General features: G+C 37.9%; 2 protein-coding genes across 3 annotated transcripts; one reads left to right on the top strand and one right to left on the bottom strand.

The window, feature by feature from the left end:
* The first annotated feature begins 29,437 nt into the window (after window positions 1-29,437).
* TTC14 (tetratricopeptide repeat domain 14) lies at window positions 29,438-43,812 on the top strand. Of its 2 annotated transcripts, none has more exons than XR_013959933.1 (12): window positions 29,438-29,728; window positions 30,166-30,290; window positions 30,401-30,600; window positions 32,174-32,258; window positions 32,412-32,541; window positions 32,836-32,991; window positions 33,416-33,487; window positions 33,893-34,012; window positions 34,115-34,237; window positions 38,263-38,895; window positions 39,296-39,405; window positions 40,216-43,812. XR_013959933.1 is itself a non-coding variant. In XM_080656182.1 (12 exons), exons 1-12 carry the CDS (start codon window positions 29,568-29,570, stop codon window positions 41,135-41,137), a joined length of 2,322 nt encoding a protein of 773 aa, XP_080512308.1. In that variant the 5' UTR covers window positions 29,438-29,567; the 3' UTR covers window positions 41,138-43,812. The 2 variants fall into 2 exon arrangements, 1 of the variants encoding a protein (XP_080512308.1); XM_080656182.1 differs by having other exon boundaries at window positions 38,263-38,380.
* A 131-nt stretch (window positions 43,813-43,943) lies between these two features.
* CCDC39 (coiled-coil domain 39 molecular ruler complex subunit) lies at window positions 43,944-98,704 on the bottom strand. Its single transcript, XM_080656183.1, has 20 exons — window positions 98,538-98,704; window positions 93,900-94,019; window positions 89,059-89,205; window positions 87,770-87,928; window positions 86,763-86,855; window positions 86,539-86,667; window positions 83,264-83,455; window positions 76,197-76,300; window positions 75,759-75,891; window positions 72,845-73,039; window positions 71,348-71,512; window positions 68,192-68,329; window positions 63,671-63,879; window positions 53,895-54,018; window positions 47,837-47,996; window positions 47,312-47,418; window positions 46,496-46,636; window positions 46,174-46,350; window positions 45,951-46,030; window positions 43,944-44,398 (listed from the first exon to the last, which is right to left on the bottom strand). Exons 1-20 carry the CDS (start codon window positions 98,625-98,627, stop codon window positions 44,248-44,250), a joined length of 2,814 nt encoding a protein of 937 aa, XP_080512309.1. The 5' UTR covers window positions 98,628-98,704; the 3' UTR covers window positions 43,944-44,247.
* Between the last annotated feature and the right edge of the window lie 45,475 nt (window positions 98,705-144,179).

Genomic DNA, 144,179 nt, shown 5'->3' with positions numbered 1-144,179 from the left:
CATTATAAAATTTCCAAAAGCCTCTTAATATTTAAATCAAAAAAGGATAGTAGAAGAATATCATGTAAGGAAAAATATCCTGTAAGTAAATTACATCTAGAAAATTTTTACTTTAGAAAATTAACTTTCATTTGTAATGCTAACAGCAAGACACCCATGAAAAACACACATGGTGTCTAAACAAGCCAAAGGAAAATCGTTTGGGCAAAAAATGAAAAAGGATCCCAAGTCAAATTTATAGAAAAGATTCCTTTATTAACTTTTGGTTGAGAATATTTTTGTATATTTTCAGAAAACACCTCCAAGACCATGTGGATTCCTGCAACAGAGAGGAACTGACAGGACTGCTCCAGCCATGAAGACAGAAGAGAAACAGTCCAGAGATGGAAGACACTGACAACGCCTTGCAATACTAGCAGTCAGCAGCTGTGCGTCGCTGCAGGTTGCCCAGGACCAAACCAGAGAGGGTCGGACCTTCATTACCACCATTTGTCCACCATCCAGAACTGAAATATCATTGCTGACATGTACACATAAGGAACTGTTTGACATTGAAATTGGGACTCAAAAGAACTGTTGGCCCAGAAAGAAACTCACTACAGACTGATTCATTTTCCTCCCAGCATAACCATTATTGTTTGTCTCATTTTCGGTTCTTACAAGTGTATTTCTAGTATCACATGATCTCACTCATCTAGGGGAAATAATGAACAACATAAACTGATGAACAAAAACAGACCCGGAGACAGGGAAGCATCGATGAAAACTGTCAAACCTCGCAGGGGTCCTCAAACTTTTTAAACAGGGGGCCAGTTCACTGTCCCTCAGACCGTTGGAGGGACGGACTATAGTTTGAAAAAAAAACTATGAACAAATTCCTATGCGCACTGCAGGCCCGGGATGAGTCGGCTGCTAAGCAGGACAGGCAGCGGCACCCGGCGGGCCGGATAAATGTCCTCGGCGAGCCGCATGTGGCCCGCGGGCCATAGTTTGAGAACCCCTGCCTCAGAGGGAAGGTAGGGGAGGGTGGGGGTAAAGGGGAGAGATCAACCAAAGGACTTGTATGCATGCATATAAGCCTAACCAGTGGTCACAGACAACAGGGGGGTGGAGGCATGCATGGGGAGGGGTTTGGGATGGGAATGGGGGGATGAGGACAAATATGTGATACCTTAATCAATAAAAAAATTAATTAAAAAAATAAAAAAATAAAAAAATTTAAAAAAGTTAGCTTCCTTGCTGATGGCTTCAAAGGTTTTAGATAATAAATTGAAAACTATAAGCAAATTGAAACTAGCTCTTGAGACTGATATAAGTCTCTCCCAGAAGATAAAACAGAGACAGCAGTGTTGATATCCTAACCAGGAGTGACATTAAAAATATTTTACAACCAAGATGGTATAAGCATTGACCTGGGAGAAAAGGCTCCAGAGTGCCAGAATGAGAAAATGGGGTCTTGGAGGCCCCCATTTTGTGGTAGGCATCAATCATTTAGTTGCTGATATGGGGCAGGTCTGGTGGGTTCTGGGGAAGGTCTAGGGCTGGGTGGGGGGACATTCAAAGAACTTGGAATAGAAGCTCTCATCACCAACCAGTAAAAAAAGGTATTTCAGGATTTCTGTATTTTTAACCCCTGGAAGAATTATACAGTGCATGACAACTGAATATACCCTTCACAGTTCTATGAGCTTTGAATAATAACTGAGGAAGACAGAAATGAAGGGAAAGGAGAAATAATCAACCTACCAATACCTCTAAAATATTTTTTATCTTGCTATTTATCTTCCCTTTGTGAGATCCTACTCATCCTTCAGAACATAATTCAAATATCACTTATGAAGTCCAAACCCTCATTCCCAACACAAATTCCCTACCCTCCTTGTTTTCATTCTCCCCTCACTGTAATTATGTTGTATGTGTGGATACTTGCTCACATTCTATTCTAAACCTCAAAGGATCTTAGACCTTGTATCAGACCTTGTCTTTTGCTCACCATTTTCTTGCTAGCAACTAGAAAAATACTTGAGGCACATTCAATACTTTTTTAATAAACAAATGTAGAGGTTAGTTTGATTTTTAAATGTTACATACTACATGGTACATACACACTTGGGATTCCTCATAGCTGAGCACGAGCATTTCTTGTCTTGCACTATCACTGAGCTAAATAAACAAAAGATTTCAAATGGTTTTCAGAACTGGAATCATCAGGGGCTGATAAGAACCTGAACTCCTTCTTACCCTTCCAGGACCAACTAGGTGAGTTGAACTCTCATTGTCCCCTGCGGCAGAGAACACAAATGGAAAAATACATGAAGCTAAGCTAATTAATTCTGCTCACTTGCTTTTTAGACTTTTAGTTACTTATTAACACTAGAAGAAAAAGAAAGTCTAAAAATACCATGAATAGTTAGTTCACCATTTCCAATTATATAATACATCGCTAATATATTTCTGTAAAAAATAAGAAAACAGTAATGGCATTTTGTAGTAGGTACATTATTGAAAAATAAAAATAAAATAAAAAAGATTTTTTAAATTTTTATGTATTATATAAGACAAAATGAAAGATCAATTAATCAGTCTACTCACAGTAGGGGAGAAAGTCATGCGAGTTAAAAAAAAATGACAAAAATACCTAATATTTATTAAGTCTTAATACGAGATATTAGCTGTGCTAAGCATCATTATTTGACTTTTCCAAAACCCTATGAGGTAAGCCCTACTTCCATTGTCTTCATTTTGTAGATGAGGAAACTAAGGCTTAGGGCAGTGGTCGGCAAACTCATTAGTCAACAGAGTGGCAAACCACAGCTCAGGAGCCGCAGTTTGCTGACCACTGGCTTAGGGGAATAAAAGAAAATACTAAAATCCCAGAGATAGTAAGTGGTAGAACAGAGATTAGAAGCCAGGCGTGTCAAACACCAGAGGCTGAACTCTTGATCCCCAGACATTCTGCTTCTCTATGGTTAATCCATTTCAAATATGCCCCTTTCCTTTGGGGTAATGAGCTGGCAGTTATTTTGTACTTCCGTATAGGACTGGATTAAGTATGCATAAGCACCAAGTAATGCATTTTAAGAGGAGGGATAACTTGACAAGAAAAACTGCTGCAGACACGTTCTGCTATCTATTCGATGAGCAGATGGTGTACTTTTGAGAAATATCAGGATATATGAAAGAAAACATTTAGGCAATTGATGTTTATGTGGGTGCAGATTTTTGGCTACAGCAGATGCCTGTTGCTTCCTGACATCTGCCATATTCCACTCTAAGTATTAAAAAAAAGATACAGCTGGCAAAATTGCCTAGATTGTGGCTTTGCATATCAGTAAGCAGTACTTACCAGTCCTATAAGGCATCATTTAACCAAGGACTCAAAGGTGAACTTATCTCTCAGGTACTATGGCACAACAGAAAGAACACAGACTTGGGATCAAATAAGCCTGAGTTGATAATCCTGGGCCTGCCATTTACATGCTGTGGAATCCTGAACCATGTTGTTGACCTCACAGAGCTTAGCTATTTTTATTCGGTAAAATGATATGGTATTGTCTAACATGCTGGTTGCTATATGATTCAAATAGGAATAAAGTACCTCACAAACAGTAGCCACTTAATAAGTGCAAGAGTGTTTTTTAGATTAAATTAACATTTAAATTGGTCAACTCTGAGTAAACAGATTACCTATGTGGGAGAGCCTCTTCCCATCTGTTGAAGGCCTGAATGGATCAAAAAGTCCAGCCTCACCCTGGCCGGTTTGGCTCAATGGATGGAGCGACGGCTTGCGGACTGAAAGGTCCCAGGTTCGATTCCAGTCAAGGGCATGTACCTTGGTTGCGGGCACATCCCCAGTAGGGGGTGTGCAGGAGGCAGGTGATCGATGTTTCTCTCTCATGGATGTTTCTAACTCTCTATCCCTCTCTCTTCCTCTCTGTGAAAAATCAATAAAATATATTTTAAAAAAGACATTTCAAAAAAAAACAGTCCAGCCTCCCCCAGCAAGAGGGATTTTCTAGCAGGCTGCCTTCAGACTTCATCTATAACACTGGCTTTCCTAAGTTTCCAGCCTGCTGGCCCACACTGCAAATTTTGGACTCACCAGCCTCCATAATCCCATAAACCAATTCATTATAATCTCTCTCCCTTTCTCTCTTTGTTGTATGTGTGTGCGTGTATGTGTGTGTATGCATATACTATTATATACATACTAGTGCCCCGGTGCACAGACTTGTGCACATTAAAAGGAGATTAACTAGAAGGTGGCCAGTGGGGCAGGAATGCGCAAGATGGGCCAGACACGCCCTGAAGCCAACCTCCTGCAGTTCCTCTCTGGCCAGCCACATCTGGGGTGGTGCCGCGGTTTAAAGGGCATATGCGGAGTGAGCAGGGTCCCTCTGGCAGGTGGGGTCCCCGGCCTGGCCTGCAGGGATTGGGCCGAAACCACTCTTGGATATCACCTGAGGGGTCCTGGATTGCGAAAGGGCAATTCTCGGGTGACCCACCCCAGAATCAGGCTCCCTCCTCTCTGGTTCCGGGGTGCATCACCCAAGAACCGCTGCTGCCAAATCACTGCAGCTTGGCAGCTACTGCATTGAGCACCTGCCCGCCCCCTGGTGGTCATTGCACATCATAGCTACTGGTCGGACAGTCAGATGATCGCTTAGCCTTTTATATACTAGTATATAGATACACACACATCTATATATACATTTACATATATACACATCGATGTTATGTATGTATCTCCGTGTGTGTATGCATACACACCAAAACTCACACACACACACTCTATTGGTTTATTTCTCTGTAGAATCCTGACTAAATGTTCCTTAATTGTCTGATGAAACAAGAACAAAATAATTTTAGATCTAGTGAGTTGGTGGATTGGGCCTTTAGGTGGAACAGGCTTGGCACTGAAGAAGAAATAGAGTTGGGCCTGAAATATGATTGTTCCTTTTGTAGTATAATATTTCCAAATCTCAATATGTGATGTAAACATTGCCAAAAGGAGAAAGGGGATTCTCTGAAACAATGGCCCATTGAGTGGTAAGAGATACTCTAACGCATAGCTCTGTACGTGGGAAAGACTGGAGGCCCCCTTAAAGGTCAACTCTCAGAGAAAGTCTAGGAGCTCAGAGAGATCCCATTGTGCATGCTTATAAAGCCAATGATAAATCTAAGGGCATTTACCAGAAGGCTATAGATCCCAAGGTCTGCTACATGAATAAAGCCTGAGAGTAGACTTCCTAATGTCTTGAATAAAGTCCATTTTCCTCTTGTTCCCTGATTTTCCAGGGAAAAACTCTAATGGAATTCAGATCATTAAGATAATGCCTCTGCCAAAATATTTAACTAGTTCAGAACCATATTTTTTTCCTCCAACTAACTGGTTGTATATCCATGCAGTAAATGAATGCCCATTCATGGATCAGCACATCAAATTTTTTTAAATCACCCTTAATTATTTTGGAACAACACCAGTTGATTAGTATTGTATACATCAGTCCATTGTTAGGCAGTTGTAAACAAGAATATTATTAGTTAAGGAGGTTTTTCAGAGAAACAGAACCAAGAGTATGTGTGGTATACACAAGCGCGCACACACACACACACACACACACAGAGATATTAATTAATTATAAAAAATTGGCTCAGGTAATTATGGAGGCTAAAGTCCCATGATTTACCATCTGTAAGCTGGAGAAATAGATAAGAGAGCTGGTGTAGTTCAGTACAAGTCCAAAGGCCTAAGAACCAGGGGAGCCTATGATGGAAGTCTCAGACCAAAGACAGGGGAAGACCCATGTCCCAGCTCAAGTAGTCAGAAGAAAAGGAAAATCCTTCCTTTTCTGTTTTGTTCTATTCAAGCTCTCAATGGACTGGATAATACCCATCCACATTGGGAGTATAATCTAATTTACTCAGCATACTGATTCCAATGCTAATCTCATCCAGAAACATCCTTACAGACACATCCAGCAATAATGTTTAGCCAAATGCTTGGGCACCTCATGATCCAGTCAAGTTGACATAAAAATAATCATCAAAAAGAGTTTTGGTCACTATTCTGGGGATCTTATTTCTAAGACCTTTTAAGAAAAGTTGTAACATTGAGAATCAGTGATGCTGTAAAAGACAGTCATTTAAATTGTTAGGGGTCAGGGGTCACCACACCTTTTCTGTAAAAGTCCAGACAGTAATATTTTAGGCTTTGCAGATCATAAGGTCTCTGTCACAGCACTCAACTCTGCTTTGTAGCACAAAAGCAGCCATAGACAATACATAAAAGAAAAAACATGGCTGCATTCCATTTAACTTTTATTCATGAACACTGAAATTTGAATTTTACATAATTTACACCTCACAAAATATGTTTTTCTCTTTTTGTTTATTTTTTCAATCATTTAAAAATGTAAAAACTATCCTTAGTTCACTGGCCATACAAAAACAGGTTGCAATTTACTAATTCTTGGTCTAGGCCAGGGGTCCTCCAAGTTTTTAAACAGGGGGCCAGTTCACTGTCCCTCAGACCGTTGGAGGGCCGGACTATAGTTTAAAAAAAAAACTATGAACAAATTCCTATGTGCACTGCAGGCCCAGGACGAGTCGGCTGCTAAGCAGGACAGGCAGCGGCACCCGGCGGGCCGGATAAATGTCCTCAGCGGGCCGCATGTGGCCTGCGGGCCGTAGTTTGAGGACCCCTGATCTAGGCAGATAATTCTTAAACTGCAGTCTTTGGTATCTTGGGAGCTGCAAGGTTTCCTCCTGACAGTATCCACTTAAAATTGTGAGTTTCTTCTTTGGTTATATGGGCTGAATAAATGACATGAAATGTTGTTGACTTACTGTTATGCACACGTGAGGCTAATTACTAGTAACCTACTAAATGATATATTAAGCATTTCTTAAATGTAGTTATAAAAACAAAAACTCATTTCAATTGATGCAGAAATGGCATTTGACAAACATCCTTTCCTAACAAAAACTCTCAGCAAAGTGGGAATTGAAAGATCATACCTTAACATAATAACAAGCCTTATATGACAAACCTACAACCAACATCATACTTAATGAGCAAAAACTAAAACCATTTCCCGTAAGAACAGGAACAAGACAGAGATGCCCACTTTTACCACTCCTGTTCGACATAGTACTGGAAGTGCTAGCCATAGTGATCAGACAAGAAGAAGAAATAAAAGACATTCAAATTGGAAAAGAAAAAGTAAAATTGGCATTATTCACAGATGAGATGATATTGTACATAGAAAACCCTAAAAACTCTATCAAAAAAACCCCTGCTAGAATTAACAAATGAATTCGGCAATGTAGCAGGATACAAAAACAACACCCAGAAATCTATGGCTTTTTTTATACATCAATAATGAACCCACAAAAGAGATAAATTAAAAAAAAATCCCATTTACCATTGCAACAAAAAAATTAAGATACCTAGGAATAAATTTAACCAAGGAGGTAAAGGACCTGTATTCAGAAAATTACAGGATGCTGAAAAAAGAGATAGAGGAAGACATAAACAAATGGAAGACTATCCCATGTTCATGGATTGGTAGAATCAACATCATTAAAATGTCCATACTACTCAAAGCAATCTATAGATTCAATGCTCTCCCCATTAAAATACCAAAAGCAGGAGAAACCAAGATGGTGGCATAGGTAAACACCTAAACTGCTGCCTCGCACAACAATTTCAAAACTACAACTAAAAGACAAAACGGACATCATCCAGAACCACAGAAAGGCTGGCTGAGTGGAAATTCTACAACTAGAAGGAAAGAGAAAAGCACACTGAGACTCAGAGGAGCTCCGGAAGGCAGAGATACTGAGACACGTACACGGAGAGGACTGGCAACTGAGTGAGCGGCTGGCTTTCTCAATTGGGAGGGAGACAATAGCTCCCAACTGCACTGAACTCAAGTTCCAGACAAGACTCTGGGGACCTAGACTCATTCAGGGAGAAACTGGACTGTCTGGCAGTGGGCGGAACTCGAGGGTGGCTTTCTCTCAGAGGTGCTTGCAGCATTTACCACGGGACACTCAGACACAGGGGCCTATTAGGGCAGGGCTGACAGGAAGCCATCGCTGTTTGCTCCACCCTGAGATCCTGCCCCATCCAAGCTGAGCACAGAGGCTTTTGCAAGTCTTGTCTTATAAGGGTGTCTCCAGCACCAAAGTTCTCCCAGTGTAGACACAGCTGATCCTCACAGCCAATTGGGCTGGAGGTCAATTCCTCCCAGTGATACCAACAACAATCAAGGCTTAACTACAACAAGACTGTGCACACAGCCCACAAAGGGGTGCAACAAGAGTGTCCACCTCAGGTAACTGGGGAGGCTGAGCCACTGGGCCCTATAGGACACCTAGCAAACAAAGCCACTCTATCAACTCAGGGAAGAAGCCAAACTGCAGAGACAAAGAAACGGATCACAAATGAAAGAAATAGAAGAAAGCAAACAACTGGATATAGAGTTCAAAACCATGGTTATAAGGTTTTTCAAGAATTTTCTAGAAAAGGCTGATAAATTTAGCAAGACCTTCGAGGATATGAAAAAGGACCAACCAGAAATTAAGCATACACTGACTGAAATAAAAAATAATATACAGAGATCTAACAGCAGACTAGAGGATCACAAGAATCAAGTCAAAGATTTGAAATACAAAGAAGCAAAAGACACTCAACCGGAAAAGCAAAAAAAAAGAAAGAATCCAAAAATATGAAGATAGTGTAAGGAGCCTCTGGGGACAACTTCAAGCGTACCAACATCCGAATTATGGGGGTGCCAGAAGAAGAGAGAGAGCAAGATACTGAAAACCTATTTGAAGAAATAATGACAGAAAACTTCCCCCACCTGGTGAAAGAAATAGACTTATAAGTCCAGGAAGCGCAGAGAACCCCAAACAAAAGGAACCCAAAGAGGACCACACCAAGACACATCATAATTAAAATACCAAGAGCAAAAGACAAAGAGAGAATATTAAAAGCAGCAAGAGAAAAACAGTTAGTTACCTAGAAGGGAGTACCCATACAACTGTTAGCTGATTTCTCAACAGAAACTATGCAGGCCAGACGGGAGTGGCAAGAAATATTCAAAGTGATAAATAGCAAGAACCTACAACCAAGATTACTCTACCCAGCAAAGCTATCATTCAGAATTGAAGGGCAGATAAAGAGCTTCACAGATAAGAAAAAGCTAAAGAAGCTCATCACCGCCAAACTAGTATTATATGAAATGCTGAAAGGTATTCTTTAAGAAGAGGAAGAAGATGAAAAAGGTAAAGATAAAAATTATGAACAACAAATTCATATCTATCAACAAGTGAATCTAAAAATCAAGTGAATAAAAAAATCAGATGAACAGAATAATCTGGTGAATATAATAGAATCAGGGGCATAGAAAGGGAGTGGACTGACTATTCTCGGGGGGGGGGGGGAAGGAATGTGGGGGGTGTGGGAAGAGACTGGACAAAAATCGTACACCTACGGATGGAGGACAGTGGGGGGGCGTAAGGGCAGAGGGTGCAGTGGGAACCGGGTGGAGGGGAGCTATGGGGGAAAAAAGAGGAACAATTGTAATAATCTGAACAATAAAGATTTATTAAATTAAAAAAAAGATTTCCTACAAAATAAATAAATAAATAAAATAAAATAAAATACCAACAGCAGACTTCAAAGACCTTGAACAAACTTTCCAAAAATTCATCTGGAATAACAAAACACCCCGAATAGTTGCAGCAGTCTTGAGAAAGAAGCACAAAGTCGGAGGGATCACAATACAAGATACCAAGCTATACTACAAAGCCACTGTTCTCAAAACTGCCTGGCACTGGCACAAGAACAGACATATAGACCAATGGAATAGAAGAGAGAACCCAGAAGTCAACCCAAGCCATTATGCTCAATTAATATTTGACAAAGGAGGCAAGAGCATACAATGGAGTCAAGACAGTCTCTTCAATAAATGGTGTTGGGGAAATTGGACAGATATATGCAAAAAAATGAAACTAGACCACCAATTTACACCATACACAAAAATAAACTCAAAATGGACAAAGGACTTAAATGTAAGACGGGAAACCAGAAAAATCTCAGAAGATGCCATAGGCAGCAAAATAGCAAACATTTGTCATAGCAATATCTTTACCAATACAGCTCCTAGGGCAATGGCAACTAAGGAAAAAATAAACAAATGGGACTACATCAAAATAAAAAGCTTCTGCACAGCAAAAGAAACCATCAACAAAACAACAAGAAAGCCCACTGCATAGGAGAACATATTTGCCAATGTTATCTCCAATAAGGGTTTAATCTCCAAAATTGATAGGGAACTCATACAACTTAACAAAAGGAAGATAAACAATCCAATCAAAAAGTGGGCAAAAGACCTAAATAGACACTTATTGAAAGAAGACATACAGAAGGCCAAGAGACATATGAAAACATGCTCAAAGTCACTAATAATCTGAGAGATGCAAATCAAAACAACAATGCGGTACCATCTCACACCTGTCAGAATGGCTATCATCAACAAGTCAACAAATGACAAGTGCTGGCGAGGATGTGAAATAAAAGGAGCCCTCATGCACTGCTGGTGGGAATGCAAACTGGTACAGCCACTGTGGAAAACAGTATGGAGTTTCCTCAAAAAATTAAAAATGGAATTTCCATTTGACCCAGTAATCCACTTCTAGGAATATATTCCAAGAAACCAGAAACACCAATCAGAAAGGATATACGCACCACTATGTTCATAGCAGCACAATTTACAATAGCTAAGATTTGGAAACAGCCTAAGTGCCCATCAGCAGATGAATGGATTAGAAAACTGTGGTGCATCTACACAATAGAATACTATGCTGCTGTAAAAAAGAAAGCATTCTTACCATTTGCAACAGCATATATGGAACTAGAGAGCATTATGCTAAGTGAAATAAGCCAGTCAGAGAAAGATATATATCGCATGATCTAACTCATTTGTGGAATATAATGAACAACATAAACTGATGAATAAAAATAAAAATAGAACCAGAGTCATAGAAGCATTGAACAGACTGTCCAACCTATGAGAGAAGGCGGGGTGGGGGGAGTGGCGTGAGGGGGTAAAAGATCAACCAAAGGACTTGTATGCATGCGTATGAGCATAACCAATGGACACAGCCAGGGGTAGGGGGTGAAGGGCATGTGCTGGGGTGGGGGCAGCCAGGGAGTGGTCAATGGGGGAACAAGGAGACTTACGTAATACTTTAAACAATAAAGAATTTAAATTAAAAAAGAAACTGACCCAATACTAGAATCTTCCACTCTTAGCCTTTTTAGCTTTTACAAAAATTATGTTGTATTCCCAAATTACTTCACAGACATTATACACTATCATAACAATAACACAGTATACTTTTATTCCATACCATTTTCCATAATTGTAATTAATGTGGTTAAAGTCTGTCACCCCCACTAGATTATAAACTCTGTAAGACCAGTGGTCATGTCTGGTCTTTCACTACTATGTGCCCAGTCCATGGAATCTGGAACACTGCAGGTGTTCAGCATATATTTGTGGGCTAAATGAATGAATTTCTTCTATTTGTTGATTGCTTCAATTTTTGTTTTTTAATCATAAAGAATGTTTTCTTTAGCATCAACATTATCAATCCAGTGGTTGATGTCAGTCTCATTACCCTACTGTTTATAAAGATGTTATGTTTATACCTGCAATATTTTGGGTCTATAATTTTGCACTGGCAGGTCTTTAAGACAAGCATGATATGTGTTCTAATATAAGTCACTTATACTTCTATTGTTAAAAGAGTTATATGAAATTCAATCCTGGAGTAAGGGGTGGAGGGTAGAGGGGGGAGATTAATAGGGATGCTTTATTATTATCTCCAAGTTCTAATTCCACTGGAAAATGATCAAAAGTTTGAGAGCCGTTGTATTTGTAAAAGACGTGCTTTTGGGATGATAGGGATGTATCTCTTTTAGTTGACACCCTTTGGTTCAGAGGTTATAGACATTTAATTTCTAGAAATTTTTGCTTCTTCTCAACCACAAGGCTAGACTTTCAGAGCATTTCTGTGAAGCCTCGGCTTCACTCCACTTGGGGTGACACAGCTTGTACTAGCTGTTTCTAAAGCAAGATGAGAATGAAGAGGTCCTCCAAACTCAGGATAATGCTTCCAAGTCATTAGACCTTTGTGTGCTTTGTTTTTACAAACATGCAGGTACAAAATGGAGCTCTAGAGTAATGGCAGGGTCCTCCATGTCTTAAAATCCAGGCCTAATGTGAGACATGAGCAAGACTTTCTTGGAAACTGTCAAGATCACTGATCTGTACTCAACAGCTTCAAATAGATTTGTTCTAATTAACCTCAGTATTTCTACCACTTAAGAAAGATCCAATTCTAGAGACTCTTATTTTAAACTATTTCACTTAAGGCAGCATTAAGGGAATTTGGGTAAAAACAAAACTTAAAACAAGAAAAAGGAATGTTAATTACTTTAGCGAAATGTGTAAATTCCCTATTCATTGAATGCTCAATGGTTATTTGTTCTTATGGCTCTTTAGTGAGTATTTATTGTGCTCATTCACAAGCTACTTGCTGATTCAAAGATAAGAAGAAATCTGCAAAATTACCAATAAGTTCACCAGATATAAAAAGTCATGAAGTTTCTTTTGTTCTTAACTCCTTTGGCAACCTTTGCATAAAGCTATCAATGAATCTAAGGAACCAGTTCTGCCAAACTCCAACCAGATATTCTGATATGTAGTGAGAATTTAACCTGTAAATTTTACACAGATTGACCCAATTTGCGAAGTTGTAAAGATGGCTAAATTGTTCCTGACACTATAACAAGTCCTTGAAAAGAGATAAACTCCTCAAACTGTGATGTCTAATTATCTTTAAAAAACTTAAGGAAAGGACGCTTTGTTAATAACTGTGGAAGTGTTCATAAAGGGGAGAGCTGCTTGGATTAAAACTGTCAGCTTTTTATTTGCTTTTTTTTGGGGGGGAGGGAGGACATTCTAATACTAAGGGGTGGAAGGTGGGGCGGGGGGAGAAACCTGACCAAGTTTTGCCTTCCATCTTTGGACTAACGTATACAAGTTAAGGTTTCACTCAGAGAGTCCCTCCTTCTCCACTCATCCAGATCCAACCTATTCTTCAAATTTCAACTAAACACTTTCCCTTCCAACTTCTGTCTGAGAAGCTTCCAAATGCACCAGCCATAGAGATTCCCTTTTTCTCTAAAGCATAATTGCCTCTGCTGTTCATTATATCTTGTATTTCTTGGTTGCTTTGCTTTTATTGAACTGTCCTCTTCTCCATAATCAGAGTGTAAACTCCAGGAGGGTTAGGAAAGTGATTTATTTCCTTTCAACCCGGAGAGGGTGTTACGATGAGCCAGTCATAAGGTGCTGTCTGGGGGTGTCAGGAAATCCAGCCAGAGGAGATACCCCAAAACAAGGTTCTCTCAGTTGTAGGCCTCCACTTAACCAAATGGTCCAGCAAAGGCTCTGGTTCTCTCTGTCTTCCTTCTTTCTATACTTACCTATTTTTTAAAGCACATCCAACTTATACTCAAAGCTTTTGGTTCTGCATCACTGATAAGACTTCCTTCATTTCTTTCTTGTGAGGTCAGAAAAAGCTGAGCTGGAAATAAGACTGCTAAAGATTTAATGGGTACCTCTATATTATGCATGCTGTGGTGCTACTACATATGGATTGGTTCCAGGTCACTGGTTGGCAACCCTGTACTCCAGTTCCGGAGTGGTGTTTCAATTGCAGACTTCACTGTCTGTTGAGCAAGTACGTTATTTGTGTCAGAACAGAACATAAATAAATAATAATGCATCAGACCTTCCACCAAGGGATTTTTGTGTTCTGCAAGCAGGTACCATGGTAGCATTATGCCCACTTTATGAGTAGCTGGCTCAGAGTGAAAAAAACTGTATGAATTTAAAAAGCACAGAAATGAACTTCTAGTATTTTTCCCCCTTAATAAAAAATAGGCTTTGTCATTTGAATAGATATTTGCACACCCACATTCATAGTAGCATTATTTACAAAAGTCAAAAGTTGGATACAACCCAAGTGTCTGTCAACAGAAGAATGGATAAACAAAATGTGACATACTAGTATACATACAATGGGATATTATTCAGCCTTACAAAATAAAGAAAATTCTGACTCATGCTACAAGATGGATGAACTTTTAAGATATTACACTAAATGACATAAGCCAGTCACAAAAGAACAAATATTGTATGAGTCCATTTATTTGAGGCACCTACAGTAGTCAAATTCACAGAGACAAAAAGTAGAATAATTGTTGTCAGGGACTAGGGGAAGAGAGGAATGAGTTAGGGTTTAATGAGTACAAAGTTTCAGTTGGGGAAACATATTTTCTTAAATTCACTAAGCAGTGTTGTTCACAGCATAATGGTAGTGATGACTACACAACAATGTAAATGTACCTAGTACCACAGAATTGTACACTTAAAAATGGTTAAAATAGTGAATTTCGTGTTATGTATATGTTACTATAATAAAAAGGGGAAGCTTTCATGACCAATCTCAATAATATTTCTTGTTTCCTCAAAAGTAACAAACGGATAAGAGACTAAAAACAGAATCCTACCCATCTCTTCACTTGGATAACTACAGCCTAGCTGTTCCACTGAGTTATGCAAATAAGATTGACCCCCTGATTATTTTCTACTTAGTTGTTAAAAAAATAAGTTGTCTAGAGGAAATATATATTTTAATACTGTTTTAAAACTTTTCTTTAAATCACAACCTTCACATACCTGGTAGATTTTTATTTACTCTGCCCCTAAATATTTCCCATACATATTGATATCTGAAATTCCATGCACAGTGGCATACAACTTGTATTCCAAAATAGAAAATAGTAGTTAATATGCACAGATAACTAGGGAAAGGAAACACATTTTCTTAAACTCACTAAGCAGTGTTGTTTACAGCATAATCTTACAACATCCTGCATATCAACAACTAGTGAACCTATTAAAATTCTTACCCTAGACCTACTAAATCAGCATCTTTGGAACTGGTGACTTGTAACCTGCATTTTAAATTAGCTCCTCTAAGTTACATCTATACACACTAAAGTTTGAGAATCAGTAAACTAAGACAGAAGTAAATTATCCCAGTATCAGGAAATTCTCTTTTAAGAAAAGAAGGAAAATATGATTAGAGAGGAATCGGATCAGAGGACAGAAATATGAGACTGGGTACACCAAAATCAAAATTATAACATGTCTTTACCATGCCTTCCCACTGTACTTGCTAATCCTTTAACTAAGATAGACATTGGGATCATGTCACAGATTTTAATAACAAAATGACAAAGAAGCAAAAGCTTTCTGGAGGAAATGCCCTGAGGGTAACAACTGGGTTTATTAAGTGTTTTGTAGAATTTGAAGGAAAAACCTAGTGTGTCATGTATCAATGGCAAGAATGGGAACAGGGCACAATCTCTTGGTATTTTCATCTTTGACCAGCCTGCCCAAACTCAACTATAACTTTGTATTATGTAGAGTTTACATTTTATTTGAATTGATTGAATAACTTCTGTATAGGGCCACCCTAAGATCTCTATGCTTTGCTTCCTTGCAGTTTTCTGTCCTGCATCTTTTATGGAGTATCTTCCTATGGCCCAAAAATATTACATAGAAGGTGTTGAAGCAATTAAAAGAAAGCATAAAGTGGTTTTGTCTCTCTAAGAACTACTTTTCCATCCCCCCCAAAAAAGGGCAGAGGGCTTAAAATCCCCCCAAAAATCCAAAAAGGGGCAGAGAACTTAAAATCCAAAGCAGCAAAATATTAAATAGTTTAAAATATTGTCAGTTGTGCAAAAGCCTTAGTGTTGAGAGCAAAATGATGTGTTTCACTTTAGAAATGGAATTTTCAAACTAGTGACAGGATGTCTAAATAGACACCTCTGACAGATCACTGCAGATACAAATGTGCAGCTAACAAGACAGGGAAGACCTGGAGATGATGATTTGATTATTGTCAGTTATGTAATGGTTATGTCATTATAATGAATGAAATATCTGAAAGGAAAGAGTGAAAAAAGCACGTGGCAGGAGTTTTAAAAGTATAACAAAGAAGAGAAGCCAGTGAAAGGGACAGGGGAGCAGTAATCATAGAAATTGGATAAGAACTATAGTGCCTCAGAGTTTCAGAGATCAAGGAGGAAGAACCAAGAAAGTGGAGATTTCAGATGCATGAAGCATAAAATGTTCAGGATTTTTTAACCAGTGTGGATTGACCAAGTAACATAAAAAAAATATGGTAACAACTTCCACCTTTCTTTTAATTTCCAAATTTTATGCCAAAAGGCCATGGCATTTATTTATGTGTATGTACTGATATCTATGTAAGTATGTATATAAAACTTCCCATTATGCAATAATTAGATTTGTGCTATTAAACATGTATATTGGCATTATAGAGCTATAAGCACTAAGCACAACATAAGCATTCTCTTCAGGCTGCTAATTCCTAAAAAAGGGAAGCCATTTCTGTTTTAGTTGTTAGTTTAATTTTCTTCCCAAACTATTGGCATAGGAGGATGAATTAATGAGTCAATTTGATGTTAATGAGAAAATTACACTGTAGGGTCTTTTTCTCTGAAAAGAAAGTATTCTTTCCTAACATGAATGGTTTTGAAACCCAAAATAACACACTGTCATGGGAATTTAAAGCTGGAAAGGCCCAGATTATTTTAGGAACTGAGAACCAACAAAGTTCAGGTGACCTAAAACTAGATAGCATTTTAAAATAAAATCTTGAAGAAATGAAAGTTTCTGTCCCAGATAAATTACAGTATGATGAGGTAATAATGAATCTTACCATGTGAGTGGCCAGAGACTATTAAGGCTGAGTCTAAATATGTATTCCCCTTAAATCATCCTATGTAGGGTAGACATAGGATTCAGTTCTCTTAGCTCACATTGATAGGGTAAATGGAGTTTTTTATTGCAGCTGTGTTTCTGCTGATAATGCAAAATGAAGAATATAAGTACTTAATCATCACATCTTCTCTAAAATGATACAGAAAAACACTTATTTTTAGCTGTCTACTGTGCTTTTTTTACCTTTCCTCTCAATTATATACATACATAATAGTTTTTAAATTGCTTACCTACACAAAGTACATTAGCTTCTCATAGACTTGTAGTCTGGCTTCATGTTTATTCCTCTACAGAAATGAGCACATCTCTGAAACAAACCAGTAACAAATTTAAAGCTATATGCTTAGAAAAACAACTGGGGAACAGAAAGTCATTTTCTTTTAGCTTGTTTAACTAGAGACAAACAGATGTACCAAAATGAAAACTCTGTACCATTTATGATTGCTTTCCCTCTGTCCTCTTCCTCCTCCCTGATTGTTGTTGAGCTGGGGGACTTAAATAATGATATTATGACATCTGGATAGAAGAGTTGTCCACTTTCAATTTTAAATTATCTCATTTTTGGTATCCTTAAAAATCATGTTTCCCTACTGTGTTGATCATTTACTGCGATGCAGCAGCATCCTCTTCTGATCCTCCCCCATCTCACTTAGTGGTCTTCGTACCCCACTGAGAGACTGATAAACTCCTGCAAGTCTGCTGACTCTTTCTCACCTATATTCTGGACCCTTCAGTTCTTGTGAACTCAGAGAAATAAATATTCACTGATTTCTTTATACACTTGTTGGACCACAAAGGTCCTACGGATGTCAGCGGGCACTCTCCATGCCATACCAGCCCTCCATATTCTCTCCTCTTTTGCTCCCTAGTTGCTATGGTGTGGTAAACCTCAGAAAATCTACCGAAGTCCCAGAGAGAAAGAGTGATTCACAAAGAGTAAACCCACTAGAAGAAGAGGAGGAGAAGGTATTTACCATCACTCTCCCCAGAATTCATTCCAATCGAGAAATCTATATAGGAAATGCCAAAGCAGTCCTAGCCAGTTTTGCTCAGTGGATAGAGCATTGGCCCATGGACTGAAGGATACCAGATTCTATTCCAATCAAGTGGTCAAGGGCACATACCTTGGTTGTAGGCTTGATCACCAACCAGTTGATGTGTCTCTCACATCAGTGTTTCTCTCTCTCTCCTTCGTCTGCCCCCTTCCACTCTGTCTAAAAATCAATGGAAAAATATCCTCCAGTGAGAATTAACAACAACAACAAAAAAAGAAAGAAAAATTCTGAAGCTCTCTTTATTTGCCTATATCTCCATGCCCATTCTAAATCTTTATACTTATTTATAACTAGTGTCCTGCTACATGGATTCAGGCACATTGAAAGAAAATTAATTAGAAGAAATATTTTAATATTGCTATTCGCCCTTTCTCTATAATAGAAGTGTCAACCAAATTCACAATCGACAATGACAGATCAAAACACATGCATTGTGTGTGACTGGCGCCAGCAAGAGCTTTATATGTATCGTACATGTGTGAGTCAACTTAGCCTTTTATATATAGAGAGTAAACTTGCTTAATTAGACCTGCTTTCTGATTTAGCTAAACTTTTTCCAGCCCAGTGAAGCACCCCAACTTCTCTTTCAGGTAATTGTCAGCAACACAGCAGTAAATATCAACACAAAGCAGATTATTACTGTAGATCACACAGGGAGAACAAAGGGTAAAATATTTAACTGTAGCAGTGTTTGACTATATTCTATGCAGTGAGAAAACCTGAAGTCATTTTCAAGTTCCACCACTTCTTACTTATTTTCAGTGAGGTCCAGTTTCTAAACTTTCTAAATCTCCGTTTTTCAGCTAATGAAAAGAAAATAGGATTCTACCGAGTCTCCTATTTACCTACTCCAGGACTTCTGTGAGGATCAAATGAGATGAGGCATGTGAAAACGCTTTACAAACATTTGGTTAAATTGTAAAATGTTTGCACCTGGCTATAAAGCAAGTCGGGTTCCTGAGCTGAAGAAACTCCAAGGAGGCTAGTCGCTAGGGAGAGGAAGCCAGGCATTTCTACGTGACGTCATTTCCTGGCGCCCACAGCCACTGTTTCCAGGCTGGGCTGGGCTGTGTGCACATTTTGCACCATGGGGTCTTGGCAGCATTGGCTACAATTTGGTGAGGTGTCGCTCCGGGGTAGTGGCAGGGCCTGTGTCCCGCTTGAGGGAAGCCGAGTGTTGGTTTGTCAGTGCTAGGTCCATGGTGCCAGGTCCACGGTGCCATTTACTTTTAAACTAGAGGCCCAGTGCACAAAATGCATGCACAGGTAGGGTCCTTAGTGGCTGCTGGCTGGGGCCTCCCTTCCCCAGCTGCCGGCTACCAGCTGGGGCCTTCCTTCATTCCTCGCCATCCCCTGGTGGTCAGTGCACATCATAGTGAGCAACCAAACTCCCAGTCGGTCAAACTCCCAGGGGGACACTGTGCATATTAGGCTTTCATATATATATAGATGGGCAGTGCGCATCATGGCAGCTCCTGCATTGAGCGTCTGCCCCCTGGTGGTCAGTGCGTGTCATAGCTACCGGTCAGATGGACGGACACTTAGCCTTTTATGTATATAGACAGCTGCTTTAAAAATCCTTGTCTGTTAACCCCATCATCTCTGTCATTTCTAGGTCTGTTTCTATTAAAGAATTTTTCACCTGACTATGGGTCACATTGCATGTCTAATAATTTTTTATGGATATTGGACAGTGAATTTTATTGTTGAGTGATTTTTATATGTTTCATTAAAAGGAGTTGAGATTTGTTCTGGCAGTCAATTAATTTTCTTGGAGATTAACCTGATCATTCTGAAGTTTCTTTTTCAACTTTATTAAGATGAATCTACAATGGACTTTACTCTAGGGCTAGTTTTAGCCCTCCTTCTTAGGACTAAAACTATAAGTATAGCCTTTTGGGGAGTCCCTACTGAATTCCCTCAGTGTAACAGGCCTTTATATCCTAGTTGGTCAGAATTCAAACATCTCCCAACCCTGTAAAACTCTGATGGTTTTTCAGCATACAGCTTCCCTGTAGTTGGTCTCTGTCTGGTCTTATAGTCTCACCCTGCACATATATAGTTTACTATTCAGTCAAATACTCAAAGGGACATCTATGCAAATTTATGGCTTTCTTTTCTTGATTAGCTCCCTCCTCTTTGGTCCTCTGCCCCTTATATTCCAGTTGTTTACCCCTCCCTAAACTTTCATATCTATCTTCTTGCTCAGCAAGGTGGCCATACTCTGTCTGGGTTCCACCTCTGTGCACCATTGTCCAGTAAGTGCCTCCAGCCAAAATACTGAGCAATTTTAGGACATATCTACCTTAATTCCCTTCTCTCAGACACTGCAGCCCTGCATTACCTGTTATACAATGTCTGAAAATACTAGTTTCATATATTTTGTCCAGGAGGGAGGGGAGTGTTTATTATGGAAAGGTCAGTCTAGCACTAGTTAATCAGTCATTGCTGAAAGTAAAAGTCAAGGCTTTTGATTTTTTCAATATCTACTATTACTGGCAAGCCCTAAGATAATGAGTATCCTATGATTGTGCCCAAGTGAGAAGATCTCCATTTAATTATTTTGACCAGAAAAAAATAATAATTCATAAATAATACTGTCATACCTTATCCTCAGTTGTCATAGATATGTGAACTATTTTGTAGAGTCAAATTGTATCACTACTATGGTAACTATAATCTAGATATGCAATGTAGAGAGACAGGGCTAGAAGACTGATTCACAAAATAAGACAAAAGAGAAATTACTGTGAGACAGGAAGGTGAGACCTAAAAAATATTTCTTAAAGAACAAAGGAAAAGCAACTTCCTGAAGAAAAAAGAAAGGATTAACTTCTCTTTTCTAATAAAATTGAAGAGTATTAGACTTTAATAATATAGAAGCCTACAGTCAAAGACAAGATAGGGAGCTGGGGTTTACACACTGAATGGCCTTAGGAAAATAAAACATAATGCACTACAAAGAGGGTAAACAGAGGCTACAGTGAGAAAGATCTAAAAGAATTTTCATGGTTTCCTCCAAGACTTTAGAATGGATGTGGTATGGCTAGCCTTAGAACAAAATGTGTCACATGGGTCTTGCATGGAACTTAGGAGAAGCTAAAATGAACACTTACTATAGAGTTTGAGGAAAATTTAAAGGGTGTACAAGCATGCTAGAAAGTCTCACATGAGTTCTGAGACAAGGTAAGGCATCAATGTTTGAAAAAAAAATCTTATATAACAAAGATGTTATATGCAAATGATCATTACACCATGAAACGTAATGACTGACCATGTAATGGCCGGGTCACGGATCAGCAGGAGGGTGGGGCAGCGAGCTACAAGCGGGCAGCGGAGAGCTACAGGAGGGGTCAGGGCAGTAAGCTATGAGTAGTTTCAGGGGGAGGGGAGTTGGGGGAGCTACTGAGGGCAGCAGCGAGCTACTGGCGAGCTACTGGCACACGGATTCGTGCGCAGGGCTACTAATATATATGTATATATATGTATGTAAACAGTAAATACAGAATTTGACCAGAAAATTTCAGCAGCAATATGCTGTCAATCCACTTAGTATTTCTTGTATAAAACATATTTGTGCTTAATCTTCTTAATAGAATCTATCATAAGAACACTTAAAATTCAACTCTCTTCATGAATACTGGGAAAGGGGTTTGTGTTAATTCCGTAACACAAATTTTCAAGTAAATTATATAAACATGTATTTCATTGAGTTCTATGCCACTAATTAATTTCTTGCTACAGAGAATCTTTTGTTCAGGATATGAGTTATCTTTAATTTGGCCAGAAGTAGAAGCCAATGGCAAAGGCTGGGAAATTTTTAATTATACAGATAATCAATGAGATGGTATTTGTTATTGTGAAATTATATTATACTATTGTGAATTTTATTCTTCTCTAAACCTTTACATTTTAACAAGGGTACTAGTTCTTTTATATGTGAAACTGATAAAAGCTAAAAAAATATATATTTTTTTCTTTCATATCTAAATCTATAGGTATAGAATTAAGAAAAATTCATCAGGATAAAAACCAAACATCAACAATAACCATTCATGCTATCTTTTTTTCAATTAGGGTGTTTCTATGACTTGTTTATCACTGAACTCCAAGCACTTACAGGTGCTTGGCACAAAGAGATACTCAATAAAGAGGTGAATGAATGAATTACAGTTCTCATATCCATGGTAGTCACCATGGTGCCAATGAAAATGAATACAATAAATTCTGGATCACCAGCTAATAAAAGGTCTAACGGTCACAGAAAAAAAAATCTTTCCTAACATGATTATGTTTGGTTTTGTTTGTTATTATTGGAGAAATAGTTGAAATGTGGCCACAGATATGGACATGAAATGGTTAACAGCAAAGCCCTAGGCTGCTAGGGTTTTGGAGTGATGTTTATAGCTCAAAAAGGGAAGTCATCTGGAGTCAATGACTCTTGCAAAATGGGAGATAATTTTTTACTCAGTGTTCAATCTGGAATTTATTTTACAGAAATCACCAGGGTAGATAAGAAATCTCCTTAAGCTCTAGATCTTGGACAGAGCAAAGTAAAAACATCACAAGCTTAGAAAACCCATTGATAACTGAAATTAAAGCAATTCCAAACCAAAACATGATGAAATGTCTACAATTCACATTACAACTATAAGTAAGAAGTAACGATTTAACTCAGAAAGACACTAGGTATGATACAAGTGTGGAACCCAGTAGACTGAATGATGCAGAATTTCTAAACATTGCCAGTCTCTTCAGCTGTTCTTCATATAACATGGTTTCCAGTTGCTTTGCCATCGTGGTTTGTACTGCTCCAAATAAGCTTCAGATGTGGCATCAAAGTACACCACAATTGTGATGGTTAATTTTATGTGTCAACTTGGCTGGGCCTTCGTGCCCAGATATGTAGTCAAACATTACTCTGGATGTTTCCGTGAGGGTGTTTTGGGGTGAGAGTCAGATTTAAGTTGGTGGATTTTGAGTAAAGCAGAATGCCCTCCACAATGTGGTTGGTCCTCATTCAAGCAGTTGAAGGCCTGAATAAAAACAATAGACCAACCTCTCTGGAGCAATGAGAATTCTGCCAGCAGATGGCCTTCAGATTTGAACTGCAAAATCAGCTCTTCCTGATTTTCCAGCCTGCCAGCTCACCCTGCAGATTTTGGACTTGCCAGCTTCCATAATCACATGAGCCAATTTCTTAATACAAATCTCCTTATACACACACACACACACACACACACACACACACACACACACAGATCCTACTGGTTTTGTTCCTCTGGATAATCCTGATTAATATACCAAATATGCAGATATATTCCAAATTGCACAGAACTCCACAGAAACTGTCCCAGATACAATGAGATCAACAATTAACAAAAGATAAAAGACAAAAAACAAATGTAAGACAGGAGAGTCGAAAAATAAAGGGAGAAAGAGAAAATTACATTTGCTTTTTTAGCTGTCAAATAATTTAACTCATATTTGAGCTCAAAGGAAAAAAAATACCTTTACAGTTTAAAAAAGAAAATCATCCCATCTGCTCCTGGAATTCCATTACCATGCTCCCTGCAACTTTTAATCCAGAAAGCACTTTTAATCCAAGTTGAACCAACAACATGGACTACTTTTTTGGAATACCACCTTTTGTCTGTTGCTGTAATTTCCAAATTACATGTTTTATTTGCCATAACTACCTCCCAAGCCAAGACATGGTCCACTGCCCAAAACTGGAATTTATTTACAAATTCCCTTCCATGCAGCCTGGTTAATTAAGCCTTGCTTGCCATATATGTGACATACATGACATATGTGTCATCCTCACTCTAAGTGTTAATATTTGTACATTGTCATTTATCCACCCAAACATATTTATTTAGTACCCAATATGTTCCAGATACTGAACTAGTTATTGAGTACAGTCATGAGCAAGACAGATATGGCCTTAGTGGGGAAGACAGATAATCAATAGGAAAATAAATTATGATACCTGTTATGATGGAAATAAATGGAGTGCTGTGGGACAGAAGAGGTCACCTTTAGGCTGACACCTGAAGATAAAAAGAAAATAAAAGAGAGGGAAAAATATATCAGAAAACAGCAAATAAATATTCTGAACTGAGGAAAACTTGAAGTATTTAGAAAATATCAGAAAATCTATAGACTGTATAGTTGAATCCAGATAACTAATGGACAGGGTTGAAAATGAGGTAGGATATTTGAAGATCAGATCATAAAGGGGTTTATAGTGAATTTATTAGGAAGGATCAAAGCGTAATGCAAAAGAATTACCATCTATGATAATGGATACAAGCAGAAGTGTGTATGTGTGTGTGTGTGTGTGTGTGCATGTGCCTGGAGAGTTTGAGAAATTCATAATTCCAGAGTGAATATGTATAGACATAGACATAGAGAAAAATTATTAGGATATATATATATATATATATATGTGTGTGTGTGTATATATATGTGTGTGTGTGTGTGTGTGTGTGTATATATATATATATATATTTATATATATAAAATGCAAATTAGCTGGGACACCCGTAACAGTCACGACTTGCTCAGGAGGAGGCTGTGTGTGCAGATGGGCCCTGAGCGGAGACACAACACACCGGGGGGCCTGCCCTCGCTGGGAGATAGCACACCAACAGTCCCACCTCTGCGCATGAGCTGCAGAGGAAACACCTTTTCTTACAGCTCATTGGCTAAGCTCCTTGTACACCACTCGCAGTATTCTTGGTAACTTGGATAATAAGAATCCAAGAAGGTGATCTAGGGTTTTTCCACCTCACTCATGGAGGAAAAAACGAAGGTCTGATGCTGGAGGGGCTAAAAAATGTCATATCCTGCCCTAGCCAGTTTGACTCAATGGATAGAGCCTTGGCCTGCAGACCACAGGGTCCAGGTTTGATTCTGACCAAGGGCATGTACCTAGGTTTCAGGCTCCTCCCTGGCCAGGGCCCAGGTCAGGGCTCATACAGAAGGCAATCTATTGAAGTGATGATGTTTCTCTCTGTCTTTCCCTCTCTCTTCCACGCTCTCTAAAAATCAATGGAAAAATATCCGCAGGTGAGGATAAAAAAAAAAAAGAAAGAATGGTCATATTCTATGAAAGAGATGTCTTGAAAATGCCTAAAGAAAGTTATCATTTTTTCGTGGTGAAGGGACTGGAGTCCGTGTTGATGAAAACACCTTGGTGGCTGCAGCGGCTGGCAGTGGCAACAGCAGCGGGGTGATGGGGGTGGTGCCTTCCCCTGATCAGCTGGTCACCTCCCACAGAGGGAGGCCAGACTGTGGCTTAGGCCCGCTCCCATGGGAAGCGGGCCTAAGCTGTCAGTAGAACATCCCCTGAGGGCTCCTGGACTGTGAGAGGGGGCAGGATGGGGTGAGGGACCCCTCCCCAGTGCACGAATTTCATGCACCTGTCCTCTAGTATGATTATAACAAGCTGAAACACAATGATATTGAAACCTCTCTAAAGAAGTAGTCTGTTAACAAATCTGAGATATTCCTTAAAGGTACCTCTCCAGCTATCTATTAGTATGTGCATAGATAGGATGGGGGAAGAGGAGTGCATGGGGAAGTAATAGATTGGGTTCAGTATCTTCTTGTCACTGATTCAATAAGAATAGTTCGTTATCCATTTTATATATTGGACTTCCATTTTAAGAAAGTTTTAATAAAAAATCTTTGAAAACTGCTTCAAAAACAGTAGTTATCTGTATATTTATAAATGTATATAATCCTATATAATAAAGAGGTAATATGCAAATTAACCCTCACAACATGGCTGTCTACGACCAGGCCAGCAGGGGGTTAGTGAGGGACAACCAAATGACTGAATAACCAGGCTGCATGGGGCAACCAGGCTGGCAGGGGGTTAGTGAGGGGCAACCAAACAACTGATCAGCAGGCTGTGTGGGGCAACCAGGCCGGCGGGAGGTGGGGAAGTGGGGGGGGGGGAAGGGGTAACCAGGCTGGCGGGGGGGGAGGGCAGTTGGGGGTGACCAGGCCAGCAGGGGGGGCAGTTGGGGGTGACCAGGCCAGTGGGGGGGCAGTTAGGGGCGACCAGGCAGGCAGGCAGGTGAGCAATTAGGAGCCAGCAGTCCAGGATTGTGAGAGGGATGTCTGACTGCCGGTTTAGGCCCGATCCCTGGGATCGGGCCTAAACCGGCAGTCGGACATCCCCCAAGGGGTCCCAGATTGGAGAGGGTGTAGGCTGGGCTGAGGGGACCACCACCACCCCAGCCACCGTGCATGAATTTTGTGCACTGGGCCTCTAGTATATAATATATATGGAGAATATACATAAAATCCTGTATTGACTCCCATTTCACTAAAAGTGGAAAGCCCAGTTCCTCTAATAGCCTACAAACCCTGCACTTCCATGCTAACTGTTTCTGCTACAGTCCTCCTTGCGCTTCCTCAATACCTTCTGCCTTAGGACCTTGATGCTGACTGTTCCCTCTGCCTGGAACTCTTTTCTCCCAAATTGGCTGAATGATTAATTACTTTACCTCCTTAACATTTTTGCTCAGATGTCATCTTCTCAATGAGACCTGCCCTGAGCATTCTATTTTAAAACTACTACACTCAACCTTCTGTACTTCTAATGCCCCTTACCCTGATTTACTTATTTTTCTATAGGATTTATCACATTCTAATATATCACTTACTTACTATGATTATTGCTCGTCTGTCTCCAGACATGGCCAGTACGTAAGGTCCCTGAAAGCAGGAATCTTGGTGTATTTTTTTACTATTTTATCCCTAACATCTGAAACAGTGTCTAACTCTCAACTAATATTTGCTGAATAAATTCATTAATTGAAACAATTGTATTTGGAAATTTGACCACTCTATGTCTACCAATAAGCAAATACCTAAAGTGAGTAGGATCAAAGTTAAATATTTACACAGATATGCTGGATCTTCCAATGGAGGAGAGCAATAAACTAAACCAATAATACATTCCTAGTTTTGAAATTCTCCTTTGGTTATGTCATCAATAAAATAAAAAGGAGTTACTGTTTAATAATTTAAAAAGTATCAATCACTCTTTCTCAAAGAAATGTCCACACTGTATTAAAAAAAATGGGTATCAAACCAATCTAGAATGCAGGGACAAGAAATACCATTTATTTAACATCAATTAAACTGTCAATTTTTCTTGGTTATAATCCTGACATGTTCCCTGACAATAGTATTCTCAGGCATTACCACAGAATGGGACTCTAAGAAGCTTATAAGTTTGAATCTTCATAAGCAGTCATGACAAAGTACCTGAAATAAGCACACTGACCTACTCCATGTGAGCATTACCATGAATCTTTAAACTGTATTTTTCAACAATCATAATGAATTTGTTCTAAAATATCCTATTATTTCCAAATCCTTTATGTAAACAAAGAAAAACATGGGGAAAATGGCTGGCTGAGAATGGCCACTGCGTATAGTCAAGCAGTGCACACCTCTGGAAGTGTTATGTATGTTGTTCATGGTACATGGGTTATGATGTAAATGCACCAACAACTCGACCCATTCTCTGCCCTGGCGTTGTACAGTGATCTTTTCTCTTGGAAAAAGTAATTCAAAATTACTGAGCTAATCAATCCTAGACAGTGAAATATGAACTGATTTACATTAAAATAATATCCCCAAGACAGTTACAAGTAACTAAAAAATGGAGGTGTAAGAGACACAACTATCTTAAAATGATTCTATATGGTAAGTTACAAATCCTTGTTTAGTTGACAATAGGTTTTCTGGTAAACCTTAGAAAATTTGATACCCACATGATCTTATGGCACCCTCAAGTGGATAAATATTAAACTGACAATGTTTTTCTCTTGAGGTCTGTGATATGAAAAATAAAAAGGTGGTGGAATCCCTTCAAACAAAGACTATTAGATAAAGATATGCCAACCCTTATCAGAAGAGCTCGTAGTTTACGTTATTTCTTTAAAAATGAATATGGATTTTTGGCTGATCTAGCCATATTTTCCATTTAGTATTCTTCATTCTTCCTTGCGTAAACTCTGGGTAACCCTGAATAAGAACTTTAAACAGAATACAAATAACTACTTTAAATGGTAGCAAATGTGTAATCTAAACATTTTGCACTATGTACTTAGAAATGAAATCAAGTGTACCCATTTTAAGAAAATGTTCAAGAATATCTTTAGATGTTAACATAATATTTTTATTGATGAGAATTGTTGTTCCACTTATTTATACATTCAGTGGTCGATTCTTGTATGTGCCCTGGCCAGGGTTTTAACTTGCAACCTTGGCATATTGGGACAATGTTCTAACCAAATGAGCTATCCAACAAATTTATATTGAAATAAAACTTACTCTCAAAATTATAGTCTTTCTATATTCAGCGGTGGGAAACATCCGGCCTACAGGTCGTATAAGGCCCTGGAAATCATTTGGTCCAGCCCTGACAAGGCATTAGGGATGAGTTAATTAAATGTTTGACCAAAACAGAAGGCTAATTTTTAAGTGGTTAATCGTGTATGGCCCGGGAATGATGTTATAAATATCCAAGTGGCCCTTGGCAGAAAAAAGGTTCTCCACCCCGGTTCTATACAATAAATTTACTCTCCAGGAGCTCCGCTTGTGAAGTCTATTAAGATCACGTTGGAATCCTAACTCTACCTTTTACTAGCTAGATGACATTGATCAATTTAGTGAGATTCTCTGGGCCTGTTTCCTCAATGTCTTAAATGAGAGTATATGAGATAAGTGGTTAGGTTCTTGAGTCAATAGGTCACAATTACCTTTGAAAATCACTTGAATTACCAAAAAAAACCCAAAAAACTATATTTACTTTAGTGTACACAACACCTTAAGTAGATCTTCCAGGCACTACATTTTGAGAAATCACTTAGATAAAATGCAAAACAAAGCATTTGTTCATATGTTTAGGCATTAAAGTCATTCTAGTTTTAAGTTAACGCTAAAATAACTAACAGTGAATGGGCTATGGATGGAGGACACAATTTCAGTGCTTAATAAATCTTACTGTTTTTCTTTCTTCCGCCCTTTAGCCTATCGGGAGAGCTCCCACAGCAGTCGTTTTAGGGTGGTTATGCCTGAGACGTAGGTAGGACTTATCCGGCGAGTGTTTGAGGGGAAGAACCTTTGTAACCCCTCTGGAGTTCTCACCTGTTTGGGGCACTTGCACTTAGACGCGTCTCACTAAATTAACGGACGAATTATTATTTACCCTAGGTTAGAGCTCGGGCCATTGCGATGGAAGAATAACAGCCCGGAATTTTTAAAAAGTAAACTTGTCGCACACAGCACTACCTCGGAGCCACAGTCAGCCCTTAACGCAGGAAATGCCGCCCAATCCTTCCGGCTCCCGTAGTCGCGCTCAATTTCGCGAGACCGACGGGAGGCAATAATACTTCCGGGAGGCAACTTGGAGTGCCTGTGACGCGTGCTTCCGGCGGCTCCCGGGCTGCTTGCTCGGCCTCTGGGACCACGGGGCTCAAGTAGTGGGCACGGGGGTCGTGGAGCCCTGCACTCTCTAGCCATGGACCGCGACCTTCTGCGGCAGTCGCTGAATTACCACGGGCCGTCATTGCTGTCCTTGCTCCAAAGCGAACAGCTGGACAATCCTCACTTCCGGAGCCTCCTGGGGTCGGCGGCCGAGCCTGCCCGGGGCCCGCCGCCCCAGCAGCCCGTGCAAGGCAGGTAATGAAATCGCGGCGACGCTCCCAGAGCGGGGAGGGGACCCGGCTCGGGGCTCCGCTGCCACTGCCGGGCCGATGAGTCCAGAAGGAGCCGGAGCCTTGGAGACTGCGCTGGTGCGGGGGGCTGGATGGCGGAGGGTCCGCGCTTCTGGTGTGAGGGTCCTGCGGAATGCGGGCTGAACTTTTTTTCCCTGGTAATTGCCTAGCAGAGGTACAGATTCTTTAGCTAAAATCTCTCGGGCTTTCGTATCTGGGGCTGCGGGCATCACTCTTTTAAGTTTCCCCGCCCTCCAACAACCGACTGGCCAGTGAGGGTTAAAACTTTTTCTCGGATGATGTATGGGCTGGAATTTAGGATGAACCCGATTGGGCGATGAAAGCCTTGAGCAGATGCTCAAATAAATTAGTCTCCATAAATTTTGTTGTTTTTGTTTGAAGAAAAGAGAAGAGAGTCGACAACGCTGAAATACAAAAATTCATTTCCAAAAAGGCGGATCTGCTTTTTGCACTTTCGTGGAAATCAGATGCACCTGCAACTTCTGAAGTTAATGAGGACGGTGAAGGTGAGCTGTGTCTTAAAAATCTTTCGATTGCGGTTATTTTAACAGTATTTCATTCGGATAAAACAGAACACAAAACTATGCTTCGTAATTTTGTTAATTATTTTTTTCAGATTCTTTTGCAGTCATGCCACCTTTAGAGCAATTCATGGAAATACCTAGTATGGATCGGAGAGAGCTGTTTTTCCGAGATATTGAGCGTGGAGATATAGTGATTGGAAGAATTAGTTCCATTCGGGAATTTGGGTTTTTCATGGTGTTGATTTGTTTAGGCAGTGGCATCATGAGAGATATATCTCACTTGGAAATCACAGTAAGTTACTCATTTTACAGTCACTTGATTGCTTCTGTTTTTGAGTCGCCTCTGAAAGAATTATTGTTTGGCATATGTGGAATTTTTTTTTAATATATTTTATTGATATTTTACAGAGAGGAAGGGAGAGGGATAGAGAGCTAGAAACATCGATGAGAGAGAAACATCATCAGCTGCCTCCTGCACACCTCCCACTGGGGATGTGCCCGAAACCAAGGTACATGCCCTTGACTGGAATCGAACCCGGGACCCTTAAGTCCACAGGCTCGCGCTCTATCCACTGAGCCAAACCGGTTTCGGCTGGAATTTTTTTTTAATATCATTGATCGGCTGCCTCCTGCACGCCCCCTACAGGGGATCGAACCCACAACATAGGTATGTGTTCTTGACTGGAATCGAACCCGGAACCTTTCAGTCCACAGGCCCGATCCTCTGTCCACTGAGCCAAACCAGCTAGGGCTGCATGTGTGGAATTTAATGAACAAGCTGATCTACCAAACAAAATATAGACAAACTCAGAGAGAGCAAGCAGACAGCTCAGGTGGAGGGCCAGAGGATTGGATTGATTGAGGGGGAAGAGAGAGAGAGAACGAACGAGAGAACTCAGTGTAGTGATTGGGGGTGGGGTTGGGGGGAAGAGGACATAGAGGGGATAAAAGGTGATGGGAAAAAGAAGAGAAAGAACCTGAAAGCAATAATAAAGAGAATTATGTCTTTGCATCCAGTTGTACTTAAGTGTACCCTGCTGACAGTTTTGAGAATTAAATATTTTAATTGGAGAAAAAGTACCATTTTCTTTTTTAAAAATTCTTAGCAGTGAAAGAGTTACTCCTCCATTTCTGGTTTTGGGAGTTTTTTTGGTCTCCTTGGTTGGCAGGGGTGGGGTCCTTTTTCAAAAGTTAAAAGAGATGTCAATGGATATGGTGAGATTGATTGGTATTTGGGCTTATTTTTTTTCTAACTGAACATGTCCTTAGTATTTGGCATTACATACTTGCATATGGATAACTTAGAAATGAATTCCTGGCCTATTTGTATCTTCGCAGTAATTGAACGTGATGTATATATTATGAGATACTTTGCCCGAGATAACTAGTCCTGAATTTGAAATAATGTGTCACTTTAAAAGGTTTGATACTTGCTGTCTATCAAGGCAGATGAAAATGAAGAAAAGCAGAAGATATCACAGACTGGATAGCAGACATACACTTTAGAGAATTCACATTTCATTTTCATTGGAATTCTCACACTGGACAAATTTTTGTTTCATTTTTAACAAATGCAAAATATCTTTTTGCTTTATCATCCACACTCATATTTTGTTCCTAAAACTAATTGCAAATTTTATGGGATTTTAGTTTTTGAACTGACTCAAAAAACTTGTTTAATAGTGTTTGGACACAGAAATGACTTACAATTTAAATCCTTACTAAAATTTAGACTTTAGGATGCTAGTTAATTTTTTTAAGGTTATATCAACTATTAGCTATTTATACTTAACAAGTAGGATAAAAGAATACCCTTTTCACCAATGAATAGGAAGTCTGTTGTTTTAAAATACTTCTCATTGCAGGCTCTTTGTCCATTAAGAGATGTGCCTTCTCACAGTAACCATGGGGATCCTTTATCGTATTACCAAACTGGTGATATCATTCGAGGTGATCAATTTCATCATATTAATAGAAAAGTAACATTTGTCAGATTTTTTTAATTAATTTTGAAAATGTAGTTTAATAAGAATAGTGTGTTTGAAAGGATTTTTGTTTGTTTGCATTTTCTTGCTAATCAGCTTAGTTTTCTTATTTTTTAAGCTGGAATCAAGGATATTGACAGATATCATGAAAAGCTTGCAGTATCTCTGTATAGCTCATCTCTTCCACCGCACCTATCTGGTGTTAAATTAGGTGTAATTAGTTCTGAAGAGCTTCCTTTGTACTACAGGTAATTTTTCTACGTTAAAACAGTTTCTTGACTTAAAAAAATAGCAAATTTTGTTCAACTTCTAACAACAAAGTAAAATTTCAATTTCTCTTATTTCAAAAGTATGCTCGTATATTTTTATACCCTTAAATTTCTTCAAACTTGACAAAAGGAACCCAGTCATAATATTGCCACACTTTCATGTGCAAATTATAGTATGAGTATTTAAACCCCATGCGATAATTTTATATCTTTAACAGAAGTGGACATGCTAATTATTTTTTGTTTTCATTTTTTGTTTTTGTATTTCTTAAGGAGGAGTGTTGAACTAAATAGCAATTCTTTGGAATCCTATGACAATATCATGCAAAGTTCCTTGGGATTTGCTAATCCAGGAGTAGTTGAATTCCTCCTAGGAAAATTAGGAATAGATGAATCTAATCCACCATCTTTAATGAGAGGCCTACAAAGGTATAGTAAATCAGTATTATTCTATTAAGTGATAAGGTATTGAATGGTACGGAGCTCCAAAGTGGCATAACTGAGGGACATATTCAACTATACTAAGCCTAGTGGCAGCAAATATGACAAAGGTTGAATGAACTAGGTGATCCTGTCTCCTTCTGGAACTAAGACTATTATCAGTAATTAGAATTGTACCAGGTGACCAAATAGAGAAAGATTTAGAACATTTATAAGAATTTTTTTTACCATAAAGAAAAATAATGTTTAAGAATAATAGTCATTCCTGAGAGTTCAAGAAATTTTTTTTTGTAAATGGAATACAAATTTCTTGCTTGAAATTCACTTTTTCAGTGTTGTGTTTTTATTATCTGTCAGGCAGTAAACTATAATTACAAAAAAAGTATTTATTTGACTTTTTTTTTTTTAATAGCAAAAATTTCTCTGAAGACGATTTTGCTTCTGCATTAAGAAAGAAACAGTCTGCATCTTGGGCTTTAAAATGGTATGGAGACTTTGTCTTTCAACAATTGAATTATCTGGCATAAAAGGTTAGGGTAAGGGAAGGAGTTCTTATGTCATCATTAAGACCAAGTTTGTTTATAAATGAATTAAAGTGGTTTTTGACATTAGCTTTCTTATAGGTGTAAATGTTGTTATGTTGTAAACTTAATAGACTTAAGTTTTAGCCAACATCATAATTTTTTTTCAAAAGGAATTAGTATAGTGATATCTAGGTTTCCTAAAATTTGTTACAAAACTATCCAACAGCAGAATGCTTTTAGGTATTTGGAGAGTATGGAAGACTAAATATTAGCCAAATTTGACTTGCTTTAAAATTTTACCCATGCTAACATTTCGTTTTGATATTCTGTGAAATGCTTGTGATACTTTACAACTATCTTTTTAGTGTGAAGATTGGAGTTGATTATTTTAAAGTTGGGCGCCACGTGGATGCTATGAATGAATACAATAAGGCTCTGGAAATAGACAAACAAAATGTGGAAGCTTTGGTAGCTCGTGGAGCATTGTAAGTGGATTGTGGGTTTTATGGAATATTTACAAGGTGAATGAGCATAAGATTTATACATAGCCCACAAGATAAATTTCTTACTTTGTTTCATATCTCCAGATATGCAACAAAAGGAAGTCTGAACAAAGCGATAGAAGATTTTGAACTTGCATTGGAAAACTGTCCAACTCACAGGAATGCAAGAAAATACCTCTGCCAGACACTTGTAGAAAGAGGAGGACAGTAAGTGTCAGACTTTGTTCAATAGTATAGGTCCACTGTTCAACCAACTACTATAAGTTCTTTAACTTAACATAAGGAAATAGCATCTTTAATTGAATTCAGACCATTCTTAGTTTCGATTTTGGTTGACAGTGTTTTGTTTTTTTTTTAATATATTTGTATTGACTTCAGAGAGGAAGGAAGAGGGAGAGAGAGATAGAAACATCCACGATGAGAGAGAATCATAGATCGGCTGCCTCCTGCAAGTCCCCCACTGGGGATTGAGCCCACAAACCCGGCATGTGCCCTTGACTGGAATTGAACCTGGGACCTTTCAGTTCGCAGGCCAACGCTCTATCCACTGAGCCAAACCAGCTAGGGCTGACAATGTTTTTTAAGTATAGTCCTCTTTAAATTTTCTAGTCATTTTTTTCTTATTACTGGGATTCTAATTGGATATATTTTAGTGATTTGAATTTATTGTCCTAAATGCCTGTTCTCGTTACATAGAAATGTAAATGTAAAGGTACAAGAAATTAGGTAAATATTCTTTTCCTGGACATACACTAGAAATTTTAATAGAATTTAATTTCTAATTCATTTCATCATTTTAGTAGAAAAATACCAGAAATATGAATTGAGAGTTCCTGTTGTTAATTATGAATAAGGTTTCACTGTTATATTCAGTTTATTGCTCTACTCTGTCCAGTAAAATCCACAAAATCCAGATTAAATGGAAGAGCAAATTAAGAACAAACCCTATATCTTATGTCACTCTTCTGAGATGCATTGTAAATATTTAAGGACTAATAGACTGGTCTAATTTATAAAATATTTTGAAGGAATATATGTTAAGTATAAGTAATTTGCTAACAACTTTAATAATTTTAAAAGTTCATAATTAATAGCATTTTTTGCTATTAGTTTTTTTTTTAAGTAGAATTATCTGTTTTCTCTTTAATGAATTTGCCTGATCATTCCAGTTTGTATGATCATACCAGAATTCCAAATTGAGATTTTTGCAGTATTTGTTAACTCATGTGAACTTCTACTTAGATCCAAGTGATTGGAGCAGCTTTTTACTTTCTCACTAGGTAGATAGCTAGTACCTACTTAGGTGTGGTTATCTTGTTACCCATATGTTGGTGTCTTTTAACTAAGTGAGTGGCAACACCACCTATCCAGTTACCATAAGCCATAATGTTGATCATCTTTGACTGGTCCCTTCCCACATTCCATCTGTCACAAAAGTTATCCCATTGAAGCCATTGGGAATTTCTTAATTTGTTTTACAGTAATTACTTTTTCCTGTTTTGAAAACTGAAAATATATTGCAAAGTCCTTTCACTGCTTTATAACCAAATTTTCTAATTCTGATTTTTCATAGCATAGACTTTTGAGCGTCAACTGATAATGATCCTATCTACAGACTAGTTGTGATATACATGTATGTGTTGGTATTTCCAACTTAACAGGGAAAATATTTCTGTGGAAAGGAAAATTCTTCATAAACTGCTAGCAAAAGCCAGCCAATGTAATTCTGTGGTAAAGGTCAAGATCGTACTATATTTATAGATCATGCATTATACTAAAATGCCAATGCTGGGCCCGCAGCATAGCTTTAGTTACCAGTAATGGATTCCTATTTGTTTGTTTGTTTTACTTGGGGGTTTATTTTGTTTTTCAAACTGAAATATAACTCATTTAATATGTTACTTTCAGGTGTACAAAGTAATGGTTTAAAATATAGGGTGGGGCAAAGGTAGGTTTACAGTTGTGAGTACACAAAACAGAGTTATTTGTGCATTATTATTTGTTAATTATTTTTTATAGAATGACTGTAAACCTACTTTTGCCCACCTTGTATGTATGTATTGCAAAGTAATTACCACAATAAGTCTGGTTAACATTCATCACCACACATAATTACAAATATTTTCTTTTTATTGTGGTGAGAACTATTAAGATTTCTCTTGCCCTAACCGGTTTGGCTCAGTGGATAGAGCATCGGCCTGCAGACTGAAAGGTCCCAGGTTCGATTCCGGTCAAGGGCATGTACCTTGGTTGCGGGCACATCCCCAGTAGGGGGTGTGCAGGAGGCAACTGATCGCTGTTTCTCTCTCATCGATGTTTCTAACTCTCTATCCCTCTCCTTTCCTCTCTGTAAAAAATCAATAAAATATATTTTAAAAAAAAAAGATTTCTCTTAGCAGCTTTTAAATATACAATACAGTTTTATAAACTGTAGTCACCATGTTGTACATTACATTTTCAAGTCTTATTTAATCTTTTTTTTTTTTTTTTAATATATTTTATTGATTTTTTACAGAGAGGAAGGAAGAGGGATAGATAGTCAGAAACATCGATGAGAGAGAAACATCGATCAGCTGCCTCCTGCACACCTCCCACTGGGGATGTGCCCGCAACCAAGTTACATGCCCTTGACCGGAATCGAACCTGGGACCCCTCAGTCCGCAGGCTGACGCTCTGTCCACTGAGCCAAACCGGTTTTGGCTTAATCTTTTTTTTTAATATATTTTATTGATTTGTTACAGAGAGGAAGGAAGAGGGATAGAGAGTTAGAAACATTGATGGGAGAGAAACATCGATCAGCTGCCTCTTGCACACCTCCTACTGGGGATGTGCCCGCAACCAAGGTTGCGGAATCGAACCTGGGACCCTTCAGTCTGCAGGCCGACGCCCTATCCACTGAGCCAAACCGGTTAGGGCTGGATCTTTTGCTTTCTCTTAGACCATTGGTCGACAAACTCATTAGTCAACAGAGCCAAATATCAACAGTACAACGATTGAAATTTCTTTTTTTTTTTTTATTAAGGTATTATATGTGTACATATCTTACCATTGCCCCCCCCCCACCCCACTCCCATACATGCCCTCACCCCCCCCCCCCAATGTTTTGCATTCGTTGGTTACTCTTAATATGCATGCATATAAGTCCTTCAGTTGATCTCTTATTTCCCCCACCTCTCCCTAACCTTACCGCGGTAATTAGACAGTCTGTTTGATGCTTCACTGCCTCTGTATCTATCTCTTTGTTCATCCGTTTATAATGTTTTTCATTATCCCCAAATGAGTGAGATCATGTGGTATTTTTCTTTCATTGACTGGCTTATTTCACTTAGCATAATGTTCTCTAATTCCATCCAGGTGCCTACAAATGGTAGTAATTCCTTCTTTTTTATGGCAGCATAGTATTCCATTGTGTAGATGTACCATAGTTTTCTGATCCAGTCATCTGCTGACAGGCACCTAGGCTGTTTCCAAATCTTAGCTATGGTAAATTGTGCTGCTATGAACATAGGGGTGCATATATCCTTTCTGATTGGTGTTTCTAGTTTCTTAGGATATATTCCTAGGAGTGGGCTTACTGGGTCAAATGGGAGTTCCATTTTCAGTTTTTTGAGGAAACTCCATACTGTTCTCCACAGTGGCTGCACCAGTCTGCATCCCCACCAGCAGTGCATGAGGGTTCCTTTTTCTCCACATCCTCGCCAGCACTTGTCGTTTGTTGATTTGTTGATGATAGCCATTCTGACAGGTGTGAGATGGTACCACATTGTCGTTTTGATTTGCATCTCTCGGATAATTAGTGACTTTGAGCATGTTTTCATGTGTCTCTTGGCCTTCCTTCTGTCTTCTTTCGAAAAGATTCTATTTAGGTCCGTTGCCCATTTTTTTATTGGATCATTTATCTTCCTTTTATTAAGACTTATTTAATCTTTTAACCACTTTCACCCATTTCACTCACCCCCCCCCCCCCCCCAACCGTACCCCTAGCAACCACCAATCTGTTCCCTATATCTGTGAGTTTGGTTTCATTTTGTTCTGTTTTATATAGTTTTACATGGTCTCTTTACAAAAAAAAAAAATAGTCAAAAGCTATGGTTTAGATATTCAATTTGGAAACTAAGTTGCTAAAAACACTTTTTTCCTAATAAGTTCTCTCATATAAGCCCTAGACCTGTATGCATATTTGAGGACTTTTTATTTTTACAAAAAAAGCTAAATCTTCTTCTCAAATTTAGGTTAGAAGAAGAAGAAAAATTTTTAAATGCTGAAAGTTACTATAAGAAAGCTTTGGATTTGGATGACACTTTTAAAGATGCAGAGGATGCTTTGCAGAAACTTCATAAATATATGCAGGTGATTCTTTATTTCCTCTTAGAAATTTAGTGATATTTGAAACTAATGCCAAAACTTAACTTTCTTCTGTGGAAAATTATTCTAGATTACTTAAGGCATTATGAAAAGTTTCTTTCTAGATACAGCTTTTCCTAATTAGTTTTGACATTGCTTCATAATGCCTCTTCTTCCTTTATTTGTTAGTACTCAAAAGTAAAAATAGCCCTATAAGAAAATTCTAATTGCCTAAATTTGGTGTGTAGTTTTGAGTACTATCCTTGTAGTGAGCTTTCCTGGTGGTTACAAAATTCACTGATGTTACGGTAATTGAGCTAATTCTAAAAATCTTTTTGAGAGATATTTTAAACTGTCTTTTCCTGTAATACTGATGATGATGTTTTCTCATGCATTTTTTTCTGAATTGGACCGTTGTTGCTGTGTCTGTGACATCTGGTGCTGCTCATCCCCATCCTCAAACTGGAAAATGATTTCTTATGTAATCATGCGTCCAACTGGGCTGTGCTATTTTTTAAATGGTTTGTATTTGAACATGGTGATTCCTCCCTCAATTCACCTAAATGGAATGTATTTGAATTTTATTTCTACAATCTGTGTCCTGTTATAAATTTTGAAATAACTTACTTTTTCCCTGTCTTGCACTCTGGGTTATGGGTACTAATGCAATGGCTTCCCCTTTTTTCATGGAATACCAACTGCAATATGGTCCTCAATACTGTTCTGGCTATTCCAATGATTGATGCCAAACACCTGTATGATTAATTTTTATGTGTTAAAAATACTTGTTTACTGCTGGATATGTGGTGATTTTGGTATACCACATTTGTTTTCTGGTGGGGGGTGGTTTTTTGAAAACTGGGTTTTAAACATTCTTCTATTTTTAACGTGTGGTTTTTTCCGATATCTGGGTTCTAAAAGAAATCTTTGGAATTACGAGAAAAACAAGCTGAAAAGGAAGAAAAGCAGAAAACAAAGAAAATAGAAACAAGTGCAGAAAAGTTGCGTAAGCTCTTAAAAGAGGAGAAAAGGTAAACTGTAACATTCAGTATTTTTTTACTTAAAGCAACTACTGAGTTGAACCACAGTGCCATGTGAAGGTAAAGTAAGTAAAAATATAAAAGTATTTCAAATCATAACCAGTTATTCTTAGCAATTATGAGTACCAGAAATTTTTCTGAGAGATTAAGGAAAGTGGAATTTTAAGGCTAGAAATCTGAGGGTGTAAAAAAGAATTACTGTAACCTTAAATTTGAAATACATAATGTTATTTTAATTATCTGTATTTTAGGGAGAAATGTTTTAGAAATAGAGCAGTGGTCTCAACTGGGGGCAGTTTTGTCCAAGGGACGTTTCTGGTTGTGATACTGGTGGAGTGCTATTGGCATCTAGTGGGCAGAAGTCAAGGGTGCTGCTAGATATCCTATAGTGGTGGTATAGGACCCCTCCATCCCTACACTGCCACCCTACACTTCCAATAAAATGTCAGTAGTGTTGCGGTAGAGAGTTTATCTATGCTTTAGAGGTGGTTAGATATAAAATTTTAATTCCTTTACGTGTTCAGCTGGTCTTGTTTTTAAGGTAATGTTGGAAATGTCACTGTGTCTAACAGAAATGGATTTGCTTAGAGTGACAACTGTCTACACAAGTATTTTTTCCCCCAAAAGTAGTGCTTGCTGCTGGTACAAGTGGATCTTAGAGTAACTAATATTACTATTATTGCTTATCTAAGCCACAGCTTTTATGAAGTTTTTAAGGGGAACAAAATAGAACTAAAAGCTTTATGGATAATTAAGAAACATTTTTGTACTTAACATCTGATGAATTAACTACTTTTTTAGGCTAAAGAAAAAAAGAAGAAAATCAACTTCTTCCTCTTCAAGTGTTTCTTCTGGTGATGAATCAGTTTCTTCATCATCATCCTCTTCCTCTTCAGGTCACAAAAAGCATAAGAAACATAGGAGGAATCGTTCAGAGTCTTCTCGAAGTTCCAAAAGGCATTCAGTTAAGGCATCCTCAAATCAGATAGATGAGAATAGGAAAGATGAGTACTTCCCAGTTCCAGCCAATACTTCAGCGTCTTTTCTTAACCAAAGACAAGAAGTGGAAAAACTACTGGAAAAGCAAGATAGGGTACCATATCAGAAGAAGCAGGTAAAAGAGAAAGATAGATGCCCCGTCTCTTCATCTTCAGTTGAAATTCCGGATGATTTTGGAGGTAGGTCTGAAGATCCAAGAGATTTTTACAATAGCTATAAAACTCAGGGAGGTAGTAGCAAAACAGAAAAGTCATATAGATATGAAAGACATTTTTCCAATAGAAGGGATTCCTCAGATTCCTTCTCTAGGAATCCAGAAAACAAGTTAAAAAATTATGGTTATAGAAAATTTGAAAAAGACACAGATGGAAGAAAAGAGCACTATAGAAAGTGGGAGCCAGGTTCCATGAAGTATTCCACTTCCCCAGCAAGCTCTGACTACTCTTCTAAGTCAGTTGAAAAATATAAAAAATGTAATTATTCTGGATCACGTGATTGCAATAGACATGAGCAAAGATACCCATTAAGTAAAAGTCATAGAGAATATGAAAAAGAGGCTAATTATGAGGACAGTATTAAACCAGAGGCTCCAGAAGAAGAAGAGCTAAGTAGCAAGGAGCATTCAGAAAGTGGAGCTAAAAAAAATTTACCTCAGAACTTACTCAATATATTTAATCAGATAGCTGCATTTGAGAAAGAAAAAGGAAATAAGCAAAAAAAATAATATGCCAAGGGAATCGGCACTGTTTTACTAAAGGCTGTTAATAAAAGGTCTTTTAATCATAACAGTCCAGTGTAGAAATCGCTGCTCCTAAAATTATTTTTTTTGTAGAGATTGCAGAAAGCAAATGCTTTTTTTAAAAAAAGTTTTACATTCGTTATCATTTAATCTTTATAACAATTTTCTTTCCAGCAAATGCTTTCAAGCTATTGTGAAACTATCTTTTAGTTGTAGGTCCCCTTTCACAGCTTGATTTGCAGACATTTCATTAATATGTTTATGTATAGTATTCCTTACTCTGATTTAAACTTCAGTTAAAGATAATTCTCAAAGTATTGTTTCTTCATTGTATTTTGGGGTAGGAGAATTCCTTGGGTCTCCCTTATCCTGCTGTTTGAAAGAAAATTAAATTTGTGCACTGAACACCTGGGTTTTTTCATCAAAAATTATTTCATTCTCTTTTCTCTTAAAGCCCTCAACTTTTGAAAGAGATATGTTCTTTAAATACTATTTTATATTTACCATTTGTTTAAATATTAAATTTTTACATAACTGTTGTTTTAAAATGGTAGGCAGATTATCTGTCTTGACTAATTGGCCTCTAAAGCCTGATTCAATTACAAGAGACTTGTGTGCCAGCTTAACAAGTTCCTTAGGAATAAAGCCATGAACATGAAATAGGGACCCATTTTTCTTATTTCTATCTGTCTGTCTACCTACCTACCTTATTGCTTAGTAGTATAGCCCTAAGAAATTTTTTCACTTCATTTGTCAAGACTTTAGAGGCTATGTTCCAGGCAAGAATAGATCAGGATAGAAAAGAGTCCTTCTAGCAAAAAAAAGATAGCAGTGACTCGAGAAGTACAGTATAAATCTGGTTTTCTCTAGAAATAAGAAACTCCTAGTATTGCAGATGTCCGTTTTGTAACCTACAGCATATTTTTAAATAGGCTAGAGCTGGCCTGCGGTTCTGTTTTTCTTCCTTGACACCTCCTCTCCCCTGATGCTTTCCCGGTGCCTCTTTTCTCAGGGTCTGAATAAGACTAGGCCAACAGAGCTTGGATTTACTCAGAATAAATTCCAGGAACTAGACCTGAAGAAGGGACTTGGATTGTAAGGATCCTCCCCAAATTATTGAAAAGAGTATATTTATTAGGGAGACAGAGATAGGAGTCATAGTGTTGCACTTAAAATGGCCTTTACAATCTTCCCAATTTAAGATTCTAGACACTAAATGATAATGGACTTTCAAGACTATCACTCATGATGACTCTGGATGGATGGGTTGGGAAATAGCTGAGCATCCATCTATAAAGGTCTAAAAATGATTGAGGAAGGAGACACTTTCATTCCTTGTTCTGTCTCACCATTCTCACCAACAGTAAAATACCAAAACTTTTAAGTATAACTAACAGGGTGTGTGCTATTTGTGACCTTCAGATTTTAGTGATGGGAATTTTACATACACCATTTTTATATAATAAAATTGTCTTGAGCGTCACCATCAACAAGCACTGTAATTTTCCAAAGCATCATTGTGGCTTAAACTTACATTTAGGTACCAAAAAAAAAATTAGGGTTAGTACCTTGTACAATAGCCTGCCTAAATTTAGAAGTTCCATCTTCCCCAGAGCTTCTCTCCTTGGACATATTACACTTAAGCAGAGTACACACTCCATTTTCTAAGGATGTGTTCAGGAAACCCATCATAGTAAAAAATATTGGGGGTATACTTGTCAAGAATCCCTAATGATATCTTAAGTTTTTTTCCATAACATCATGTCTATAGTTTATACACACACAGGCTATGTCTTGGTTTCCATAATAAATGATAAGTCGACTTTCTTATAATAGGTGGATGTTAAGATAACTTCAGATGTGGAGATAATGAGGTTAGCGTTAATCCCTTGTCTCATCAATTAGCATTATTTTATTACACTGAAGTTGGAACTGTTATTTTCATAGTTAAATGTAGACTTCTATTCTGGCCAGAGAGCCTAACCATTCCACAAATGGTGTGCTAGGTTCTGGGTGGTAACTCAATGGATAGAAGTTACTGTGCAGTTCCTATGTCAGGCCATGTGCATTTTATATATATTCAGTTATTTCAGTGAATGTTTTATGTAGGTAACTGTTACTGTCCCTATATTACAAATGAAAGAAGCATAGAGAACTAACTTTTCCAAGGTCACAGAGCTAGTAAGATACAATCCCTACCTTCATAGAACAGTATGTAATATTTCAAGTTCCAAGTAATTTACAAAGTAATATAAGGCAGAGAATAAGAACAAAGTGACTATAAGATTAATCAGTTTTTTAGGACTTATTAAATAAAATCTCACACGTTAGAATAATGTTTCAGCCAAACATTTAATATCACTACTGCCTTTCAAGAAACTGCAAATGACAGTTCTAAACAATGACAATTATAAATATTAATATTGTTTAATGTGTTTGACTTCTTTCAAGATCACAGTAGACTGATTCCTAAAAATGTGAGCTGCATTTTTATTGATATGCATTGTTTCTCTTTCCTAGCAATTGCTTTCTTGGTGGAGGGGTGAGGGTAATGCTATATCTTGGTTAACACTTTGTAAATTATATCAAAGAAGAAACTAACATTTCTCCCCCAAAAGTCTGGGAAGTATATTTCTTTGAATAAAGAAAACTTAATTTCAGGATCTTCTAAGATAAGTGAAAATTTTAATAGTGTTTGAAGTCTTCATCTTTAAACATTTCTTCCTAAAAGATTCTAAGTGAGCGTAGTTGCATGGCTAGTGTGAAATAATAAAGTCAACTATTTTCTGTTATAACAGACATAAAAATAACAGTGGAAAACACTTTTCCTTACACTTGTGTAATATGTAACCTTGTTAAAATCAGGTATAATATGTGAAGAAAAGGATAAGAAAATTAAACATTTCTTTGGCTTGACCTCTTTTAAACTACCATTTTTCACTGATAAAACTCATCTGGTCATTTTCATTTTCCACACTTTTTCATTAGGACTCTATATCATTATACAGCACCCAAAGTATAGAGTGAAATTTACTATTTTAAAAGTGAAATTTGGAGTTTTTTGTTTATAGTTTGTTCAAGAGAGATTAAAATGTTTACTTGCTGCTCTTTTTGTTTTTACCATTACTGGAACTACTACTGCTAGAACTAGTTGGCCTCAAAGTGCTGCCAGATGGTGAAGAGGAGGGTGGGAAGGTTAGCTCTAATATGTTAATCGAAGTCTGAGAAGCAGTACTTTTAGACGACCTAGAAGAAAATACAGAATTATTGTAAATTTAATTCAAAATTTATACTTTAATAAAGACCCCCCTCATTAATAGTGAAAGATACCATAATCCCACAACTAAAGAGAGCAAAAAGTACCGAACATTAATAGTGCTAATAATAATAATTTTTAAAGCATGACCTTTAATATCAAGAAATTAGTTTTTTTTTAAGGAAAGGTAATGAACATAATAGTTTAAAACCAGTAGAAAAATAGTTTAACAAATATAATAAAGAAAAATGTTTTCAACTATAATTTAAAGATTTGCAAAATTCATTAAACGAAATGTAACAAGGCATGTGCATGTGGGTGCTGGTAGAGTGAGTAAAAGATAGGTTATATAAGAGAAGAAAGTGACCTGTTTACAGGAGGGGGAAAATGGTGGGATCATTTGAAAGTCATTACTAGCTACACAATTCTGAAATGCTAAGTTTAAAAATATAGCCCTGACGGATGTGCCTTAGTGGTTAGAGCACCGGCCTGTACACTGAAGGGTCTCAGATTTGATTCCTGGTCAAGGGCACATACCTAGTTTACAGTTTCAATCCCTGGCCCTAGTTGGGGCATGTGCAGGAGGCAACTAATCAGTGTGTCTCTCTCACCTCTCTCCCTTCCACTCTCTAAAAAAATCTGTAAAAAAATATCCTCTGGTGAGAATTTACAAAATATATATATGTTTGCTCTGGCTGGGTAACTCATTTACTTAAAGTGTCTCATACACCAAAAGGTGGCATGTTTGATTCCTGGTCAGGGCACATACCTACACTGCAAGAGGCATCTAGTCAATATTTCTCTTCCTCTCAAATCAATAAAGATATCCTCAGGTGAGAAATACATGTTTTATGACAGTACAGGGATGTTCAAGTGGCTGCCCACCATGTTTATGTAAAAACAGTTCTTTTTATTTAAACCACACCTTTTAGGACATTCCTTTGTCTGTGAAATCCCTACGTGGACTAATGAAAACTAAGTGGCTGCTGAAGGTAGGAGATTGGAATTTAAAAGTTAGGATCATTGTTAACTTTTATTTTGACAGTAAAGCACAAGAGCGTTGATTGAACATCCCTGATGATAGATTTCTGATAGCTCTAAGCTGTGAAAGTAAAGAGTAATTTCCTGTATTAGCAAATTAAATCAACATAATTAAAATCAAATCCTGAGTATTTAAAATTTTGCAGTGTGGTTTTAATAAAAATCATACTCCATATTTCTACATCTAAGTTGCCCTTTTTTATGGTTAAAAATTCTCCCCCCCTCAGGGTTGGTCATGCTAGATGTAACCTCTAAAATTTCACCCTGCTCTGCCCTACTAAAATAGCTGGTAGTCACAGAGCACTCTGTACAGTAATGGAAAGAGGTTGGAAAGAATGTTGCTCTGCTGGCTGTGTCTGCATCTGTGACACTGACCTAGGCAGGTGGGTAAGGAGGAGAGCATTGGCAGGTCCAACAGCTGTGGCAATGTGGGAGTGGCTGGGTTCACTGAGGGTAGCAGCTGTGAGCGTTGAGGACATGGTTTTTTAACCTTCCACTTACCTTAGTGACAGTAGTGAAGACTGTGAAGGAGATCTCTGGCGCCGGCGTTTAGTACTAGCTGTAGGTAGTTCCAGACCTTTCTGAAAGTACATTCAATAGCAGTCATTAGTACCACTGCATTTGAGAAGGAGAATATTTGTGATTAGATTTCACTCTGAAATGCCATAAATTATTTTCATGAAGTGTTTAAGAAATATATTTAACTAGAAGGTACAGTGACTACCTGTTGAAAGTATGTTTGAAGGATAATGCGGAGCTCAGCATTTGCTGTGACATCAGCTAACATTTCATCAATGATCTGGTGAAACTGTTTCAATTCACGAAGTTTGATGTCTCCTTCTTCTAGTGTTTCATCTTTTGTTTCTTTCAAAAGACGGATCTCTTTGGTGAGTTTTGCACACTGTTGGTCAACAGTAGTCAATTATTACATAAACCTATTTTCCAGAACTTAATATTTTTTCATGGATGAAAGGATTTGGGTTTACCATTTGGAACTTCAAAAACATGTAAATACGACAGGTCAGATTTTTTAAAAATATCAATACCTGTTTAGTTACTCTCTCTAATTTTGGCTTCTGCTCCTCAACTTCTTTACTTAGTTGAAGTGAATAAGCCTGTTTCTCTGATAATTTTTCTTTGCCATTATGTGTTAAATGTTCTATAATTTCTAAAGTATTTTCCATGCTCTGCAGAAAATAAATTATTAAAATATTAATTAGAATCAAAAGTAACAACTTGCTATTTGTCAGATATTCACTTAATTCATTGACTTTCGTATATAACATTTTGCTGGTAAATAACACATATAATGGCTTTATAATTAAGTTTTGTATGTAATTCTACTGGAAAGTATTTTTATGGTACTTGGAAAATAATTTAATAACTATTGAAACCATGCATGCAGTTTTCAGAGATTCACAATTCATCTATTCCTTCAACTTTATTAGCAAAAAAAAAGATCTGAATTGTATATAGAGCCTGCTTACCAAGCACATTGTTTTCTCTTTCAGTAATGTGCTTTAGCACCTTCTGTGTACTAGATTATTTTTATCTTTTGAATTTTTGTTTTATGAAACAATCTTTAAGGAATTAAATGAAAATAAGAGTACATTAAATAAAAGATAGAGGAAGAGATCATAATTAACTATCAATGAATGATTCATCAACTAATAAGTGATGATTCGTAGTCCATCCTGTGTTTAACAATGGGATTTTAGCTATTTTAATGCTTTTAATCACTTTTTTCCTCATTTTAATGAGACATCTCATCTGTTTTTCTAAAAAAAATTATGGGGTAAGAAAATAGACATAATATTAGTTTATTTCTACTAAGGGCTTATTACTAAAGCCTATAGAATTACCTGGATGTCTTCCTGTAGCTCTCTGATTTGTCTTTGTTTGTATCTGTATTTTTCATCAGCAGCTCTTTTCTGTTCTTCTAGTTGGAGTTTTAGTCCATACTCATCACCTAAAATTTAGGGCATTTGTAGTTTAAATTTTTAACATATTCTGTGGAAATCAATCTTAAAATCTTCCATATATTAAATTTCCAACATTCTTCTTATGAAAGGTTAAATTCCTGTGTCTACTTGTTGAAAAATAATATGGGCATATGTCGCAGGCACTCTTGTTTAGTCAACACAGGGCAGCTAATGTGCTATTTTCTGTGGATTTGAAATTCATTCCCTAGAGAAGTGATATGCTGTATCATTAGAACTAATAATGGAAATAACACTTTAGCACTTATTTTCAAAGGGGGTGGTTTTTCTGACTCAATCAAACGTGGTACATTTTTGTTTGCCATTGCTCAGTGTTCCTTTTTTTAAAAAGAAATAACTATACAGTTTTCATTGCATATAATCATTAAAATGTTAACTCCTACATACTAGATGGTGTCACTTTTTTAAAAGATTGTTTGAAATTGTTGTTACAACTGTTTAGCACTTGTAAGGTGTTTTCTAGAGCATAGATTTCTTTTTCAGCTTTGTTGATCTTAGCATCCAAACTGTCGCCTTCCTTTTGAAGTTCTTCTTTTTCTTGAGCAGCCTGTAAAAATACAGAATAAATGATTAAATAAAAGTATTTCTCATGGGGGAGAATGTCTGTTTTCAGGGCAGAACATAGTTAACTCACAACAATACCATTTTGCCTTGAGGTCTATTTAAAGCACCATTTATTTCATTTGGTTTACAGAAGGTCAATCCTCAAGGCCTATAAAATATAGCACATAGGATACAAAACAGTAATGGAAACATAGTAACTAACCAAAGCTTACATTAAACTCTCCAACAAAAATTACCAAAAAGTTAAGCAGGTATAAACTTCACTGGGAAGGGAAACAGAGTTAACTAGAAGGAGGTTTCAAAGTAGATATTAAATAGAATATGTTTCTGGCCTGAAAGAAACTTAGGAACACTTTCTCCTTTTATATCAGAGAGAGAAGTGAAAAGGAGGTGAGACAGGGCACACCCAGAAAAGTAAATGCTTGTCACGTCCAAGCCAGTTGTAGTTATATGTGTTAATAGAGGCAGTATTTCAACATTTTTGAGCAGTTAGTAATGTTAAAATAATGCACTCACTTTAGTAGCACAAACTTAATTTGAAAACAATATAGAGGTTAGCATGGCACCTATGCCAAGAATGACATACCAATTTGTGAAGTGTTCCGTATTTTCAAAAGGAAAAAATACTACATGATTCCACTTACATGAAGTACCTGGAGTAGTCAGATTCATGGAGACTTAAAGTAGAATGGTGAATGCCAGGGTTTGGGGGAGGGGGACCTGGGGAATTACTGTTATATGGGTACAATTTCAGTTTTAGAGGGTGAAAACAATTCTGAAGATGGGTAGTGGTGTTAGTTGCACAACAATGTGAATATAATACCACTGTACACTTAAAATTGTTAAATGGCAAATTTTATGTATTTTACCACATTTTAATTTTTTTAATTAGAGAAAGATAATTGTGATAAATGTGGGTAGAGAAAATGAAGTTTACTAATTGCTGAAAACCAGAAATTCCTCAGTGAATGGACATATTCAGTCACTTTTTCCATTGTATCTCTGTTACGGCCAAGCTCTCTAGAGCTGTACCCTAACAATTCCAAAAGAACTGCTCCAGGTAAGGATTACCAGGGCATGTATATATATTTAAAAGTACTCAAACCCATTCTTAGTCAAAAATTGTTAATTTACTCAATCCCTAGGTGTGTATATTTAAACCAGAAGACCGTCATTGGAAAAAAATGTTGGGTAATGTTTCAATTTTTAATGTTTTCTCTGGTATTTGTTTTATTATGCTACCAAAATATGTATAAACTACATATTAATACATAATAAAATAGTTGATAATAAAAAATAGCAAATAGTACACAGTCAAAAAGCTTAGGAAAAAAATAAAGTTTTTAGATAAATTATATCTAATTCCTTTAAGTTAAGTCTAGAATTGGCAATGATTCATTAAAAATACAGTGTAGTGGGAGAGCTAGAACAAATCAGAACAGCTAGAATTTAGTTGCAGATGTCCTACTAGTGAGCTGAATAACAAATTATTCTCTGAGTTCAGTTTATTTGTCAAATGGGGTTTAATTTGTTCATTTATACAGATTTCTGATTTAATTCCACATATACCTTAAACTTCTAAAACTCTGATCCCATTTTTCTCTAAATCAGAGCTTATATAATGTATACCTTTTATCCTGGATTAGAAAAGCTGATGTTTGGGAGAAATTTTTATTTATGCATTTATGTCAACATTTTTAAACATTTTCCTAGTAATTTTACTGGACAGAATCATTAAATTGTCAGAATTGAACTGCCTTACAAAGGCTAAGAGGAACTGAAATATGAGATTTGAAAGATGCTAGTCCTTCATTGGTTACTGATCATACTTTTCACTCTGGCTCTTAAAGAGTCAGATACTATAAGGTGCCAGGGTGGGTAAAAGGAAAAGCAAAACCATGTGTGCCCCATAGACAAGAACCTACTGCAGGACCAAAATAAGGGCAATGGATTGAATTGTTTCCCCCAAAACAGATTTGAAGTCTTAACCTCCAGTACTTCAAAATGTGACCTTATTTGGAAAGTAGAGGCCCGGTGCATGAAATTCGTGCATGGGGGGGTGTCCCTCAGCCCAGCCTGCACCCTCTCCAATCTGGGACACAATCCAGGACTGCTGGCTCCCAACTGTTCGCCTGCCTGCCTTCCTGATTGCCCCTAACCGCTTCTGCCTGCCAGCCTGATCACCCCCTAGCCACTCCCTTGCCAGCCTGATTGATGCCTAACTGCTCCCCTGCCAGCCTGTTTGCCCCTAACTGCCCTCCCCTGCAGGCCTGGTCACCCCTAACTGCCCTCTCCTGCAGGCCTGGTTCCCTCCCCCCCAATTGCTCTCCCCTGTAGGCCTGGGTCCCCCACAACTGCCCTTCTCTACAGGCCTGGTCACCCCCAACTTCCCTCCTCTGCCAGCCTGGTCACCCCTAACTGCTTTCCCCTGCAGACCTGATCACCCCCAACTGCCCTCCCCTGCTGGCTATCTTGTGGCGGCCATCTTGTGTGTTGGAGTGATGGTCAATTTGCATATTACTCTTATTAGATAGGATAGGGTCTTTGCAAATGTAGTCAAGTTACCATGAGGTCATGAAGGTGGGCCCTAATTCATAGGATAGGTGTCCTTATAAAAATGGGGTATTTGGACACAGATACAGACATTCCCAGGGAAGACTGAAGAGCACCATGTGAAAATGAAGACGGAGATCATGGTGATGCTTCCAAAAGCCAAGGAACACCAAAGATTGCCAGCAGACGTGTAAACATTCTCCCTCAGGAAGGTACCAACCATGTTGGCATTTTCATCTCAGACTTCTAGCCTCAGAAGTGTGAGACAATAAAAACTACCTTTGTTGTACTTGCTGTGGCAACTCTAGCAAACTAATACGAGGGGTCAGCAAACTGCATATACTGGGTGAGACCGTACATATTTTAGGCTTTACGGACCATTTCATCTCTGTCAAAACTACTTGTACTTAATACACTGCTATTGTAGTTTGCAGGCATAGACAAGACTATAATTGAATGAGGTGATGTATTATGTGTACCGCACAAATGTTGGGCAGCATTTGGCTCAGAGCCATGGGTACCCCTGTACAACACCATGCAGGACACAGAATAGTAGTAAGCATTGTGACCAAATTCCTCTTCATCAGTGCTATAAACATATGTATATGTGCCCATCTGGAAAGGCAACCTGGGGGAAATGTAAAGGATATAAGGAAGGGAAAGAATCTTGATTTGACTAAATTAATATTCCTATATCTACCACGTTCCAAAACAAAAGTGACAGTTCTAATTGGCAAGTTTTAAGTTTTTTACAGTGGTGAACTGCTAAAGTATTTTCAAAGAGTTAAAAAATTCTCAAATATAAAATGAACATGTCAAAGGTTTTATTCAACTCATTAATGAAAGAACCCGTAAGATGTTAGACAAGTTCAAAGGGAGAAGTGGAACAGCTTTAATATACACAAATGCTGAAATAAATTTGCCTATAGATATGAAACTATCTTTTAGGGCAACAAAATGTAATGCTTGGGTTATCCTTCCTGTAGAGTTTAATCAGTTGTATTTCTACTAGCCAAAATTCATTTGCATTGGGGACAACTATCAGTTTTCTACAAGTTAACGTCTGTCCCTACAGAGTTATAAAGTAGACTAGTCAATAGAAATCTGTCTAAGGTGTACCTTCCTACAGAATCCAGTAACCCTGGAGGGCCCGCTAGAAAATGCCAAGTCTGGTGTCACCATGCAGTGGCATCACTGCACACCTACAGACTGCTTTTCCCATTTTCAGGCCATTGATAGTTTTTTTTAACATAAGACACTTTGAGTATAGTGATAAATGTTTCATTTTTACACATCTGGTACATGTGAAGTGTTATGCATAAAACATGTCAGGATGCTATACAATGAAAAATGGGAATAAGTGGTAAGCTGTAGATCCTGGAGAAGGTGAAGTGTGGCATCAGGAAATTGGGACCGTAGGATAGCCTTGATTCATTTAACACTGGCATTCATCACCTTGACTGTGAACAAAAGGAATACTCTTTCCTCATAAAAATGTGCCTATTTTCCTGAGAAGTGGATTATTATCCTATATAATAAAGAGGTAATATGTAAATTAACCCTTACACCCTCACAAGATGGCTGCCTATGACCAGGCCGGCAGGGGGGTTAGTGAGGGACGACCAAACGGCTGAACAGCAGGCTGCATAGGGCAACCAGGCCGGCAGATGGGGGCAGTTGGGGGTGACCAGGTCAGCAGGGAGGGCAGTAAGGGGTGACCAGGCCAGCAGGGGGTGGGGGGAGGGCAGTTAGAAGCAATCAGGCCAGCACACAGAGGCAGTGAGGGGCGATCAGGCCAGCAGGGGAAGGCAGTTGGGGGCAACCAGGCAGGCAAGCAGCTAGCGATTAGGAGCCAATGGTCCAGGATTGTGAGAGGGATGTCCGACTTCCAGTTTAGGCCTAATCCCAGGTATCAGGCCTAAACTGGCAGTTGGACACCCCCCAAGGGGTCCTGGATTGGAGAGGGTGCAGGCTGGGCTGAGGGGATCCCCCCCGCCATGCACAAATTTCATGCACCGGGCCTCTAGTTCATCATAACAGCAATAACAATGGTGATAGCTAACATTTAGTGAGGATTCATTTTGTACTAGGCACTGTCTTAAGGGCTTTATATATTTTTTCTATCTCAGAACAAAAGTAACAATATTATCTTTATATTTTGCAAGTGAGGAGACTAAGGCCCCAAGTGGTTAACTTATTCAAGGTCACCTAGTCAGTGACAGAACAAAGATAGGGACAAAGACACTAACACCAGTGCTTTTAGGTACCTCATCACAGCTTGGTAAAGAAACTTAACTGGGATTGCAACATCTAACTGCTTCCCAACACTTAACAAACTAGAGCCTACCCCTCACCCCTTGGAAACTTTCAAAACCTGAGAAAAGGTAAATCCTGTTAATATTGGGCAGAACCCTGAGATACTACAGACAGATGAGTTATTAAAAGGATTTGAGAATTGGGACTCATTTCTCATTGGTTTGGCAGGATTTTCTGAGGCAAAGTGGCAGAATGTCACACAGCATATGTGTCAGAGGCAGCTTCAAAGGACTACAGAAAGAAATTTGGAAGATTATAAGTCAAAAGCAGGGGCCCATCTCTAAAGGTGTGAATTGGGAGATCTGCCTACTCCTATCCATGTATAAGACAGGAAGAATGAGTTAAAGTTACAATTTCATTCCTCTTTTGTGGTGTTTTGAATAATTTCCTGAACTTTTCTGGAAAGGAAATCACACCTGTGCAAGGTATTTTTTACATGGAAAGATGAACATAGTAGTGTTCATGAAGAGAATTACATCCAATCCCTAATTACTTCCGAATTTCCTATTATGGGTTACTAGACAAAGATAACCATGAGATAGTAGACAACTCTTAAACATCAGAAAGAACAGCAGATTCACCTGTTCATTTGTCCCCCACCTCTTACTCTCTGGATCTCTGCCATACCAGGACTGCAATAATAAATTGGGGTATAAGGTTTCAGAAGTGATGTAACTCCAGGCGATGGTAAGGTCTAGAGTAGTGATAGTAGGTTTTAGGGTAAAAAATTATGAATTTTGAATAAATGAGGGGAAATGGCAGGATGCAAAGATGCCAAAAAAAAAAGTGTCAAAGAGTATTCTAGGCCTCTCTTTGACCTCATGGACTGGAGGAGTATAAAACTAATAGAGCTTCAGTACTTCAATTAGCAACTAATGCTTTATGGCCCTAATTAAGTGCAATGGTTCCTAGGCTGCTGTGAAATTTGAAATGTCATGGCAAAAGAAATGCCATTTTGGTTATTAACAAAGGATACTTCTTTCTATCACAACTGTAAATTGATCACAATTACCTTTATTACATAATAGGCCTGTGTTTTCTCCTCTTCTCCTTCAGGAGGCAGCATAACAACAGTAAGAATTTCATATCTATTCTTCAGCTTATCAATTTTACTTAGCCGCTCATGAAACTCAGCACTAATATGGAAAGAAAAGAAAAATTAAACACTGGAAAACAAATACTATTTTTAAAATAACTATATTGTTCTCATGGAAGACAGCTTTATTTGTATTACTACTGTACTCAGATTAAATGCTCTCACATTTCAATTTTATAATTCAGTGTGAAGGGTCTCAGATTTTACCCTATTTGAAACATAACAAGTGCCACAGTTTCATGGATGGTGGCAGAAGACAGTTTCTTGGGTCAGAGAGAAAGCACTTTGTCACTCATGGCATGAACTTGTATTTGCATTGCTTCCCCTTGCTCCCAAGGTGCCATGCAGATGAGAAGGGGCTAAAATAAATGCTGCACACACAGTAGGTGTATATCACAATGAGGAACCTCAAGCTTCAGTAACCTAAATACTTTATAGTAGGAAATAAGCAAACATGCCTAACCATTGCTCCAGAGGGAGATACTACCTCTAGATTCTGAAACTGTTCACTATCCAAATGTCTTTTATAGTCTAATGCAAATCAAACCACAATGGCATATCTCCTCAACTCATTAGGAAGCCTACTGCCAAAGAAACAAACAAAACACAGTATTGGCAAGGATGTGAAGAAATTGGAACCTAGGCTCTGCTGGTCGGACTGTAAAATGGTGCAACCACTATGGAAAACAAAAAATTAAAAATAGAACTACCATGTGATCCAGCACACTAGTGTTCACAGGAGCATTATTCACAATAGGTAGAAGCCACCCAAATGTTCACAGAGAGAAGAATGGATAAACAAAGGTGATATACTGTATACATACAATGGAATGTTATTCAGCATTAAGAAGGAAATTCTGTCAAATGTTACATGAATGAACCTTGAGGACATTATGCTAAGTGAAATAAGCCAGTCCACAAAAAGACAAATGCTGTGTGATATCACTGCCTGAGGTATCTAAAATAGTTAAATTCATACAGACAGGAAGAATGATGATTACCAATGGCTGGGTTGGGGGGGTGGTAAATGGGGAGTTAATGCTAATGGACATAGTTTCAGCTTTACAAGATGAAGAAGTTCTGAAGATCGGTTGCACAATAATGTGAATATACTTAACATTACTGAGCTGTGTGTTGAAATATGGTTAAGATGCTAAGTTTTATGTTATGTTGTTTTTCACCAAAATGATTTAAGATAGTCTAGGACAGTTAGTGTCCCTCCTGACAAAGCTTGAAGAAATATGAGAAATCCATGGTTTAGATTCCTAAATCTGCTGGTTAATTTTTTTCCTTTTATTCCAGTAAATTCATATTTTATGAACTGTTTTTAACTTATTTTATAACAATACTAATAACATTAATATATGCATGGAGGGAGACGCATTTCCCTACTACAGCCACATGAAAGTGGACATCCAACCATGCTGAGAGGAAATCTGCAGTTTTCCTACTCCTAAAGAAAATAGAGAAACCAAGATGGCGACATAGGTAAACACCTGAACTTGCTGCCTCGCACAACCACTTCAAAACTACAACTAAAAGACAAAACGGACATCATCCAGAACCACAGGAAGGATGGCTAAGGGGAAATTCTACAACTAGAAGGAAAGAGAAAAGCACACAGACTCAGAGGAGCTGCGGAACTGAAGTGCAGAGGTACGGAGGCGCATGTGCGGAGAGGGCTGGCAACTGAGTACGCAGCTGGCTTTTTCAATCCACAGGGAGACACAAGCTCCCAACTGCTCTGAACTCCAGTTCCGGGCAAGACTCTGGGGACCCAGACTCATATAGGGAGAAACTGGACTGTCTGGCAGCGGGCGGAACTCGAGGGCGGCTTTCTCTCAGAGGTGCTTGCAGCAATAACCATGGGACACTGAGACACAGGGTCCTCTTAGGGCAGGGCTGATGGGAAGCCATTGCTGTTTGCTCTGCCCTGAGACTCCGCCCCAACACGCGATGTGCAGAGGCTTTTGCATATGAATGGCCTGGTCCTTTGAAATCTAAACTTACCTAACAAACTGCAGCTGAGTCAGAGAGACCCAGAACATCCAAAATAAGGCCCAAGGCCCCACAGCAGCTTGCATTGCTTCACAGCTGGGCCTCATCTGGGAACCTCCAAAACCCAAACAAAGAAGAGGAATCTGCAGATCTCTCCGTAGCTCCAGCTGGGTGGCCTCGGGCAGAGGCTAAATTAGCACCTCCTTGGAGATCCAAGAGCCAGGGGTCAAAGTGGGACCATCCAGATTACAACTCCTCAGACCCATAAGGGACACACTCAGGGGGCAGACTCAGTGAGCACCAGGCCCCACTGAAGCAAGTCTTGCCTCATAAGGGTGTCTCCAGCACAGAAGTTCTCCCATCGTAGACACAGCTGATCCTCACAACCAATTGGCCTGGAGGTCAATTCCTCCCAGTGATAGCAACAACAATCAAGGCTTAACTACCACAAGACTGTACACACAGCCCACAAAGGGGTGCTCCAAGAGTGTTCACCTCAGGTAACTGGGGAGGCTAAGCCACTGTGCCCTATAGGACACCTAGCACACAAAGCCACTCTATCAACACAGGGAAGCAGCCAAAATGTGGAGACAAAGAAACAGGTCACAAATGAAAGAAATGGAGGAAAGCATATGATTGGATATAGAGTTCAAAATCACAGTTATAAGGTTTTTCAAGAATTTTCTAGAAAAGGCTGATAAATTTAGTGAGACCCTCGAGGATATGAAAAAGAACCAACTAGAAATTAAGCATACACTGACTGAAATAAAGAATAATATACAGAGATCCAACAGCAGACTAGAGGATCGCAAGAATCAAGTCAAAGATATGAAATACAAAGAAGCAAAAAACACCCAACCGGAAAAGCAAAGAAAAAAGAAAAAAGAATCCAAATATATGAAGATAGTGTAAGGAGCCCCTGGGACAACTTCAGGCGTACCAACATCCAAATTACGGGGTTTCCAGAAGAAGAGAGAGAACAAGATACTGGAAACCTATTTGAAGAAATAATGACAGAAAACTTCCCCCACCTGGTGAAAGAAATAGACTTACAAGTCCAGGAAGCCCAGAGAACCCCAAACAAAAAGAACCCAAAGAGGACCACACCAAGACACATCATAATTAAAATGATAAGAGCAAAAGACAAAGAGAGAATATTAAAAGCAGCAAGAGAAAAACAGTTAGTTACCTACAAGGGAGCACCCATACGACTGTCAGCTGATTTCTCAACAGCAACTATGCAGGCCAGATGGGAGTGGCAAGAAATATTCAAAGTGATGAATAGCAAGAACCTACAACCAATATTACTCTATCCAGCAAAGCTATCATTCAGAATTGAAGGGCAGATAAAGAGCTTCACAGATAAGAAAAAGCTAAAGTAGTTCATCACCACCAAACCAGTATTATATGAAATGCTGAAAGGTATTCTTTAAGAAGAGGAAGAAGAAGAAAAAGGTAATGATAAAAATTATTAACAACAAATACATATCTATCAACAAGGGAATATAAAAATCAAGTTAATAAAAAATCTGATGAACAGAATAATCTGGTGAATATAATAGAATTAGGGGCATAGGGAGTGGACTGTAAAACCTCTGGGGGAAAGGGTTGTGGGGGATGTGGGAAGAGACTGGACAAAAATCATACACCTATGGATGAGGACAGTGGGAAGGGGGTAAAGGCATGGGGTGGGGTGGGAACTGGGTGGAGGGGAGCTATGGGGGGGGAGGAAAGAGGAACAACTGTAATAATCTGAACAATAAAGATTTAATTTAAAAAAACAAAGACAGAAAAAAAATAGATGGTAAAACATTAATATCAGAAGTTACAGTTTTGCTTATTTTTAAGTATTACTGTTGTTTCATCAGAAAATATTTATTTATCCTTTATATAATTATAAAAGACAATGCTTGACCTTCCAGCTTAAGATGGTGGACTAAAGCACAAGAATATTTCTCCTTCTTCCTAAAATGGAAAAGACTAAAAGGAAAACACACACACACACACACAAAAAAAACATAACAGCTCTGGGAACAAGAAAGACAATTTTTTCATGAATTCACTGAAAACAGATGAGAGCCCTGGCCAGTGTTGCTCACTGGTTGGAATATTGGCCCATGCACCAAAGGGTCACAGGTTCAATTTCTGGTCAAGAGCACATACCTGCATTGTAGGAACCCTAGGCAGGGCAGGTGTAGGAGGCAACCAATGTTTCTCTCTCTCTCTCTCTCTCTCTCTCTCTCTTTCCCTCCCTCCATTCCTCCCTCCCTTCATTCCACTCTCTCTAAAAAAATCAATGGAAAAAAATATCTTTGGGTGAGCATTAACAACAACAAAAAGAAGAAAAACAAATGGGATACTATTGACAGGGAAAATAGAGATACACACTGATTAACGCAGAAATAAAAGCTATTCTCACCAAAGAAATCAGGAAAAATCCAAATACAGAAATAAGAAATAAAAAGAGAAAAAGTTATATCTGAGGCTATTATCAAGGTAATATAAGAATTACCTATGGAACATCTGAACCACTCTCTTCAACCCCTCAAAGTATACGGGATGTTGGCAGGAATTATTTACGCTCCAATGAAAACCCACTCCCCCGCCCCCAATTATCAGAGTTCTAGCACTGTAGGTTGGAGTTAGATTAAAAAAAAAAAAAAAAAAAAAAGGCATGTCATTCCAGGCCTAAACAAGAGTGGAGGTTAAATAAAAATAAAAAATAAAAAACTCCTTTAGGGACAGACTTGCCCATAGCCTACAACCAGCCTCCCATTTAGAGTAGAGACTTGTTGGAGAAAGAGATCTACCTAATTGCAGAAGAAACCCATACTAGATCACTTTACCAATCACCATAATTAATTAAGCATTTTAAAGTAAATGTAACAGAAAGCTTAGGACTATCAGACATTTATGGAAAGCTAACAGCATGAATAAAAAGAACAAAATGTGCAATGACAGAACAGACACTAGGAGAAAAAGATAATGCATGGTCTAGAAGAAAACCTTCAGATTAGTGTCCTCTAAAAGATGAGAGGATATTGCATACAAAAATACCCATAAAACAAGAATGGGCTTCCATGAAAAGAAAGGACCAATGAAGGGACAAAAGTTCTTGCAAGTAATTTCCCCTTTTCAATTTTACTTCTTTATTTTTTAATTATAGTTTATCTAAAATGTTAGTTTCAGCCCTGGCTGGTGTGGCTCGGTTGGGCATCGTCCCATGCACCAAAAGGTTGCTAGTTTGACTCCCAGGCAAGATCACATGCACAGATTGAGGGCTTGATCCCCAGTAGGGGGTGTGCAGGAGGCAGATGATAAATGTATTCTCATCTCACATCAATGTTTCTCCTACACCCTTCCTTTCTATCTAAAAATCAATACACACACATACACACACACACACACACACACACACACACACACACACACACACACACTAATGGCCTGGTGCATGGATTCGTGCACATTGAAAGGAAATGAGAATTCCTGGGGTGGCACGACAGCTCGAATGGCATCTGTGGAGTGAGCCGGAAAAGAAAAAGAAAAGAAAACTCACGCTCTGGTCTTCCGGCTAGGCGCGGTGCTGGCTCTAGTGCAGGGACTAATGCAGGCAGTCCCTGATGGTGGCTGAGAGGGGCGGGACTGGGCTAGATGGCCAGACATGCCCTGGAGCCAACCTCCTGTGGTCCCTCCCAGGCTGGCGGCACCTGGGGCAGTGCCACAGCTGGAAGGGAGTCTTTGGAGTGAGTGGGGTCCCTCAGCCTGGCCTGAGGGGATCATGCCAAACCGGCTCTCCCCTGAGGGGTCCCAGAGTGCAAGAGAGCACTCTGCAAAGTTGCTGTTGTACAGGGTGTGGAACACAAATGCAAGTGTGCAGTTAACCAGATTCATGTCCAGGAACAACATAACCCATGGCCAAAGGTGGAATTGGGCTCCCTCCTCTCTGGTTCAGAGTGCATCACCCGAGAACCGCAGCTGCCAAGTCACTGCAGCTCAGCAGCTCCTGCGTTGAGCATCTGCCCCTGGTGGTCAGTGCACGTCATAGGTACTGGCTAGTCAGATGATCGGATGGTCACTTAGCCTTTTATATATATGGATGTGTGTGTGTGTGTGTGTGTGTGTGTGTATGTGTGTGTTAGTTGCAGCTGTACATATGTAACTAGTGAAGAAAAAGAATGAATTAGAGATATGAAGAAAAAGAGTCAGGAAACAAGGAGGAGACAGAAAAGGGGATAGGAAGAGAGAATGAAAATATCTAAAGTGGAATAGAAATAATAGAAAATTTAACATGAGAGAAAAGTTAAGAAATCTGGAAGTAAAGACATATCTAAGAAGACCAACATCCACTAAAAATGAGCAACAAATGGGTAGAATAGAGTATGATGTGAGAAAAAATAAAGAAGTAATAGAAAGATATTTTCCTGACTTAAAGAAAGACTTCAATGAAGTAACTGAAAGAGTTCACAAAGGGTCAAACAAGAAAAATGAAAAAACACCTGGACACATACAGGAAAATTCTAAAACCCCAAGGTAAAAAGATTGTTCTAAGCTTCCAGAAAGAAAACAAAAACCAACTTCCCTACAAAATAAAATAAATTAACCTGAAATCAGACCTCTTATAAACAGCACTATATGTAGACGAATGTAAAACAATGCTCTCAAAGTTCAATTAATTAAAATATGGGATAGAATAAATATATTTTAATTGTGAAAAGGACTCAAAATTTCAGAAAACATCAATGAAAAAAAATTCAGAACATACTCCAGAGAAATGAAATGGAGATCCAAGAAAATAAGAAAACAAAGGATACATGAAAAAAAATTGAACCCCAAAACAAAGTAAAACATAGCTAGAATGAAATTACTGCTGGCAATTGGCTGAGGGGTTCAAAGAAGTTATAAAAAAATAGTTCTTTTAAAAGTAGAGACATAATATTAAAAACAATAAATAACAACCGGATATAATAATCAGTGATTTCAATAATAAATGAAAGATGGAGACAAGAGATGCAGCAATAAAACATGCTAAGAGTCTTAACCTCTTTTGGGAAGGGAAAAATAATAAAATCAAATTCATCTTTGGTATTCATAGGAAAATAGGAAGATTAAAGTTTCTTCTGAATTTACGAATAACCAACAAAATAATTAAAATTAGAATATATATCCTCCAAACAATGGAAGAGGAGAAAAGAGAAAAACAAAATTTAGTAAAACCAATGAAAAAAACAAACCAGAAGGACAAAAAGAAATACCTACCATATGATCCAGATATTCCACTTCTAGGTATTTACCCAAGAGAAAAGAAAGCATATGTTCATACCAAGAAAACATATGTTCATAGCAGTTTTATCTGTAGTAGCCAAAAATTGGAAACAATTCAATGTTTAACAACAGGAAACAAATTGGAGTAGATGCATACAGTGGAATATTATTACTAGGCAATAAAGAGCCAGGGTGTCTGCCTGCCTCCTGTGTTTGTACAGTTCATGAGCAAAGAATGGCTTTTACATTTTTAAATGCAAAATGGTTTAAAAAATCAAAAGAAAAATTATATTCTATGAAAATTCAATGAAATTCAAATCTAGTATCCATAAAGTTTTATTGGAACACAACCATCCATGCTCATTTATTCACATGTTGTCTATGGCTGCATTTACTCTACAATGTCAGAATTAAGTTGTGCCACAGAGTCCATATGGCCTGCAAAACCTATAATATTTAGTATCTAGCCCTTAGGTAATAAAGATGCAGCTAAAGTAATACCTAAGGGAATTGTTTTAGCCTTCAAATTTGAAAATTAATTAGCTAAGCATCTATCTGAAAAAGTTCGAAAAATGAAGTCAAAGTAAGCCCATAAAAATGAAAGGAAGAATAATAAATGTGAGTAGCAATTAATAAAATAAAAAATGAATTCCCAATAGTAAAAGTCAGCAAGATTTGATTATTTTCAAAGAGCAATAAATGTTATTACTTGCAAGATAAGTCACAAATAATTCAAATCAAGAATGAAATACTAGAAACACAGCAGCTATGAAACATAATATTGTGAACAACTTTATGGCAATAACTTTGAAAATTAGAGGAAATAAAAAAATTTTCCTAGGGAAATATATAATTTACCAAAATTGACTCAAGAAGACATACAAAATCTGCACTGTCCTATGAGCAACAAATAAACCAGCAACTGAAAATCCTCCTCACAAAACTCCACTCTCCGATGGCTTTCTCAGCGAGGCCTTTGAAAATTCCCAGGTACTCTTTTACAAACTTACCCAGAGTACAAAAAATAAGAAACACACAAAAAATAACTTCATAGAAGTAGACTTAACTTTAATAGCCTGATAATCTGACAAGAGCCAAAAAAAGAAAAAGGGAGAATGAGTATAGATGAAAATTGTATAAAAATATTACCCACAAAAAAACTAGATGTATAGAAAATACAATATGTGATAGACAAGCTGAGTTTATTCCAGAAATGTAAGGTTGTTTAACTTTGAAAAAGCAATCAATATATTTAATTATATTAACAGACTGAAGGATCTACATATAAACAAATGCCGAAAAACCATATAATAAAATTCAACATCCACTCCAAATTAAAAAAAATTAAAACAATCTTTTAGCAAAGAAAGAAAATATATGGGAATGCCTTTAATATTATAAAGAGTATCTCAAAAACCACTGCAGTAAACTTCATACTTAATGATAAAACAATGAAAACTTTCCCTTTGGGGTCAGGCACTAGACGAGGGTACCTGCAACCACCACTGCTGTTCAGCAATGAACTGGAAGTTAGATAACAAGGGCAATAAAGCAAGAAAAAGAAACGTAATAAAGATTGAAAAGGAGGCAAAAAAGAACAACTTATTTGCAAATGATGTAAGTGCAATAAATAGAAATTACAACCTAGATCAATTATTAGAATTAATAAGAATTTAAGCAAGGTTGCTGGATACTTAATATACAGAAATCAATTGTATTTTCATGAACCAGCAACAAACCAGAAATGAAATGTTTTAAAGGAGATAACACTGAGAGTAACATTAAAAAAAAATAACATGTAACCAGGAATAAATCTTATAAAAGATATGCAAAATCTTTAGGGGAAATTTGCTTCAATAAACAGTTATTAGCTATCCATAAGGGAAAACATGTTAAGATACCCTTACCACAAACCATACAAAAAATCAATTCCAAGGGAATTAATGATCTTAATGTAAAAAGGAGAATCTAAAGAATGAGGAGTTAGTGCTAGCTTGTTTGGCTCAGTGGATAGAGCGTTGGCCTACAGACCAAAGGGTCCAGGTTCGATTCTGGTCAAGGGCATGTACTTTTGTTGCAGGCTCCTCCCTAGCCTGAGCCCTGGTTGCCTTGTGCAGGAGGCAACCAATTGATGTGTTTCTCTCACATCGATGTTTCTCTCTGTCTTTCCCTCTCTTTTCCACTCTCCTTAAAAATCAATGGAAAATTATCCTCAGGTGAGGATTAACAAAAAATAAAGGGGGGGGGGATGATGATTAGTTAGCCAAAGGAAAGAAAGATGAAAAAGCATAGATTTATGTCCCATATATTATATTAAAAGGCTTTTCAAATGAATATGAAAAAGATGGACACCCAGGGTGGCAGGGGGAGCAGTAGGTTCTTTATGTTTTCAAAGTTCAGTAGCAGGATGTGAAAATTCTAATTGTTACCTTATGGTTTGCCTTTCTTGATCCACATATCTTATTTGTGATGCAAGCATAGTTTTGTGAACCTTAATTTCTTCAGTTCGTTCTTCCATAGTTGTTTGTAATTGCTGTTTTCTTTTTTCCAGAGAAAGAACTTCTTCTGCTTTACTGTGAAGCATTTCACGAGCACGTTTGGCTTCAAGTTTTAAAAGATTGTCTTCAATCATCAAATCCTATCGTAGTCAAATATTGAAAAATTATTTTTATACCCAAACCAAAATACTTTTCTTTATTATTGCTACAAAAGTCAAACTTGAAAACAACTTTTTTTCTAATTTGACCATTGACCAAGTTGTTAAATTTAGATTGCTCTGAGTCATGACTCTGGTTTTCCTTTGCTCTTTTTTTTTTTTTTTCCTTTTTCTTTCTTTCCTTTTCACTTAAAAAAAAATTATAGCCATTCCAAGTCTTTTACTATAATTCAATCCTAAATTTGTTTTATTAAAGAAAAAAAGGAAGAAATTATTCCTAAAATTGAAACTGAAAATATATAAAGCTCTATGGGTAAGCATTTCTATTTTCTAAACTAAATCTCATAAAATGATACGTAAATAAATTTTTATTTTAAAACAATTCCATCATGAGTAGAGTCCTGATAAAAAGTATACAGATAATTTTCAGACTAGAAAGCCCAGAAACAAACACTCCAGAATATAAGATTTTTACTATTTCAAAAATATAGTTTTTTACTTTGAGAAAAGATTATATCTCTACATTTCATATGTACCAAAAATAAATTCCAGATGAGTAAAAAAAAAAAAAAGAAAGAAAGAAAAACAATGCAAGAGATAAAAGCAATGCAGCTATTAGAAATAGCAAGCATTTGTTTGATTTTTATATGACAAAGAAGTTTCTAAACATAACATTTACACAAGGAAAAGCACTTAACTGTTTGATGGTTAAAAAGCTTTCATGTCAAAAAACTAAATAAAAATTTAAAGACAAATGGAAAAAATATTGGCACTATTTATAGCAGAATTAATATTTTTACATACGAAGATCTTTTGCAAAGCAATTAAAAAAATATAAACCTCCTAATGAAAATATGGGCCAAGAACATAAACCAGAAAGTAAAAAATAAAAATTATGGAACATCCTATATAATAAAACCCTAATATGCAAATTGACTGAATGGCAGAACAACTGGTAGAACTACCGGTCGCTATGATGCACAATGACCACTGGGGGCAGATGCTCAATGCAGGAGCTGCCCCCAGTGGTCAGTGCACTCCCACAGGGGGAGTGCCTCTCAGCCAGAAGCCAGGCTTAGAGCTGGCAAACACAGTGGCGGTGACATGAGCCTCTCCCGCCTCCCCGGCAGTGCTAAGGAGCAGAGAGCCGAGTGGTAAGGAGCAGCGAGTAGGCGAGCAGTAAGGAGCAAGGGGTCCCAGACTGCGAGAGGGATCCCAGACTGCGAGAGGGTGCAGGCTGGGCTGTGGGACCCCCTACCCAGTGCACAAATTTCATGCACTGGGCCTCTAGTAGTATAATTAAAAAAAAGTGTTTTAAACATTTTTGTTTAAAAATGAATTCATGCACCTTGAAAGGAACTGTGGGCTGCAAGGCTGCAGTGGGCACAGAGGCGGGTCTTGGCCCATCCTCTGCTCCCCTGCCCGGCCCCTCTCGCTGCAGTCCCCAGCCCCCTGTCTGCTGGCAGCCCTTCTCCTGCCACTGCCACTCCCATGCACTGATGTTGCCAGCCCCGCTTGCAGAGCGAATGGGGCTGGTGCCAGCAGTGGGTGCGAGTGGGGCGGTGCCATCAGCGGTGCGAGCAGCAGCTGCTGCCCCAATCGCCCCTCAGGAGCAGGAAGAGGTGGAGAAGCCCTCAGGGGCGATTGGGGCCAGCAGTCGTCACTCGTACTCGCTGATGGTGCCGAGTGATCGGGGTGGGCCCCAGTCACTGGCAGCAGGTGTGAGTGGCAGCTCTGGCACTGGCACTGGGTGCGAGTGGGGCTGGCACCGGCAGCATGTGTGAGTACCGGTCAGGACCGCAGTGCGTGGGAGCAAAGAATTTTCAGTAACCACCAGAAGCTGGCCCTGATGACAGCGACCAATGCCCCGCCTTGGTCTGGAACCCTTGCTCACCTGCTCCACCATCTGCTGCGGCCAACACCTGCCATGTTCCATGTGCACCCCCTGGTGGTCAGCGCACATCATAGTGACCAGTTGTTTGGTTGTTCTGCTTTTCGGTCTATTTGCATATTAGCTTTTTATTATATAGGATATTTTAAATTTTATGTTTAAACATGAAATGTTTCAAAAAGTCACCAAGTTTAAAAATGCAGACTAAAAACAATGAGATATCATGTTTGGCCATCAAATTGACAATAATCTTATCAACTATAAGATCCAGCTTTGATGGTGGTAAGTAAAATAGGATGCTTACACATTGCTACTGGGAATATTAATTGAACCCTCTAGAAGACAATTGGACTTAAACATAGTTTTAAGACACTGAAAATATTCATTCTTTTTCAACCTTAATTAATAAGGTAGAGATTTATCCTAAGGAACTGACTGAATAACTGTACAATGATATATGTACATAGAACATGATAATACTATTTAAAATAGCTAAACACTAGAGACAAACATAAATCCAAAAAATAGGAGATTGCCCAAGTAAATTACAGTAACTTCATGCAATGGACTGTGGGAAGACTTCAATAAAATTTTTTTTTCTGGTGACTACAAGATCATATTTTTAAAAATTATCTTTATTGTTGAAAGTGTTACAGATGTCCCCTTTGTCTTTTTGTTATTTTTTTCCCCATTGACCTGCTCCACCCCACACCTGCCCTTCCCAAGCCTTCACCACACTATTGACTGTGTCTGGGGGCTATGTGTATCCTATACAATAAAAGGCTAATATGCAAATTATCCCCTCAACTGGGAATTCGACTGGGAGTTTGACTAGGGGGCAGGGCAGGCCGGCCAATCACCTGCAGCCCCTCATCCTGGCTGGCCCTGCCCCCACTTTCCTCCCCCACCCTAACTAGGTGTGGGGCCAGCCTGCCAACCACCTGTGTCCCCTCCCCTTGGCCCTAATCGGGGAAGGCTGACTGGACCCCACCCATGCACGACTACATGTACTGGACCTCTAGTCTCTCTCTATATATATAAAAGCCTGATATGCAAATTGTCCCCACGGGAGTTTGACCAGAAAAGCCATTGCTTGCTATGATGCACTGACCACCAGGGAGTGGCACGGAATGAAGGGAGGCCCCAGCTGGCAGCCAGAAGGCCCCGATCGGCCCTGATCACCAGTCAGGCCTAGGGACCCTACCTGTGATTGAATTTTGTGCACCAGGCCTTTAGTATATATATATACATACACACACACACACTAGAGGCCCAGTGCACGAAATTCGTGCACAGGGAGGGGTGTCCCTCAGCCCAGCCTGCACCCTCTCCAATCTGGGACCCGTCAAGGGATTGGGCCTACATAGGTAGTCAGACATCCCTCTCACAATCCAGGACTTCTGGCTCCCAACCGCTCGCCTGCCTGCCTGCCTGATTGCCCCAAACCACTTCTGCCTGCCAGCCTGATCACCCCCTAACCACTCCCCTGCCAGCCTGATCTATGCCTAACTGCTCCCCTGCAGGCCCGATTGCCCCTAATTGCCCTCCCTTGCTGGCCTGGTCACACCTAACTGCCCTCCCCTGCTGGCCTGGTTGCCCCTAACTGCTCTACCCTGTGGGCCTGGTTGCCCCCAGCTGCCCTCCCCTGTGGGCCTGGTCCCCCCCAACTGCCCTCCCCTGCAGGCCTGGTCCCCTCCAACTGCCCTCCCCTGCTGGCCCGGTCACCCCCAACTGCCTTCCTCTCCCGGCCCAGTCACCCCTAACTGCCCTCCCCTGCCAGCCTGGTTGCCCCTAACTGCTCTACCCTGTGGGCCTGGTTGCCCCCAGCTGCCCTCCCCTGCAGGCCCGGTTGTCTCCAACTGCCCTCCCCTGCTGGCCTGATGCCCACAACTGCTCTCCCCTGCCAGCCATCTTGTAGTGGCCATCTTGTGACCACATGGGGGCGTCCATCTTTGACCACATGAGGGCAGCCATCTTGTGTGTTGGAGTGATGGTCAATTTGCATATTACCTCTTTATTATATAGGAGATTATATATATATATATATATATATATATATATATATATATATATATAATCTTTGATTAATCTCTCCCTCCACCCCCATCTCCCTTACCCCCATCTTCCCTCCGAAATTTGTCAGTCTATTCCATGGTTCTTTGTCTCTAGAATATTTAATGTTTTGGAAGCATGTATAATATATTAACAAATTTTAAATATAATATATATAGCAAATTTTCTTTGAGACTGGAAAGAAATAATGTATTTTAACATTTTAGTGACTGTCTTCTTCAATTATAGTGACTTACTGTCTTTTTCAAATGTTGCTATGTTTTTAAATTTTTCTATATTGAGACTGAAAACATGTGGATTTTATTATATACTCATATTATTTTACTGCACCTGTTTGAAAGCTCGAGCTTTATTAAGTTCTTTCTCTGATCTTTCATTGAAAAGGTTTAGTTCATTTATTTTGGTCATGAGAGACTGTTTTTCATCATGATTTTTACTGTTTGATTTCTTGATAAAGTAAAGATCATTCTGTAAGAAGGAAAAAAGGTACACAAATACATTTTTAAATAGCAATATTAAATACATACTATTAAACATCTTACATTAAATTATGTGCTCCATTAAATATTTATAATAAATCAGATTTTAAAAGTCTTATTCTTTATGCTCTAACATCTCTAATATAATATATATAGATATTAACTTTTTTTTCATTTTTATCATTTATTGATGTTTTGGGTTTAGTTTACGTATGTATGGTTACCGTTCAATGTGATTCTAAAGGAAAAGACATGGGAAGAGGGAGCCCAAGCTTTGGTTCACCTTCTAGAGTTCATTATTTGATTCAATCCAAGTCCCAGAAGGTAAAGACATTAACATTGTGAGAAAGCATAGGGTCTTGGTTAACAGTACAAGCTCTGGAATCAGATGATAACAATACCTACTTCCTTAGGTTGTTGTGAGGATTAAAGAAGTTATTGGCCAACAATAAAGATTAAAAAATAAATAACTTTTAAAAAAAAGAAGTTACTGGCAAAGAGTATGCACAATAGCGTTTGATATACAAAAAGCTCATGTAGTATTACATATATAATCACATATTGCTGGAGAGAAAAATGTCATATAAGATCTAACTCCATAGGATGCATTGTAGGTCATTCATACACAGATCCTAGTTTTCTAGCTTTATACCAGTTTATGTCCCTCCTCCCACCCTGAACCCAGAACAAGGTTTGTGCTTTAATTCCCCTCTGGGTATGTAAAGCAAAAACTTTTTAGTTCCAAGATCTATCTCTCTTTCCTCTCTGTCTTTTTCTTTCTCACTTCATCTATACATTTTCCCTCCCCTTTCTCATTGCCTGTATGTCTCTGAAGTATCAAGACCTAGGATTGTAACAAGACAGTAAGAAGAAGAATTTTTTTAAGAAAATGTGATTTCATAAAATGAACTTTTAGAACCAAAATATATATATATTAAATGTAAGGTGAATTTTAACCAAAAGAAAGTAGTTTGTTATGCACAATAAGAGATGGAGTAGCATGGGAGCAGGAACGCAGAATGACTTTTCAACCCCATACTACTAATGAGAGCAACCTTTATTAGAAGAGTAACAATATCGTTTAAAATTCACTTGCATTTCTATTAATTTATTTTTCTCTCTGTTAAAACCAGAGTTAGAATAGGTATAAGTATTAGCCAATTGCTAAAGAGGGAACACTAAACCCATCCCACACAGCAAAGCAGGCACAGTCCAGGCCAGGGTCAAGAAAGGTGACACACAGGTCACCTTCTTATATTTCTAATAGAGGCCCAATGCACAAAATTCATTCAAGGGGCTCAGCTCTCGCAGCCCTGGCTTTGTCTGGAAGTTTGATCCGCCGTCTGGTCTAATTAGCATATTATGCTTTTATTATTATAGACTAGAGGCCCGGTGCATGAAATCGTGCATTGGGGGAGGGGGGAGGTCCTCTCAGCCTGGCCTGCACCCTCTTGCAATCTGGGACATCCCCCCTTGCAATCCGACTGCTGGCTCCTAATGGCTGGCCTGCCTGCCTGCCTGATTGCCCCTAACCTCTCTGCCTGCCTGATCACCCCTAACCACTCACCTGCCTGCCTAATCACCCCTAATTGCTCACCTGCCTGCCTGATCGCCCTTAACCACTGTGCCTGCCTGCCTGCCTGATGCCCCTAACTGCTCACCTGCCTGCCTGCCTCATCGCCCCTAATCACTCGCCTGCCTGCCTCATCGCCCCTAACTGCCTCTGCCTCGACCCCTGCCACTGTGGCTTCGTCCAGAAGAACATCTGGAATGACGTCCAGAGGTTGTTCGGCGGTCTAAGTAGCATATTATGCTTTTATTATTATAGATTATTATAGATAGCATTAGTATTCCTATATTCAGTATCATTAAAACAATACCATTTACTGAGTACTTGCTAAAAAGCACTGTATTAAGATATAAACTGCTTGTAATTCTCCATGATGCTGCAAAATTAATATTAAATTATTTTCCATTTAAGAATTGAACAAACTAAGACTCAGAAAAGTTAAACCAGCAGTGATAGAACCTTGACATTCAAAACCAATTCTTTCTGATTCCAAACATGTGCTCTTTTCCACCAAACCAAAGAAACATTTTAAAAAGACATTTCATCATGCTACAAACTACTCCAAAACAAAATTTTATCATCATAAAATAATTTTTTTTAATGTAAAAAAGTTAATAGCTCCCTTTCTCCTTTGTTAGCCCTAAAGGAATTCAGGGCAATTCTTCTAATAGCCAATAGAGGACACTCATCACTAGGCCTTCCCAGCTGTTTAAAAACCTGAAACCCTTTGGTGTTCTTACCCATTCAGGTCCATGCTCTCATTCTTTCACTCTTACTCTCCAATTAAACTTTAACATAGGTTTTATATTACATAGGCTTCCCTAACATAGGTTTTATATTACTATAAACATATTAATATACCTAAAGATTAAGATTATTCTCATCTTATTAACATAATCGAGTTATTTGAAAAATCTAAGTAAATATTTGAATAACAACAATAGATGAGCCATAAAATGGCAGCTTCATTTAGAGGTTATTTCATGCATAATAGACAATCAAGTTATTATGGCAAATGCATAACAGAAAAACTGGAATTTATCAATGCTTTAAATCAGGTACTATTTAAGAGTATTTTGAAGTCACATGAACCAGGGCTCAAATCCTAGCTCCCCATGTACTAGCTGTGTAGCTGTGGACAAGTAACTTAATCTGTGAAACAAGTAATGATATATTCCTCATAAGTTCCCCTATTTATAACAATGAAATGAAATAAAATACTAAATGCATGTGGTATATTTAGCATGTAGTAAATGCATAATCAATGGTAATGTTGCATTTTTATAGAAATATGGATATCAGTTTGTACATTTATTATGTACGTGGGTAGCTTGGCAATCACCTATCCAAAGTTAAGTCTTAGAAATATGTTCTCTTAAAACAGAATGACTAATGACTAGCATATTTGAAGCATAAAAAGTGTTTTGGATAAGTTACATGAAGCTTCTTGATCTGTGTTTCCAAAATGCCAAATGTAGAATTTCTCTCTTCCAACGTCTCTTTAAGTTCAACAATTTTTACTTCAAGACTTTGTTTCTCTTCTGAATTAATTTCTCCCTTTAACCGTGACATTCGGCGTTGCACTTGTTGAATGTGAAAATCCTGTTACAGTTTATTAAAATAAGTTAGTAAGGAGAAACAAATGGTGAAAACCATTTCTACAAGTATAAAGACATGGTAAAGACCTTTTTATCAGTTGGCGTAGGTATCACTTTAAGCCTTCAGTAATTTACAGGATAAAATCCTTCTTACCCTAAAGGGAGAAACATCAACCTATTCTTTAACAACCAGGGTACATGATAGTGACATATAAGTAATCTGAAAATATAACAAAATCATTAGGGAGCTATTTATCATACTACCATGATGGAACCTCAGTAAATTAACTGGATATACATGGACATACATTTTTGAAGATACATCTTCAAAAGGGGATGCAAAGAAAAATGATATAGTCATAAGTTGTTAGCCATAAAAAAACAAAACTTCTAATGAATTATTATTTTAATTAAACTTTAGCATCTGTAATTTTGAGAAACTAAAAATATATTAGATTGGGGAGATTAAGATGTACAGAGGGAAGACATTAAGAGATTAATGAGACAAAACAAATAAATAGAAGAAATAAGGAAAAACTGAAAAAATACTTTTCATCTATTTGCCTATGGGTGGGGATGAGAAAGCCTATGTCTCTATTTATTCCACACAACTAAAAATCAACATACAATTTTTCTAGGCTTCAGATGCCCAACTCCTTGTTTTGTTTTACTCTATGTTCAATTGCCCCAGGTTCCTTTAAAGCAGTGGTTCTCAACCTTTCTAATGCAGTGACCCTTTAATACAGTTCCTCATGTTGTGGTGACCCACAACCATAAAATTATTTTCGTTGCTACTTCAAAACTGTAATTTTGCTACTGTTAGGAATCATAATGTGAATATCTGTGTTTTCCAATGGTCTTAGGCGACCCTGCTAGCAGTTCTCAACCTGTGGATCGCGACCCACAGGTTGAGAACTGCTGCTGTAGAGCCTAAGACCATCGGAAAACACAGATATTTACATTACGGTTCATTAATAGTAGCAAAATTATAGTTATGAAGTAGCAACGAAAATAATTTTATGGTTGGGGGTCACCACAACATGAGGAACTGTATTAAAGGGTCACGGCATTAGAAAGGTTGAGAACCACTGCTTTAAAACATGGTTCTCCCTCACTAGAGTTGTCTGTCCTCTTACCTGTTTATTTCAGATAGAGAAAAAATAGCATTTAAGGCTTCCTCACCCTACTACTGACCTAGCATGAAATCCCATCTTCAATATTTGTCTATCCCTCAAAGAGTGCTTAGAAATTTTTGTTTTCTCAGAGCTCTGTAGTACCTTGACCATCACAACTATAACAAGTCAATATGGAAGATATTCATAAGAGTAACATCTACCTGACTGTACATAATTTCTTGCTGCTTCAAGGTTTCAAAATCCAGTTTATGTAGCTGATGGTTGAAGTGCTTTAGAGAGGAACGGGTTCCTTCAATTTCTGATACAAGAGCTTTTTCTTTCATTGTCTCAGTCTGTAATTCATGAACTATCTTAAATAGCACACCTTTCAATATGTTCAATTGAATTTCCACTTCCTGGTGATAAGAATAATAGTGATTAGTGAAATTATAATACCTTAAATATTTTATTTTATAAACAGTATAATATAGGGGGCTCATAAATGAACCCCCAACATTTTAGCTCTTGAGATATAAAAGCCTCCCACAATTTCAACAAATCCCCAACATTTCTTATAGTCTACTCTATGCTAGTAGACTAGAACAGTAGTTTTCTATGCTTGTATCATGTACCTTGATCTGTTATCCCACCCTAGCCTTAGAACTTAGGCATTCCACTGGTTTCCTTAGAAAACAGAATATAAATTCACGTTTACTGAAGTCTTGAGGGTGTTACAGGGAAGAAATTACATCACTCAATCTCCCACCTTCTTTGGGGCACAAATCAAGAAATATAATCTGATATAATCATATAAAATGCATTATTTTTCACATAACAGACACTTTTCATTGCGTTTAATACCTTCTCAAAGATTGCCTAGCAGAGTTTTCAAGTTAGTGCTTGGTGGTGAATAACACAGCACGTCTCCAAAACACATAGGGTTGGGATTTTTCCAAAGGAACACAAAATCCAATGGCTATAAAAATCAAGATTCTGAACACAACCCTGCTAGAGCACAATTAGTAAACATGCTGCAATCTTATTTTTTTTTAATTCAGTTAATTTCTTTAAAAATGTCACTAGTTTTTCATTCTGTAGCCCAAAAGTCTATTTCAAGTGAATTCTATCGTTTTTACAGATTTCTGATAAGTTTTAATACTGTCCCATCCCATGTGCTACAGAAAATCATGCTCTTGAAAGAAAAATAAGTTAAAAAAATAATGTTGGACTCAGACATCACCCAAGTCAACACTGCTGCGTGACTTCATTACTCAGGGATTTTAAAAACACAACACACTGAGGAAGCAGATTCTATCCAAAAACCATCCTTGATATAAACCTCAGCAAATGAGGGATTTTTGCCACCATCTTCAGCTACCCTTCTACTTTTCCCACACACACAAAAAAAGTTAAAAGCCTGGCTGGTGTGGCTTAGTGGTTGAGCATCGACTTATGAACCAAGAGGTCACAGGTTTGATTCCATGTCAGGGCACATGCCTGAGTTTTGGGCTCAATCCCCTGTGGGGGGTGTGCAGGAGGCAGCCGATGGATGATGCTTTTCTCTCATGGATGTTTCTATTTCTCTATCCCTCTCCTCTCTCTCTAAAGAGCAATAAAGGGGAAATTTTTTTAATTAAAAAAAAAAAAGTTGCCCTAACTGGTTTGGCTTGGTGGATAGAGCGTGGGCCTGCGGACTCAAGGGTCCCAGGTTCGATTCCGGTCAAGGGCATGTACCTTGGTTGTGGGCACATCCCCAGTAGGGGGTGTGCAGGAGGCAGCTGATCGATGTTTCTCTCTCATCGATGTTTCTAACTCTCTATCCCTCTCTCTTCCTCTCTGTAAAAAATCAATAAAATATATTTAAAAAAAAAAAAAGTTAAAAGCAAGAAGTAGTGCCTACAGTGCCAGGTCATACAGTCACTTTGAAATTTTCAAAGAGGAAATTTGAACCAACCTCTTCCAGTTCCTCAAACATTGGCTTTAATGCTACCAACATGCCAAATAGATTAAGGCAGAAGGGAGATGCCAGTAAGGCTAGTAAAATAATAGCATTTAAGAGCCCATTTACTGATAAATGATACCAGACTCTACGAGGTTAAAAATATAGCAGTGGCACATGATGAAGAAATACAGCTAATAAATGCAGACCATTGGGGGGAATTTGCACAAAAACAATGATAATCATGTAGAAATCAATTGTAAAACAAGGGCACTTTTCAAGGTACATTTGCAATATGAGAACACTAGAGGCCTGATGCATGAAATTCATGCAAGCATAGGCCTTCCTGCCCCCGGCTACCAGCACCAGCTTCCCTCTGGCACCCAGGACCCAGGCTTCCCTCGCAGCCCTGGCTTTGTCCACAAGGTCATCCAGAAGGCAATATGCTAATTAGACCAGATGTCCTGCTGGAAGGAAGCCAGTGCCGGCAGCCAGGGGAAGGAAGGCTTACTCTTGCATGAATTTTGTGCATCGGGCCTCTAGTGTATATATATATATTATGGATGACAAGCAGGGACATGGTATTGAGAAGGCATGGAATCCAGCTACCTTTAAAAGAAGATATCAAGCCCTAGCCAGTTTTGCTCAATGATTATAGCATCGCCCAGGACTGAAGGATCTAGGGTTCCATTCCAGTCAAGGGCACATACCACAGTTGCTGTCTCAATCCTCGACCCTGGTTGGAAAGTGTGTGGGAGGCAAGCAATTGATGTGTTTCACATGGGTGTTTCTCTCTCGGTCTCTCCCCCTCCTTTCCACTCTCTCTAAAAATCAATGGGGGAAAAATATCCTCAGGTGAGGATTAACACACAAAAAAAAAAAAAGAAGAAGAAGGAGAAGGAGAAGAAGAAGGAGAAGGAGAAGGAGAAGGAGAAGGAGAAGGAGAAGGAGAAGGAGGAGAAGAAGGAGAAGAAGGTATCAAAATTAAATGCTGAAAGTGAAGCAAATGAAGGATCAGGAGCTTAAGAAGAGCCGCAGAAGCCATAAAAAGAAGATGAACAATGCTGATTACAAATGTCATCACCAGAAAGCAGAGCCTCTTAAAAGACTTCCTACTCCTCTGATCTCAGGGGTCTAATTAATTCACTATTGCTAAATGTGCTGTGATCTTCTTTTAAATGGGAACCAAACTTTACCTTCACACTTTTGTCCTCCTCCTTTAGTATATCTTCCAAATTGGTAGCTTTCTCTTCTGCTGACATAGTTTTCTCAGTTATCTGCTCTAATTTTGTTTTTGCATTCTCATTAGCTTTTTTAATTCTGTGTAACCTAGAAAGGGTTTATGATTAAAAAACAGAAAACATGTCTAGAGGTATTGAATGCAAAAAAACAAGGAATAGTTTGTCCTACAATTTCTTCATGTAACTTGAAGGTTTCTTTTCCCATAAACCATTTTATTACCAATAATAGTTAATAAACCATAAAAATACTACTCCAGAGCCTTTGTGATGAAACATCTGGGACATTTTTTAATTTAGTAATTTAGTAGCTATAATTTTATAGCTATTTAACAAAAAATATGTTTCTAGAAGTAGTTAAGAACTATAAATATATTTAAACACCTTTTTTCTTACCTTGTTGTTTCTCCATCAATATCCTTCTTTATTTTGGAAGTATTTTTCCTCAGAGCTTCTACTTCACTGGAACTTCTATTCACAGTGGCTTTTAAAGAATCCAGCTATTAAAAAAAAAGAAGAAAAAAAAAGAATCCAGCTATTTATTAATTAACAGACAAAAAGTATATATTTACTCTGTATTTTATAAATTAATTTCATTTCCAAAAATTCCTATTTCAAGCACTTTAATTTCTAACCTTCATCATTCCCATAAACACAATAACCATATTGCTATAATACATATTAACTGTTTTTCTTTTTGATCTAATATTATGGTTTAAATTGCTTGTATAATACTGGCAAATTATAAAGATCCACATATATGTGTTTAAAATACATTAGAGCAAAACTTCACAACATTGGATTTGACAATGATTTCTTGGATGTGACACCAAGGGCACAGGGAACAATTAAAAATTAGATAAATTAGACTTAATTAAAATTAAAAACTTTTGTGCATCAAAAGACAATATCTACACAGTAAAAAGGCAATCAACAGAATGGAAGAAAATTTGCAAATCAATGTGTGGTAAGGGGTTAATATCCAGGATGTATGGAGATCTCCTAAAACTCAACAACAACAAAAGATTCAAAACTGGGCAAATGGCCTAAATATAAATTTCTCCAAAGAGCATATACAAATAACCAAAAAGCACATGAAAAGATGCTCTACATGATTAACCATTAGGAAAATGCAAATCAAAACTACAATAAAATTCCACCTCATACCCATTAGGAGGGCTGCTATAAAAGATAATAATAACTAGTATTGGTGAAAGTGTGGAGAAATTAACCCTGTTGGAATAGCCACTGTGGAAAACAGCACAACAGTTTCTCAAAAAATTAAAAACAAAATTACCATACAATCCAGCAATTCTGAGGTAACTGTATACCCACGTTTACAGCAGCATTATTCATAATAGCTAAAAAGTGGAAGCAACCCAAGTGTCCATGGACAGATGAATGGATAAACAAAATGTGGTACACACATACAATGGAATAGTATCCAGCCTTAAAAATAAAGGAAATTTTAACATATGCTGCAACATGGATGAATCTTGAGGACATTATACTAAATGAAATAAGCCAGTCACAAAATACTGGATGATTCCACTTACGTGAGGTACTTAAAGTAGTAAAAATCATAGAGACAAAATAGAGTCATAGTTACCAGGGAATGGTAAAGGGAGGAATGTGGAGCTATTGTTTAATGGGTACAGTTTTATTTTTACAAGAAAAAAAAAGAGTTGTGGAGATAGATGGTGCTGATGGCAGTACAAATATATTAGGAATATATTAGGAATATATTTAATACCAGTGAAATACACTTAAAATGGTTAAGTTGGGAAAGAAACAAGATGGTGGCACAGGTAAATGCCAGTACTCGCTGCCTCCCACAATCACATCAAAATTACAACTAAAATACAGAACAACCATCATTCAGAACCACCTGAAATCTGGCTGAATGGAAGTCTTGCAGCTAGAGAAGTAAAGAAAGCACATCGAGATTGGTAGGAGGGATGGAGGCACAGAACGGGCTGGTCCAACATCCATGTGTGCCATTTTTTTAATTGGGAAGGATATCTCCAAGGTCTCCTGTGAGAAGCAGGGGTTCCCAGCCCCACACTAGACCCCCAACCCAGGGTTCCAGAGTTGGGAAGAGAAGTCCCTGTAACTTCAGGCTGTAAAAACCAGCAAGAATTGTAGCTGAGAGGCATGGGGGCTGCTGGAAACCCAGCAGTTCCTCTTAAAGGGCCCACACATGAACTTACTTAATCCCGCTTCCTCGGAGTTCTAACTCTGGGTGGTGGCTTTGGGAGAATCCAGTGACATACAGGGAGGAACTGGACTGTCTGGCATTGAGGTAGGAACTCAGGGGTGGCTTTCTCCCAGTCAATGGTGCTCACAGGGGTCATTGTTCCTGTGCTGGGACTTCCCCCATCGCAGAGCTGACTGGCAGCTATATCTGAATTTCCATCAGCCTGGCCCACACTGCTCATTCTCTCCTGGTGATTCCCTAAAACCCTGCCCCATCCAATTTCCAGCCCCACTTAAGCTGTTTGCAGCTACTTTTCCATATGAATGGCCAGACATTGCTAAAATCTCTGAAAAAGCAGCAGTAGGTGTCAGTGTGTCCCAAACCTATCAATAAAAGGCCCAAGACCCAGTGTTAACACCAGCTTGCCTTGCTTCACACCTGGGCCTCGCCTGGGCACTTCCTAGCCCAATATAAGTAACAGCCATCTGCAGATCTCTCTGTAGCTCCTGCTGGGTGGCCCCAGGCAGTGGCTAACTTTGCACCTCCCGGAAAGCCCCAGAGCCAGTGTACCTGGTGGACAGCCTCAGACCATAGCAGATTACAAGTGACACATTCAAGGGGCAGACTCAGTGAGCACCAAAGCCCCAATGCAGCAAATCCTGCTCCACAGGGTGTCTTCCGCACTGCAGCTCTTCCATTGTAGATGGCAGCTGGTCCTCACAGCCAGTTGGCCTGGAGGTCAATCCCTCCCAGTGATGCCAACAACAATCAAGGCTCAACTACAACAATAATGTGCATACAGCCCACACAGGGACATACCTAGAGTGCCCAGCTCAGGTGACTGGGGAGACTGAGCCACTGGGTCCTATAGGACACGTAATACACAAGGCCACTCTACCAGCTCAAGTAGACATAGCAGCTCTACCCAATACATAGAAACAACACAGGGAAGCAGCCAAAATTCAGAGACAAAGAAATATGTTACAAATGAAAGAAATAGAAGAACGTAAACTACTGGATACAGAGATCAAAACAATGATTATAAGGTTGCTCAAAGATCTTAATGACAGCTTCAAGGGACTTAGTGAGATTTTCAAGGATCTTAGTGAGAATGTCAAAGACGTAAAAAAAGACCAGTCAGAAATTAAGCATACACTAACTGAAATAAAGATAATTTACAGGGATTCAACACTAGAGTAGAGGATTCTGAGAATCAAATCAATGATTTGGAATATGAAGAAGCAAAAAAAAAAAACACCCAATCAGAAGAGCAAAAATAAAAGAATCCAAAAATATAAAGATTGTGTAAGGAGCCTCTGGTACAACTTCAAGCATACCAACATTTACATAATAGGGGTGCCAGAAGGAGAAGAGAGAGAAAGCAAGATATTGAAAACCTATTTGAAGAAATTACAAAAAAAACTTTCCCTACCTGGTGAAAGAAATAGACCCAAACAATGGGCAAAAATAAAAAGGATCCCAAATCAATTATATAGAAAAGATTCCTTTATTAACTTTTGGTCGAGAATATGTTTGTATATTTTCAGAAAACAACTCCAAGACCATGTGGATTCCTGCAACAGAGAGGAATTGACAGGTCTGCTCCAACCATGAAGACAAGAGGAGAAACAGTCCAGAGATGGAAGATGCTGATGACGCCTTGCCACGCTAGCAGTCAGAAGCTGTGCGACGCAGCACTTGCCTAGGACCAAACCAGAGAGGGTTGGACCTGCATTGCCACCATGTGCCCACCATCCAGATATCATTGCTGACATGTACACATAAGGAACTGTTTGACATTGAAACGGGGAATCAGAACTGTTGGACATTGAAATTGGGACTCAAACATTTTTTGTTATTATATGTCTATTTCTAGTCTGCAGAGGCAAGATTTTTTAAAGGAAAGAAAAGGGGGGAAAATAGATACAGAAGCAAAGAAGCATTGAACAGACTGTCAAACTACAGTGGGAAGGCAGAGGAGGATTTGGGGGGGAGGGGGGCTGTAAGAGATCAACCGAAGGACTTGTACGCATGCATATAAGCATAACCAATGGATAAAAGACACTGGGCGGGGGGGGGGGGCAGGTAAAGGCATGTACTGTGGGGAAGGGGAGGGTGGGGGGAGGTCAATGGGGGAAAAAAAGAGACATATGTACTACTATTTTTAATACTTCAAACAATTAAAAAAAATGTAAAAAAAATAAATAAATAAATGAGAGAAAAAAAAAAAAAGAAAAAAAAAAAGAAATAGACCCAAACAAGAGGAACCCAAAGAGGCCTACACCAAGACACATCATAATTAAAATGTCAAGGGTTAAAAACAAAGAGAAAATCTTAAAAGCAGCAAGAGAAAATCAGTTAACCTACAAGGGAGCACCTGATTTCTTAACAGAAACTTTGCAGGCCAGAAGGGCGTGGCAAGAAATATTCAAAGTGATGAAAGACATGCAACCAAGATTACTCTACCCAGCAAACCTATCATTTAGAATTGAAGGTCAGATAAAGAGCTTCACAGACAAGAAAAAGCTAAAGGAGTTCATTACCACCAAACCACTATTACATGAAATGTTGAAGGGTATTCTTTAAGAAAAGGAAGAAGAAGAAGAAAAAGATAAAAAAATATGAACAATAAAATGGCAATAAATATATATCTATCAACAATTGAACCTAAAAACAAAATGAACAAACAAGAAATCTAATGAACAAAATAAATTGATGAATAAAATAGAATCAGAGTCATGGAAACATGGAACATACTGACAAATCTCAGAGGGAAGGGATGAGGTGGGTATGCAAAGAAATTAACCAAGGATCTTATATGTATATATGCATTACCTATGGACACAGAAAATAGGGTGGCAAAGGCCTGGGGTGGGGTGGGAACCAGGTGGAGGGGGCAATGGGGAAAGGAAGGAGGACACCTGTAATACTCTCCACAATATAGATTCTTTAAAAATGGTTAAGATGGTAAATTGTAAGTTATATGTATCTTATCACAATAAAAAAATTGGAGAAAAGAAATGAATGAATGATATGTGCTACAACATGGATAAAACTTGAAAATATTATGTAAGTAAAAGAATCCAGCCCAGCCAACATGGCTCAGTGGTTGAGTGTTGACCTATGAACCAGGAAGTCACGGTGCAATTCCTGGTCAGAGCATATGCCCAGGTTGCAGGCTTGATCCCCAGTATGAGGTATGCAAGAGGAAGCCAATCAATGATTCTCATCATTGATATTTCTATCTCTCTCTCCTTTTCCCTTCCTCTCTGAAATCAATAAAAATATAATTAAAAAAGAATCCAAACACATAAGGCTCCATACTATATGATTTCATTTATATGAAATATCCAAAAGAAGCAAATCCATAGAGAAATAAAGTAGATTAGTAGCTGCCAGGAGCTGGTTGGAGGGAGAAAAGAAAGTGATTGCTAATGGGTGTGGAGGTGCCTTTTAAAGTGACAAAAATATTGTAAAATTAGATGGTGGTGGTATGTGCACAATTCTGTGAATACACTAAAAATTATGGTATGTGGATTATATCTCAATAAATAAATTATGAATGAAAAAATCCCTGCATTCTTTTTTTTATTATTATTATTTTCTTTATTGATTAAGGTATTACATATGTGTCTTTATCCCTCCTTTCCCCCCCCCCCCCACCCTGCCACTGCCCCACTCATGCCCTCACCTCCCTGGTGTCTGTGTCCATTGGTTAGGCTTATATGCATGCATATAAGTCCTTTGGTTGATCTCTACCCCTTACCCTCATCCTCCCCTACCTTCCCTCTGAGGTTTGATGGTCTGATCGATGCTACTCTGTCTCTGGATCTGTTTTTTGTTCATCCGTTTATGTTGTTCATTATATTCCACAAATGAGTGGGATCATGTGATATTTATCTTCTCTGACTGGCTTATTTCGCCTGCATTCTTTTCTCTAATTGGTTTAAACTTTAAAATGTTTAAAAACAAATTATTAGCAGTGGCATTTAACTTAGGCAAGAAATTAATTTATTTTACTTTTTTAGGATCTTCTGTAATTATTTTCTTTAGCCAAAAGAAAAACTTTCCTTTTCATCAGAAATAAAAAGCATAATACCTTATAGAATAAAATGCTCTACAATATTCCAAATTCCCATCTAAACAATGTTAACTTCACATACTATGGTCTTAAGACATAAATTTCATAAAGATCTCTTTATTGCTAACTAAGGGAATTGCTACCTCTCCCTATGGAATAACCTAGTTAGCATGAATGCTGCAAAAGAAGAACAAAACAGAAGTTTTCTCCTCTCTTAATCTGTTTCAAGGTATTTGACCACTACATTGTTTCACTACCAGACCAAAATTTATTCCTTAACAAGGTGAGAAACTGAACTTAAACAGGTAACCCCACCATACACGTAGCAATGGAAAGATACTTTAAGTTATCACTAAGGTCAATAATCACTTCCCATTTTCCCATTTGCTGGTTATCATATAACTAGAGGCCTGGTGCACGAATTCCTGTGCGGGTGGGGCCCCTGGACCTGGCCTGCGGGATCGGGCCAAAACTGGCTCTCCAACATCCCCGAAGGAGTCCTGGATTGCAAGAGGGTGCAGGCCAGGCCAAGAGACCCCACCAGTGCATGATCAGGCCTGGGGAGGGATGCAAGAGGTTGGCCTGCTGGGGAGGGACTGTGGGAGGGATCCAGCGTGTGTCCGGCCCATCTTGCTCAGTCCTGATCAGACCAACCCCAGCAGCAAGCTAACCTACCAGTCAGAGCATATGCCCCCTGGTGGTCAGTGAACATCATAGTGTCTGGTCAACCAGACAACTGTCTGTCCCCTGGTGGTCAGTGCACGTCATAGCGAGCAGTTGAGTGGCCTTAGCATATCATTAGCATATTATGCTTTGATTGGTTGAATGGCTGACTGGATGACTGAGCACTTAGCATATTAGGCTTTTATTACATAGGATTATGATTTCCAGTCTAGACCCTTTGGGAGCCTTTTGCCTTGGGTCACTAGCAAAACATGTGTGACGGGTAGTTAGGCACTGCACAACTCCAGGGGGAGACCTTCACACCACCTGTGATGCCAATGGCACCCCCCTGATGCCTTCACCAACCAGGGGCTCAGCTCAGTCAGAGTATCCTGAAAGTCCCACAACATGAAAGGATGAAAAAATAAAATAAGGCAGCAGCTTAATCAAAGGAAAGGCTTTGTGCTTACTTTTATAGCAATTTGCCATAAACACGCAAACCAATCTTTTTAGTTGCCATACCTCATCCTTCAGCTGATTTTTAGTAACTTCATGCTGCTGGTATTCCTTTCTATATTTTGAAACTTTACGATCAGCAACAGAAATTTTTTTCTCATACTCTGTGTTATTTCCAATCTCACTTTCCAAAAACTTGATCTTTTCCTTAACCAAATTTTCTTTTTCTCTTGTTTCCTGTTTTATCTTTGCTAATGCCTAGGATTAAAAAAAAAAAGTTAAATATATGTTTAATATGATGATCAAAATGAAAACTAAAAGAAACTTAGTTTTTATTTTTCTATTATTATATTTAGAATTTATTTTATCAAAACTTAAGAGAATGTTTTTTAAGATAGACTATATTTATATGAATTAAAACAAAATATTAATATGCTATACACCAAAAATAGTAAGCTTATATTTTTAAAGGTTTCTATATTTTCTTTCACCTACTTGGTACTTTGCTAAAGAGATGAGGAAAATATCGATCTTTTATGAGTGAAAAGTGACATTTAAAAAAATATAACAGTGTTAAATATTTTTAACATAGAAAGTTGAATTTCAATGAAATTTTCCAAATATTTCATAGGACCAGTTTGTTTTTCATCTTTTGAGAATAGCATTTTAGTTATTGGCTTCAATAGGAATTTCTTCACTCAGGCTTTTTGATGGTCTTGACTATACACAATTAACAGAATATAAGAAGTAGTAGCTGAGAAGTGGACAGAGAGCTATGGGAACAAAGAGAATAAGATCTACCCAAGAGGAGTCATTAAAAGGCATTATCTAACAGGCTTAATTTAAGTCAGCCTAAAAAGACAAATGGAGATACATAAAAACTCAATGTAGTGAAAGCGCATGGTGGGAGGGCAGGGATAGAATAGGGATATATTAAAAAGGGGTGGTTACAGATGAAAGGGATGAGGCTGGGAAAGTAGAGGTTGAGGTTGAACTGTGGAGAAATTCTGTTTTTCAATTGTCATGTCAAAGAGGGTCAACTTTTAAGCAATATGGAACAAAGATGATTGTAGAGCTGGGGAATAAAAAGATCGTATGTGTTTTTTACAAGTGATTATTATTGCAATATGTTGGATGAATTGGAGGGTGAAGAAAAATTTACCCTAAAATACATTTCTTGCAAGTTTTCCAAAATTGTGTCCCACCAAACAACTAATCCCAGGAGATGGGGGTAGGGGAGGCATGTGGTCTGAAATTAGTAAGTTTTAGAAATGCTATATGTAATATTGCACATATTAGCATATTAAGTGGATATATATCTGAGATGCACTGCATTTAAAAAAACATTTTTAATTTGCTTAATCTAGTATTCCTCTATGTTCTCTATGATAAGTAACATTCTATAATTGTAGCAGTCTATATATCTACTGTGTTCATTCAACCAAAAGACAGGTCAAAACTTCTTAGGTTTATATATGGCAAATGATCATTCTGGAATTTCCTGCTTTATATTGATTTTTCTACTACTTAATCAGGTGCTTTAATACTACTTCAGTGTTCACATTATTTAACAGTGCTATCTATTCACAGATAAGTTTTCATATAGGTAATGCTTATAAGTAACATCTCAAAATGTTTATACTGGAATAAAAGCATAATAGAAAACTATTTATAAATAATGAAAAGTTTCTTTTAAGAAGACAATTCCAGGATCCTATGGTCTGACTCCTGCCAAGAAGACCCTGAGAAGGCAGAAATTGTTTTGGAGGGGAAAAAAAAAAGGGTCCAATGTCAGATTTAACCTTATAGTGGTGTGAACCGGCTCTCACTGGCTCACCACAACTGACTTGCGCATCTCTTCTCAATGCTGTGACCAGTGAAGTCCTATTGGTATGGAACCAGTTTCACCACAGAAATCAGAAATGCCACAGATCGGGAGCCAGTTGTTAAACACTTAGAAGCACACCTCTACCTGGGAGCCATTTCTTAGCACCCTCCCCAGCCTCCTACAATACAGACAGCCAGGAGATAGCAGCCTGTCAGCAAGGAACCACTGTGGATATGACAAGTTGTATATTCTGCCAAATCAGCAGGCTCTCCCTTCAACCATGGGGTTGTATGAGAATTCGATTGTGGATCTGCAGTCTTAGATTGGGCACATTTTATTTATACAGTTTAGGACTTGATGTTTGAAAGCAATGAGAAGTCAGGAAAGAGAAACCAACAGCAGCATTAAGAATGAAAAGGAACTCAGGTAAGATTGGCTCTCCCTTGTCCCTCCTGGGGAGGCCTAGGCCATTTTGTATTCAATCAGTGTGGCATTCCTCCCTTCAGAGCTTCTACCGCTTCTACCCCATCATTGGTGCCTCAACTTCAAAAGTGAAACTTTATTGAAGTCCTGGTTTCTTTCCTGACTCTCCCTTCCTGTCTCTTGGCTCCCCATGAGGCTCATTTCCCTGCACCTAACTGTGTGAACAGACAGCACACATGTTAAATCAAAGGCACTGCAAACAACTGTGTGTATGTAGGGCATTGATTTTACTGCAATAACATTATCTGTCTAACGCTCTCTTGTTCCACATTTCAGAGATGGCAGGATCTTGTCTTTGTCATTATACTACCACTAGTGACCCAGTGCATGGATTCGTGCACATTGAAAGGAAATTAATTAGAAGGTGGCAGTGGGATGGGACTGGGCAAGACACCAGACACGCCCTGGAGCCAACCTCCCGGCAGTTTCTCCCTGGCATCTGTGGAGTGAGTGGGGTCCCTCCGGGAGGTGGGGTCCCTTGGCCTTGCCTGCGGGGATTGGGCTGAAACCAGCTCTCCAACATCCCCCAAGGAGTCCTGGAATTGCTGTCGTACAGGGTGTGGAACACAAACACAAGTGTGCAGTAAACCAGATTTGGGACCGACAGTTCCCCAGCAGCAACATAACCCATGGCTGAAGGTGGAATTGCACGGCCCCACAAGGAATTGGCTCCCTCCTCTCTGGTTTCGGGGTGCATCACCAAAGAACCACCGCTGCCAAGTCACTGCAGCTCGGTAGCTCCTGCGTTGAGTGTCTGCCCTGTTGAGTGGTCATGCACATCATAGCAACTGGTTGGATGGGCAGAGGGACACTTAGCATATTAGCCTTTTATATATATAGGTAAGTAATATACATAAAATCACATTTCTAAATGGATGGAGTCAGCTTTGAAAAACATTTACCAAAACTAATGAATCTCCTACAAAAGTGACTTTCAAATAACATTGTGGTTTACAGTTGAAATGAATGAGTTAAACACAAAAGAAAATAAATACAGCTGAACATTGCAAAGACCAAACAACTACTTTACCAAGGCACAGTTATCAATGTCTCGATCTCTCTTCTGCATCTGTTCTATTGTGTTTTCCCACTGTTTAATGAGTTCTTGTCTCTCATTATGAATCCTACGAAAATCTTGCGCTGCTTTATCCAATTCTAACTGTCAAATAGAGAGCGATAACATTTCTTGAATATAAGTGCTTTTGCAAACATCACTTTGACAATTAAGAAATAAAAAATCTTCACTGAACCAACCTGTGCACTTAGAGTCTCTGTAGTTTCATTGTCAAGTACCTTTCTTTTCTGATTACCTTCCAAAGTCAGCCTTTCTAATTGCAGGGTCAGTGCCTATATAGTTACATGCAAAAATAGGTATGATTATCATTTGATTAACTTAAAAAACTGTTAGCATATCTCATATTAAATATTATTGTATTACTAGAGGCACGGTGCATGGATTCTTGCACAGGTGGGGTCCCTCGGCCCTGGCCTGTGTGAGGATCAGGCCGAAAACAGCTCTCCGATATCCCCCAAGAGGTCCCAGATTGCGAGAGGGTGGTTCTCGGGGGATGCACCCTGGAATTGGGCTCCCTCCTCTCCAAGTCACTGCAGCTCGGCAGCTCCCGCATTGAGTGTCTGCCCACTGGTGGTCCGTGCACATCATAGCTACCAGTTGGATGGTTTCTTAGGCTTTTATATATATATAAATATATTTGATATATAAAACAACTAATATATATATATATATACATACATATATATGTACATACATATATACATATATATAAATGTATATATTCTTAATCTTTTAACCTCAAAGGGCTGCAAAGAAAACTCAACTGTTTTTCAAAAGAGTTTTAATACATTTTAAAGTATGTTAGAAAAAAGATGAACAATTTTCCATTTAAAATAATGCATTCGGTATTAAGTCTATTAGAAAATAGCATGTTTCATTATACTAAAGCATTACCATATTTCATTACAAGTAGATTTTAAATAATAATTATAATAATATATTAAATAATCAAAGCTCTAAAGTCTTAAATCAGCAAAAACTATATGTAATGACAAAATTTTGTAGGCATTTGAATATACTCATTTTTCTAGAGAGAGGATACTTGGCTTTATTAGATTCTGGAAGGAAACTGACCCAAATAATGTTTAAGAAGTACTGCTTTAAAATTCTAAGTCCGATTTAGATAAAAAGGTTGACACACTACAGATTCAGAAAAAACCTGACATTATAATTTCTAATTTCTCACCCTAATTTTATTATCATCTTGTTGTGCATACTTCTGGAGAGTGAAGGCATCACTATCTTTATGAGCCGATTCTTCTAACCAGGCCTCCAATGCCTGCTGGTCCCAGTTCATTTGACGTCTCAAACCATCCAATTTTTGAGTAAATTTAAATATCTGATTCTAATATCCAAAGAGAAGGGACAGGGGGAGATTTAAAAAAAAAACAACATTATTTACAATATAAACTAAAATAAAACATAGCATTACATACTATACAGAACATATAAAAAAGAAAAAAGGAATCCTGTAACTGACCTCCAGATGAATACTAGTATAATATACCATATTTAATTATATAACTATAATACTTGTATTTTGATTTTTTAGTTGTAAAACAGAGGAGAAATTATTATACAAAGTTGAGAACAGTAGTTACTTTAAAAGACTTTAGGGGAGTTTCCCCAAAGCAATCTCATTAGTCATTCCATCATAGCCACCTCAAGAGAATGTGCAATCTTAGTAAAAATAATGAGCTTGATATGCTAACTCAAGCCCAAGACAAGTCCCCTTCAACCCCATTTCCAGTCAGATTGCTGCCTCTAAGAAGCCTCTTACACAGAAATTATGGAAGCATGTTTAATTGAAATAAATACAGCAGTTAAGAAAATAAAAATGTTTCGGTACATGTATTCATCTAACAAATCTAGATTCATAAAAGAAAACTGATGAATATACAAATTAATATAATACAATATGTATGTGTGTATGTATACATATATGTGTGTGTGTGTGTGTGTGTGCACGCATTTCCATATGCATATACATATGTAAAGAGAGGAGTTGAATTTGGAAAGAGTGCCCAAATCAAGTAACTAAAAACTAAGAAAAAGAAAAACAATGTACAGTAGTTTAATACTGGTCATAAGCTGTCAAGTTAATATGAAAGGTAAAATCAGTAAAGAATGAAACTCAAAATTAAAAGCGCTATTTTAAAATGTGGCTTTTAAAAATGTAGCACTTATGAATAAATTATGCCTAGCATTGTATAACAGGCACTCAACATGGTAGTTTGCATATAGTAAGGTGCAAAGAGTATTTGGTAAATGAACATTGGGAAAATAAATGTAACATTCTATCATTATTTCATTCAAATCACAGCTCCATGTGCCTTCCATTGTCCAAGAAAACAATGCAGGAAAATGTTAGGAAACTAACCAATGCCTTTCCCATACAGGAAAAAAATCAGTGTTTGTTTGGTGAGGGAAGAAGGAACAATGGCACAAAATTTTAAGTAACATTTCAACACATACTTCCTTATCACTTTTCTTTTCCCGTATTAAAGTTATGTCATTTTCCAGTCGTTGGATTTCATTTTTCACTCGACTCAGTTCTCTTTCTGCAATGATCTTAAAATGCTCTTCACTTTCAATCTCATGTTCCCTGGCTTTGCAAAGAGACTACAGAAAAACATACAAGATAGAAAGACTTTTTACATTTCAGTATTAAAAATATTTATAATAATCCATTAGACAAAAACATAACAAAGGTACCACAAAATGCTTAGATTAAGTATCATTAATTCCACTTCTCTTAAACCTACACCACATTAGACTTTGTGATTCAATGTAGACAGTGTTGTTTCCTATTTATAAGAGAACTAGAGGCCCAGTGCAGGAATTCATGCACCAGTGGGGTCCCTCAGCCTGGCCTGCGGGATCGGGCCAAACTGGCCCTCTGACATCCCTTGAAGGGTCCTGGATTGCGAGAGGGTGCAGGCCAGGCCGAGGGACCCCACGGGTGCACCATCAGGGCTGGGGAGAGATGTGGGAGGTTGACCAGCTGGGGAGGGACTCTAGGGAGTGTCTGGCCCTCCTCGCTCAGTCCTGATTGGCCGGACCCCAGCAGCAAGCTAACCTACTGGTCGGAGCGTCTTCCCCCTGGTGGTTAGTGCACATCATAGCAACTGGTTGACCGGTCGACTTTCTGACCCCTGGTGGTCAGTGCACATCATAGTGAGTGGTTGAATGGCCTTAGAATATCATTAGCATATTACGTTTTGATTGGTTGAATGGCCGACCAGTTGACCAGACACTTAGCATATTAGGCTTTTATTATATAGGATTAATTCATAGAATGTGCTAGGAAAAAAATACTGTTGTCAGTGATTTTCAGATACTATGTTGGGCTAGGGAATTTGCAGAAAACCAAAGTTTATATGGTTATACTTTAAAAGATCTAACTTATAAGTTAACCTTAGCTTACTGTAAATAATTAATTAATTAATTAATTAATTAATTAAAAATTTAATAAAAATATACGTCATTACTTAACTAAAAATAAAAAATAAAACTGACTAAAAAATAATTGGGAAATGGGATAGTTATATGAATTGACCACATAAATTAACAGAGATCATTTTAAAATAATTATGTAAACATTGGTTATAAATATTTCCTAGACTATATTAATAAACAAACATGCCTTTGTTATGCTTTACTTAATAAAATAGTACTTGTTGACTACTGATTTTACAGTGCTTTAAAGTTATCACCATTGGTATTTTTACATTGTTAAAGCAGTTACTGTTGTAGAAAGTTTACTATCTTTCGTCTCTTATCCTAGATGAGGTTTGACTATAATAAAATATACCTACAAAGAGTCTCTCTCAGATCCCCAACTCAGTGGTTTAATAACTTGAGAAAAATATGTTGTTCCTAACCATTTATTAATTACTCAATCATATCAGGATTCAAAAATATGAAGTATTGTTTTTAGAAGTTCATTAACTTTTTAACTTTCTAATAAGACTGTTAAAGCATGAAATAGGAAGATGGTAACGGATTAAGTGGAAGCTACACTGACTCTGTCCCAGGACCAAACTGGAATTACAACTAAAATATAGAAAAACCATCCTGAATAATCAACTGAAGACAAGCTGGAGAGAACCGTGATAATGAATGACTTGAAAGTGGAGACCGCATAGAGACTGGTAGGAAGTGCAGAGGCAGGAGAAGGCTGCCAGACTCCCCCAGACAACAGCTGAAGTTCCAGAGGGTATCTCAGCTATGGGGGGTTCCTACTAAGAACTCTGGGGTCTAAATCCCACGCTGGGCTCCTCAGCCCAGAGCACCAGAACTGAAAAAGGTGCCCACATAGCATCTGGCTGTGAAAAGCAGCGAGGTTTCTGTCTACCAGGGTGAGACGGTTGGAAATGCAGGCACCTCTTAAAAGGTCAATGGACAAAATTTTGTGTGTAGTCACTCGTCTTGGGCTCCAGCAGAGGTAGGGCAGAGTGGACTGGAGCTGTGTGAGCAGACTCCAGGGTAGGCGGCTTTAGGGGTAGAGCTCAGAGACCAGTTGCCTGGATTCCTGTGCTGAGTCATTTCCCCATACCAATGGTCGGCAAACTGCGGCTCGCGAGCCACGGTTTGCCTCTCTGTTGACTAATGAGTTTGCCGACCACTAGGATAGGGGCTTAATCACAAGGAACAACAACAGCCTGTAATTATTGGAACTGAGAGTCTAGGTCAGTGATCTGCAAACTCATTAGTCAACAGAGCGGCAAACCGCAGCTCACGAGTCGCATGTGGCTCGCGAGCCGCAGTTTGCCGACCAACTGCCCCATACTGTAGAGGACATCTTTCTCAAGTATTTAAAAAGCATGAAATAGTTACTTATCTATATTAACCAGAGGCCTGGTGCACGAAAATTTGTGCACTCAGGGGGGTCTCTCAGCCCAGCCTGCGCCCTCTCACAGTCTGGGACCCCTTAGGGGGATGTCCACCTGCCAAGGAGGTGGGAGAAGCTCCTGACACCGCAGTTGCACTCACAGCTGTCAGCCCGGCTTGTGGCTGAGCAGAGTTCCCCCTGACCACCAGGGGGCACTGACCACCAGGGGGCAGCTCCTGCACTGACTGTCTGCCCCCTGGTGGTCAGTGCACGTTATAGCAACTGGTCATTCTGCCATTAGGGTCAATTTACATAATACCCTTTTATTATATAGGATTACAAATTGGCATTAAAAACATGACTTTGTTCATTTTTAAGAATTACATTATTTCAAAGAAATGCAGATATACTTTTAAAAACAGTTTGAAATGGAAGTTAGTAAACGCTCCAGTGTTGATTTGCTGAGCTAACTAATTTTCAGGGCTTCATCAGGGAATGAGGTTCTACACATGAGTAGATTGTCCATAAAACAGATGTTTTGATTAATCACCCTAAGTTTTAATTTGTATTATTTTATTACATTTTCTAAAATGCATTATACTGTCCCCAGTTATCCTAAATATAATTTAACTATTATTTCAGGATGTCATTAGAATTTCAGTTCTTAAACTCTGCTAAAAGACTATGCCTAAGGGCTACTAAAGTGTTAGAATTATTTGCTTCCACTCAAAATGGTCCCAGTGGGTAGTGCTAAATAACTAAAAGTAGACAGAAACTCTATTATGTGTTATATTAAGTCTATTTCTGCTTAAAGTCATTATTTCTCACTGCATCACTGTACCTTTTTCATGCAATCTGTTGCCTAACATTGTATTAGACTGTTTGAATGATGATTTATTCTTTCAAATGAATTAGTTATTCCTTGAACTTGGTGGTAGTAGTGAGTTCCTCAAAGACTTTTTTCTGCCTACTTTCAAATTCAAGGCTATGTTCACTATAGATTAGTTATGCTAAATTTTCCTATCCTACCAAACAAAAGAGTAATATGCAAATTGACCGTACCTCCGCCACGCCCATAAGCCACGCCCACAAGCCAATGAGGAGCGAATATGCAAATAGACCCAACCAAGATTGCTGTGGCCACAGAGAGAGCAGGAGGGAGGCTTGGGTTTCCCCAGCAATGGAGGAAGCCAAGCTTTCCACCTGCCCTTGCCAGCCCAGGCCTCCACTCAATGCTACAAAGTTTCAATGATAGAAGATAAATAAATCCCAACAAAAATGGCGGCAGCCACGGAGCTGAAGAGAGCAGGAGGCTAGGGTTGCCCCCGGCGATGGAGGAAGCCAAGCTTCTGCAGCCCTGGCCTGCCTTGGCCTCGCTTAAGGCTACAAAGTTTCAATTATAGAAGATACATAAATCCCAACAGAAATGGCTGCCGTCACAGAGCGAGCAGAAAGCTTGGCTCCACTCCAGGCTACAAAGTTTCAATTGTAGAAGATAAATAAATCCCAGATCCCAGGGCCTCCGCTTGGGTCGCCAGGGGGTGTGGCCAGCCTGCAAACCACCACAGGCTCCTCGCCTAGGCCACCCCACACTCCAAAGGAACCCCCACCCTGATCTGGGACACCCTTCAGGGCAAACTAGCTGGTCCCCCCCCGTGCACCAGGCCTCTATCCTATCTAATAAAAGAATAATATGCAAATTGACTATCACTCCAACACACAAGATGGCTGCCCCTATGTGGTCAAAGATGACTGCCCCCATGTGGACACAAGATGGCCACCACAAAATGGCCAGCAGGGGCGAGCAGTTGGGAGGGACCAGGCCTGCAAGGGAGGGCAGTTGTGGGTGATCAAGCCTGCAGAGGAGGGCAGTTAGGGGTGACCAGGCTGGCAGAGGAGGGAAGTTGGGGGCAACCGGGCCTGCAGGGGAGAGCAGTTGGGGGGGGACCAGGCCTGCAGGGGAGGGCAGTTAGGGGTGACCAGGCTGGCAGAGGAGGGAAGTTGGGGGCGACCGGGCCTGCAGGGAAGGGCAGTTGGGGGGGGACCCAGGCCTGCAGGGGAGAGCAGTTGGGGGGGACCAGGCCTGCAGGGGAGGGCGGTTAGGGGCAAAAAGGCTGGCAGAAGAGCAGTTAGGCATCAATCAGGCTGGCAGGGGAGTGGTTAGGGGGTGATCAGGCTGGCAGGCAGAAGTGGTTAGGGGCAATCAGGAAGGCAGGCAGGTGAGCAGTTGAGAGCCAGCAGTCCTGGATTGTGAGAGGGATGTCTGACTGCCCGCTTAACGGGCAGTCAGACATCCCTCGAGGGGTCCCAGATTGGAGACGGTGCAGGCTGAGCTGAGGGACACCCCCTGCCCCCGTGCACGAATTTCGTGCACCGGACCTCTAGTTGTATCTATAAAATAACATCACAGATATAAATGCAATGGGAAATGTTCCATAACTACACATGATATAATCAACATGAATTTCAACATTATATATACCTGTGTAAATAAAAACTCTTGTCTAACACTTTTTAAGTGAGAATCTATAGCATTAATTCGTTCTTCATAGACACGTAGATGATTTTGCAAGTGTGACTTCTCATCCTGCAGCTTTGACAACTGTAAATAATAAACACAATGATTAGTCATAGTCTACTAAGTTCTTACCATATTTAAGGGTGTAATATCAAAAGAAAAGTAAACCTTTATTTACTTTTCTTTTTTAAAATATCAATTTGAAATTCAAAAATCTACTATTTCAATTATAAAATAGAGCTTTGATTTAGAGATTATTGTGGGGAAATAAGCACCACATTAAAACAAAATAGAAATCTCTCTCAAATTTGCAACATTAGCAGGGTCCACAGCTAAGATGCATTTTAAATGGAAAAAAATGAGATCCTATTCCATAATTAAATGACAAGGTCTCCAAATCAAACAAGAGCATAGAAACAATGCCTAACAACAACAAAAAATAGATCATTAGCCATAAATTTGAAAAGTAGCTGGATACCAGGTATAATAGAGCCTATATTTTGTGTCTTTGAATTAGAAATTGAGCAGAACCAAAACAATTTAAGTCCAAAACAAATAAAAACTTTAGGAAATTGCAAGATAGATTCTCAGGACCATTAGAATATGTCATCCCTGAAAGCAATATAAAAGCTCAACAAAACAAAAATATGCTTCCTTATATTCTTGAGCTGTGGTTCCCAAAGTGGAGGCTACAACCCAGGAGGGGCACAACACAATTCACCAACGTGCAGAAGAAAATACTTGAATTTTGAACTAAGGAAGAAAGAAAAAAATACGAATTTACTCATTTGTTATGTCCTAAGTAATAGTAAGTATGTATTTTTGGCTTTTTATTTCATTAACTAGAGGCCCAGTGCATGAATTAGTGCACATTGAAAGGAAATTAATTAGAAGGTGGCTGGCAGGGCAGGACTGGGCAAGACAGGCCAGACACGCCCTGGAGCCAACCTCCTGCAGTCCCCCCTTGGCTGGCCGCACCTGGGGCAGCGCCGAGGCTCGAAGGGCATCTGTGGAGTGAGCGGGGTCCCTCAGCCTGGCCTGCGTGGATCGGGCCAAAACCAGCAGTCCAATATCCCCCAACAAATCCCGGAGTGCAAGAGGGCACTCTGCAAAGTTGCTGTCGCTCGGCAGCTCCTGCGTTGAGCGTCTGCCCCCTGGTGGTAAGTGCGTGCCATAGCTACCAGTCAGAGTTTCTGCCCCCTGGTTGTCAATGCACATCATATCTACTGGTTGGATGGTCGCTTAGGCTTTTATATATATAGATTTCAATTTTTAATTCCCTCTTTTGTTTACTTTCTCATTTTATGTTTAATTTATTAAAAGTTCTTAGTTTCTAATTTTTTGTCTTACTGATTGTTATGGGCTGAATGTTTGTGTCACCCCCAAATTCATCTGTTGAAGCCCTAATCCTCAATGTGATGGTATCTGGAGGGGGGCCTTTGGGAGGTAAGTAGGTTTAAATGAGGACATGAGGGTGGGACACTCATGATGAGATTAGTGTCCTTATAATAGAGAAACCAGAGGGGCTCTCTCTGCTGTGTGAGAACACTGGAAGAAGACAGCTATCTACAAGCCAGGAAGAGTGCTCTCACCAGAACCCAACCATGCAGACACCCTGATCTCGACTTCTAACATTCAGAACTGAAAAATAAATGTCTGTGGTTTTTTTAAGCATTCAGGCTATGGTATTTTGTTATAGCAACTCAGGCTGCCTAAGACACTGATTCAGAATGAAGGCATTTAGGCTATACATTTTCTCTAAGTAAGAGTTTTGCTGCTTCCCATGAATGTAGGTACCAAGCAGTCTCCTTTTACAGTTTTCTAACTGGTGACTTTTCCCTTTCAACTTTTATTTGATATAAGAGCCATCCAGCAATATATTTCTGAGAAACTTGCCCAAGTATTTAAATTGAATTTCTTAGCTCAGACTGCCAAAATAAAATACCATAGACTCGTGGCTTCAACTAAAGAAATTTTTTTCTCACAGTTCTGGAAGCTGGGAAGTCCAAGATCAAGGTGAAATCTCTTTTCCTAACTTGTAGCTGGCCACATTCTCCTGTGTCCTCACACTCAGGAGAGAGAGTGAGCTCTGGTCTCTCTCTTTTTATAAGGACACTAATCCCCTCATGGGCCCAACCCTCATGACCTCATCTAAACCTAATTACCTCCCGAAAAGCCCCACCTGCTGCAAATACTATCCCATTGAGGCTTAGGGCTTCAACATATGAATGGTTGAGGGGAGGGGGGCACAAACATTCATTCTCTGACAGTAGAAAATCATTTTTTAAATTAACACAAATTCTATTGGCTTATAATAAGAGACTGTGACCTATAAAATTTCTATCACTAACTTTTAAATTGTGGTAAACTGTACATAACAAAAATTTTATCATTTTAACTATTTTTCAAAGTACATTAAGTAGTGACAAATTTTTTTAATCTAGAATTTTCTACTCAGCCAAATCACCATCAAATATGAAAGCAAATAAAAACATTTTCGACTTAGAATGTTTACCTCCCATACACCCTTCTTAGGGAGACACATGAAAGTATTTCATTAAAAAAAAAAAAAGAAATCCAAGAAAAAAGAAGATAGAGTCACAAAGTAGTAAGGGAGAAAACGGGAACTAACAAGCTAACAATTGGGAAATAGGCCAGCAGAAAAATTGTCCATATTGAAAAACATACTCCAAAAGAAGGAGTGGGAGAAAAGAGAAATTATCTTGAAGATCTTATATAAACGTAAAGCAGGCAATGCAAGGAATCAAACTGGCAACTGAGGATGCAAGGAATTAAAAGCACAATACAGCCATGGCTAGTGCAGCTCAGTCTGTTGGAGTGTCGTCTCATGCACCAAAAGGTTGTGGTTTCAATTACCTAGGTTGCAGGTTTGATTGCCAGTCCGGGGGAGCATGGTGTTTCTCTCTCACAGTGATATTTCTCTCTCTCTCTGTCTCTCTCTCTCTCCCTCTCCCTACCTCCCTTCTTTCTTTCCCCTATTTCTAAAATCAATAAGCATGTCCTTGGGTGATAATTTTAAAAATAATTAATTAATTAATAATAAAAAAACATCCTATAAAATAAAAGCCTAATATGCTAAGTGTCTGACTGTTTGTTCAACCGTTTGACCAGTTGCTATGATGCACACTGACCACCAGGGGGCAGACACTCCAACTGGTAGGTTAGCTTGCTGCTGGGGTCCAGCTGATCAGGACTGGGGGAGATGGGCCGGACACGCCCTGGAGTTCTCCTGGGGTCCCTCCCTGGCCCTATTGTGCATCGGTGGTATCCCTTGGCCTGGCCTGTGCCCTCTCACAACCCGGGACCCCTCCAGAGGATGTCTGGAGAGCCAGTTTGAGCCCAGTCCCTGCAGGCCAGGCCAAGGGACCCCACCGGTGCACAAATTCGTGCACCGGGCCTCTAGAATGTATATAATATCCTGTGAGACAAATATTATGTCACTAATACCAAAAACTAACATTTGAATGGAACTTTAACCTCCATTAATGTCTTTAGAGCTGTGTAACAACCCTACGTGATAATTATTTTACTTGTCTTCAGTTTACAGGAGAAGAAACTGGCTCAGTGCTGGTAAGTACGATCTACACCTAGGTCTGGATACTTCTTCATACTGTGCCTGGGTACCTAGTGCTAGATCTCTTACATTCCCTAATGTTGCCCTTCATTGAAAACAAAAACTGCAGCCATCTAAATTTAGGCGTGAGTAAATACGTCAGAATATTTTGAACAACAACAACAACAAAAACAGTGAAGGATTTTCAATTTCATTTTTCAGAGGAGGGAAAACCTCTTCCATTCTCTAAGTAGTGTAAACATCATCAGTTCTTGGATCCTCTTCCACACAACACATTGCCCTCTGATAGGACTTTACACTGGCTGCTGAAGGTTTTTTCGTTTCCTGAGCGAGGTGCAATTTTATTTTGAACAACTACTATGCATTGGTTGCAAATTGATGTAAAATACTCCTTACAACTTAAAATATCTTACATCGTTCTGTGACAACTAAAGTCTCAATTTGAAAAGCTGCACATTTTGCATTCTTACTAGAACGTCCCTCTTCACATTTCTTGGAGTCACTCTTAACTTTAACCATCATCGGCAGAACTCACGGAGAAATGTCAACCAGAGCGCGTTTGGTTTATACACGTCCGCACGAACGGTTGCTATGCAAACCATAGAAGTCCCTTTGCAAAACGCGCTTAATTCCGAGGAAGGAGAAAGTGGGCACGGGAGCCAGCCTTTCCTCTCCTGCCAAAGAGTGTGGAAATGAGTGCTTGCCGGGAGGGGAGGAAGGAGTAAAGAATCGGACTTTGTAGTTCTGCACATCAATTATCGTTTCAATATATTTTTTAATGCTTAGCAAGCACCAAAAAGGGCGGAAGGTGTGGGAGAAAAGGAGAGATGATGTGGAGGAGCGTTAGACCAAAAAGAGATGGGATTAAGGAAGGAAAGGAGAGAAACAAAAGGATTGGGATATTCCTGCCTACCAGAAAACTCATCAACGCCACCCCCCACACCACCACCAAAAAAAAAAAAAAAAGATACCGCCTCCTTCCCCAGCCTTCTTCTCCTGATTCTCACCTGATCTTCCAGTAGCTTGTTCTCCCGGTTCGCCACCGGGATGGCGAACCCATCGTCCCAGTGCAGCTCTGCCAGAAATTCGCTACTCATGATGGCAAAGGGAACCCTACGGAGAAAAGGCCCAGGACCAGCACCCGAGGTTCCCTCACGGCTTCGGTGTAATCGCCTCCGGAGCCCTAGCAACCGTCCCGCGCCCTTAGTTACCAAACAGGAAGCGCTCAGACCCAGAGGCGAAACTTCCGGTTGAGCAACCCTTTTTTTCTTAAACGCCCAGGGAAGTGAGGCATCTTACTCCTTCAAGGGTTCGCTGGGGTTGCCGGACGCCGGCTTAGCTTCCCCTCAAAGCGCGGCCCGGACGGTTCCCCCGGCGCTCCCGGAGGCTGTCAATCGGTGGCGCCCGCAGTCGCCGGAGGAACACTGGGTACGAGAGTGGCGGTGAGCTACGCGACTGCCTGAGCGCCCCGCAGAAGAGGAGAATGAATGAAAATAGAAACCCGGGCTCTCTTTGCATGTGGTGGTGTTGAATTTCATGCGTAGATGGAATCTCGTAGGCCGATGTGGCCTTGTATTTTGAAGCAGAATTCTACCCCTAAAATCACTGCGGGATGTTGTGATCTTCGTCTGGTTTAATGTAATGGTCTTCTCACCTTCGCACCTGCCCCATGGTAGCGTCCTAACTGAGCACCAAAGTGTATGCCCAGAGTTTGGGGGTCCCTCCCGCGCCACTCTACACCTTTGTTTCTCTTTACATTTTCATTTGCCAACATTTACAAATCTTTCATTTCACATAAAAAAAAAATCTGTATTTCTTCCTACTCTCGAAAAAGGCTAGGAAACTCTGAGCCCACATTATGAGCTGAAGAGGCGGCCCCTTTAAATTGCAAGCACAATTTGAATGACCTGTTTGGCACTGGTAGGCATTGAGTTTATAGCCCCCCCTTGTGTAACATCTCCGAACTAGAAAAAACAAAACAATCAACTAATCGAATTCTTTCATTTTCCAAATAAATAAACTAAGGCTCCCTGAGGGGGAGCCATTAAAGTAGGCAGGGCCTAAATTAGGATACAGGACTCCTTATCCAAACGAAGCCCTCTGCAATGAAGGGTGTTCATGACTGGAATACTCTCTACTACCGCATCGTGAGCATCAATTAATTTTCTTATTCAATAGACTATCTGTAGGGTTGTTGTTGTTGTTGTTTTTGCCCTTTTGAATTTTACTTTACCTGTACTTTGTTAAACATTTTATAAAAAGTTTATGTAAGAATACAAAGCAGGGTATAATGAACTCCCATATACTCATCTGGATTTAACATTCATATTTTGCCATATTAGCTTCATCTATATCTTTTGCTGACGTGTTTAAAGTAAATCACAAATAACATGACATTTCACTCTAAAAACTTGAGCATGCATCACTAATGTTTAATGTTTTCTAACATAAATATAATATCACTAGAGGCCCAGTGCATGAAATTCGTGCATGGGGGGGGTGTCCCTCAGCCCAGCCTGCACCCTCTCCAATCTGGGACCCCTCGAGGGATGTCCTACTGGGGTCAGGCCTAAACGGGCAGTCGGACATCCCTCTCACAATCCAGGACTGCTGGCTCCCAACTGCTCGCCTGCCTGCCTTCCTGATTACCCCTAACCACTTCTGCCTGCCAGCCTGATCACCCCCTAACTATGCCCCTGACAGCCTGATTGATGCCTAACTGCTCCCCTGCCAGCCTGTTTGCCCGTAACTGCCCTCCCCTGCTGGCCATCTTGTGGCGGCCATCTTGTGTCCACATGGGGGCAGCCATCTTTGACCACATGGGGGCAGCCATCTTGTGAGTTGGAGTGATGGTCAATTTGCATATTAATCTTTTATTAGATAGGATTATCACATCTAACAAAATTAACTATCAACATCAAAATTCTTAAATATCATCTAACAACCATTTTATATTTATATTTCCTCAATTGTCCTGAGAAATCCTCTTGTAGTAGCTTTTTTGAAATCCTCTTGTAGTAGCTTTATCTCTGTACTTACATGGTTTTCCAGATATTTAATCTTACGGACTTAGAAATGTCTTCAAAGACTAAAATTAGCAAGGCATTTTATTCTCCACTTCTACAATACTTAAATTCCCAAGGTGGTGGGGAGAAAGACTCAGCTTGTAGAGAGAATTTGGCCTGTATGGAAGAATGGAATTTTAGAGCTTTAATAGCCTTATAAAAGATCATCATTTATAATAGTTTAGTCATTCCTACTAATGAAAATGTTAGTATCCAGTATATATTAAGATGACATATAGTTATTTATATTTGAGATTTTTTATGGCAATGCTGTTATTTAAAATTATTATTGTCTTAAATATGCTCGTTGTAATTTCTCATCTCAGTTCCTAATGTGAATACAGAGGCAGCTGCTTGGCCTGTGCCAATCTGTTGATCCACCCCTCTCAGTGTCAGCTGTGGCTGCCAAATATGACAGCAGCTGTCTTTGCCGGGTACTCCCCTGGCCCCAAGGACATAAGAAGTTTGGTAACCAAATCCCTGCAAAGAGCCCCACACCCCTTATCTCCAGGATTCTATTTCCTGAGTTTCAGGATGACAATTATACAATGTTGAATTTTACTAGGAGACAAAATTTCCATACATTCTCCAAATTCTACATTTCTTACTAAAAAGCAATATTCCTGCTTCTCCCCTTTATCACCACAGCATTCTATAACATCCAGTTCCCACTTATAATCCTACAACTTCTAGATCATAATTCTATTTGAATCCATTAATATCTAGATTTGGAAACAAAACCCAAGGTTTTTTAACCTTGTCATTGACCATGAAATATTCAATTTAATCCCGAGATGCTCAGATGTTAGCTTTCTACTATCTCACTCTCAAGTAGATAACTTTATACAAATCAGGTTGTTCAGGCTAAAAACATAAAGAGATATTTTGTTCTGCAACAGTAGTGTGATTTTTTTTAATTGAAAAATACATATATGTGTAAAGAAAAAGGAAAAAGTAGCCTTCACCTCCATGCCAATCTCATTCCCAAGAGGTTGCCCTGTTTTGTGTTTATCCTACCAGAATTTTTTTAATAAAGTTATAACTATATACATATATTAATTTTTCCTATAGAAATAGAATCATATCCTATTCCTTTGCAAATTCATTTTTTCACTTAATACCAGTGGCCATGTTTAGATCTTTGGTCTTTGAATGGCAGTTTAAAATTCAATATTATTAAATTTAACTTTTTAAACAATGCTGCAAAGAACATCTTTATAAAACTGTCTTTCATCATTTCTAGGGTATATGTATTTTCACATTTTAATAACTCTGAAAATGGGATTCATCTTTCAATCGGTGGTGTCTTAAATTTGGTAAATAAGATAAAATCTTGAACACCTCTGTATGGGTTTCTGCTGAACATATTCTTAGAAGTAAAATTAATGGAAAATAGGTCTAAGCAATTTTACATTGATACATACCACTAAATCTTCCAAAACGTCTTCACATACCAACAGAGTATGCCAGTCTCTTTGCATATTCTGGAGACTGTGAAATATTATATATTTTACAACCAAAGAGAAAAATATGGTATCTCATTGTTTATTAACAGTTTTGTAATTATGAGTGAGATTTTGCATTACATTTATTCTAAGAATTCCTTTATCTTATCCTTTGTCCATTTTCTCCCATTAGGTTGTCTCTTCTTACGGAATGATTACATTGCTTTATATTTTATAGATAGTATTCCTTTTGGGTCTGAATAGTATTTTTCTCCCAATCTGTTTTTTGGGGTTTTTTGTTTGTTTATTTATTTGTTTTTTTGCTTCTTTAACTTAGTTTTGAATACATTTTGCCATACACACCTGGGAAACTGCTCTTGTTGTTATCAGTGTGCTCATATTTCAATGGATACATTAATTATCAACTCACCCAATCTATCAGTTATATTCAGTTCAGCTATTTCTTTCCTATTAAAACACTTTCTCCTTTTGGCTTTTATGACTGTCTCTGTCAGCTTCCCATTAACCTTCTCAATCTCCTTTGCTACTTCTACCTATCCACCCAATCTATACTGCACTGTATTTTGTTGTCATATCTCATTTTTCCCTGGTCTGTGACAAAGTCCTTTCTTTTTTAAAAAATATATGTTTATTGATTTCAGAGAGGAAGGGAGAGGGAGAGTGAGAGATAGAAACATCAGTGATGAGAGAGGATCATTGTTCAGCTGCCTTCTGCATGCCCCGTACTGGAAGTGAGCCTGCAACCTGGGCATGTGTCCTTGACCGGAATTGAACCCGGGACTTCAGTCTGCAGGCTGACACTCTGTTCACTGAGTCAAACCAGCTAGGGCTTTTCTTTTCTTTTTTTAAATTACCTGGACAGTATTGAGCACTGCTCAGGTATGTGTAGACTGTCACTTGATTTTGTTTATCTGATAATTTTCTCATGATTAGGCTGGAGTTAAGGGTTTGGGGGAGAAAACTGTAGAAGAGGTAAAGCACACTTCTCATCACATTATAGTGGGAGCACGTGATGTTATCATGACATTATTAGTGATTTTAACCTTGATCATTTTGTTAAGGGAGCATTTGCCAGGTCTCTCCATTGTAAAGTTGCTATTTTCCCTCTAACGCTCTAAATAATTCACTAAGTTCAACCTGACCTCAAGGAGGGAGATTACATTCTACCTCCTAAGGGGAGAGTGTCTTTATATATTATTTGAAAATTTTCAGTAAGTAAAAAATATCTCTTTTTCCAATTATTTATCCTATTATTTATTTTATCACTATGAACTCATATATATTTTTATTCTTTGGATTATAATCTAAACTACCCTGTCCCTTTTGTTGCTCCATTTGTTCCAGCTTTGTCCATTGGACCCTACATCTTTCTGAACTGCCTTCCTCCTTCTGTTTTTGAGCACCTCCTTACTTCTGGCACTACAAAATGCTTCAGGCTCATCTTGTATTTCCTCCTATCCAGCCTGAGAATTAGCCATTTCTTCAAGGAGTTCTGGTTCCTTTTATCAGAAATGGTATTTAGAAACGAAGAGCTGGGCCCTGGGTATGCTGGTTGTTACTGGGCTATTATTGCTTCTGGGCCCTCTCAGCAAACAGAACTACATAATATATGTATGCATATCAACCCCAAAATTCACACATATCTATGATTGTCTTTGTATCTACCTATCTTTGTGAGCTAAACATTAATACATACTGATATCTCTGACTCCAATCCAGTACCACAGATTTTGTTCTAGTTTTCCTTTCTTATTTGAAACTTCCCTCTGACATTGAGAAACCTTGCTCCCAACATCCATCATTCATTCACTTACATGTTCAACCACAATATACATTTAAAGTTATTTCAGAATTATTAACATGTACGCTCAGTGCAAGTCTTTTCAAAGGACATAAAATTACATTTCTTTTGGATAAATTCCAAGGAGTATAACTGCTGACCATAGGATGGGTGCGTATTTAGTTTTATAAAAACATGTCAAACCTTTTCCAAAGTAGTTGTACAATTTTAAGGGCTATCTTTTTTTAAAAACTTTTTTTAAAATCAGATTTATTTCAGGTTAAAACTCTTCAGTGGATTCCCAATTTAGTTAGAATTAAATCCAAACTCCTTAACCTGGTCTACAAAGTCCTATGTGATCTGATCTTACCCCTGCCTATTTTTCCAACCTTATCTCTTGCCATCTTTCCCCTCATTCACTGCTTCAGCCACTCTGGCTTGTAAAACTTGTTTTATCAGAGCCTAAGAAAGCCAAGGAGTCTTTCAGCCTTGGGGTCTTCATATATACTGATCCTTCTGCTTAGAACATTTTCCTTCCATATAGCCAGTTTCAGAGTATTCTTCAGAGCTCCATACTTTTTAGTTAATATATGTCATCCTTAGAGAGGCCTTTCTTGCCTATTCAATCTAACATAGCATTTTCCTGTTATTCTTTCTTATAGCAAATTTTTCACATTTAGTAATAATATTCAAAGAACTCACCACAAGTAGTACTTACATTCTTATTTGATTGTTCACTTGTTTTCTATCTTTGCCACTAGCGTATAATAGGTGTGACAGTAGCAACCATATGAATTTTGTTCACCGTATTCAGACACTAGAACAATACCTGTATATGATAGTGTTCAATAAAAATCTGCTGAGAGCCCTAGTTGGTTTGGCTCAGGGGACAGAGTGTTGGCCTGTGGATTGAAGGGTCCTGGGTTCAATTCTGGTGAAGGACACATACCCAGGTTGCAGGCTCGATCCCAGTAGGGGTGTGCAGGAGGCAGCCAGATCAATGATTCTCTCTCATCATTGATATCTCTCTCTCTCTCCTCTCTCTCTTCAATAAAGAATATGAAATCAATAAAAATATATTTTTTAAAACATCTGCTGAGAGAATAAATATTTAAATGAAGAGTTTTAAATGTTTATGTAGTTAACTCTGTCAGTCTTTTCCTTGATAACTTTTGTCTTGCACCACACTAAAGACAACCTTTTTCAGAAGCCTATAAAAATGATCTTCAATATTTTTTCTGGTACTTTTATAATTATATATTCTACATTAATATTTTAATGCACATAAAGTTTACATCTATGTATGAAAGTAGATTCATAGGTATTTTTCAAAACAAACAGTAATTTCCCAGCACCATTTATTAAATAGTATATCTTGCTATCTTGATTGGAAATGTATACTAAATTCTCATATATACAAACATACATTTCTGTATATCTGTTATTGCAATAATTTATTTATATATCTCTACAAAAGTGCCACACTCTTCTTAGTATGGAAGGGCAAAACACACCATCTATCATCACCATCACAACTACTCTTGTCTGTTCTCAAACACTTCCTTGGAATCCAAGTTGTCAGGTTCAAAAAAAAAAAAACAAAAACCCAGAACTCTAAGGATTTTCATTGAAATTTCCTTGAATATACACAATAATTTAAGAAAAACTGGAATTTTTATTGTATTGTCTTCCTATCCAGAAATATGATAAATGTCTCCATTCTCAGATTTTATGACATATAATTCATTCTTTTTTAAAAAATATATTTTATTGATTTTTTACAGAGAGGAAGGGAGAGGGAGAGAGAGTTAGAAACATTGATGAGAGAGAAACATTGATCAGCTGCCTCCTGCACACCTCCTACAGGGGATGTGCCCGCAACCAAGGTACATGCCCTTGACCAGAATCAAACCTGGGACCCTTGAGTCCACAGGTCAACACTCTATCCACTGAGCCAAATTGGTCAGGGCTATAATTCATTCTTAATACAGTTGTATATAACTAGATTCAGAGCATTTATATAACCTCAGAACTAGAAGAAACTTCCAAGACTTCCCCTATCTATACCAAGCACTTCAGCAACATGCAATGCTTTTACACTTCTGCTTAGGTACTCACTCCCTCCCGAGAAAATGCATTTATTATGAAATAGATAATGACTTGGATAATGATATGAGTCTCATTGGAAGGCTGTCAAAGGGATCTCATAACTATCCTGTTCCAAAATGTCCCTACCTATACAAAACATGTTTTTAGTGGTAAATATATTGACCAGTACATACAACATTTTGCAACCTTATTCATTTCACAAGGCTGTCTCAGATATTTTGCTGCTCTGTTGGGCCCTGTTAGTGAAAAAAATGGCTGTAAGTCTTTACAAAGGAAGATTTACCTTACAACCAAATATTGTGTAATATTTCTGAAATCACTGTTTCTTTTCTTCAGTGCTTTTATCATTGTTGCTGAAACATAGCAATCCCTTGACTGTAATTCTTGCTGGATTAATGAATGGATAATTTCAAAGGATTTATTTCTCCTAATAATAGAGGGACATAACTATATTTAAATAAAACATTTTCTACTGCAGAGAAACAGTAGAGAAAAAAACCTCCCTAATTATAGACTCTCTGATATACTTTTCTGGGAAATAAACATTCACAAAATTTATTTGCCCATGGCAACCACAGCCTTGTAAAACATACTGAGTTTGGTACAATGGAGTGTGTGTGTGTGTGTGTGTGTGTGTGTGTGTGTGTGTGAAATCAGTTGAGGTGGATAGGTACCTTTAGTTTAAATATAACAATTTTCTGTGACTATTTTCCAGATGTAAAGATAAAGGGAAAAAGAAGGCCCTTTTTATCAAAGTATTTTTATCTATTAGTAGAAAAATCCAAAAAAAATTGCCTAAACCAATACTATAAGAAGCTTTGATACTCATAGTTTCATACTTTTGCAAATGGAAATACATAGTTTACAGATTGTATTCATTTACTCTAATCCAGTAGGTGGTGCTACATGTCTGTATATGTAAAATACCAAAAATGACAATTTTTTTCATTTTTAAAATCTTTTTTTTCTTGTTTTAGCCAGAACTCTCATCAAGGTTCACTATTATAATAAAGCTCATTATTCCTGACATCTGAGCCAAACCTCTGGATGCAGCATTAAAGACAAACTTAAGGAGAAAACTCATCAGAAAAAAATTGTGGAGCAAATACTACCCAAACAATCTATCAACAGTTATTTTTTTCCCCTCAGCTCATTCTCACTCTAAAATGACAAAATCTTTGGTATCAAATAGAACTCGGTGTCAGTCCATTAAAAACATCCAGATGCAAAAATCATTGTACCTCTTATTCTCCTAAATGCTGCTAGTTGCTATTACTGGGAAGTAACCATAACAATACTAATTAACAATAGAAGTTTAAATTTAGGTTTGTAATAAGTAGATCAACCTGTAAATCAACTATTTAAGAAGATAACATAAACAAAGTTTATTACTGAATCATTGATTAAGATAGCCATAAAAATTAACATTTCTTCATGAACCATCAAAGACTAAGAGCTTTAGAAAAGTATGGACTCTAGGTATCAGCACAAATAATCTATATCACCCGGCAACCTACAAACAGTTAATTTATATTACTTATTTATTATAAACACAACTAAGTTTGACATATAATCTGAATCAGAAGTCATCAATTTTTGCCTCCTTTTTATATGTTATTAAAAACTAGAAGCCCGATACACGAAGATTTGTGCCAGAATGGGCCTTCCTTTCCCTGGCTGCCGGCACTGCCTTTTCTCTGGCCAGAGCTGCCTTTCTGCCTTCCCACACTGCTCAGAGGCCTGGAGCTGCTGGGGGTGGCGGGGAACGCCTGCATCACTTATGCAAATTAACCCGCCATCTTTGTTGGGTTAATTTGCATACTCACTCCTGATTGGCTGGTGGGTGTCACGAAGGTATGGTCAATTAGCATGTTACTCTTTTATTAGGTAGATGCTTTCAAAGATAAGGGGACATCAACTACTAACATAAAAATTAGAACATTTTTATTACTGTATTAGCTATTATATTAAATTTTGATTTAGTTAACTCTGATGCAATTTCATAAAGTTCTTTCATATTCTTTGAAAATTCTTTTACTCTTTTTAATTTATCAAAGAAAAAATGAGAGTTGTAATCACTAATTTAAGATGAGTTCTTAACATAATATAATAAAATCTGCTGACCAAAGGCTTAATAAAATGGCTTTATATTCTCTCTGTCTTTCCCTCTCCCTTCCACTCTCTAAATATCAAAGGAAAAATATCCTCAGTGAGGATTAAAATAATAATAATTAAAAAATGGTTTTATTCACTGAATTATATCACTTTAAGGACTAGATTCTAATACAAATACAGGAACTCAGAAAAAACCTTTCAGATGACTATTTTGTCATTGGTGCTTTTCTTCATCAATTCTTTCATTAACCACTCCTTGAACAAACTCAAAAAGGCAGAATTGCACAACATGAAGAAGTCCTGGTCTTAATCCAAGAATGACATCTTAATGAAAAAGACCAAAAAAAGATACAACTCAAATGGTCAGTGATGACATAGGCAAGATAAGAAAATATCAGTCAATTTACTTATTTGTTGCAAAGCAAAGTCAGGGTGGGGTGTCACTAAATCTCCTTTATGTAACCAGCGTAGCTGGAGGCAGTAACACTGATCCAGTGACTAGAAGGGCCACCAGGAATACAACTTCTTAAAGAGAATAACTTTTTACCTTTGTTTTTTTGAGGTATGATAATTGCCATATGTAGAATTCTTCATGCATAAAAGAAACATTGCATTTGACCTGAGCCCTTGAGTTACAAACTTTAAAGAGTAATTATCTTTTTTCTCGAAGAGTTTACTGTCAAGTGGGGAAACTGACCACAGAAGCTGTCCTCTAACTGGTAACTTGCTGCAAAACTGATCTCTCTAATATCATCTACACATCACAAACAAAATGATTATTATAAACCTCAAATCTCAATACATCATCTCCCCCCATAAAAACCTCTCTCTGGCTCTCGGGAGCGTCCCTACCATGGCTTATAAAGTCCTCAGGCATTAGAACTGCTTCCTCCCTAGTCTCATCTCTCACTATCCTTCACCTTGAACTGGGAATTCTAGCCTAAATGAATTTCTTTTTCTCAAGTTCTCTCTCACTTCAAGCCTTAGGACATCTGTTCCCTCTGCGTGAGCACTTTTGCCATATTTGCCCAACCTTCCCTGACCTATACGTGCTACCCCTGGCATCATATTTTCATTATCATGGCCCTCAACACTTTTTATTTCTTTGAGTTCCCTATTATACTTTAAGTAACGTTAAGTCATAGTGTGTCTAGCTTATTTAACACTTTCTCCCCAGAACTGAGCACACAGTAAATATACATTCATGCATTTATTAATTCATTCATTCATTTATAGCCATTGAGCACCTAATGTGTGACATGCTCTCTGTAGTAAGTGATAGGGACATGTATCAGTGAACAAGACAGACTAGGATGCTGCCTTCCAGAACTTTCGTTAAATTAATTAAAGTGGACTAGTGCACACAGTATGGCAAAGCTATCAGAACTCATCAGGGAAAGCCTGTCTGTTTCCCGGTGGGAGGGTATAAGGGCCAGAGGAGTCACCACATTAGAATAGAGTCTTACCTGAAACTTCAAAGATGAAAATACAAATGCTCTTGTTAAAAAGTTGAGGTGAGAATGCATTCCAGGTAGAGGAAATAACAATAAAAAGTCAATAAGGTGAAAAATTTTGAGCCTTGGAGGTAGAGGGAATTGGGGGATTACGAGCAGTTCAATACTGCTGAATGGGGTGACTTTGTAGCATAGTGATTGCCTAGGAGAGTAACACAAGATAAGGCCAGGAAGGTTGAAAGGTACCAAGTCACAAAAATATTTCTTGTAGACAATAGGAATACATGGAATAATTTTAAATAGGAAAGGTGAATAATGAAGAGATTAGTAATGAGGATCTGAAATAGGGAAAGAGAAGAGGCAGAAGGTAGGACTTTGTGACTGTTTAGAAGTGGGACCAACGAAGAGGATGTTCTTCTCCTTCTGTGGGAAATATCAGGGACCAGTGTGAGCTTGGGATCCGAAAAGCTAGCTCCAAAATCTGCCAGCAATATTGTGCCACAAACAGCAAAGCTTTCAAAACCGCCTTAAGATTATCTTGTCAAAGAGTAAGTTTGTTTTTGCCGAACTTTTCAAACCTCATCCATGTTCCCATGTGCTTGACAATGCCACTCTTTAAGTCACCAGAGTACGTAATGACACCTACGAATACCTGAATGTTTATGTCTGTCATCAGAGTATTCTTATTTTCCAAGGTCCTTGGTAAACACAGAAAGATAGAGAAAGAAAACAGGCAAGAAGTGTAGATTTTGTCTTATGTTGTCCTCCCAGTTCGAAATATTGATAATGGCTTTCTTTGCTTTCAATATTGCTCTTCAAAATAATACAGATTCTTTCATTTCCTTTTTTTTGTTGTTGTTGTTCTTTTCTGAACTTTTCTCATATTCTTCATGAATTATTTTAATAATCAGAAGAAAAATATATTTTAACAATAATAATATTTAAAAAAATCCTTGGGGGCCAGTGGTGAGTAGTGGAAACAGCAAACAAAAACCTACCCAGCATATAACTACTATATGGAAAAAATGTGGGGTAATGATACAAGAAAATGTGTGTTTGTCAAGAAAATGTACACACCATCCATGCAAGTGAGGCATAAAGCAAGGCTAGTAGGGGGTTGTAGCTGGAACCTCCCATGCTGCTCTATGGAAAAAGCACCACTCCACTGGGCTAAGAAACTTGGCTTTTTTTTTTTTTATAGTTAAGGCTTTAAGAGACACTGCAGAGAGGCGGCCTGCTTTTATTCAGTGAGCTACAGCGCCCCACATAATATACGGGTAAGTTTACTCAAAGCACTTTTATCAGCTGTCAATCTGTTTCTGAGCCTGCATCTGGCTATATTTCAGGTACCAAAGGAGGAAACAGGGATTATTCCATGGTTTTTACCCTGGCAGGACTAATTGTTACCTATTACTTCACTGAATTGTGTATGGAAGTAATTGTTCTTCTGCTATGTTCTGTAGTGTTAATTCACATAATTCCCGTGTAAAGTTAGATTTGTATACTCAGTTTAGTCAAAGTAGATGATGTCTGTGTGCACACCCCTAGATAGTTTGAAGTTGTTGTTTGAAAAGCTGGCAGATGTCATCCCATGTTGAGACATCCATGAAGGTATATTGAGTCTTTCCTTTTTGAACCTGTTCAGTATGCCCCTGTGGACTAAGAATGTTATGCTTTCCATTCTTTTTCTTCCCTAAACATTGAATGCTGGTTTTGTAGTTGTTGTTGTTCCCATGTCATTATCTTACTTTAAATTCATTTGTAAATAAGTTTCTTAAGTTTCAGTGAGGATTTCTGAAAATACAAACTATTCTACCCTCTTATCGTCTGTTAATTCTGTCACTGAGGTTCATGGAAGGGTGGTCCATAGAGAGAGAGAGAGGGGGGGGGGGGGTTTCTTTTATGAACAAGAAAATTGGCCGTTTTCCTATTAGCGTATGAGGAACCTAAGAATGCCCCTTGTTGTCAAGGCAACAGCTATTCCTTGGGTAGCTGCAATAGAAAAAAAGCCAGAACAATCTTTATAGGATCAAGTCTTTTTTTTATCATCAAATCATAGAAAGGAAACTTGAGAGTCTACCCAGCCTATTCTCCCGCCTTTAAAATAAGACCCACTAAAATAATTTGAAACCAATACAAAAAGTCTTATTTTAAATAATTCTGAAGAGATGACAGCTTTTTTAAATAATCATTTGCAATGTTTTATAGTTCATACTAATAATAAATTTTTTCAATCCTTCTAAATTAAATCTTTCATGCTGCAGTTTGAAATCCACTTCCTATATTTCCATTCTCAGTAGAAATAAACAATTGTACACTTTGCTCTCTAAGACAGTCTTGCATATACTTGACAAAAATAACAAAATTGTCTGACTTAAATTTCTCAAAGTGAATAATGATAGGTCATTTTATCTTTCCAGCCATTGATGTTGTAGGTCTCCTCTGATGGCATCCTACATTCTGCAAGACCATCTCTAACTAGAGAACTCAGTCCTAGCTTGTTGCTTATATAGAAAGCTGACCAATGGTACCTAAAAAGAGCAGAACACCACTGAGTTCTCATGTCATCTACTCTAGTCTCCTAGGTTAATTTAATCTCTAGAAGTACATTCATCGTAAGTTTTTTTGCACAAACTGGCTGATACAATTTTTGCTGCCTGGTTTGAACATAGTCACTCATTCCCCACCTGGTACTTGGGCAAATGATGTTTTTCTTCAAATAGACAACTATCACTTTTCCTTGTAGAATTGTATATTTTTGGTTCTTTCTTTAAAGATGAAGTTCCCTTCCTCCCTCACACTGGCGAGTTTAATGAGCATACTTTTTGTCCCACTGTTTATGACATTAATTAATATATGCTGAGTACTAGCCACAGGAAGGCATCATGGAAATATCTTTTTAAAATATCCATATTGCCGAAACCGGTTTGGCTCAGTGGATAGAGCGTCGGCCTGCGGACTGAAGGGTCCCAGGTTCGATTCTGGTCAAGGGCACGTACCTTGGTTGCGGGCACATCCCCAGTAGGAGGTGTGCAGGAGGCAGCTGATAGATGTTTCTCTCTCATCGATGTTTCTGGCTCTCTATCCCTCTCCTCTCTCTTCCTCTCTGTAAAAAAATTAATAAAATATATTTAAAAAAATAAATAAATAAAATATCCATATTGGTCCACCAAGCACAAAAATTGATCACTTAGAACCAGATATTTCCTATTTCTCACTGGATTTCCTGTGTCATTTCAGCCTATTTCCTTAGTGGTTTAGCCATAGATGCCATACTTTCTGGTCCTAATTTTTTTTGAGTGACTATCTGTAAAATGGAGGAGCTGCAAACATAGACTAATAGTTAGCATTTATAGATTAATTTCTCTGTGCTAGACACTGTGCTAAACATTTAATTTACACATTTCATTTCCGCTTCATAACAATCCTATGAAGTAGATATATATTGCCATTCCCATTTTACAGGAAAGGAAAGTGAAGCTAAGCATGGTCAAGTAACTTTCCCAGGTAACATGGCTACTGGTCATGGAGCCAGATAAGGTTACCTGACCTCCCACACTCTTAACCACTCCACCATGGGGGCAGGAAAATGATACTCCACTTTCATGCTGCTGTAAGGAGTGTTAACTGGTAGAATCTTTCCGGAAGCTAATCTGCTAATGTGTACCAGAATCCTTAAAAAGGTACAAATCCTTTGTTCCAGTATGAATTTTTTTCATATAACAACCATCAATGTAGGCACTTAAAACTAAGCAATTTTCCCAAAGTTTCACAATTCATAGATATGAAGCTTGGTTGTGGCTGCACAGTCATGTACTAACAGGAAAACACAGTAATGAAATAAAGTACGGTATATCTAATTTTTATTTTACAAATAGAAATTTAAATATGAGCACACAAAACATAGACTAGACAAATATAAGAACAACATATACAATGGTCTCTGAGTGATGAGATCATGGATGAGTGACTTCTTTCTTGAATAAGTCCCTACTTTCCTTTTTTTAAAAAAATGAATGTATATTTCTTTTCTAAATAGCATTTTATAATTTAAAAGAAACCTAAATATATGTGGACCCTCATATGCCCTAATCCTCATCAGACACTCATGAAATATTATTTGACTACTGCCAATTTCCATGGGAAAGATTAAATTCTGTGTCTTGTGGACAAGAAAAATAATAGTGCAATAATTTTATCCCATAGCACTCTATGGCTATTTCCCAGAGAGACTTTTTCCATGTTTCCATGCCATTGTAGGAAGTAATGAATGAATGAATACACATGTGTACACACACACACACACACTTAAACCTTCTTCAAGAAAATAAATTAAAAGGGTGATATTTACATACTTTAACAGTTTTTTTCTGAATTCAAAAGAAACAATTCTTGCTGTCTTTGCCAATAGAACTGTTACACCAAAATTGGAAATGGCGTTTCACTAGGTTTGGTCATGTGAGTCAAAGCTGAGCTTGTGTTATTATATGTCTCCCTGCCTCTCCCCACTCCCCACATTAGTTGAGCCTCACTGCTCTTCACCATAATCCTCCTGGGCCCACTCTGCATGTTGGTTGAGCCTCACTGCTCCAACAAGTAATGCACTCCTGACACAATGGGGGACGGCAGGGACAGTGTGGGGAAAAATCAGATAATGCAGACACAAGCTTGACAGACTTGCTGCCTTTCGAGTGCCACATTATGAACTGGCCAAGTGAAACACCAAGGCATTATCCTGTCTTATCTGGTGGTTGAAAGGGGTGCAGTCTCCTTCATGGCAAGGTTTTTGGCTTGTTGCCAACAGAGTCTGACTTTAGCTACTTCATATATTCTCAAAATGTTGTTTTCTCATCTGTGTTAGCTGTTGTGATTGGAACGTGCTCCAAGATGAGAGAAGAAAATCTGTCAGGACCAAGTGATGTCTCTGCCAAATGGGTTATATGAAGAGCAGGTCAATTCTGAAGCCAATTTACAAATGTCTGCAACTGGGGAGTGAATTTAGGGACTCCTCATTAACCTTAGGCAGAACCTAGGTTTCATAGGGTTTCCCACACTCATGCACCTGCACAGGGCTGGCTTTAGTCTTCTCCCAGGAAAACCTGTCATTATTGGATCATTACCTTCCCATTGTAGAAAGGAGATTATAAAACACACACACACACACACACACTCTCTCTCTCTCTCTCTCTCTCTCTCTCTCTCTCTCTCTCTCTTCAGATTCAGAGTCTACATGAAATGGGTCCAGGGTTGTTTTTTTCAACAAGTTTCACAAGTGAATCTGATGCCTAATCTGTAGTTTGAGAATGACTCCCAACAGATGTCCTAGAATCTCATCTAGAAACAAACTCAAGGGCTAACTTTTTAAACTGATGAGCCACTCTGATAGAGCAAAAACACTCAAAAGTTTCAAGTTCCCCTTATTGCTAACAGTAATTAACAATAAAATGTATAGCACAACTTTTAAAAAGATACCCAAAATGGGTAGCTAGTTTTTACTAAATGATATAAGTAAATGCCTTAGTTTGCCAGAATCAAAAGCATGTCCCTTTTACATCATAATTAAGTCTACAAAGATTAGCACACAGACCATGTTCCAATTGTTGTTTGTGTGACCCTGAAGAGAATTACTTAAGGTATGTGAGGTTAAGTTTCATCATGGGTAAAATGTATTCTGTTTATATAATAAAAACTTTTCTAAGGATTAAAGACAGATGAAGAGCTTGGCCCAGCATCCAACTGGTATAGAGTAGGCACCCAATTCAGGTCAGCTCTCTTCCCTTCCCTTTACAAACAACTAGACTTTGCTTTTCACTGAATAAGAGACCTTAATTTACCTATTTGTTCATGATGCTGAATAGCCCCTCTGTTTAAGTGCTCAGGAAAGTAATGCACACCATCCTAGGAATTTAAAGGTGTTTATAGGTGATGTTTAATTAAGCCACATTAAAGTCTGATGTTGAAAAAAGCAAAGAATCTCATCTTTATTTCACAGGTACTTAAATTTTTTGAGGTTGTGTGCTTCCAAGAAAACAACCAGTCTGTGACCAAGATGTAATTAAGACCCACGATTTCTAATTCCAAGGCTTTGACTCCAACCTCTGAAAATGCTTCAATTCAATGAAACTAATGGCACTTTGGTCTCTGGAATTAGATCCTGTTATCAATGACTTCCACATGGAAAGATCATTCCAAAATGTGTAATTAACCAAGAAAATGCAAATAAACCAATTTGTACCTGCTATTTAGAGGTAAGACATAGAAATGGCTTCAGTTCATTATTTGAAAATGTAACCTTTTTCTCCCTCGAATGTAACTCATGTTCTCCTGTTGTTTACATATTTTTTCAAAGATTACCTTTTCAGTGAATTATTTTAGATTATTTGCTATTCTATTACCAGTGCAAAGCTTGAAATAAAGAGATAAATACATGTCATCAGGCACAATGGATAGAAAATCCTTCTTTCAATGACCTTTGACAATTCAATTTAATAACATTTTTAAACTTTACTGTGTACCAGGCCCTATGCTGAATGGTATAGGAGTCAAGCTCACAATCTAGCATAATCAGAAACACAGTAAAACTTGGCCAATGTTACTGAGTGAATGAATGTAGTGGAGTAGGTAAATACTTAACTATACCTTCTAAAAAGCAGACAGTAATTATATAATAAAACAAGTCTAGAAGGATACAGGCTAGAAAGGCAGCCTGGAGAAAGAAATAATTAAGGTGGACCTGGAAGACTATTTCTTTCAAGTGACAGAGACTCAATTCAAAGTAGTTTAAGGTAAAATAAGAGATTATGGGTTGGCACTATAAGAACAAGGACTGAAACACCCCGACTCTCTTAGTCTCTCCACCTCTCTTATCTGATTCTTTCTGCATGCTGGCCTCATTGTCTCCTGCTGAATGAGGATTGTCTCCTTGTATTAGGGAACATGATCACTGGCAGCTTTGGGCTACACATCATTCCAAATTAATGACTCAGAAGGAAAGAGTACCTCTTGCCTACCTTCAGTCTAGGAAGGACAACAAATGTCCTAGTTTGGGTTACTTGCTCATTCTTGGATCAACCATTGTGGCCACAAACATGATGGTTTGTCTGGCCTGGGTCATGTAGCTAGAACTAGGGCACTACTGTGATTGGTAAAACTTTTAGAAGCACATTATTGCAATGGGGGAAAAGCCAATTTCTTCTAGGAAGAGAAGTTCTAGATATACCAAAAGATTGAATTCTATTGCAGTCTAGAAAGACAGATTGGCCACCTGGAAACTAACATGGAGAAAAGTATCACTCCAAGCAGGAGAGTTTGAGCAAAGACAAGAAGAGAGAAAAGTCCATGTGTGTTGAGGGAATGGATGGTATTGGTGGTACACAGTGGACAATAATGGAAGATTGAGTGGGGTCAGATGGCATGCATATTTAAAACCCTATAAAGAAGCTTGTGCTATATTCTCTAGGCAAGGTACAGGTTTTTAAGGTTTTGAGAGTTACATAATACACTCAAAAATTATGTAACTTAATTTTTTTTACATAATTACCATTTTAAAAAAATAATTATCTTCTATCATGGAAGATATACAGGACAGAAATGCTGGAGACATGGAGACTGGGAAGGAAGGTATGGCAAATATATTGTTTTTGTCTGAAAGCATTCATTTCCTGGTGAGAACTTCCCCTTCCCTCTGTGGGGTTTTGGTGGGACTGTCAATCACAGTGTCTCACAGCATCACAAGGTTGGGTCAGTGTTAATGCTGCATTTCACTGAATACACCATTGGCTCATGGGTAAACTCATGGCTCAAGCAGAGCCAATCCAAGTTTTTTCCTCAGGTTTAACCCATGAATCCTTTTAGACAACAGACTCTAAGAATGTAAGCTGAGAGTTCACAGCAGTCATCCTGCCATTACATTGAATCTGTGTAAAACAGAAGCCAACACATGAGAAAAATAGAGGTGAAAGGAAAAAGGTCAGTGAATGTTGTGTCAGCCCTGCAATGACAGTGTCAATATCATCCTTCTTTGCTTTGTCTTTTAATTGCATTTATTTTACTCTACAACTCTACACAAAAGGACCTGATATTTATTGAACACCTATTATATACCAGGCATGGTGGTGGGTACTTTGTGCACATTACCATTTTAAATCTTTATAATAACCCCAAAAAGTAGATATAATTATTCCCCATTTTACAGAGGGGGAAAAAATCATAATTCAAATAACTTCCAAAAGTTTAATTAGCTATTAAGAGTTAGAAATGATATTCTAAGTATGTTTTTATTGATTTTAGAGAGAGAGTAAAGGAGTGAGAGAGAAACATCAATAGGCTGCCTCCTGTACAACCCCTACTTGGAATTGAGCCCAACTCAGGTTTGTGAACCAGAGACCTCTTGGTGCCTGGGACAATGCTCAACCAATTGAGCCACACTGGCCAGGGCAATTTATTGAATTCTAAAAGCCTATATTCTTTTCACTTGACCACATCTATGCTGCAGTGTACCATTCAAAAACAATATTCTCAGTGAGGAATAATAGTCTGAACTAAGGTAATAGCAGTGAGGATAGAAGAAAAAGACAGACTCAAGAGATATTTTAAAAAGGGAAACAATAGTCCTCAATTTTTTTTCAGAAAAGTTTAAATGTTGAGCAATAGTAAAAAATCTAAGATGATTCTGAAATCAGCTTAACCTAAGGATACGTAGAAGGAGCACTTGGCTGGAAGAGAACAAATGATGTTTTATTCAAAGTGCTTGTTGACCTGAAACTAATATAATATTTTATGTCAACTGTATTAAAAAATAAAATGAAAAAGGGCTTATTGAATATTCAAGTGACCTACCCAGTGAGTTAAGAATATGGTTCTGGTGACCCATAGGAAGGTCACAATCAATATATAGGCTTGAGACTACTATATCTATACCAGTGTTTACATCCTCTGGAGTGAATGAAATTGTTCACAGACAGCTCATAAAGTGAGAAATAAAAAATGGCAGAAAATTACACTTCTAGATTTGAAAATATTATCATTTAAAGAGTAGGCCTTTGTTCATGTTCCCTCCCTCTGGAGTGTTCTTCTGGCTTAGTCTGCCTTATGAATGAATATTCACCTGTAATGGCATGACAACCATGAGATCTCTTCAAGTTTTTGTTGGATCTTCCATTCTTCAATCTCTCATAGAACCAAATCCTTCAACCTTTGGGCCAGGCCCCTGGAACTTTGTACAATAATATTCTTATTATAATTCTTATAATACTTATCTTCTATAGCAGTGGCGATAAGAGTACAGACCTGGGTTGAATTTCTGCTCCATGATCCACTATTTTGTGTAGCCTTTGGTAAATCATTTTTGAGTCATGATTTTCTCCTATTTAAAAAAATGAAGGAAAATATCTCCCTCACAAGGTGTTTTAAGTATAAAGGAGGGATTTGTAAAGCTCTGGCACAGTGACTAGCACACAGAAAACACTAGACTAATAGTAGATCACATTTGTTTATAGATCTATTTCTGCTTTCTAGACTTCTTACTCATTTTTGTATCTCTGTTCTCTGACAAAGTATCTGGCACCTGACAGCCACTCAGGAAATGTATGAGAAATTCACACATGAATAGGTAAGAAGTCAGAGAAGTAAGAGGATAATCAGAGTGAACAGGGACTTGGAAAGAAGGGAGAATAGCATTTCAGGAAATGTGGAGTGGTGAACAGTGCCAAATACTCTAGAGAGATCTGGTAGAACAAGGTTTGCAACTATGGCATAATTGGGCAGAATAAGACTGCTTATTTTTGCAATAGCAATTCTAGTGAAATGTTGAGTGCTCAAAGAAGATTACAGCGATTGCTACATAAGTGAGATGGGGGAATAGGGCAGAAAATCTAGATAACTTTTATAAGAAGTTGACTGACAATGAGAGAGAAAAAGAGTCTGAGTAAACTTGAAAGTAAAACAAGGAGGACAATTAAAAAAAAAAACACAGGAAAAATGTGTATAACTACAAGGGAAAGCACAGTTCTATCAGGAAAAATATCTGAGACTTGGAAATAGACAAAACCATTACTAATGTCTTTGTGGGATCCTCCCAATGTATCCCGATTTTTTAGGATGTGTACCTCTGGTAGATTTTCTATTGACCAAGCTATTTTACAGTTCTGTGGAGATGGAACTTTACTTGTAAAAAAAACTTAATAGTAATGCAAATTATTCTTGGTAATAGCAATACAATGAAATTTTGTCTAGTAGAGATATAATTAGTTTTTGCCTGATAGAAAAGATAATCCCAAGCATACCATTTTATTACCCTAAAGAATATTAACCAGTTTTCCATCTACTACTAAGTTTATTTCAGCATTCTTGACTACTTGTACATATCTCTGCTTTTCAAATTTTCCTTTGATATAGTCATAATTATTTCAATAACAGTTTATGGATTAATGAGCTGAATATAATTTTTGCCTTGTATTCATTTTATATTTGTATGAAGGTCAATTTTTGTAAGAGTATGAGATTCATACTTTTAACACTTTGAGGAGAGAAGAGATAGCTGTCTGCTCAAGACCCTGGAAGGGAATTTAGTTAAGGAGTGGGCCTGGCTGCAGCATTGCTTCCCTGGGAGGAAAGGAGGTAGACAAAGAACTCTCTTCTTGATGGAAGTACAGAAGTGTACCATTTGCCTATGTATTGTCTTGTTCTCCATTGACTGTATAAGAAAATGATGAGCTCATTTCACACTAGATCTCTTTCACCGTCCCCACCTTTGCTGGGCCATGATAAATGCTCTGTGTTCAGTTGGTGTGAAGAGACACTAAGCACTTGTTTATTATGGCAAGTATATCTACTGCCCCTTTTCAAATGAATAACAAAGCAAATGGTCATATTTCTCCTTAACTCTAACATCTGTTATGTATTCCTGATTTAAAGGCAGTTTATTAAATGTTTCTGCTTTTTGGGGAACACAGTTTTCTAGGGACACAGGGAACACTCAAAATATTAATACAAAGTATGAAGTCAATTTGGCATTATTTACTAAGAGACGTCAAGATGTGAGTAACTTCTGATTTTAGCAATTCCACTTCTAAGAATTTATCCTAAGGAAACAATCAAAATGTAATATTGTATTTTAAAATGATTGTTGCCATAGTATTTATTATGGTGAAAAAACAAAAATAACCTTAATGTTCTTCAATAGGGAGATGGTTCAATTAATTACAGTACAGTGGATTATTATTCTTTCGGTATAATTATGTTTTAAAGATTATATGATGGCATAGGGCAATGTATATAACCTAAGGTTAAGTTAAAAATCAGGGCATAATTGCACCTACAATATGAAGACAATTTTTTTAAAATCCTCACCTAAAAATATGTTTTCATTGATTTTAGCGGGAGAAGAATAGAGAGGGAGAGAAAGGAAAACATCAGACATTGGTTGCTGCTTGGGCCAGTGTTGCTCAATGGTTATGAGCTTCACACACACACACACACACACACACACACACACACACACACACACACACACAACCTAAGGGTCCCAGGTTTGATTCCCTGTCAAGGCTTTCGTGGGTTGCAGGTTCAATCCACAGCCAGGGTCGGTGTGCATGTGGGAGGCAACCAATCATGTGTGATGTGTCTCACATTGACCTTTCTCTCCCCCCACCTCACCCTGCCTCCTCCGGTGAGGATTAACAACAACAACAACAAATAAAAACATTGGTTGACTCCTGTATGCATCCTGACCAGGGATTGCTCCATTGCTGCAATCCCGAAAAGAGCGTTCTACACAACCAGTAAGCCTTTCTATGAACTGTGGGTAAAGAGGGTCTGTGCCAAGTACTAGTAACTTTGGGAAATGCTGCTTATTAATTTCTGCCCTTAGGAAGATACAACACAGACAACACATCCTAAGGCTGAAAAAAATTGTTAGTTTAATTTTTTTGGAGCCTGAATCATCAAACCTGTTTGAGTTTGTAGCCCAAGCACAACATACTAGAAAAGGTGATATATGGTTAGAGGATTGGATTCAAGGTTAGGAGACTGGACTCCTAGCTGTACCACTCCTTCCCTATAAGTCACTTCAGTGCCAGAGCCTTAGCTTCCTGATTTGTAAAATGAAGAAGTTGAACTAGATAGTGTCAAAGATCCCTTTCAGACCTAAACTTCTATTTTAATCATGCCAAATCATTTGTCGATCTACTTTGCCTGAGAGATACTTTTAAAATGTCAAAGATTATTCAATGTAATCACAGAGAACTGAATTGTATTACACTTACATTCTGCTTTTTAATTTTTCATCATCATCTAAGCCTCTTGATGGACATTCAGATAACTAAAACCTATTTGATCCTCATTCATGAAAATAAAAAATAGTTAATTTGCTCCTCTATGCAATGATCCTCTTAAATACATAGTGCCATTTTCTTCTTTTCCCTCCTGATAAGTAACTGAAATAAAACTAATGGACACACAAGTACAAAGATATCATAAGATTGGGACCTCTGAGTCTGACAAACAAAAAGCCGATTTTGCGTCTGCAGCTCGTTGTAGACACATCTGGCTTACTTTAGTTCACAATGGAGTAATAGGAATTGTGCTAAAAAGCACTATTTGTGCAAATGCAAATAATATTCCATCTGCTCAGGATTTTTTTTTTCTTATATAGCTTTTGTTCCAGTGTGGTAAAAGCCTACCCTGAAGTGCTCCTGCTGATGAAGAGTGAAGTACATGACAATGAACTAAAATCCATTATCAAACAAATACAGCGAGCCTTTCAGCAAGTCATCACAGGGAATGTTGCCTTTTTCTCTGGCATTAAGTTGAAAGCGATTTGTGCTCATGCAAATAAGACAAAGCAGTGGAGTTTTAAAAATCATATACACATATATATGACACACACACACACATATATATGACACATATATACATATATAACGCACTGTAGTTTGCTTTGTAAATCTTCCATTTTTATGTGTTTCCTGGTGGGGAGGGCAGCAGAGAAGCATCTGGCAGCCTGCATTAGATTTCCTTATGGGTTGAGTAGTGATAACTTCTCAACAGAAAAATTTGAGCTCTGTCTTGTGCTGTCTTGAATAACTTACTTGGGAATTGGGAGAACTGCTTTCCCAACTCCTAAGAAGAGGGCAAGTTGAAAGGAAACTAAACACCTGTGCTGCTGAAACCATAGTAAGTTTCAAGGGATTCAGCCTCAGGATGACAATCAAAAGTAAATGGTCCAAGTTCAACCTTAAACATTTCTGAGTGCTCATACATTCCTTTTAGTGCCCTGGGCCTTAATCTGAGGGCTTTGTAAATGTTATACTCTTCTTAAAATTAATAGGCCATTTCTCTGTTTTCAGGAAGAATATAGATAGATATGAATGACAGTTGTACCACTACTAGACGTTGACAAACCAACTCCAGAGAACGGTCGGATTTGAGAAAATGTATTCATCTTTCTTTCCAGTCCACTTCGCCCTTAGCCTTCCCTTTGTTTTGCTTCCTCATCCCCTTCTCCTAAGATCTATGATTTCTATTTTGTCAAAACAGAGAAGAAAACAAAAGAACTTGATCCTATCTTCCTAAGATCAGAGAAATGGGGCAGAAGATTATAAGCTTGTATAAGCATGAAAGCATTTTTATTTTACACGAGTTGAATACTTATTTTATAGTATTTCTAGCTGTTTTATTTGTGCCTGGTGATTTTATGTAATATTTGTGGGGTTTTAAATAACCCAACTAATATTATTTTTAAATTTGAAGAATATTATTTTCTAGAACAGAGTATTTTTGGAGGCTTGTCTTTTTATAATTTTTACACTTTATAGTTTCATATTATGCAATTCTCTTTTATGTTTAAGCTTTATAATGCTATTCTCAAATAACATTTATTTGTGAGCTTAAAATATAATGAAACACATATAGTGATGTTAAGATAAAATGAAATAATAGATACAAAAGCACTTGAATTATTAGAGGAAAAGTGCTATCGATATCTGAGATGTTAATTCTATTAATGCATAGAATTTATAATTCTGAGGGGGAAAAATGATTGTCAGAAAATAAACAGTACTTTCTGCAGTATAATGTAAATATCAACGGATGATTATTTTCTTATAGCTGACTTCCTTGGATATATATACTATATTTTCAGAGATCATTTCTAAAGTTTGTTACTATGCTACATTTTATAGCCCATTGAAACCTGAAACTAAGCACTTGGAAACACAATTGTGTTATATCGACAGTTTTACAGTTAAGCTACCTGCAGATATCAACATTATTCCCCAAAGAGTTCAATTTAACGGATAAAAATGTGATCTAAAATGAATTAGTATTTTATGATGAAAAGCTGCTAAACTACAGCAGTTATCTTGGTATAGTGTCTATAATTATATTTACAATCTTGTGGTGTATATTAGAGCTACTGAGAATTGTACAGAGATAAAGATAACATATGCCCTAATAAGGCCACTTTTATCAAAGGTGATTTCCTTTTATGTTAAGGCAAGATAACTTTTCACTTTTACAGACTTCAAAGGAAAACGCATTATTCCAAATATGTTTTAAACTTTTAACATAAAATCCTTACACATTAAACCATTAATATACGGTCGGTCTGGAAAACGTCTCATCCACTCACAATAATGTCTTAGTTTAATTAGATCCTGAAAAGTAAAGGATTTAAATTAAAATCCTGGCCAACATTAATTATAGAATTCTTAATATTGTAGCATGCCCTTTACTAAGTTCCTAGGATATGTCCTGTGCTTCATAAGAAAGGAAATTAGCTTCTGGGGACAAAGGACTGGTATTGTAAAATATTGTATGCATCGAAATGTGGTACCTCATCCTGAAGTCCTCTCCAAGATTCAAAGAAACAACAGAATTTTGAAGTCCTGAAAGTTTGAACTTTGAAGAACTGGTACATTGTTTCAGTTTTCTTTTTCCACATGGGTAGGGGGCCAAAGACCTGCTGTTTCTACCAGCCATGAATCTTGACCATTTTTTCAGCCTATTTAGTAAGGAGATGAATCCCTTTGTCACTCTTCTATGGTCCACATAGAGCAGCTACACCACTGCCAGGGAGGAAGAACTCCCGAGCCATTTCATGGACAGCAGCATGAGGACCTATCAGTGACAGAGAATGAAGTGCACAGGCAGGGGCCAGGTCCTCTCCAGGCCCATTCTGAGATCCTTGGCAACCTCTTCTCACTCAGCTAGAGATGACTCGCTTCCTTATCAACCAATCAACAGGCTTTTACGAAGCACTCATTTTCATATCAGGAGATCTATGAACCTGTACCCTCAGCCAGCATGTTGAAGGGCAAAATGCACTGACTAGATTCAGCATTCACATCCCAGTTCTGTCCATTACAAGCTAACTATGTGACCTAGGCTGATCCCTGAGTCACAATCTTAATGAGGCTGTTTTCTTATCTGTAAACAATGCCTCATTTAACTCTTGGCATTGTTCTGAGAACTAAAAAAAGTGGTTATAGAGAATGTTTGGGCACTTGAAAAGTACAAAGAGTGCAGAAAGTAGTAGTAGTATTGCACTTCATTCTGTGTGATTGATAAATTTCTGTAACTTCTCAAAGTCAAGTCTTAAATAATTTCGACATTGTAAAATATATCCTATCTAATAAAAGAGTAATATGCAAATTGACCATACCTCCACTACACCCACAAGCCACGCCCACCAGCCAATCAGGAGCGAGTATGCAAATTAATCCAACCAAGATGGCTGTGGCCACAGAGTGAGCAGGAGGCTTGGGTTGCCCCTGGCCATGGAGGAAGCCAAGCTTCCTGCATACCCTGGCCAGCCCAGGCCTCCCTCCACTCAAGGCTACAAAGTTTCAATCATAGAAGATAAATAAATCCCAACAAAAATGGCGGCAGCCACAGTGCTGGAGAGAGCAGGAGGCTTGAGTTGCTCCCAGCAATGGAGGAAGCCAAGCTTTCCACAGCTCTGGCCTGCTTTGGCCTCTGCTTAAGGCTACAAAGTTTCAATTATAGAAGATAAATAAATCCCAATGAAAATGGCTGTGGCCACAGAGCAAGCAGGAGGCTTGGCTCGACTGAAGGCTACAAAGTTTCAATTATAGAAGATAAATAAATCCCAGATACCAGGTCCTCCGCTTGGGTCGCTGGAAGGCATGGCCGGCCTCCAAACCACCACAGGCCCCTCGCCCAGGCCGCCCCATGCCCCAACGGAACCCCCACCCTGATCCAGGACACCCTTCAGGGCAAACCAGCTGGCCCCCACCCATGCACCAGGCCTCTATTCTATCTAATAAAATAGTAATATGCAAATTGACCATCACTCCAACACAAAAGATGGCTGCCCCCATGTGGTCAAAGATCCTGCCCCCATGTGGACACAAGATGGCCACCACAAGATGGCCAGCAGGGGAGGGCAGTTGGGAGGGACCAGGCCCACATGGGAGGGCAGTTGGGAGTGATCAGGCCTGCAGGGGAGGGCAGTTAGGGGTGACCAGGCCTGCAGGGGAGGGTAGTTAGGGGCAAACAGGATGGCAGGGGAGCAGTTAGGCATCAATCAGGCTGACAGGGGAGTGGTTAGGGGGTGATCATGCTAGGAGGCAGAAGTGGTTAGGGGCAATCAGGAAGGCAGGCAGGTGAGCAGTTGGGAGCCAGCAGTCCTGGATTGTGAGAGGGATGTCTGACTGCCTGTTTAGGCCCAATCCCAGTAGGGTATCAGACAGTCGAACATCCCTCAAGGGGTCCCATATTGGAGAGTGTGCAGGCTGGGCTGAGGGACACACACTCCCGTGCACGAATTTCATGCACCGGGCCTCTAGTATAATATAAAATGCACTTCGAATATCAAGTGAACATTGCCATCTCTAATTTGTATAATGATCAAATAATTTGAAAGTTATTGTGGAATAAGCAATAAATACATTTTATTCTATTTTATTTTATAGTTCATTCATTTACTTCTTACTTTATATCAGCCAAATATTTAGGCAATGACTCTGAATTTCCAGCATTCAAAAAGAAACAATTCATTGTGAATTAATATTTTATTATTTGGTCTTAAAGGAATTATAAAAATTCAGTATGGTGCAGGATTCTTTCATGGCATTTCTTAGAATGTTTTACCAAATTTCATATTCTGAGAAAAAAATCAATAAAAAATATATTTTTAAAAGTACCTCTTAAAAAAAAAAAAGGGCAGCAGTGCCCAGCTGGTGTGGTTCAGTGGTTGAGCATCATCATGATTTGATTCCTGGTCAGGACACATGCCCAGGTTGCAGGCTTGATCTCCAGTGAGGGGTGTGCAGGAGGCAGCCAATAGATGATTCTCTCTCATCACTGATGGTTCTCTCTCTCTCTCTCTCCCTCTCTGCTGCTCCCTTCCTCTCTGAAATCAATACACACACACACACACACACACACACACACACACACACACACACACACAAACTAGAGGCCCGGTGCACAAAATTTGTGCATGGGGGGTGTGTTCCTCAGCCCAGCCTGCACCCTCTCCAATCTGGTACCCCTCGAGGGATGTCCAACTGCCTGTTTAGGCCCGATCCCACTGGGATCGGGCCTAAACAGGCAGTCAGACATCCCTCTCATAATCTAGGACTGCTGGCTCCCAACTGCTCACATGCCTGCCTTCCTGACTGCCCCTAACCACTTCTGCCTGCCAGCCTGATCACCCCCTAATCACTCCCCTGCCAGCCTGATTGATGCCTAACTGCTCCCCTGCCAGCCTGTTTGTCCCTAACTGCCCTCCCCTGCAGGCCTGGTCCCCCCCAACTTCCCTCCTCTCTGGCCTGGTCACCCCTAACTGCCCTCCCCTATAGGCTTGATCACCCTCAACTGCCCTCCCTTGCAGGCCTGGTCCCTCCCAACTACCCTCCTTTGCTGGCCATCTTGTGTCCACATGGAGGCAGCCATCTTTGACCACATAGGGCCAGCCATCTTGTATGTTGGAGTGATGATCAATTTGCATATTACTCTTTTATTAGATGGAATAGAGGCCTTTTGCATGTGTGGGGGCCAGCTGGTTTGCCCTGAAGGGTGTCCCGGATCAGGGTGGGGGTTCCCTTGGGGAGTGGGGCAGCCTGGGCAAGGGGCCTGTGGTGGTTTGCAGGCCGGCCATGCCCCCTGGCGACCCAGGTGGAGGCCCTGGGATCTGGGGTTTATTTATCTTCTATAATTGAAATTTTGTAGCCTTGAGCAGAGACCAAGGTAGGCCAGGGCTATGAAAGCTTGGCTTCCTCCATTGCCGCAGGCAACTCAAGCCTCCTGCTCTCTCCAGCTCCATGGCTGCCGCCATTTTTGTTGGGATTTATTTATCTTCTATAATTGAAACTTTGTAGCCTGGAGTGGAGGCCTGGGCCTGCCGGGGTGTGTGGAAAGCTTGGCTTCCTCCAATGCCAGGGAAACTCAAGCCTCCTGTTCACTCTGTGGCTGCAGCCATCTTGGTTGGGTTAATTTGCATACTCGCTCCTGATTGGCTGGTGGGTGTGGCTTGTTTGCAGCAGAGTGATGGTTAATTTGCATATTACTCTTTTATTAGATAGGATATATATATATATATATATATATATTTTTTTTTTTTTTTTTTTTTTTTTTAAAGGACAGCAGTGTGGAGCTATTTAAGGATGTGGCAAATGGTCTTAAATACTTCAGAGCAGCCCTCTGTGACAATCTACATAAGACTCTTGGAAATGTTTGCTTAGTGAGTATATAAATGATTGAAACTCATTCTAGAAAAATTAAAGTATAAGAAAAATGTTGATTGTTGAGGGTTTCGTCCTTAGGAAGCAGTGCAGTTTGGCAGTATAGCACCACTCACTTGCCAAGAGTTCAGCATACCCAGATGCAACTATGTTTTTACCTTATTGAAAACCAGCTGAATTTTTCTATAAATAAATGATAATATTATTGACTTTTGATACGGAAAGTATTTAAGATAATACTTCATGTGGCTTTGTAACACCAATGATAAATTCCTACTTTTACCCCTTAGCTAGCAAAAATAATCTCATTGGTTTAACATTGCTTGTCCTCAGTTTCCAGGTCAGCATCAACTACTTTTGTTTTGTGCTTATGATTGTAATTACAAGTTTTGTAATCAATACTGTGGCCAGAATAACAAGAGACACTCCATTCATAACAGTTTATCAACTAGAAAAGACTGTTGCTTAGTATTTGGTATTTATTTATTTATTTATTATTTATTTATTTATTTATTTTGGCATGCTATTTCATGATTGATTGATTGTTGTTGTTTTTTGGAGGGAAAAAGAATTGTATATAGGCTTTGTTCATTTATTATTATTTTTTTAGTAGCTCACAGTGGTATCTAACCAGTTAATTCCAATGTAGGGCACTCACAAGCTAAGAAGTGAGAAGACAATCCACTGATATATGAGAAGAAATAATGAGTTTATATTAACCTATATCTTAAAAAGGAATAACATAAACCCTATTAGTATTTAATATACAGTTGACACTGACACTGAGAATTGGTCATTCTCAGTCAGTCTGGCTGAGGGAAGTGTGTGGTTTTAGCAATGCAGAGTGGTAACAGGAAAACCCTAATCCAACAACAAGCTTTCATCATATCATGGCCTATTGCAGCCTGTGTCTGAGGCTAAATATACATAGGCTAATATACTTAGTAAAATAAATATACTTTAAAGAATAGAATCTTTACAATATCAGAAGTTAGATTAGGAGTAAGCATGAAAAGCCTACTATATAAAAAAATGTTTGCTGGCAATTTCTTCAAAAAGTATTTAAGAGTGCTTGAACTTAAAGGAGAATTATGACATTTTTTTAAAGACAACTTCTCAAGGTTTTTGACCTATTCTGAGATTATAAATGTTTAGCAATGGGGTGCTATCCTGCAGATATTTTTCTAAAATAAATAAATTTAATAATAATGTTGTTATTAACAGAGAAAAAGGGTTCTCTGTAACATAAATAAGTAAACAAAATAATTATTTTAAATTAGTTATTTTATCTTTTCCTAGGTCCTTCTTAATTTTGTGAATTTTTGTAATGTATATAATAATATGCGATATTACATAATATATCTATGTTTTATCTATATATCATATTTATATGTACAGTAATACATCTAACAAATACATCTAATATTAGCAAGAAGTGTTTGAGCTGCATGTTCAAATACTTCTTTGCTAATTGAGATCTATAAGCAACTAACTCATGCATAATGGCAACAACGGTTTTGTTCCTAATGACATCTTAATGATGACAGCCACATTTTGCCACATTTCTGGTGATATTGTAAAACAGCGATTTCCAACCGGTGTGACGTAAAAAATTTTAAAAGGTGCAATACCTGCCTAGTTAGTCTTTTCCCTTAGATTGTCAAATAAAAAAATAACAGCCAACACAACAATAGCTGTCTGATGTAAAGGAATCAAAATTATACCTATTTTTTTCAGATTGACAAAAAAATATATTTTTAGTGTGCTGCAGAATTTTAGTAATTAGTTTATGTGTGCCATGAGATGAAAAGGGTTGAAAATCACTGTTCTAAAGCACTATGGAATCACACTTTCATTTGCTTATCACAATAAACTTGAAAGAGGTAATATGCAGCCATCAATATACTTTCCGTTGCAAGTAACAGGAACCTGTAGAAGTAGTAGTGTGGGTTTCAGACAAAGGGAAATAAGGGCTCCAGGCTCCACCTCACAATATTCTCTCAGCTTTACCCTTCTCTTTGAGTCAGCTTTAGGCCTCAGGCTAGTTTGCCTCATAATCTCAAAATGATTGCTGGTTGTTGACAGGGAAACGAATTTTCTCTTTATGTTTAGGAGAAATGTGTGTGTATGTCAGAGAAAGAGACAGAGAGACAGGCAGGCAGAAACTACTCCTGCCCATCTGTAAGGTGCCCTGAGCGAGACTTTTCTCAAGTCTTATTAATGGCCCAAATTGGCTTAGAGAAGACCTTATCTAAACCAATCTCTGTGAAGCATGATGACCTTCATAATTAGCCACTGAAGAGTTGGAGTGGAATGCCTATTGAGGAGCCAACCATAATGATCAGTAGAGACCTTTCTCCCTATGTTGCAGATCCTTGCCACTTTATTACCACAAATGGGGTAAGTAGCTAATCCAAGGTTACCTAAGGAATAAGTCATTGAACTGACTGAAGTGATACTTCTCACTTTCATCGTATTTATCATTTATTATATTACTTCATTATTGTCAAAATAATAATAAAATAACTAAGATTTCTATTCCCTAAAAGAGCAAAAATTAGGGGGAAAATATCTACAGATAAGTAGATCCGATAGATAACTGAGACATAACTCAGAAAGTATCATAAATCCATGAGAATTATCCAATACAAGAGGCTGGAAAAAGTGGCCTACTTTACGGAAAAAGTAAAACTAACACCTTGTCTCTTAATAAATATAAAAGTAAATTTCAGATGTTTGCATAAAATGGAAAAATAAAACTATAAAAATAGAATTAATTTTAAGCCATGATTTTTCTACTCTCTGGGAGTGAAATATTTGGAAGTAATATTTATAAAAGTATTGAAATTTATAACATTGTAAACAAAGGAAAGGATTTATGTTTAGTATAAAATGTAAAACTATATAAATTTTAAAACATCATAATATTAAAAGGCCTATAATAAATGCAAGTTCATTAAATCAATAAGAAAAAGATAAACACAGCAATAGATAAATCATAAAAAGTGATTCACCAAAAAAAAGTCAACTCAAATTCCAATAAACATAGAAAAAAATATTCAAACCCACTAGCAATTAAACATAAACTGGCAAAAACACATATACCTTTCATTGGTGTGTATGTGTGTTTGTATTGCCAAACTGTTTAAAAATATTTTTATTGAATTCATTGGGGTGACATTGCTTAATAAAATTATTTATGTTTCAAGTGTACAATTCTATAATACACCATCTATATATTGTATTGTTTGTTCACCACCCAAAGTCAAGTCTCCTTGCATTGCCAAAATCTTAATGAATTGCTCTATTTATATGAACAACTTTTACTGAGATGTGTGCTGGAGGAACAAAATGTCTTCTACCATATACCTTTCAGTTTTTAAAAAATTAGTCAAAACTAATAATATACCCTGTTTTGTTGATAATATTCAGTGCTGATGAGTTCTACATGAAACTGATACACATTTTTGGTAGAAATTAAAAATTTCAATTATTGAACTCACAAAAGTTTTGAAAATAACATGCTCAACTTATGCAAAGGGGATTTGAAAAGGATATTCTCGCTTTTACTGAGGATAAAGTCCTACAACACTTCTGGAGTTTGGCATTAAATCCTCAAAAATGTTTATATTGTTGACAACTATCTAACCTAAGAAAGTGACAAGAAATGCAGACAAGAATTTATGTTAATTTAAAAAATTATATGTTAGTCCTAAATTAGAAACAAACTAAGCATCCAAAAAAACTAAATGGTAAGGTAAATTATTGAAGCTCATTTAATTAAATATTTTGAAGTCATTAAGAATTATGCTTATAAAACTCTTTGTCATGAGGAAGCACTATATTAATAAATAAAATGTGTATCAAATTTTAGCAAATATAATATCTTAGTTATTTTAAAATATGGATATATATATAGAAATAAGCTGAAAGACAACATACTCAAATGTCTTTGGAATATAGAAAGAAAGGAGATTTTCATTTTTCCATTTATATTGTTCTATAATTCCCAAATATTCTACAATGAGCATCTCAAGTGTTTTCTTGTTTAAGATGTATTGTAAATCTATTTTCAAACCCCCTGTCCTGTTTTAAGAAACAAGTCCTTTTCTGCTTCATTCATAGTTGTACATATTGAGGAGTTATAGTTATATGTGAAGATCATACCGATACAGTACAAAAACATATATCAGATCTAAAGTAGAATTAAATATTTTTACATGCTTACAACTGTCTAAAGGGAAGTTATATGTGAAAATCATACCTATAGTACTACAAAAACTTTATAAGATCTGAAGCACATTTTTTAAAGTCTTCCATACTGACAGCTGATTAAATGCACTAAAGGAAGCCTAATGTTTATTGAGCACCCATATATTCATTAGTCAATCATTTGCAAACATGATCTTATTCAATTCTCCCAACGAGCTATGAGTAACGTATTATCCTGTTTTTATAAATGAAGAAAGTGAATTTAAACTAGCCAGAATAACATAGTTAGGCAATGCTGTAGCTAAGTTTCAATTCTAAGTAGATTAGATTTTAAAAAATTCCTAGTTTTTAACAACCTCATTTGTGCTCCCTTTCAAGCAATTTACAGAGAAAAAAACTGATCAATTAAATGACAAATTATTTCAAAGCGATCTGACAGGAAAATCAAACTACAATTTTTGAGGAATAGCATGTTATAGGTTTATGTGCAAAACTTTAATTTGTCTTTTGCCTGAATTATCCTAATAATTTATTTTCTATTTTCAACTTAGATTTAAATTTCTTCCTTGTCTTCAACCCTAAGAACTGACAGGAAGCTGTGTTTACACAAGGCCAACCATTCTAATACCTTACACTGTCCAAAGGAATAGATGCTTCTCTTGTTATGCAGGTGCTAGTCTTTATGCAGATGTCTAAGGAGTATTGATACTAATTTTTTGTCTTTACTGGGATTTCTTGGCTGAACCACCATTGCCAAGGTAAAAACAAGACCTCTGAGAAGCTTCAGCTAGTTAAGTATTTTATAAAGAGAGGATTAACATCTCATGGTTTATGTATTTGACTGGTCTTAAATGGTATTGTCTTTTTTGAGACATTTGATGAAACTCTATTGCTAGTGAATTTCACCTTGCAAATTTCAGGATGTATTTTAAAGTCATTGTAAGACTTTCTTGAATTATACATTGAATTTTAGAATGAATAATACTAAATACATAAATAGTATTTTCATCCAGTTCTCTCAAGGAATAAACACTTTGTCATGAACTTTGCCTGGAGGAGAGATGACCAACCCTATTTGAAAATTGCTATGGACAGACTTGAAAATGATATTTTCCTCTGGTATGTTACAGCAGCAGATTTCCAAAATCGTTTGTATGTCATTTAGTTGTGTTGCTAGGTTTTGTTTGTTTGGTATTCTGTTTGAAGATCAGTTTAAGTATTTTTGTTACATGGATTTGAAAGATTTCTCCCAAAGAGGAAGAAAAATGGCTGGTTTGGGTTCAGGGCAGAGATGAGAAAAAACAACAACAAAAAATGAAGTTTGGGTCCCCATTCCACTATACTTTCCTAAGACTGCTCCACTCTCAATCCACACACATACTACAAATGCTCATTTGTAATTTTTTGTATTAATGACTTATACTATCAATGTTCTTTAAAAACTTCATTTAGCTATGTACAAAACTAATATCAAAACACTATGAAAAATTTAACAACAGAAATTAATGAGCACATTTTATTTTCCAAAATTAGGTTAAAATGCTATTTGAGTAATGTAACCATCCTTCCACACACAGGATGCAATTGTCTTAAAATTGACCTGGTGTGGATCAGTGGTAGACCATCAGCCTGAGCACCAAAAGGTCTCAGGTTCCATTCCCAGTCAGGTTTCTCTCTCTCTCTCTCTCTCTCTCTCTCTCTCTCTCTCTCTCTCTCTCTCTCTCTCTCTCTCTCTCCCCCCCCTCTTCCACACGCTCTAAAAACCAATGGAAAAAATATCCTGGGGTGAAAATTAACTAAACAAAAATTGACCTTTTGTATTGTAATTCTATGAAATAATTTGGAACTGTTCTTTATTTATCTTTTTTCAATATGAACTGGAGTTGAAGTTGCTTTTCAAAATAGTGCTTTGATAACTCTAATACCATGGCATTGAAAGAGGAGAGCCTCATCAATGTTTATTCAGCCTTCAAAGACATTGTCACCTGATACTTCTAAGAAACATGATCATCATTGAACAAAGATAAATAATTAATGAAAATTAATCTTAAATGGTTGGGAATTTTGGACTTCAAAATCCTCTAGCAATTTAAACTTTTCACCTGTCCTTAAAACCAAGAGGTCAAGTATTCATTGACCAATAAAGACACCCCCACCCTCAGCTAGAAAACTCCCTTTGAAATCCAATTAACTCTTTCAGACAGCCCTCATTTTCTATTTTATCAGAAAGTTAAATTTGCCATTCTATGCTCCAATAAAAGCTAAGTTGTTTAGATCTGATAATTGTAAGATGTACTGTATGTATCTTAATTTATAAGTTTTTAATGCTAAAGCTCAAAGCTGTTCAGATATAACAGGAGTGCTGGAAATGAGGTACAAAATGCTGGAATTCAAATTAACCAATAAATATATTTTAATATATATCAGCAGGACTCTAGAGGATTCCATTAATGTTGAAAATAGAAAGGATTTAGGTTAATTTGGTAAGAAGGCAGGTCAGAACGTTTACAACAGTGGTATAGAATTGTATAGAGATGCAAAATTTTTCAAGAGAGCAGAATTTTTAAAAAAACGCTGACTCTAGCTGTCACAGCCCTGCCTTGGCTAAATCCAGTGGAGAGATAGGAGGACTTTCTAATTTGCTTTCCCTCTATTTTAATAATAGCTGTGCATAAGTAATTTATGAAAGGCCAACCAGGCAGTGGGCAACAGAAAATTAAACTCATTTTATCTGAAAGCAGGTGGATTTCTATATATCATTAGCATGCATAGAATTCTCACAATGTTATTTCTCATACTGATGGAATGTAACCAAATAATATATGAGTTTTTTGCTTATGCACGAGTGAAATTTTTAGATAAAAGTGCCAGCCCCAATGGCAATTTTCTACAAAACGAAAACTAATTCTGCGAAGCTTCTTATTACTGGAAAGACTCATTTGGCTTGCATTAGAGACTGACATAAGTGACTTTAGGATTTTACTAACAGATTAGATGAGATGTGCCACATACTGTAATATCATTAGAAAATGTAACAGCATTGGAACGCTTTGGGGCACTTATTAAGGGTACTGGCACAAGTAAATTGTTTTCCTTTATGACACAAGCTTTTGAATTTTTTCTCTGATTAGACTGCTTTATTTTTATGGATTTTTTTTTCCTGACATTTAAAACAACTTTTATTTTACACTCTCCAAAATTGCACACAAATTATGTTTTGCATGATTCCATTCAGTGTTACTAAATGCATTATCTATGCCTTATTTCATGAATATCACCTAGGCAGAGGGTAGATATGTATTAAGAAAAGAGCTTACACAATACTAAAATCAGAACTCTCCTAACAGAATATTATCCTAACTTAAAGCAAAGACTAATCTTTATGGCTCTGAGGAATTTTTGCTATTAGTACCTTTCACTCACTCAATGTTTGTATAGATTCTACTTTCAGTTTCTAACAAAATCTTAAAATTGGATCATTAAAAATGGTTTTTATAATATGAATACTTCTATTGTCTGTTTAACTTCCATCCTAAAATTCACTGAAGTATATGAAATATTTTATTTATTCTGATGAATCTTCCCTTATCAAAAGTATGTATCAAACACAATATTTTTGCTAAGGTAGGCAAAAATATAGGGGGGAAATGGAAATGCTTGTCACTTTATAACACAGAGGGTAAGGGAAAAGCAGTGAGGGTATTTGGGGAGTAATTTTGTGCTCAATATTTTTTTTCCTTTCTGAGTTACCTTTTCCTGATACAAGTTTTTACCTCTTCCTGGGTATAGAGAGGTTGTTGTTTTTGTTGTTTTTACTGTAAAAGTCCTTTTATATTTCATCATCAGAGGAGGAAATTAATGAGAAAATGTACATACAAAGTTACCTAAAGAACAGTGTCCCAGTGTACAGAGGAGTGAGGTTAGGGACTGTGGAGTTAGGCAGGTGGAGATTGAATCCTAGCTTTGCCATTTTTATTACCCACCTAACTTTAGGCAAATAACTTCCCCTCTCTGAGTTTTTATTTCCTCACCAATAGAATGGGATCATGAGAGAACTTACCTCAGAGTCTATCTGTGAAGATCATGTAAACTGCATCACCTTGCTGCTCACATTCTATCTTTACTGCGAAAGGGGAAGCGTCTGAAAACAGAGCATGGGCTAATATACTGAAAATTATGTCAGACCAATTCTGGTAGATGCTCCAGATTTCTATAAGAATGACTTAAGATTGTGTTAGTTAAGAAATAGAATGTAAAAATAAGCAATGAGACAATCCCCCATGAAGTATCCTGAGCCAGGGATTCTTCAATCTAGAAATTACCCATCAGTCATCGCTATGCACCAAAGTCACCTCTTATTAGAACTGGGATGGGCTGAGTTAGTCGAAGTCATCTGTGTCTTCCTAATGCTATTTTTATTAGTGCACTTTCCACACTGCATGGATGTGATTTACTTAAATAACTTCCTCACATCTTGAATTCTTTGAGGGCAGGGATTTTGTCTTTTCAACTTTGTAATTCCAGCTGACAGAACTTTGCGTGGTACATGGAAGTTACAAAAATGAGTTTCATGAGCTTTCCACAAATTTATAAAAATGTTTCAGACCCTGAAAAAAATGTTGTAAAAATACAATAAAACTTTAAAAGTAAATTAATAAGTGCTTAAATTTCCACACTGTCATGCTAATGTCTTCTTTATTACCTGTGAAATTGAATATTCGTAAAATCTTCTTATATTAAAAAATGTAAGGTAGCCTGATCAGTGTGACTCAGTAGTTGAGCATTGACCTTTGAACCAGGAGGTCACGGTTGATTCCCAGTCAGGGCACATGCCCAGGTTTCCAGCTCAATCCCTAGTGGGGGGTATATAGGAGGAAGCTGATCAATGATTCTCTCTCATCATTGATGTTTCTATCTCTTTCTCCCTCTCCCTTCCTCTCTGAAATCAATAAATTTATATTTTTTAAAATGTAAGGTATATTTCCTCATTACAAAAATTTCTGAGAATACACAATGGGTACCAAGACCCCATAATCAATCTTAAAATAACCAAGTTATACATAGCTAAATCATTTTGCATGTAAAATTATTATAATTCTTTCAAATTATTTTTACACTTAATGTGGCATGTTGGTACGTTTTGATGTGATATGATGGGATAGGGTCTTCAAAAGTGGGAGGTTTTCAACAGTCTGATAACAGTGGAGGAGTGGACTGGAATTTAAACAGGCTCAAGCATGGCGAAACTAATCAAGAAAAGCTTCTTAGTGGAAGTTTCCCTGATCTTCAGTATAAAGGTGGGGAGAGAGAGATGGTTTGGAGAAGAGGAGTTATGCCTCACCAGAACTAATTTTGTAAGTAAGCAAAGTAAGAGACTGTGAGCATTTTCCGATGTGCTAGACAAGACCCCTTGACTCAACTGCACCCCCACTCCTCCAACAAATCTTTTCCAATGACTTTTGAGATCCAAAATTCTACCAATGAGGAATAATTTTATTATCTAAACTTAATGAGAGCTAGTAAATATAGATGTCCTTCAGATATATAACCCTTTAAACAGTATAATTTATTTAGACCATATTGAGTTTAAATTTTTTTTTCTTGGGTTAAATTTGGTAGAAAAAAAAGCGTGAGAGTACTAAATGACCATCTGGCAACTGTCAAAATGTTCTCTGTATCTATGAGTCTGCTTCTGTTCTACTTGTTCATTTATTTTGTTTTTAGATTTAAATGTTGATTGATAGGTATTTATTGACATTTTATTGTTTCTTCTTCTTCTTCTTCTTCTTCTTCTTCTTCTTCTTCTTCTTCTTCTTCTTCTTCTTCTTCTTCTTCTTCTTCTTCTTCTTCTAGAAGAGCCTTTAACATTTCATGTAATACTGCTTTGGTGGTGATTAACTCCTTTAGCTTTTCATTATCTAGGAAGCTCTTTATCTGTCCTTCCAGTCTAAATGATAACTTTGCTGGTTGGAGTAATCTTGGTTGCAGATCCTTGCTTTTCATTACTCCCTCTGGCCTGCAAAAATTTTTTTGAGAAATCAGCTGACAGCCTTATAGGAGGTCCCTTGTAGGTAAATAAGTGCTTTCTATTGCTGTTTTTAAGATTCTCTCTTTGACTTTAACCCTTTTCATTTTAATTATAATGCATGTTGATGTGAGCCTCTTTGGGTTCATTTTGTTTGGGAATCTCTGCACTTTCTGGACTTGTATGTCTATTTCCTTCACTAGGTCATGAAAGTTTTCTGTCATTATTTTTTCAAATAGGCTTTCAATTTCTTGCTCTATCTCTTCTTCTTATAAGATGAAACACATATTCATCTTATAAGGATGCTAAAGACAGCACAGTCAATCTTAACATTTAACATCTCTATAGCTAGATGTTTTATATATTTAATTCTGAGAGTTTACCCATAAGACCAATTAGTAGGTGGACTAAAATGGTATTTTTGAGAAACCTAGCAATGTATAATGGCCACTCTGAAGTTGAATGTATGTGTAATTTTTAAAGTTAGTAACATCTGGGAAAACATACTACTAAGGCATCGCATTTTTAAAGAAACTTAATTCAAGTTAACAAATAGAATAGATAGTGTAATGCCAGGAAACTGGCAGATAAAAGGTAATAATAAGAGCATTTGTGTCTCTTCATATGTCTCAGAAAATTCCAGGAAGCATGGAAATACCCAGACCTCACTGTTAAGGTTGAGTAGACCAGGAATGCATAGCAAGTCTTTGTGCTCACAACCATATTTCTTATTCATACCTAAATTTATTTTATTCTTACTCTCAAAATGGAAATCTATGCAAGTAGCTGAGAGAAGAGTAGTTAGTTTTACTTTGTTGTTATATGTCATTTTTCATCCTGTATTTTCCAGGGGTAAAATGGTTGGCACAAGGTCATATCAATGAGTTCCACCATTCTTCCAACAACATTGTATTTCTTAACCTCCTTTGGTTGTCTCTGTTCTCACCATAAAATGCTAAATCTCATACCCTATTACATTTAGACAATTTCAGCTTAGTAATACTGAGGGAAGCACAGAACTATTCTGCTACAGCTTGTCTCTTATCTGTCTTCTAATTTGAGGAGGGTACTAATTACTGATCTTCAAGTGAATGTAATGAAATGGATTAGTATTTATTTTAGAAGGACTCATCAAGGATCTTAAAATAAACAACTTCATCTTTTCAAAATCAGATAATATAAACTAAACAGGATATTTTTCTCCAAGTATGTCAAATCGTTTCTCATATTATTCATTGTTTACAGAGAAAAACAACTTAAGCTGATTTTTGTTATTTATAGAGTAAGGGTAAAACGTTCCACCAAAATAGGTAATGACATTTTTGTGTCTATAAATGTGCATGTAAATCCAATTATGTATTTGTTGTCATTTAAACATCACTACCATTATTGAAAGAGAGTGCCAGTACTAATTCTTGCTGTCACATTTCCCAAAAATGAAAATAAGGCTTTTAAGTAAAATGTTAAGGTTTTCAATGTGAATTATTCATTCTTTGCATGGCCTTAGCAGAACACCCTTAGCAAAATAGCTAAACAAAAGCCTACCAGGGTTCTGGTTTCTAATCTAGTTAAGAAATACATTATGGAATTTTTTTTCTTAGCTTCACAGTTAATGGAAAAGTTTTCCTTTCCTGAAACTCGGCAAAGAGTTCAAGAGAGCTCCTCTAACTGCCACAGCTTCCATCTAATTGAAGCACCATGAGGAGACCTTGAAAACAGTGGCATTAGTCACACAGCTAAACAAACTACCTTTGATAGTACCAGTCGACCAATCAGAACCATTCTCCAGATGATCTTTGTGGGAATAGCAATCCATTAATAATAACTGAAGCAATGATCTTTCATGCCACCTTTCTTTCATGCAAGACCACTCTAGTGGTAATCTCTTAGGGAAACTATTAGCTACTTCAGTGTCCTCTATAGAGGGCACCCTGCTTTTTCAACAATTTATTTCTGCTGTAATACTTTTTCTCTCTCTCTCCCACAGAAGTGCCTTTTAGAAATTAAAATAAATCTCACTATGCTCTATCAGGAGATAGAGGATAAAGAAAAGAAGAAATGGGTAGGAGAATAAATGAGTTGAAAAGGAAAACATCTTTCCCCCTACACCTAGCTCCAAATTTCAAAATTATCAAAGAAAAGTAATGCACTAAATTATAATGTCCAATAGAAGTTCATCTTCCTACTCTTTGCCATTAAGAAGAGTAAATCTATGAGTATCTAAATGGCTTAAACTAATTATAAAGTTTTGCAGGATTTTCTTACCTCTGATTTTAATATGTATAAGCTGGGAAAGTGAAAGAATGAGAGGGTCATTAGAGGTGGTTCAGACTCTACCCCAGCTGCCAACCATACCATGAGCTCTACATTGTGGTCTGTGTATTAAGTGTTTTCTTCATGCCCAGTGCTTTGCACAACATAGGTACTCAACAAATTTTTTATAAATAAATTCTCTGCCATAAGGAGAGAAATCAGGGATGAAATCAGCTACTATTCCTAAATATTCTATAGCCTTCACAATAGCTGCCTTTGTCATTTTTTATATTGGCATGAACATTACCACTACTTTTAATACTTAATATGTTTTACACTTAGCAACTTCTTTCTCTTACAAGAGCTTATTACATTTTCAAGAGTGTGGTTAGATCATTTTCCTCAAACTCTCAGCAGTGGAGGTCATAATTTAGTAGACATTTTCCATTAGCTAAATTGTATAGAATAACTCATATTGTGAAGTCTCTACCCTTACCCCTACCTCCAAATCTGCTGGCAAATTGATTGATGAAAAATCTTCCTAAGAAAAATAATAAAACTTCCTCAAGCCTACAAAATATTTTAGCAGTTCCAAACTTTCTGTATCACTTTGCACATCTAACATAGTAAATAAATAACCAGGGAATGTTAGAAAAGTATCAATGATTCATATTTTAGATGTATTAGCAAGATGTTCCTCTTCCAAGAATATTATTTTATTCTGAGACCTTTCTCACTTGGTCAGAACTATCCAGGGGAGGAGGAATGACCTGAAAGAATACAGAGTATAGAAACATTCAGTACTTGTTTCTGACTGCTGTTACAGCCTCTGAGAACTCATGGCCTTTTAAAAAACATTCCATTGTGGAAATTCTCAAACAAATACAAAAGCTGAGAAACTAATATAATGGACTCATATATGCACCACCTAGTTTCAACCATTATCAATTCAAGGCCAATACTGATTTATCTACACCCTTACCCTCTCCACTTCTGTCCTGAATTTTTGGAAGCAAATTCCAGACATCATATAATTAAACCCACAAATATTCAGTATATATCTCCCAAAGTTAAAGACTTTTTTGTGATTCCCTTTTCCATACCAGTTCGTTTACTGTACAAGATGTACTAGTTGGGTGTGTAGCCTATAAATTTATTTTCAATCCACCCGATTTTTTTTCTAGGTCGAGGACTGGTAGTGTAGGTTTGACCTGTTTGCCAGCCTCTTGGAGAACCCCCAAATAATATTCAATTACATAGCTCTCCTGGAAAATTGTGTCTTACCTGAGCCCCCCAAATAAGAGTACAATCACCCTGCCCTAGCTTGTTTGGCTCATTGGATAGAGCATTGGCCTGCGGACTGAAGGATCTCGGGTTCGATTCCAGTCAAGGGCAGATGCCTAGGTTGCAAGCTCGATCCCCAGTAGGCAGCCTATCAGTGATTGTTTCTCATCATTGATGTTCCTATCTCTCTCCCCCTCTCCCTTCCTCTCTGAAATCAATTATATATATACATATATATATATATTATATATATATATATATATATATATATATACACATATACACACACACACACACACACACACACACACACATTTTTTTCAATACAATCACCCTGAAAATTGTTCTTTTGGGTCCTATGGAAAAGAAAGTTTCTAAATTCTAATTCCTGGGATTAGTTGGTTTCCTGGTTTTAAATTCCTGTAATGTCAAAGTAACAAGAAAATACAGATAATAATAATAATAAAATAATAATAATAGCTACCTTGATAGGTTGGAGATACTGATAAGCACTTTATGTGGTTTACATCATTTAATTTTCATAAAGCCCTTTGGGGTAGCTGCTATCATCCCCAATTTATAAATGAGAACACCAAAGTTACACAGAAAATGAGTAGAAGTCTAGAGATGAACTCACTCAGGTGTGTCACTCATGGAGCCTCCAGATCTGAGCACTATACTATCCTGCATTCCTCTCTTGGTATTTAAAATTTTTTAAATCTTCCAAATAATATGGTCTCCAGAAGTGACATTTTCTCAAACTCTTGACTATTAATATTTTCATCTTGAATCCTTAGTTTAAAGTTCAAAGTATAGAATGAGAACAAACGAAGTTTTTAAAACTAAATTCTTTAGAATCCTAACCTATATTGATGCTTTGCTATTTTTTTAACTATAATAAGCTTTGTATTTATTATCAAACTGCTTTTTCAAGCTACAAGTGTAGAATTCAACCTAGTATTCATGACTAGGGTTTCTGTAATTCCAAGTCAGAGTTTTGAAAGAAAATTATGAGACAATAGTTGATAATATTGAAAAAATCCATATTTACAGGAGATTTATTTTCAAGTGACTTACTATGATGTCTATTCATGGGAAGGAAGCATTTGAAAAGACAAGTATATAAAGAAGTTATCCTACAGTGAACAGAACAAAGCCCTTTAATGACAATGATGTGAGCATTCAAGGAATTATTAAAAGAACCTTTCACTTTGAGGGAAATTAATTTACCCAGAATTTAGTGCAATTGTTGAAATAAGAAAATCAGGGAGGCAAGGCAGCAGACCCTGTGGCCAAAGTTTTGCCTAAAGCAATAGCAGCTGAAGAAGACAGCTTCTGTATTCTCTTTCACATTTATAGGAAAGCTCTGGAGGCATATACAGTAAGTGGCTCTTAACATTGTTATAACTTTAGCAGCATAGTTATTTTATCCTGTCATAACTTAAATAATTAATAGGTACATAGACTTTTATCTCTGTTTTAGTTATTCATAATTTAAAACTCCCATTTCCTTCATTTTAGGGGAAAACAGCTTTATTTCATAAAATTCTAGTGTTTATTTTTAAAAACATTTAAATATATAGAGCCTTGTAGAAAAGAAATAGATGTTCATCAGGTACACTTGCCTTGGGGCAGGAAGATGGCTTCTCCATCTTGTCACCTTCACATCGAAAGTAGCTTCATGATTCTACAGAGGTGCCTCTCTCCCCAAACTAACCCACAAATGAACAAGGAATAATACTGGAAACCAGGATGGATAAAAAGAAATATTATACATGTCCTTTGACTTCAACTTTCACATTGTCTCCCTCACTTAGGGAAAAATTCTCATTTTCTGTTTGTCAGTCAATGGTTAAACTGAAACCTTCAATTCTATTGCTTCAGGAAAGAGAGGACACGGTCAAAAAATTATCAAAGGGGGAAAAAAAACCTAGCTAATTTTGTTGTTTTTTGTTTTTTTGTTTTTTGCAGTCCGGAGTGCTCAGATCCTCTCAATTTAAATGTCAATTTGAGAAAATTTCAAGGATAATTTCCTTATAAGAGTTAACTCTGGTGAATGAGTTGAGTGGTATGCCTAATGTTTGCTTAGAACCATAAACACATCATAAGTTTAGAAAAGGATGGCACTATGGATTATACATGAAACTTGAACTTCTTAGAGGATGAATTAATTTCAGAT

The sequence above is a fragment of the Plecotus auritus genome (assembly GCF_963455305.1).
Source record: "Plecotus auritus genome assembly, chromosome: 2".
Taxonomy (NCBI): Eukaryota; Metazoa; Chordata; class Mammalia; order Chiroptera; family Vespertilionidae; genus Plecotus; species Plecotus auritus.
Note: the sequence above shows the minus strand (reverse complement) of the source record. Positions and strands in the feature narration are given on the sequence as shown.

Bases quoted from the DNA above. Each gene is read 5' to 3' on its own strand.
- TTC14 (XM_080656182.1), top strand. From the start codon at position 29,568: ATGGACCGCGACCTTCTGCGGCAGTCGCTGAATTACCACGGGCCGTCA. The intron at 30,291-30,400 runs GTGAGCTGTGTC...TATTTTTTTCAG, and splicing joins AGTTAATGAGGACGGTGAAG to ATTCTTTTGCAGTCATGCCA. The intron at 34,013-34,114 runs GTAAGTGGATTG...TCATATCTCCAG, and splicing joins TTGGTAGCTCGTGGAGCATT to ATATGCAACAAAAGGAAGTC.
- CCDC39 (XM_080656183.1), bottom strand. From the start codon at position 98,627: ATGAGTAGCGAATTTCTGGCAGAGCTGCACTGGGACGATGGGTTCGCC. The intron at 83,456-86,538 runs GTAAAGTAGTTG...TTTTAATCCTAG, and splicing joins ACATTGATAACTGTGCCTTG to GCATTAGCAAAGATAAAACA. The intron at 75,892-76,196 runs GTAAGAAAAAAG...AACCCTTTCTAG, and splicing joins ATTGATGGAGAAACAACAAG to GTTACACAGAATTAAAAAAG.